This window comes from Ochotona princeps, chromosome 19, assembly GCF_030435755.1.
Source record: "Ochotona princeps isolate mOchPri1 chromosome 19, mOchPri1.hap1, whole genome shotgun sequence".
NCBI lineage: Eukaryota > Metazoa > Chordata > Mammalia > Lagomorpha > Ochotonidae > Ochotona > Ochotona princeps.
The window spans coordinates 13,233,912-13,377,715 of NC_080850.1; the positions used below are offsets into that span (position 1 = coordinate 13,233,912).

General features: G+C 41.0%; 5 protein-coding genes and 1 long non-coding RNA gene across 8 annotated transcripts; 2 read left to right on the forward strand and 4 right to left on the reverse strand.

The window, feature by feature from the left end:
* Positions 1-31,013: 31,013 nt before the first annotated feature.
* Positions 31,014-48,002, reverse strand: MAT2B (methionine adenosyltransferase 2 non-catalytic beta subunit). Of its 2 annotated transcripts, none has more exons than XM_058677550.1 (7): positions 47,709-48,002; positions 40,310-40,504; positions 36,540-36,654; positions 36,203-36,355; positions 33,290-33,483; positions 31,633-31,746; positions 31,014-31,268 (listed from the first exon to the last, which is right to left on the reverse strand). In XM_058677550.1, exons 1-7 carry the CDS (start codon positions 47,736-47,738, stop codon positions 31,098-31,100), a joined length of 972 nt encoding a protein of 323 aa, XP_058533533.1. In that variant the 5' UTR covers positions 47,739-48,002; the 3' UTR covers positions 31,014-31,097. The 2 variants fall into 2 exon arrangements, with proteins under 2 accessions (XP_058533533.1, XP_058533532.1); XM_058677549.1 differs by lacking the exon at positions 47,709-48,002 and adding an exon at positions 45,862-46,029.
* A 5,032-nt stretch (positions 48,003-53,034) lies between these two features.
* On the reverse strand, positions 53,035-84,068 carry HMMR (hyaluronan mediated motility receptor). 2 transcript variants are annotated; one of them, XM_058677641.1, is made up of 18 exons: positions 83,940-84,068; positions 78,860-78,958; positions 78,403-78,482; positions 75,821-75,865; positions 73,484-73,672; positions 69,650-69,739; positions 69,462-69,562; positions 67,964-68,038; positions 67,662-67,837; positions 66,665-66,813; positions 62,782-62,954; positions 60,594-60,710; positions 57,823-57,969; positions 57,210-57,362; positions 56,994-57,093; positions 56,237-56,413; positions 53,854-54,016; positions 53,035-53,331 (listed from the first exon to the last, which is right to left on the reverse strand). In XM_058677641.1, exons 1-18 carry the CDS (start codon positions 83,983-83,985, stop codon positions 53,312-53,314), a joined length of 2,100 nt encoding a protein of 699 aa, XP_058533624.1. In that variant the 5' UTR covers positions 83,986-84,068; the 3' UTR covers positions 53,035-53,311. The 2 variants fall into 2 exon arrangements, with proteins under 2 accessions (XP_058533624.1, XP_012783114.2); XM_012927660.2 differs by having other exon boundaries at positions 62,782-62,996.
* On the forward strand, positions 55,769-62,606 carry LOC131482646 (uncharacterized). The gene is made up of 2 exons (XR_009247189.1): positions 55,769-55,891; positions 62,442-62,606. It is a non-coding gene; the product is annotated as an uncharacterized LOC131482646 (long non-coding RNA).
* Positions 70,822-71,343, reverse strand: LOC101518795 (small ribosomal subunit protein uS10-like). The gene has a single exon (XM_036496988.2). The coding sequence runs from the start codon at positions 71,228-71,230 to the stop codon at positions 70,871-70,873; it is 360 nt and encodes a 119-aa protein (XP_036352881.2). The 5' UTR covers positions 71,231-71,343; the 3' UTR covers positions 70,822-70,870.
* Positions 84,069-84,250: 182 nt separating the features above from the next.
* Positions 84,251-91,616, forward strand: NUDCD2 (NudC domain containing 2). Its single transcript, XM_004587458.4, has 4 exons — positions 84,251-84,792; positions 87,335-87,383; positions 87,603-87,754; positions 90,453-91,616. Exons 1-4 carry the CDS (start codon positions 84,535-84,537, stop codon positions 90,534-90,536), a joined length of 543 nt encoding a protein of 180 aa, XP_004587515.2. The 5' UTR covers positions 84,251-84,534; the 3' UTR covers positions 90,537-91,616.
* Positions 91,617-99,648: 8,032 nt separating this feature from the next.
* Positions 99,649-105,037, reverse strand: CCNG1 (cyclin G1). Its single transcript, XM_004587459.3, has 6 exons — positions 104,817-105,037; positions 103,665-103,928; positions 101,937-102,190; positions 100,985-101,063; positions 100,807-100,905; positions 99,649-100,585 (listed from the first exon to the last, which is right to left on the reverse strand). Exons 2-6 carry the CDS (start codon positions 103,926-103,928, stop codon positions 100,394-100,396), a joined length of 888 nt encoding a protein of 295 aa, XP_004587516.2. The 5' UTR covers positions 104,817-105,037; the 3' UTR covers positions 99,649-100,393.
* Between the last annotated feature and the right edge of the window lie 38,767 nt (positions 105,038-143,804).

Genomic DNA, 143,804 nt, shown 5'->3' on the forward strand with positions numbered 1-143,804 from the left:
CCGTTGCGGCTCACTTGGGGAGTGAATCATCGGACAGAAGATCTTCCTCTCTGTCTCTCCTCCTCTGTGTATATCTGACTGTAATAAAATGAATAAATCTTTAAAAAAAAAAAAAAGAAAAGAAAATAATACAGGGTCTGGCGGCTAAAGTCCTCGCCTTGAACGCCCTGGGATCCCGTATGGGCACCGGTTCTAATCCCAGCAGCTCCACTTCTCATCGAGCTCCCTGCTTGTGGCCTGGGAAGGCAGTCGAGGATGGCCCAAAGCCTTGGAACCTTGCACCCACGTGGGAGACCTGGAAGAGGTTCCTGGTTCCCGGCTTCAGATCGGCGTAGCACTGGCCATGGTGGTCACTTGGGGAGTGAATCATCGGATGGAAGATCTTCCTCTCTGTCTCTCCTCCTCTCTGTATATCTGATTTTGTAATAAAAATAAATAAATCTTTTTAAAAAAATACAGTCTCTACCAAAAAATAGAATCATCATCAATCTAGCAATTCCACTATTGATACATATCCAAAGAAAATGGAATCGAGATGTCAGAGAGACATCTATACATTCATGAGGAACCTGAATGCTTACTGCAGGAAATGCAGTGGACCTACATACCCGTCAGCAGATGAGCTGATCAAAAACCATGATGTACACAAACACAGAAAAGAATACAACTCCACCACGAGAAAAAGATAAAATTGCGACATTCACGACAACACGGGTGGAAAAGTCAGGCACAGAAAGACAAGTCATGCAAGGTCCCACTTGTAGGCCAAACCTAAAGAGACTCCTGATCACTGAGAGGATAATAATGGTTAACGGAGGCAGGGGAGGAAGAAGTGGGAAGGGGTGGTCAACAGTTACTAAGAACAAAGTTCCAGAGTTTTAGTGCACCGTAAGACAACCATGAGGAAAAATAATGGACTGTATAGCTTTCAAAAGCTAGAAAAAAGTATTCTGAATCTGTTCACCACCATAAAGAAATAATAACTGTTTAAAGAAATAGACATGTTTATCCTGGTTTAAACATTCATGTATATATAATATACTGAATTAATTATATGTGTATTATATATAGTTAATATATAATAGACTGAAACATCACATGCTAGCCCATAAATGAGCACAATTTTACATAGCAATGAAAATGTCTCATCTTAAAAGAAGACTTCTCTGAAAATCTGGTCAGACAAGAGGAAAAACATATTTTAGATACCCTAGTGAGAACCCTAGTGAGACAGTGGTTGAAGTCACTCCGTATCCACATTCACAGTTGATAATCTCCACTTTCACTCAGTTTCTAGGTTTCTGTGTCCTTCAAAGCGAGCAGACTTACATGATTCTAACTAAATGAGGATCTGGAAAAGGTAAAACCATAGAGACAGTGAGCGATCCATGGTTTCCACGAGATAAGGGAGGAAGGGATGGATCGATAGGTAGAGTAAGGAACATTTTTTAGAGCAGTAAAACCAGTTTTTATGATTTTATAATGATAGATATATGTCACCAGACATTTGTCAAACTTACAGAATGTAGAATACCAAGAGAAACTCAACTAAGGGCATTGGACAATAATGGTGTGTCAGCTTAAGGTCACCAATCATTAACACATGGAACTCTGAGCTGGTGAGTGAGTCAGGGGGGCTCGGGTGTACCTGGAGGCAGGGGAGACTAGGAAACCTCGGCATATGTTCAATTTTGTTATGAGCCTTAAACTTTTCTAAAAGATAAAGTCTGATTTTTTTTTTTTTTAATAAGCAGACAATCAAGGATTCTCACTCATTTAAAGAAATCTTGAACCAGGAAACAGGAAAACAAGCAACTGTACAAACCCAAAACACACTCACGATGCAAACCATACATGCCTTCGTGCAGGAGGAATATACAGAAAATTAAACCTCAGTGACTTCCACTGTGCAGCAAGCAAGTAAAAACACTGCCTGCGGCGATGTCAGCATCCAAAGAGGAGCCGGATCAAGTCCAACTCCTTGTTAATGGCCTTGGACAAGCAGCGGAAGGTGCTTCAAATTCCTGGGCCCTTGTCATCCACTTGGGAGGCTTAGAAGAAACTCCTGGCTTCTTGGCTCCTGGCTTCAGCCTGGCCCAGGCCTGGCTGTTGTGGCCATTTAAGCAGCAAACTAGCAGATGGAAGAGTTTTTTTTTGTCTCTTTCGCACCATACATAGCTCTCTCTGTCTCCCTGCTTCTCTGTAATTCAGACTTTCAAATAAATAAATTTCTATATAAAATAAATAATAAACTAATGGGCCCAGCATGGTGGCTTAGTGGCTAAATCCTCACCTTGCTCACCCAGGATCCCATACGGGTGCTGGTCCATGTCCCAGCTCCACTTTCCATCCAGCTCCCTGCTTGTGGCCTGGGAAAGCAGTGGAGGACGGCCCAAGGCCTTGGGATCCTGCACCCGCGTGGGAGACCCGGAAGAAGCTCTTCACTCCTGGCTTTGGATGGGCTCAGCTCCGGCCGCAAGGGCTACTTGGGGACTGAACCAATAGATGAACTGGGCAAGCAGTTGAAAGCCCAACACCTTTGGACCCTGCACCCACATGGGAGACCTGGAAGAAGCTCCTGTCTCCTGGCTTCAGATCAGCTCAGCTCCTGCGGTTGCAGCCACTTGGGGCGTGAAGCAACAGATGAAGATCTTTCTGTTTGTCTCTCCTTCTCTCTGTAACTCTTTCTAATAAAAATAAGCAGGTCTTAAAAAAAAAAAAGAGTTGGTCATTAGATTTACATTACATTCAGAGTTCAGAAACGCATTCAGCTTGGTTTAGATTGAAATTAAGAATAAGGCAGTTTGGATATTAATAAACAGGTTTTTTGTTTATCTGCTGAAGTAAATTTTCCGAAAGAATCACACTATCCTATAGAAACGCTCTATGCTTAACTCTGGGTATCTCAGATTTTGATGCTAACATATCAACAAGCAGTTGAACAAGGACTATGTATCCTGTGTCAACAAAAGTGGATAGGTCTGGGCCCGGTGCAGTGGCCTAGAGGCTAAAGTCCTCGCCTTGAACGTGCTGGGATACCATATGGGTGCCGGTTCTAATCCCAGCAGCTCCACTTCCCATCCAGCTCCCTCCTGGGAAAGCAGTCGAGGATGGCCCAAAGCTCTGGGACCCTGCACCCATATGGGAGACCTGGAGGACGTTCCTGGCTCCTGGCTTCCGATCGGCACAGCACCGGCCGTTGTGGTCACTTGGAGAGTGAATCATCAGCTGGCAAATCTTCCTCTCTGTCTCTCCTCTTCTCTTTATATCTGACTGTCCAGTAAAAATAAAGTAAATCTTTTCAAAAAATGTGGGCAGGTCTGTAGCCTTGTCACCATTTTTCATTTTAGTGTGTCCTTCCCCTCCCTATCAGCTTACAGGCAAAACTCTAGAAAAGTGTTCACCCCAGGCGAGCCTCTTCTAGCAAGATGCTACACAGAGTTCCCCCAGAATTGACCAAATCTTTTCTTCTCACCCACACAAGTGTACCCCAGCACTATAATGAGGCAGATTCCACAATGGTCAGACTTTCAATTTTTAAACTTGTCTTCCATAACTCCCTTCATCAGATTACAGCTGAAAGGACAGTTAGCAGTATATTCATAACACAGAATAATTCACTTTATTTTGACTTGACGTCGCTTGCTGAGGAACTGGTTGTATAAGAGTCTAATGAATTTGCAATCAAAACAAGCAAAAGGCTAGTCAGTCAAACCTTGGTGTCAATGTTGTTCTATCGCAGTGTTCATGGTTATACAGAAAAAAATGAAAAAATTTTCAAAGATGTTTAGCCATGATTCTTGCGATACAATAGGGATTGTGGCGATTTTATGTTTGGCAATAACAGAAAAGAACTTCCTTTGAAAATCAAAAGGTTCTTACTCTTCAAAAGCTCTTGAGCGTGATCCAAAAGTCACTCTCAAATTTACTTCTGAAAAATGTCAGATTTTTATTGACCCTGTGGGAACCAAATTTCTGTTTAATTAGAAGCTCATCTGTAAAAAAGACATCTGGAAGCTCAATGAGAAATGATTACAGCTTTTTGGACAAGCTTTTCTTTATCAGCTGTCTGACAGAGCAATCACATTCGATTGAGATCTATTTTTCTCAAGATGAAAAGGTCGACTTTTTGCCACAACGTACATTCAGTAAGCCTGTGCCTTCTGAAGGATACTCTTTGTTGATGTCTATATTGATCTATTTCACCCTCAAAGTACACAATAGTGGTTGTTTTTAATAAATAAAAAAAAACTGCCCCTAACAATGCATACCTTCCAATTATTAAACAAATGAAAGGAACGGATGATCACAAAAGAAAATGCAACAGGCACGAAGTCGAAGACATGGCCACCTTCAACAAAATGATCTGCTTTAAGCAGAAGCCATGGGGGCCAGAGCCATAGCACAGCACGTTAAACACCTGTCTGTGGTACCACATCCCACATGGGTGCCAGCTGGATGGCACAAGTCCTTGGGACAGCTGTACCTACATGGGACACCTGGAAGAAGCTACTGGTTTCTGGCTTCAGGAATGCCCAGCTCTGGCTGATGTGGCCATTTGGTGAGTGAATCAGTGGATGGAGGAAGATCTCTGCTACATGGTCAACATCACGTATTATGGCATAATCAGTCTCCCTCTATGGTGGACAAAAGTAGCTACAAACAAAGCCACCGGTGTCTGGACATGAAGTGTGCGGAAATGCAGGGTAGAAGTTCCTAGGACCCTCTTGTTGGGCTTGCGTGTGTGAACTCTTCCTGTAACCCTGACTCAGCTGACAATTAACCTGCTTGTTCTAATTGAGAGTGGTTAGTCCAGATCTGAAGGATTCCTATGATTACTTTAGATTATATTACATTATATTTTTACTTTTATTCTGATCATAGATTCAACCAGAAAAAAATTCATGGAATGCTGTGCCTCAGTCACTTCCATTTTCTCAATATTGGCTAAATAAATTAATTAATACAAGAAATACAAGGGGTTGGGTTTCTTCGATTTGCTTTGAGCAGACTCTTAAAGATGAAATGAGAACTTAAGTGGCCTAGGGATAAAACAAATGAAACAATTACTTAAATCAGATTATTCCTTTATTGTTAGGCAAAAGCTTGGAAAAGTTGTTTAGGGTAGAATGAAGACATGTTGTTGGAAATCATCAAAGAGTATTAGGTCCTACTGTCAATGACTAATAGAAAGGCCAGAACAATGGGAAACTATGTAGCCACTTAAAAATATAAAATTAGAAAATATATTTTAAGTACACAAGTAGTGACTTATAAAACACAAAAATGGCAGATGTCAAATCCAGAGTGTGGTTCCATTTATTTAGTTATCTGAAGCCAAAGATAAATATACCCTAAATAACTGTCATTGGATCAATCTGATGTGATTAAATGGCTCTTCATTTATTGCTTAGTATGATTTTTGTATATACAGTCAGAGCACACAAAAAGAGGGAGAAATAGAGAGTTATCTTCCATGTGATAGTTTGCCCTCAAAGACGACTACAATGGCCAAGATCAAACCAGGTCGAAGCCAGCAGCCAGGTGCCAGGAGCTTCTTCTGGGTGTTCCTCGTGAGCTAGGGACCTAAACACTTGGGTCATCTTGCACTGTTTTTCCCATGCCATTAGTAGGGAGCTGGATCAGAAGTGTAGCAACCAGGACATGAAATGGCACCAACACTGCCACGGGCGCTGGCTTTACCAGCAAGGCAGCTGGCACTAACAAATTTTAGAAGCATCTAAAATAAGTAGCATTCTGCTCAACTAGACAAGAGAAATTACACACTAGTAGGGGCATTTGTGCATGTGTTAATTTTACAATTAGGAAGAAGCTCGGTAGAATTCAGGAAGAAAGACTTTGCCCCACACTGAAGCTCACAGTTTGATCAGCACCACATTTAGCACCTCATCTACCCTCTGGAGATGCTGTGGCTGGATGCAAGAAATTTTCTTTTTAGACGGCAGGTTCTCCAGCAAAACAAACAAAAGGAAGAGATTTTGAAATCTAGTCTGCTAAAACATTCAGGACTGAATCAACCACAGCCTGGCTCTTCCAATTGGAAGGGTTATTACCCTCACATTCCCATCCATTTCTTTTCTCTTTGGATCATCTTTCTTTCATGTACATATTAAACAGACTTTCTTTTGTGTTTTCTTTCTGGTGCAAAAAAAAAGTCTATCTCGGGTAGACTCAAGCCCCTTCTGGGACCTTGTATTTACTCAGAAAAGAAAGGTTAAACTGAAAACCAAGTATCATTTCATAGCAGCCAACTCATTAACACCTCATGCCTGGAGACAGTTCACATTGCTTGGGCACCATGGGAGCAAGGTTTCTGAAGGGTGTCGTCTCAAACCAGCCAAATGTTAGATTACCTGGGGAAAATGACTAGATGCGAAGTCTCCAAGACCTTGCTCCCAGGATTTATTTGGGTGGGTCACTTAAATAAGCACTTGAACCAATTTCTAAGGAAATTTCGCTGCAGATGGTCCACAGATCACACACACTCTGAGAACACTGATTTCCAACTTTCCAGCTTGTACCTGATGACCCAGTGCAAGCGGTGAGGTCTGCCTCTTTTGATTGAACTGAATTCAGGAGGTTTGCCTGGAGCTAGGTGTCAAAAAAAAAAAAGGCTGAAATGACAAAGCAGATTTTCTCAGCATTTGAAATTTAAATTTCATCTTCTCCTTTTAGGAGTGGGACTGTGTTCTTACCTAAGAACTACAGGCAATGCTGCTTTGCATTTGTAATTCATTTGGTTTAATAGCAATTTACAGTGTTTTATGAGAATTTACTTGGTCTCCCCAGCTTGATCATAAACTCCTAGAGTATTTAGGAGGCTCTTTTTTTTTAATATTTTTTAAAGATTTATTTATTTTATTACGAAGTCAGGTATACAGAGGGGAGGAGAGACAGAGAGGAAGATCTGCCATCCGATGATTCACTCCCCAAGAGACTACAAAGGCCGGTGCTGCGCCAATCCGAAGCCAGGAACCAGGAACCTCCTCCAGGTCTCCCACACAGGTGCAGGATCCCAAGGCTTTGGGCCATCCTCGACTGCTTTCCCAGGAGGGAGCTGGATGGGAAGTGGTGCCTGCTGGGATTAGAACCGGTGCCCATATGGGATCTTGGCCAGAACTTTAAGCCACTAGGCCACCACGCTGGACCCAGGGAGGCTCTTAAAAATAAAAAAATAAACCACATGGAATAAAATAAGTCATGCTAAGCAGTGTCGTTGGCGACAGTCCATCGAAGATCATAGGCACATGTTTTCTACTACTTACTCCAGGGATGACACCCTTCTTGAAAGGCAGAGTTACAGAGCGACAGGGAGACACAAAGAGACGGACATCTCCCATACACCGGTTCACTCCCTTGAGGACCCTAGTGACTAGGGATGGGCCGAGCTGAGGCCAGGAGCCTGACACTTCATCTGGGTCTCCCATGTTTCTAAACTACGAACAGTTTAGAAAATCAGATGAAGTGTTGTTCTATTACACCGGTTCTCAAAATGTGATCCACAGCCAGAATAATTAAGAAAGCAAGTGACCTTGTCAAAAGCATTAATTCTCAGTTCTCTTGGACAGTGCAAAACCTGAAACTCTGGGGATGAGTCCCAGCGACACGGCTTTTGCAAGTTCTCCACATGATTCCAATACAGGCTGTTTAACAATGACAGAAGGGTCTTTTCTATTACTGATGGTAAAAACAAAATAAAACATGCTTGAAGATTATATAATAGCAAAGCATTGTGTAATCAAAGTGCACCAGTCAGCTCCCTAGAAAACAAATTATAAATGTCAGGTGTGCATAACATGCTTTCCAGAGTAGCCACTGGATTTAGTTTTAAAGATGCCAGTGAAGGCAGTCAGATTCTATTTCAGAGTTCCTGGGTCTGACGGTTCCGAATCCTGATTGCAGGTGCCTACCGATGCAGACGTTGGGATATGGCAGTGATGACCCGAGGAGCTGGGTTCCTGCCCCACACGGGACACCTGGATTGAGTTCCTAGCTTCTAGCTTTTAGCCTGTGTCCAGCCCAAATGTGGACATCTGGAAAGTGAACCAGTGAATGGGAGGGCTGTATCTCTTTCCACACCCCTACTCCCTCTTAACTAGTTTTAAGTCTCCCATATTTGCATAAAGTTAAACAAAAATTCCCTGGGCTGGCATTATGGCATAGCAGGTTAAGTCCAGCTCCCTGCTAATGTTCCTGCAGAAGCAGAGGAGAATGGATGGAACTAGTTCTTGGGTCCTTGAATCCATGCAGGAGACCCGGAGTAAGCTCCTGGCTCCCAGCTCCTGGCTTCAGTCTGGCCGAGCCCTGGTACCTGTGGTCATTTGGACAATGAATCAGCAGGTACATTTCTGTCTTTCTCTGTAGAACTTTGCCTTCCACATAAACAAAATAATATCTTAATTTTAAAAAAACAAAAATGTTTCTGTGGCATTTTACAAAGTATTCTGTCTCAGCTGATCTCTCATAGGGTCGCCAGTGTTCCCTGAGACACAGATCAAGCACTCTTATCTTCCCACTTCAGAGCTACAGATCTTGTATTCACAGATGATCGGGGCAAGTCATGCGCATATCATGACCTGCCTCAATTCTGTATTCTTTTACCTCCACTAAAGAGCATTTCCTTCTTCATTAAAACGTATTAAATCCCCTGTTTCCTCAGTCTAATTTGCACAGACTGAGGCTTTTACCTTCCAACACTCCTTGCTAACCTGTTGTCTGAAGATCTTTCCCTTCATTTACAAATTAACAGCTGGTGCTCATATTAACCAGATGGATGACTGCACCTGGTTAATTGGAGTTGTAAGAAGGATAAATAGATTAAAGAGCATGGTGGCTGGAGTGTTCACTGCTGGCCAGACCTAATTATGAAAGAAGAAATGAGCAAGTTCTACTGGGGCATCATGAGGGAAAGATACAGTCAACCGAGTTCCTAGAACTGCTTCAGCTATGAAAGTACAAAAAGCATTCGCTGTTCCATTGATAGACCAGGGACCCCCCTCCTAGTGAGAGGGCACAAAGGCTATTTTTGTTTAAGATTTTCTTTACTTGAAAGGGAGAGTTGCATAGAGAGGGAGGGAGAGGCAAAGATCTTAACAACTGCTAGTTTACTCCCCAAATGGCTGCAACGGCCAATGATGAAGCTTCATCCAGCTCTCCTATGTGGGTGCAAGGACCCAAGCACAGGGGTTGTCCTCCACTGCTTTCCCAGGCCATTAGCAGGGAGCTGGATCAGAAGTGGAACAGCCAGGGCTTGAAGCAATGCACATATGGGATGCTGGTATTGCAGGTAGCAGTATTACTTACTATGCCACAACATTAGCCACACAAATTCTATTTTTTCCTCTAGCATGCCCGTCATTTACACCAGTACTTTTTGAACTGTGTCTATTGTTGGCTACCTTTCTCAGAATCATAGGGATGTTAATTTTGGCATGCAGAAGACTGAATCACATCCACGACTCACTCATGTAGATTTCCTGTTTCATTTGCTTTTGTGGTTTTTGGTGGACATGAGGACCAGGGATTGACATTGTTAACAGCTTCTCTCTAAAACTGGGACTTGCTGACTTTTGCTGTCCTCAAATACACAGAATTTCTGGAATCATCAAAAAAAAAAAAAGATTCGTGTCATGATAACAATAACTCTGCTACAGTCTTTGACTAATAATGGCCTCCCTCAATTAAATCTCCAAAATCCCAAAAACTCTAGATTCAGGGCATGGGCCAGAAGCCAAGACAGTACTGATGCAGAGATCCACTGAGACATTTGTTAGAGATGCGAACTCTCTGCCTCAGCTTAGACCACGTGAAATAGAAGCTGGCGGGTTTGGGGGTGCTTACCAGCCAGGTCAGTGTGACATCCTACATTTGAGGGCCACTGTTGCAGAAGTACTCTAACTTCAGCACAAATATGAATTTCCTGGGGATCTTTTAAAATGCACATTCTGTTTCTCCAGCTTTAGAAACTAACAAGCTCCCATAGTCGACAAGGCTGCTGACTCATACACATTTGAGTAACAGCACTCGAGATTTTTACGTAATGTCATAAAAATAAATTCATGTTTAAAAAAAAAAAAGATGAAGAGGAGGAGACTGTTGTAGCTTAGCATGTTAATTGCTGCTTGGGACGCTCACATCTCAAATCAAGGTAGTTTGGACCAAGTCCCACCTCCCTCTGAGGTCCCGTTTCTTCTAATGAATCACCTGTGTAGTAGCAGGTACTTCTGTCCCTGGACTCGCACTCATGTGGGAGACACATGAAATCCTAGGACTCCCGCTTTGATGTGAGGCCATTTGTGGAGCTAGGCAACGGATGCAAGCTCTTTCCCTCTGTCACTTTGCATTTCAAAAAATGTTTCATGATTGTGTCCAGCGGCATGGCCTAGTGGATAAAGTCCTCTCCTTGAACGAGCTGAGATCCCATATGAGCGCTGGTTCTAATCCCGGCAGCTCTACTTCCCATCCAGCTCCCTGCTTGTGGCCTGGGAAAGCAGTCGAAGGTGGCCCAATGCCTTGGGATCCTGCAACTGCGTGGGAGACCTGGAGGAGGCTCCTGGATCCTGGCTTTGGATTGGCGCAGCACCGGCCGTTGAGGCTCACTTGGGGAGTGAATCATCGGACGGAAGATCTTCCTGTCTGTCTCTCCTCCTCTCTATGTATATCTGACTTTCCAATAAAAATAAATAAATCTTTAAAAAAATGTTTCATGATTAAACAAATATTTTTAAAACAAATGAAGAATCAGAAGCAGGTACTCAAGCCTAGGCTGAAATGGTTGGTAAATAAATACCAAAAATGACATTAGTGGGCTTTGAGTCTAGCATACATTTGCCCTAACATTGATAACTGAGACTACAAACTTTCATGTGACTGGGAAAGGAAACTAAAAGTAGCTTAGCAGGGATGACACTGTCCCTTCTCCAGCGTACAAACACTGTCATTAGCCAGCTTACAGACAGATACATTTTACAATTACGGATACAACCCAACTGAGTGGACTACTCCAACTTGGTACTCTGGGAGCCCATGTCTATCTACTATGAACTCTGCCAACTGTAATCTGTCACCTTGAGCTCATCAGGTCACATCACCTCCCTGGGTTGTGGTTTCCTCATTTATTGACAGTTTTTGTCTACCCTTAAAAGTTGTCATTCCATGACTCGTTCAGTCCCTTATATTACTTACGCTTGTTGCATCAGCCAACTTTTCATCCTTACAGCTAAGGACCTGAGCTGACTTACTTATAAATGAATGATTTTTGTTTCAGCTTATAGTTTCTTAGATCCACAATTCAAGGTCAGGAGGGCCTCTGGTGGAAAACATTTACAGAGCGCCAGTTGTATGGTGCAATAGGAAGCAGGGAGCAGCTGGGCCCAACTCGGACTCACATAACTGACTTCCTTGCAGGAACCGGCTTCCACAGGCATGCCCAGGAAGATCCAAGAACATCTCTCTAGGATTGCCTCCTCGGCTTTACAGAGTCAGCAAGTCAAATAACACTGGGATACACCCAAAGCACTTGGTATACTGTTTCGGGTGCCATTTTCTACCCTTTGCATTTGCGAATTCAGCGAAAGCACTGCCATTTTTTCATTCCTTGGAGGCAGCCTGTACTGATCACAAACCTTGGCAGTTTGTGTACTAATTCAGATGCTACATGGTCCCTGAGCTTGTCCTTTTCACCTTTACCTTAGTAGGTTTTAAATTATTCATCCTTGAGGTTGTATCTCGCTAAAACTGCCGCTGTGGAATACGGTCACACACAGGATAAGTTTACCTGGCTGTCAAGGGCTTACTAAGCAGCTCATGTCCACTGAGATGAGGTATGTATAAATTAGAGGGTGAAGATTTGCTTGTAATAAGGACCTACCAGAATAATTTGAGCAATAAAGATTTTGAATAGCTAGTAGGTTTATAGAATTCCTCTAGTGTAATTAGGAGAGGCATTGTTGTGTAATGTAGAAAATTAATTAGAACTAAATGTTTAGGGAATGTGTGGCTAGGTAACCAAAGGCATATTTGCAGCCTAATTGTTTTTTTGGCAGCTGGAGGCATTTTATACCCTTTCAGGATGTTTAGTTAATGGATATTTTAATGTGCCCTACTGTTTGCTTTTCCTTAAATTTAAACTACTTTGATATAGAAAAACAGTTCATCAAAGGTTTAAACTAAGTACATATCCCAATGGAAAAACACCTCCATTATCTGGCTTATTTGATCATATGTCTGTCAAATGTTAATTATTTTCTGAGGCTGTTTGTATTGAAGCAATTGGCACGCTTTCCTATGCCACATAATAATTAATTTCTGTTTTCTTATTTGTCCGACACTCACACACACACACAATTTCGTAAATTTTACACCAACTCCCAACCCATAGCCCAATCACAAATTTCCTTTTTTCGAGTCTTCTCTGGAGCAACATAAAATCTTTGAAAACATGGTAAACTTTAACACAAGGACAATCTAAGGAATGGGAGAAAATGCTTGCAAAGAATACATCAGTTAGGAAAAAAAAAAAAGAATACATCAGTTAGGAGTTACTTTCCAGAATACATTAAGAACTCATACAACTCCAAAGCAAAAGTCACACACAACCTGAGCAGGTTGTTCAGCCTACAGGTTAAGATACCCAATACCCCACATCCAAAATTTGGGTTGGATAGCCAGCTTTGACTCCTGGCTCCACATTTATACTAATGCAGGCTCTGGGAGGTACAGTGATGGCCTCAAGAAGTTGTCTTGAGTTCCCACCAACTTTCTGGGAGTTCTTGATTAAAATCTCAGCTCCCAACTTAGGCTGCATGAGGTTCTGGCTTTTGCAAGCATTTGGGGAGTAAACCGAGGAAGGGAGCTCTAGCTGACATTTTGCCTCTCTGCCTCATAAATATTCAACAAATTTTAAAAGACTAGCAACCTCATTAGTAGATAAGCTAAAACCTAAAAATTTCTCCAGGAACCAGCACACTGTGGTACAATGGTTTAAGCTGCTCCAGTGTCAGTGACCCACACAGACAGGTTAAAGTCCTGGCTGATCCTCTTTCAATCCAGTTCCCTGCTAATGCATCAGGGGTAGTACTGCAGGATGGCCCAAGTTCTTGGACTTGTGCACCCACGTATGAAGACCCAGATGAAGCTCCTGGCTCCTGGCTTAATCCTGGCCCACCTCTTGACAGATGGAAAATTCTCTCTCTCTCCATCTCTTCCTTTCTCTATCTCTGCCTTTGAATAAATAAAATCCTTCTTTATTTTTTTTCTGAAAGATTTAGTTTTTATTCAATAGACAAATTTTAAGAGAGAAGGAGAGACAGAGAGAAAGATCTTCCATCAACTGGTTCATTCTCCAAGAGGCTGCAACAGCCATAACTGAACTGATCTGAAGCCAGGAGACCCTCTGGGTCTCCCACGCAGGTACAGGGTCCCAAGGCTTTGGACCATCCTCTACTGCTTTCCCAGGCCAAAAGCAGGAGGCCTGATGGGAAGTGAAGCAGCTGGGACATGAACTGGTGCCCATGTGCGATCTTCGTGCATACAAGGCGAGGATTTAGCCATGGCACTGGGTGTGTAAATAAAATATTTTTAAAAAGAAATATCTCTAAAAGATATACAACTGACTAATATGTATATGAAAAGATGGTCAATATCACTAATCATCAGGTAAATACAAATGAAAACTACAATGAGACATCATATCATAAAGTTAGGGTGATTAATGAAAAACATGCTTTGATGAGAATGGGATGAAGTAGAAACTCTTGTTTCAAAAATCTATTTTTATTGGAAAAATGGATCAGATTTATGCAGAGGAAAGACAGAAGGATTTTCCATGCACTGGTTCACTTCCCAAATGGCCGTAATGAAGCCAGGAGCTGGGAGCTTCTTGTGGGTCTACCACACAGGTGCAGGGTCCCAAGGACTTCACATCCTCCACTGCTTTTCCAGGCCACAAGCAGGGAGTTAGATCGGAAGTGGAATAGGAGGATCATGAACCAGTGCTGACATGGGATCCTGGAACTTGCAAGGTGAGGATTTAGCCATTAGGCCATTGAAATTAGCTACTGAACCCCAAAGTTGAAAATTCTTGTGCAATGTTAAGTAAAAATGCAAAATGGTACGATCCTTATGAAAAAGAGTACAATGATTTCTCAAAAGAAATAAATAAAAATGGAACTAACAGATATTCTATCAATCTTACTTTCTAAGTCTCCAAAAGAATTAAAATAAGGATCTCAAATAGATATTAGAATGCCTATTGTCATTGCAACACTAATCAGAGCCCTCAAGTTGTGGAAACAACCTAAATATCCATTGAGACGAGTGGATAAGGAATGTGCAGTAACACATACAATGTGATGTTATTCAGCCTTTAAAAAAAGAAATTGTGTCATATGCAACACAAATGAACTTAGACAACACAACGCTACGTGAAATAAGCCAGTCACAAGAGAAGTCTGCATTGTCGTACTTATATGAATAGCTAAAATTGTCAAATGCAGAGAGGAAAACATTTTCCAGAGACTGGGACTTGCTGATCAACTGACATAAAATTTCAATTACACAGGAGAAATGTCAGAGAGCTCTGTAATACAATATTGTCCCTATAATTAAAAATACCATATATTGCATGCTCAAAACATGTGTTAAGAGTTTAAATCTTAAGTGCTCTTACCACAGTCAAACAGTATTACAAGAAAATAAAAAGGCTAAAGTTTCAGTTCCCAGTGTGAATGGACTACTGAGGTCACTGCTTTATTAAACTCATTGCATAACAGCTGTATACTCAGAACACCTTTATTAGCATTTGTTTCCTTTACTATTTTTTCTTAAAGATGTTTTTTTTTATTTGAAAGGCAAATCTGACAAACAGAGAGGCAGAGAAGGATCTTCCACCCACTCTTTCACTCCCCAAATGGCTGCAACAGCCAAAGCTGAGCCCATCTGAAGCCAGGAGCCAGGAGCTTCTTTCTGGCCCTCCCATGTGCGTGCAGAGACCCAAGAACTTGGACCATGTCCCGCTGCCCTGCCAGGTCATAAACAGGGAGCTGGATTGGAATTGGAGCACCCGGGACTCAAACTGGTGCCCACATGGGATGCCACTGTCCCAGGAGGAGGGTTATGCCACCACCCCAGCACTCCTGATGGTATTTTGACTGCAATTTACAGATGCTGTTTTTTTTAAAACGTAAAAGTCGGAATATAAATACAAATATAATCTTCAAAATAGTGAAAATACACAACTATTTTGATAAGAGTTCAATATTCTGAAACCCTCAATGTTACTAAAATAGTTTCCCTTAAGCTTATTTTTTCTTTTTTAGAATCAATTACAGCTTATTTCAATTTAGGACTAAAGGTAAAAGACCCAGTTTGATATACCTGTTTGGGGTTAGTAACAATGAAAAAATTAGCTGGCTTAATATTTTGATACTCTGTGAAGCTATTACAAATCATAGGGCTGGTGCCAGCTGGTGTTGTATCAGGTTAAACTCCTACCTGCAGTGCCAGCACCACATAAGGATGCCTGTTTGAGTTCCAGCTGCTCCACTTCCCATTCAGTTCCCTGCTTATGGTCTGAGAAAACAGTAGAGGATGGCCCAGGTGCTTGGTCCCCTGCACCCACAGAGGAGACCCAGAAGAAGCTCCTGGCTCCTGGTCTCGGATGGGGTCAGCTCAGGCCATTGTGGCCATTTGGGGGAGTGAACCAGTAGATGGAAGATCTGTCTGCCCCTTTCTCTCTGTAATTCTTTCAAGCACAAATAAATTAACTTTGAAAAATAAATAAGCTGACATATGTAGATACAGTCTTGAAATGATTTACCAAGAGACTGTTCAGCGAATTTATAGTGGTTGTAGCATCATTTCAACTTTATGCTTTAAAATGTTTATGTATGGACTATTTCTAGGAGATTGTGTAAGTTATTGTTAGCTTGCAAATAGCTGTTTTTCCAAAAATACTGATATGCTTGTGTGTATTTTTATATGTTTTACTACTAGGTCTTAGATCCTTAAGGATAAAGACCCTGCTTTATTTTTCTTGATAGTTCCACATTCACAGGAAATCACACACAGACAACACGGTGTATAAATCAATATGCTCAGATTCATTTGTTACCAAGGCAAGTTAAGTTAAACAATGTAGGTGTGGGCATTTAGCTTGGCATTAATATGCCTGTGTCTCCTTTGGCATACTTGGGTTTGATCTGTGGCTGCAACTCTGAAGTCCAGCTTCCTGCTAATGGAGCCCAGGCAGTAGCGTATGACTCAGGCCATTGGATTGCTGCCCCCCACACTAAAAACTTCAACTGAGCTCTTTGCTTCCAACCCTAACCCTGCCTATTCCCAATTTTTGTGAGCAAATGGGGCAATGAACCAGCAGATAGGAGCATTTTTTTTTTCTCTCAAATGAAAAAAACAAACTTTTTTTTAAAATGGGAACTTATTTTAGGATGCACTTGAACAGAATGTAACAAAATTTTCATATCCTTTTCTCATAAATAAGTCCAACCAAAAGCTGGCAACTGTTTGCCATTCTAACTGTTATTGTGGTGTTAACAGAAAAAACTTTACTTTTTTTTTTCCCAGAAAGTGGGTAACTTATCATGTTTATCCTACAGTTCATGGCCATCTGCAGTTATATTTGCCTTTATAAAATTAATAGCCCGTGTGTTTCCTAGAAAGGGTCCAGCTTGGTTTGGGAACTTCTCACCGCACGGTGAGCAGTTAGAAACAGCTGGCTGCGAAGGATTCTGACTGTCACTGAAGCATTTACCATGGCTCATTGTCATCCTTGCCACACCAGACCAGCCCACCAACTCTTCAGGAGACTCTAAAACCCACGAGCAGATGGATGCTGCTGCACTCCACAGCTTCACTCAAAACATTTCCTGAAGATCACACCAAGGAGCACAGATAAACACCTTTTAAAAAAATTTCAGATCAGAACTGAGTACATCCAGAACATGTGACTTTGTAAAGTTTCAGAGAAGGTGTATCTCTCACCTTCTAGGAGACTTTATAGTGCTGAAAAGTTACCAACCTGAAAAGTTATGAAGCCTAAAATGACTTGAGAGGTAACGTACTACACCGTCTTTCCAGGCAACACATACATCTCATCAACACACATTTGCACAGCACAACTGAGGAGAGAGTATCAAGAGAGAGAGAGATTTCGCTGCCACCTTTACACTTTACAAAACACCTACCGTGTCCATAAACTTCTACGGGGTTATTCATGTTCTTCCCACAGACGCCACTCTTTCTCTAGAGAACAGGAAAGCGCAGAGAAATTGCCTACTCCGTCTAGGCTGCTCGTGGGTCACTCTTAGGATCTGCACTCAGGTTTCTTTGACCTGAAAGCTGATTTCTCTCCCCCCCGCCGCCCCCGTGTAGGCCAGGCAGAACACGATGGACGGTGTGGGCTCTGGAACCAGCTCACCTGGGCTTCCATCTTCATGCCACAGCTTCCCAGCTGGGACGCCTGAACAATATACTTACCTTCCCATCACTTGTCTCAGGTTCCCCAACCTTTGAAAAGGCCATGTTAACACTAACTACCCCAATACAGCAATAATAAACCTAAAGGGATGTATTCAAGTACTGAGAAATGCACTTAGTAATCATTGGTATTATTTTAAATTATGATTCAGAAGAGTAATTTTAAAAAATACACTTTGAGGGGCGCACAAGAGAAATATGATCAAGTTGTGAATCAGATGTAGGTAGATCATGTTAAGAAAAACCGAGAAATTCTTGTCTGCCTACTTGTGAGGATGGATGTGGAGACAGCAAGCATGAATGAAAGAGCCAAATATTAAAGAAGGTAAACAGATGATAGAGTTGTCCTGTGAATTGGAATGCACTGAAACGTGTTGTTTTCACTGACTTGGGGCTGTTGTTCGCTACTTTTTAAACAGACATATAACTTTGTTGAACCCTCTCAAAAGGAGTTGTATGTAAAAAAAACTATACAGTTTCAACTCCTATGAGGGATTTATTCCACTTGCTCAGCTCCAGCAAAGGCTTCGGGAAACAAAGAATCAACTGTGATTCCTAAATGAGCAGCGGTCCCCATGGTTCAGTTACTCAAAGCTTCCAGCAGCACCGGGCCTAATAGTTCATGCTGCTCAGCTGGGTTCTGAGCCTGGGGCTCTCCGTGACTTTTCCGAGAGCTTCATGATTGGTTTGCTTCCATGGGATTTGGATCAAGATGAAAAATGAGCTCAAGGTTATTTGGAAACGGTTCATATTTAAGAAACCTTCAAACACTCACAAATAAACAGTTCTCTATAAATATTGTATAATAGCCCTATAATAACTTCCCACTTGCTGATGTTTATCATGGGGGAAAAATTAGAAAAGGGAAGATCTGTATTTCAAAAGTTAGGATTTCAGGATAAGATCCAAACCATTTGGAAGCATTTGACATCATTTTAGTCGGAAGGGAATAGCAGTTCATAAGGGAAGGAAATTGCATTTGAATGTCCCAGCACTGTGATAAAAAAGTATTCTGTCTAGATAACACCTTTTCCTGACTGAACACCTCTACCCTCCAGCACCCAACCCATCAGCCCTTGTCCCCACCAGTCCGTTTTCAGGGCCTGTACTGTTCTGTGGTTGAAGGGATGGAGTAATGGAGATTAAGAGCATTTGTCTGTGTTTAATACACAAAGCAGCAGCCAAACGCAACAATCCCTGGAACACCTAACGACTAAAGCGCTTTTCCACTCATCACCCACCCCCGCCCTTCCGTGGCATTTGTGCTAAGCCCGACCCTTCATTCTGGTGCAAGGCTACCCTTCGGGACTGGCTCTGCATTGGGCAGCCAAACCAGCCATTGTCCATAGCAGACCTGCTGGCCGCAAAATCAGTGTGTACAAAAGCAGCTTCTGATGCCGTGAAAAGCTCAGACAGGAATGTAATAAACAACGTCTTGAATTACATTTTGGACATTTAAAAATGCTCTGGGCTCAATTTCATAAGGCATTTGCATTTGTAATGAAAAAAAAAATCCATCACTGAGTTTCCACTCTCAGGTTAACAGGCTCTTTTATGTTGTACATTTTTTTTGCAGGAGCAATTACAAATTGTACACAGATTCATTGTTTCCCGAGTACTTAATCAGGACATTTCCCCTTACATCTAATTTGTCCTGTCTGAAATGTAACTGGACATAAGGGATTTTCTTAATTGCTTTTGAAGCCCTTCCAAGATAATCAACTGCTTTTTGGAGCATGATAAAAGACAGTAGACAGTATTGCCAGTCTGTTTTAGGATCATAAGCTAAAGTTTTTGGGTAAGAGATAGCAAGGAAAAGCAACATTTGCCTTTTCAACTGGTCAGCATCTCTCCTTTTAATTTGTTTCGCATTTTAATCATGTTGTCAGTGTCTAACAATAAGAAAAAGAAATATATCTGCCTCATTGCAGCTACACTGTCACTTTGGGTGTCAACACAGTCAATATTTTCAAAAGATAAAAGTAAAAATCTTTGGGCCAAAGGCTTGGTATACTGGATAGCATGTGATCTAGGCATATGGCTAGTTCAAGATCATGAGTTTGGAAGCCTCGTCCTTTGCCTATGTAACCCTTTCTGCCCTCCCATGTGTCACATGACGCTTACGTATCATTACCTGGAAACTTACGCAAAGGTGTTGCATAGCCACTCCCTAAAAGCCCATGTTGAGGAAGGGCTCTCGGGTGTCTTCATCATACTTTTTCGTCCTGCGCTTCATCACTTGCGTTTCGGCTCTGTCTCTCACGCACTCAGGCTCCTGGCCTTTAGAGCACCCGTTTGCTCTCTTACTTCCCTTGAACAGACTGCAAGGACAGAGGTAGCAATTTCTCTCTCTCCCTTACCCTTTCACTTCTTTGCTCACTCGCCATGAAAATGGCCCATGTATGTCTTCCTCACCCTGCAGATAAATCGTACCACTTGCTTAAGCCGTGTTGGTGCCTGTGCTTAAAATGTTTTTTAATTAAAAGGCAAGACCCTAGCAAATAACTAATAGGAACAAGCCTAGATCATAACAGATAGTGTGTCCCATATGGTCACCAGTTTGAGTCCCTGCTGCTCCTCTTCTGAGCCAACTCCTTGCTAATGTACCCCAGAAAGCAGCAAGAGATAGCCCAAATGTTTGGGCCCCTGCATCCACATGGGAGACTCAGAAAAGCTCCTAGCTTTGGACCAGCCCAGCTCAGCCATTTAGGAAATGAATTAGTGGATGGAAAAAAAATCTCTCTTGTTCCATCTCTCTGTCTTTCTAACTCTGCCTTTCAAATAAATAAATAAATCTTGGACAAAATGAAATAAAAAGCTTCATAAAAAGTGGTGAAACCAAAAGTAAAATAGCCAAATTTCTGGAGAAGGAACCTTACTAAAAGTTGGTATTTCTGCAATCTTTTTTAAAATACTTAAGCAAATGATTAACATTTATTCATTTTTAAAGGGTATTAGCTTGGGTTTTCAAGTTGCCAGTTCCAAAAAGTTTCTTTCCTCAGTAACTAAACAAGCTACAGGACAGTCTCCATGCACCACAATTTGTCCACCTGATAATTTCCAGGTATTCAGATGGCAAATTGAACTTCGTAGATGTGATTGACGTTATCAACCTTAATGTGGACACAATAAACCCGCTGTGGCTTAGCGCATCAAGCCGCAACCTGGGGAGTGTGCATCTTGTTTGGGTGTTGGCTTGACCCAGCTCCCTGCTGATGACTTGGGAAAAGCATCAGAAGATGGTACTCATGCCTAAGATTCACAAGGAACTGCTGGCTTCAGCCTGGCCCAGCCCTGGTCACTCAGGCCATTTGGGAGTGAACAAATGGTTGGAAGACATCTGTTTTCCTCTGCATCTTTCTTACTGTAACTTTCACATTCATACATAAATCTAAAAGAAGAAGAAAAAAAGATGTAGAGATGATTCTTTCTGAGAGCGTCCAACATGCACCCTTAAAGTGGGTGATTCTTCCTGGCTGTGATCAGAGATAGTGAAGATTTTATATAAGGACTCAATCGGCTCCTCTACTTTGATGATGGTGAAAAGGGCAAGCAGCCATGGAGGCTGAGGGCCTATAAAAATGAGGAACTATCCTCAGTTATAACCATAAAGAAAAAGAAGGACCTCACGCTCACAGGTTCCAGAAACTGAATTCCACCACCAATCCCAAAAGCTGAAAATGTGTTCTACCGTAGAACCTCCATACACCTTGACTATGGCACAGTGTGTATCAGACTTCTGATCTCAGAACTGCAATACGAGGGTGCTGCAAAAAGTCCATGAAAAACCTTATGAAGAGATGCTCAGGTAAAAATTCAAAATCACATGTATTATGAAAGCATTCATGAAAGGCGTAATCCTCCACCTCTAAGTGTCGCATCCTTTACGGGCACTGGTTCATGTTCCGGCTCCTCCACTTCCCATCCAGATCCCTGCTTGTGGCCTGGGAAAGCAACAGAGGATGACCCAAGGCCTTGGGACCCTGCACCCACACAAAAGACCCGGAAGGGCCTCCGAGTACTGGGCTTGGGATCAGCTCAGCTCAGGCTGTTGCAGTCATTGGGGAGTACATCAGTGAATAAAGATCTTTGTCTCTCCTTATCTCTTTAAATCTGCCTTTCGAATACAAATAAATCTTTTTTAAAATTCATGAAAAATGCATATTATGAAAAAAAAACTGTGTGGATTTCAATTTTTTAACTAAAATAAACATCTTGGGCCCAGCAGCGTGGCCTAGCAGCTAGAGTCCTCGCCTTGAATGTGCTGGGATCCCATATGTGCACTGGTTCTAATCCTGGAAGCTCCACTTCCCATCTAGCTCCCTGCTTGTGGCCTGGGAAGGCAGCCGAGGACGGCCCAAAGCCTTGGGACCCTGCACCCGCGTGGGAGACCCGGAAGAGGTTCCAGGTTCACGGCTTCGGATCGGCGCAGCACCGTTCATTGCGGTCACTTGGGGAGTGAACCAGCGGACAGATCTTCCTGTCTGTCTCTCCTCCTCTCTGTATGTCTGACTTTGTAATGAAAATAAATAAATCTTTAAAATAAATAAATAAACATCTTTTTCCATGAAAATTTTGAAATACCTTCGTAAACATTTGAGTCACTACATCTGTGACGTTCTATTAACATGAAAAGTGAGTTATAGGGCCCGGTGCAGTAGCCTAGTGGCTAAAGTCCTCACCTAGAATGCGCCGGGATTCCTTATGGGTGCCAGTTCTAAACCCAGCAGCCCTGCTTCCCATTCAGCTCCCGGTTTGTGGCCTGGGAAAGCAACTGAGGAAGGCCCAAAGCTTTGGGACCCTGCACTCATGTGGCAGACCTGGAAGAGGTTCTGACATTGTGGCCGCTTGGGGAGTGAATCAATGGACAGAAGATCTTCCTCTCTGTCTCTCCTCCTCTCTGTATATGACTTTTCAATACAAATGAAATAAATCTTTTTTAAAAACTGAGTTATATTATCCATTGCATAATGCCAAATTTTCACACCCAGATCGTGCTTGAATTGCCCAAAAACATATATTAGTTTTATTATATTATCATGTAGTCAGCATTGTCCAAATGCAATGGATACTCAAAATACTGCTTGCTAAAATCAGTTTAAACTATGCCTCATAAAAGGAAAATATAAGAATTTTAGTCTCATTTCAGAAAGTTGACATTATTAACTTAAGAACACTGATTGGGACCGGGGGTAAAGGATGAAAATTAACGGCTTTGTTTTGTATCAAGAAGGTTAATAAGCCATATTGACCCTTAATCATCTCCCAAGAATTGCTCTTGGCAGGAATCAGAGAATTGATTGTTCTCTATTTCAAAGCTTAGCCTTGAGAGTCTGTAACGAGAAAAGTCCACAGGAGTTTAAGCAATATTTAGATCTTTACAACAAAAAGATACTCCAAAAATGATGGCAATCATGACTAATAACGGCACTACTTTTTCCAGGTGAAGGCAGCTGATATTAATTGCCTGGATAAAATGGCTGGTTAAGCCCTTCATTTGTATTAAATGATGCCCTTATCTAAAATATTTATGTTCAGGTTGCAGTTAATTAACTTTCCCAAAGGCATAATAGCAAAAAGAACCAAGTGCAAGTGAGCTGGAGGATCACAAACTACCATGTAAGGTGTCAAACAACAACAAAAAAAATCTGACCGTTTCAGCTTATTGAAGTGGGTCAGGAGGAAGTCCAGGATCTAAGTTAATAGAATCAATAATTGGTACTTTATATTAAGACAGTGGGTTGAGTATGTGTATCACATTTTGTTCTCCCCAAATCTCGGTGGGAGAAAAAACTTTAAACCAGACATAAAATATGTGGCTGGTGGGGCTGACACTGCAACATAGCAGAATAAACCTCTGACTACAGTGCCAGCAGCCCATATGTACACTGGTTCAAATTCCAGCTGCTTCACTTCTGAGCCAACTCCTAGCTAAAGGCCTGGGAAAGCACCAGAGGACAGCCCAAATCCTTGAGCCTGCACCCACATGGGAAACGTGAAACTCCTGGCTCCTGGCTTCTACCTGCTCATACTCCAGCCATTGGGAACAGCAGATAGATCTCTGTCTCGCCTCCTCCCTAACTCTGTTTTTCAAATGAAAAAAAAAAAATTAAATGTCTAAGATAATTTCACATTTAAAAAAATATAGGATTGGTATTGTAGTACAGTTACATTATTAGCAATGACATAGCCATTCCATATAGGGACTGGTTTTTGAGTCTGGGCAGCTTAACTTCCACTCTTGTTGACTGGATTTCAATGCATCTGACAGAAGAACACGGCCCAAGCATTTGTCTCTTGCCAACCATATGGGAGAGCTAGATGGAGTTCCAGACTTCTGGCTTTAGTCTGGGCCAGCACTGGTCATTGTGGCCATCTGGGGAGTGAACGAGCAGATGTGAGATTCTCCGTCTCTCCCTTGCTCTTTGTAGCTCTTCAAGTAAATAATATTTAAAATGAATAAAATATAACAGAAACTAAAAGAATAGAAAAGGAGATAATTATCAACAAAGTTTCAAAAGCCAGAGAACTAGTGAACTGATAGTAAACAGGACCTAGCCAACTCAAAAAAAGCTGACTTGGGCTAGTGGTGACAAGCACTGATAATGAAACTAAATTTCCCTGTCGTGGGTTTATTAGTAAGAACAGCACACGAAGGGCCCCAGTGTGATGGCTCAGTGGCCAAATCCATGCCTTGCATATATGCCACCAGGATCCCATATAGGCACTGGTTCATGTCCCAGCTGCTCCACTTCCCATCCAATTCCCTGCTTGTGGCCTGGGAAAGCAATAGAGGATGGCTCAAATTCTTGGGCCTGCACCCACATGGAAGACCTGAAAGAAGCTCCTGGCTCCTGGCATCAGATTGGCTCAGTTCTGGCCATTCCAGCTGCTTAGGAAGTGGACCAGCAGATAAAGCCTTGTCTTTCTCTCTGTAAATTTGCCTTTCCAATAAATAGAACAGCAGAGGATGCTAGCCCCAGGCATACAGCAGGCCAGAAGTCACACCGGTCCTTCCCTTCTTATGTCAGCAGGTGTCACTATGGAGACTTCGTGGGAACATGGCATCTTGGGGAGGAGCCTGACCTTACACGTTGCTGCAGGTGGGTGTGCAGCCTGAGCCTGGACGTAGGATGGTTTGGACCTTGGCCTTGCCATGCCCTTTGATGTGAGAGGCTTGGTCTGGGTCTTTGCTTTGATCTTTGACCAGGCCAATCTGTGAACCTTGGCAACATGGGCACGAGCATACTTCCCAAGCTTGGAACGGGAGATGTTGGCAAGTTGATGAAGCTTGTGGCTCTCCTACTTTTGGGATTATGGGCTTAGCTTTTTTAGGCATGAATGGGGCCTTGATGCTCTCGGCATGTGCACTTACAGCCATAGCATTGTTGGCTTCCATCTTCTTCAGGTCATTCTTGTTGTGCTTCTGGGAAAAACACATGTTCCTCAGGAATTTCAGGTCCACCCCTTTTAAGAGATTCATTATTTCTGCGATCATGGCTTCTTCGTGCCACTTGTTGCATTACTTGTGTGGGATGTGGTTCTTCGGCTTAACTGTCTGCACTGTAATCTGTGGCTGCCAAAGCCCCTGGGATTGGAAAAAGAACAAAAATTCAACTGATTTACTCCAAAACCTTCAGAAGCATCAGGCAGAACCAAACGCCTCTGAAAGGCAGAATTACATGGGAACAGAGATATCCCAGCCCAGTTCCCAAATGGCTGTAACGGCCAGAGCTGGGCCACCCAGAAACCAGATGCACCATCTGGGCTTCCCACAGGGGTGCGGGGGCAGAAGGACCTGGACCATCCTCCACTGCTACCCCAGGTGCACTATCAGGGAGGTGGATTGGAAGTGAACAGCTGGGATTCAACCTGGCGTCCACACAGATGCTGGCATCTTGGTGGGTGACAGTAACTATACAGCCTATTACAATCACAATAGGACAATTGCAACTTTTTACCTTTTTTTTTTAAGATTTATTTATTTTTATTGCAAAGTCAGATATACAGAGAGGAGGAAAGACAGAGAGGAAGATCTTCTGTCCGATGATTTACTCCCAAAGTGACCGCAACGGCCGATGCTGTGCTGATCTGAAGCCAGGAGCCAGGAGCCTCCTCCAGGTCTCCCACACAGGTGCAGGATCCCAAGGCTTTGGGCCATCCTTGACTACTTTCCCAGGCCACAAGCAGGGAGCTGGATGGGAAGTGGAGCTGCCGGGATACGAACCAGCGCCCATAGGGGATCCCAGCCCGTTCAAGGCGAGGACTTAGCCGCTAGGCCACCGTGCCAGACCCTAGACGGAGGGCATCTGACCAGCTGTGAAAGGAACACCATGGAGCTGGTCCTCCCAACAGCACCACTGAAGACACAGCCAACAAAGCCACCTTAAACATTCTGGGCATGGGCCCAGCGGTGTGGCCTAGAGGCTAAAGCCCTCACCTTGAACATGCCAGGATCCCATATGGGTGCCGGTTCTAATCCCGGTAGCTCCACTTCCCATCCAGCTCCCTGCTTGTGCCCTAGGAAAGCAGTCGAGGATGGCCCAAAGCTTTGGGATCCTGCACCTGTGTGGGAGACCTGGAAGAGGCTCCTGGCTCCTGGCTTCAGATCAGCACAGCACCGGCCGTTGCACTCACTTGGGGAGTGAATCATCGGACGGAAGATCTTCTGTTTCTCTTCCTCTCTGTGTATCTGACTTTGTAATAAAAATAAATAAATCTTTGAAAAAAGACCATTCTGGGAAAAAAGAATCTCCCAGTTAAATTTTATGCCTGGGTGCTCCACTTGTTTTTTTTTTAAACACATTATGGGTGATTTCTCAGAAAGTGACTGAGGAGCTGGCATTGTGACATAGTAAGTTTGGCACCCTACCCTTGACACCAGCATCCTCTATGGGCACCAGTTCTCTGATGCTTCACTTCTCATCCAGCTCCCTGCTAATGTGCCTGAGCAGTGCAAGGTAGTTCAAGGGTATGGATATTATAGGCAGTGGCTTAACTCACTGCAACACAATGTTAGACCCTGTATTTTTAAATTTGAAAATGCCAGATGAATGTAACCCAGTGTACTATCTGTTCTTGCTCTGCTCTAGATGCTGTGGTGCCTGGAGTAAGTCATAGCCATTAAGGAAGACTAGTATCAGAAAAACACAGCCGCATGTGCCAAAGGTGTGGAGAATGAATCACTGGAAATGAAGGTTACTGAAACAGATAAAAATGCCTTGAAGCCAGTGGAAATAGAAACACTACATATCAAAGTTTTCAGGATATAGCAAAAACGGTACTAAGCAGAAGTTTATAGAACTAAGTACTTCAGGCATTGTGGCCTGTCATGCCAGCATCACACAACAGGGTGTTTTAAGTCCCAGCTGCTCCACTTCCAATCCTGCTCATTGCTCATGTGTCTTGGGAAGCAGCAAAGGATGGCCCAAGCACTTGGAGTTCAGCACCCATGTGGGAGATGCAGAAGTGCCTGGCTCCTGGCTTCCGCGCCTAGCCCTGGACACTGCAGCAATTTGAGGAGTGAACCAGTGAATCAAAAAATGAGTTTTCTCTTTTTTCTCTTTATAACTGCTTTCAAATGAATTTAACAGTTCCTTTTCCTTAATTTTTATTATTATTTTTTTTTTGTGGTGGTGGGGGTCAAGTAGGAACCCATACTAGAAATGAAACAAAAAGTTGGTTTTGGGGCCCGGCACGGTGGCCTAGAGGCTAAAGTCCTCGCCTTGAACGCACTGGGATCCCATATGGACACTGGTTCTAATCCCAGCAGCTCCACTTTCCACCCAGCTCCCTGCTTGTGGGCTGGGAAAGCAGTCAAGGACGGCCCAACACCCTGGGACCCTGCACCCGTGTGGGAGACCTGGAGGAGGTTCCTGGCTCCTGGCTTCGGATTGGCACAGCACAGGCTGTTGCAATCACTTTGGAGAGTGAATCATCGGATGGAAGATCGTCCTGTCTTTACTCCTCTCTGTATATCTGACTTTGCAATAAAAATAAATAAATCTTTAAAAAAAAAAAAGAAATATTGGTTTTCAAAAAGCTGATCTGTATCTAAACTTTGGCTATACCAAGAGGAAAAAGTGTAGCAAATTAAGCCTCTGCCTGTGTTGCCAGCATTCCATATGGGCACAAGTTTGAACCCCAGCTGGTTCACTTTATCTAGCTCCTTGATAATGCGACTGCGAAAGCAACAGAGAAGAAGACCTAAGTGTGTGGGAGACCTGGAAGAAGCTCCTGGCTCCTTGGACCAGTCCAGCTTCAGCCTTTGTAGCCATTTGGAGAATGAATCAGCAGATGGAAGGTCTCTCTGTCTCTCCCATTTCTGTAACCATCTTTCTAAATTAATTAATTAAAAACCCTCAAGTAACAAATCAGGAAAGAAAAATGAGGTATCACCACTAACACCACACAAACACAAAGGATTTAGCGAGCACTGTGGCATAACCAGTTAGACTGCCAACAACCACCCCACATCAGGTCCCAGAAGGTGTGGCAGCAAAAGCACAAGACAGACCACGTGCTTGGGTTCTGAAACCCACACAGAGGACCAGACTAGGGGTTAAGTCTCTGAGCTTAGGCCTGAACCAGCACTGGCCATTAAGGCCACCTGCAGAGTGAACCAGTGCAAGATTGCCCTCTTCCCTCTCAACTCTGCCTTACAAATAGATATTACAAAACAAACATGAAGGAGTAGCATCTACTACGATGATCAAATTCCATCACACTTTTACCGGCAGAAACAATACACCGTGACGTAATGAAGATCATATACAGTAATCTCACAGCCAACATTGATATCCACTGGACAAAAGCTGAACGTATTTCCTCTAAAATTTGGAAGCTAATAAGAATGTTTGCTCTCTCCAGTCTTATTACAGTACAGAGCAATTAGGCAAGAGAAAGAAGGAAAAAGCATATAAGAAAGAAATGAGGTAAATTAATTATCCCTGTTTGCAGATGACATGATTGTAGACTGAGATAAACCAAGCGTGGCTACAGAATGAGATCAAAGCTATTCATTTTCTGGAACTTCTTTACTTTCTACTGCTGTAGATGAATGTTAACTAAAAAGAAAAAGAAAGATAATGCTTTTATTTATTGGTGACCAAATACAAATGGCAGGCTGACTAATTTGTAAGTACCTGGGAAAGTTAAAAACGGAGTGCGTATTTCCTAAACATGACATAATGTACACATGTACATGTACAATTAAATAAAATCACATTACGTAATAAGACAAAGGAGGAAGGCACCCGGGGTAGCAGTGTCCCACATGCGATATTTACATTCCTTACTGGATGTTTGGGTATAATTCTAGCTGTCCTGATTACAGCTTCCTGCTAATGCCCACCCTAGGTGACAGCAGTGACAGCTCAAATAGTTAGGTCCCGTCAACTACCTTATCAGAGGATAAAGTGGAAGTTGGATAATTCTCCCGGCCAAATTTTACAGAATGTTCCTGTACCTGGGGGGTGCACAATGCACTAATGTGGACTTTGTCGACCAGTAACTGGATTTTCTCAACACTGGAGGAATGACACCGTCTCAGGGCTACTATTCAAGTAACACCCTCACAACACTTTCTCCCACTTTGGGATCTCTAAGGTGTCATCAAAGGACCATCTTCCACCCCCAGGTGCTGATGCGGTATGACAGAAGGAGCAGCCCTCCTCCCCTCATCCCCTGGGGACATGGCAAAGAAAAAAGAAAAAAAGACTGAAACATGTATCCCACCCACCGTCCTCAGTACCCGATCCTTGTCACCCTACTCAGAGACCCACACGGGCAGCATTCCTCTCAACTATGTGAACAATGTTAAAACAAAATTAAAAACCAAAAAGCTAGTTAGGAGACCGGATAGTTCCCAGTTTCTGGCTTTTACCCAGCACGATCACACGGTGAACCAAAATATGGGATCAATCTGTCTACATCTTCAAGATGAAAGAGAAATAGATTATCTTGTGATTTAGCAGCAAAACAGATGAGCAGAGTTCAATTTATATGAATCCTTCAGTGGGGCCTGGCACGACAGCCTAGTGGCCAAAATCCTCGTCTTGCATGGGCTGGGATTCCATATAGGCGCCAGTTCATGTACCGGCTGTTCCACTTCCCATCCAGCTCCCTGCTTGTGGCCCGGGAAAGCAGTCGAGAACAGTCCTAAGAGCAACCTGCATTCATGTGCAAGACCAGGAAGAAGCTCCTGGCTCCTGGTTTTGGTTCTGCTCAGCTCTGGCCGTTTTGGCCACTTGGGGAGTGAAACAGTGAATAGATCTTTCTTCTCTCTGTAAATCTCACTTTCCAAGAGACAAAAAATCTTAAAAAAAAAAAAAAAAAAAAACACCCCACAATCCATTAGTGGACCTAGGGTAGGACTCCTATCAGTAAGATATCAGCTATTAATTTTAAAGCATGCAGTTTGATAACGCTGCTTCAAACAACCCATTCTACCTGCATGGCTTCCTTATTAATGACTTAACATCACTGAGGACAAAGCCATCTGAAAACTGCACAGTAAATAACACATTCAAGTATCACACATCCTTCAGGAGTATTCTACGTAAATATATAACAAGACTATATATTTATTCTCATTACAGAAACAATCAGTTGGCACAAGCAGATACAGTACCTATAATATTCTACATCTCAAGTCTGGGAGTTGGCGGGAGATTCACAGGTTTGCATTTATTGTGGCCTTCTGTATCAATATATCGATTATATTCTTCTATATGCATTAGATGTTACATAAGAATGCAAAATTAAACCAACAGGAGGCTAGTATAGATATTTGGTCCTTACATTTAAAAAAGAAAATACAAGAAAACTAAGCATTACATGCCAGCAGTACATATTTATTATTCATGAAATGTCAAAGGACTTACATGGCCCAACAGGATTAGAATAATCACATGTATGAATTATTAGCAACATGGAGTGAAAAGGGAAGTTACACATTAAACACACACTCTCTCATGTGCTCACTGTACACTGCTACAAAAGCAGGAGGCCTCGAGTGGTAGTTCCAATATACATATTGAAATATCTCAAGCATAAAAACCGTACTTAACTTGCAAAAATAAAGTTTCTTTCTTCAAACATTTTGATCTGAGCTCAAGCAAAATAATAATAATAATAATAATGAACACCAATGATTTTCATACTATTTTACACACTTTAAACAATTATCAGAATAGGATCAACAGTTGCAGAAAACCTGAAAGTAGGTTACAGGAGTGAATGTATTTTACTGAAATAAAAAAAAAAAAAAAAAAAAAACCACACACACATACACACACACACACACAAGTCTACAGATGTTTCGCCCTGGCTCTCATAATTCACCACACTGAAGCTGATGGTTAAGCCAGAATAAAGCGGTCAAGAGGACCGGCATCCCTGCGGACACAGCAGCTCTGCCCTTCAGGTTCCTTAGATAACTTCACTAGTGCAAGAGCATCTTTTACCTGAAAGATCATTAAGAGTCACAATTAGAGTACTCATACAAAACTATTTCCTTTATTCTTTACAAAGTGCCACATACTATACTATTCATTAAAAAAACAAAAAATGTAACACCTAAACTAATGAAAAACTGTCTGTCTCCATCTCTTGTCAATGAGAAAAGGCCAAAGTGATTCTTTGATTCCAATTCGAAACGGTGTCCGCTGTCCAATGCCCAAGGTCTCCAATTTGGAGCAGTCAAGCTGAGCGTTTCTTGGACGTTGTGCTCCTAAGACGGGGCTGTCAGTAATCTTTAAAAGACAAAAACAAACAAAATCCAAAGTAAATGAAGGTTCTAAATTCTTGAGAATTGTATACTCTCCATTTCACTTTTCATGCAAGATATCTAATTTGAACTGTCACAGAAAAACATAAACAAGATGTCTACCACAATCAACACATACTTTCCTTCTATAAATTTCATCAATAATCATGGGCTTTCTGAGAGAGTAGAGAAGAAAAAAGAACAGTGCACATTTCCAAATACAAACAAAGTTCACTCTGATGTGCACCCAGAAATCAAGTTAAACACATCCAACACAACAAAACGTCCTCAGTGACACACACTGCCACGACGGAGCTGGACTCTGGAGATTCTAGCTGCCATGTACTCACAGGTCTTAAGTGGCTGCTGGGGAGGTTGAAGGCATCTGCAATCGCACACGCCATTTCATACTTAGTCATCTGCTCATTGCCAGACCAGTGAAAGGTTCCTTTGATTGATGGATCCTGAGAACAATGAAATAAAAACTCAAAATAGTTTCAACCTTTTGGGGAGCAGAATAGGAGGACTAGCAAAAGAAACAAATTTAAAAGCTCTAGGGGGCCCAGAGCGGTGGCCTAGCAGCTGAAGTCCTAGCCTTGGACGCGCCCAGATCCCATATGGGCGCCAGTTCTAATCATGACGGCTCCACTTCCCTTCCAGCACCCTGCTTGTGGACTGGCAAAGCAGTCGAGGATGGCCCAAGGCCTTGGGACTCTTTGCCCGCATGGGAAACCTGGAGGAGGTTCCTGGCTCCTGGCTTCGGACTGGCACAGCACCAGCCGTTGCACTCACTTGGGGAGTGAATCATCAGACAGAAGATCTTCCTGTCTGTCTCTCCTCCTCTCTGTATATCTGACTTTGTAATAAAAATAAATAATTCTTAAAAATAAATAAATAAAAGCTCTAGGAAGTAAAATGCAAACTTCCTTTTCTGGAATGCTTTCCACAAGATACTTAAATTTGTTAAAGTAGTTCCAAGTACACACACACACATACACACACACACACGCGCGAGTATTAGATGTTAGGAGGAGGCAAAGAGATTGAGAAAGAGTAAGAGAGCTTTCAAGCATTGCTTTATTTCCTAAACAGCCACAACTGGGTTTGGGTGAAGCCTAGCAGGGAGCCAGAACTCAATCCAGCCCTGCCCTGCAGAGGCAACAACCAACACTTGAGGCATCACCTAACCAGCAGGAAGCCAGGCCTGGGCCAGAACAAGGACATGACCCAGGTGTCTCAGACAGGGGAAACGTCCACCCTGCAGATGGCAAACTCTAGCAGTCAGTCTTAAGGATCTTCTAAAGTGAGTAAATCCAAATATCCTAATTTCACTTAATTTGTAAGAATCTTAGAGACAAACAGAATTTCTTATAGAAACGCAGGGCAATGTAAAGAAGGCTTTTAACTGTTTACTACAACTAAAACAAAAATGTTACCAATTGTTTAAAGTGAGCTAAGCATTATTAAATATTATCATAGTATATATTGGATATAAATTTTAAAAGGGGTTATACTATTACTGATACTCTAGATCAATCTCCTTCACTTCAGAATCAATTTTTTCAAATGTTTAATACAAACTCCTATTCAACTATCTAGAAGAAAAAAAATATTCTTCAAATCATTCCTAAAGCAGCTAAGACAGTTAATCCTTTGATGCCTCCTTGGCATCAATTTCTCAAAAGACATTAGGTGATTATTTTGTAACTCAAAAGAAAAAAATGTAAAATTTCTTTCACTTTGCAATGAAAAGAAATGATGGTGTCTACAGTAAGTCAGGAATAAATTTCCATGGAACAATATAGTATTTTTAAGTCTTCATAAATACAGCCTACAATTTTTGTTTGTTCTATGGGTTTTACAAAAGTAGTTACAACTTTCACTGACTGAGAACCCAAGTAGAGCTATGACATTTAAATTACGCTGTGGGGCAGGGGGAAACAGGCCGGACAGCAGGTCTTGCATCAAAGTGAAGTCAGGCCCCCTTCTTCTTCCAAAGACTCTTACCAGCATTCTCTTTTCTGCCAGCTGTCGGCATACAGTGGCTACATCTTTGACATGTGTAGGGAACCTCTGCTGCCAGTGGTCCATATTGGCTGACTTGTTGCTGAACTGTACTTTATCGAACATAACGGTCACGGCACTTTCTTCAAGCTTTTCAACCTCACCATATAAAATAGGAATCCTCAAAACAGCAGCTCCTAGAGATGAACAGAAGTAGATAATAAAGCTGACTGGTTCTTAAGGTTTGAAGAGACAAAATTTTAACACTATCTAAGGAGGCCCCTTGCACATCAATAAAAGTAACTGACACAGCTCGCCTTCAACACTGATTTAATAAATATGATGCTGTATATTTTTAAATGTCTTGTCATTCAGGTTGCACCTAATTTCTCTATTGTCAGAATAATTACAAAACAAAATATCTCATAGCAAATAAATACAAAGAATAAGCCTTGACCGAGTGCTCACTAAAAATACATGTAATATAGCAAATTTCTGGAGCAAGCAGGACAATTCCTACTAGACTGTATTATTTTGTATTACACTGTTATACTCAAATTTATGTCAAATTTCCAAGTTTGAAAACTGCACTAAATGTAGAGAACAATCTTTTGTTGGGGTCGACTTCTGCATACTGGACTAAGCCGACGCTGGTGAAGCCAGCATCCCACATGGCCAATGAGTCAAAGTCCCGGCTGCTTTATTTCTGATTCAGCTCCCTGCTAATGGCCTGGGAAAGCAAAAATGGATGTCCCAATGTTTACGCAGAATTCACACATGTGGAGTCTTGGAAGAAGCTCCTGGCTTCTGCCTGACCCAGCTCTAGCTATTACAGCCATTTGGGAGTGAACCAGTGAATGAAGATCTATCTCTGATTTTTCAAATAAGTAAAACAAATCTTAGAAAAAAAATCAATGACTTCAGTAAATTTTGGCAAAAATTAATCACTGGTAGAGCTGACTGTTCTCACTACTGTAACTGCTGATTTAAAAATTTTGAAGTCTTTAGATTTTATAGTGGTACCTGATGAGGATTACTACAGGTTTTAGGTAAACATTTTAACTGAAAGCCAATCTTTTCTTTGAATATTAAAATCAATTAGTAAACAAGCTGCTATGGTTTGTATAGGTTAGATTTAATTCCAGCTGTGAGAGATTCAGGGTGGAAACTGAACCTAACCATGGTGATAAGAGAGGGGGCCCTTGGGAGATAATCAAGATCACGACATCAGGGTGACCCACTCACTGAGCAGTGACAGCTCCTAAGAGACCACAGACACGCAACCAAGCTCCCTGCCTTGTGCTATGTGATATCAGGCACCAGCTCAGGGCTTTACTAACAGAAGGTGATATTCACTAGAAGCTGCCCCTGACCTCAGATCTCCAACTCTGAGCCAAAACAAACTTTTTTTAAAAAAGATTTATTTTATTTCTATTGCAAAGTCAGATATGCAGAGGAGAGACAGAGGAAGATCTTCTGTCTGTTGAGTGACCCTCCAAGTGGCCACAACGGCCAAAGCTGAGCTGATCTGAAGCCACGAGCCCAGAACCTCTACTGGGTCTCCCAGATGGGTGCAGGGTCCCAAGGCTGTCCTCGACTGCTTTCCCAGCCCACAAGCAGGGAGCTGGATGGGAAGTACGGCTGCTGGGATTAGAACCAGCACCCATATGGGATCCCAGCGTGTTCAAGGTTAGGACTTTAGCCGCTACGTTACGGCGCCAGGTCCAAAACAAACTTCTTTACGCAGTACTCAGTTACTTGTAAGATAAAACAGACTTCATACAGAATGTAAGTATTCCCATGGTTTGAATGCTTTGGCCTCTCCAACAATTCACTTTGAAACTTAATCCCCAATGCAATGCAACTATAAAGTACAGCCTTTTAGGATCATAAGGATTCTAACCTGATGAATTAGTGTCTTTATAAAAGGGCTTGATGGGGGTTCACCCATTTTTTGCTCTTCTGCTATGTAGGGATCCAGTATTCCTCCCGCTGGAGGATGCAGACTGCACCGACCAGATGCTAGAAACTTGACCTTGAACTTTCTAACTCTAAAACTGTAAAAAGTAAATTTCTATTCTTTACAAATGTGCTAATCGCCTTTATTCTGCTACACCAGCACAATGGCAGACTCAGATATGGATACAGTCAAGGGTAATTTAAGGATTAATTTATACCCCACAGAAAAGAAAAAAAAAATCAAGTAACAAGAATAAGGTGTCCAACAGTTTTTCAAGGACATGATACAGTCTGGGGCAGGAGTGGGGAACCCTCTTGCTTCCAACGGCCATGCCATACAAAACTATCAACTTAAAAATTACCTTCTTTGGCAGCAATGCTGCTAAGCAGGTGAAATTGCCACCTGTGGCACCAGCATTTACCAATCCTGCTAACGTGACTGGAAAAGCAGCAAAGGATGGCCCAACTACTTGGCCCACTGCAACAACGTGGTAGACCCAGAAGACGCCCCTGGCTTCCAGCTTCAGCCTGATCCATGCCAGGTACTGCACCCCTTTGGAGTGTGAAGTGACAGTTGGAAAACCTCTCAATCTGTCATTTAAGAGAACTCTAATTCTTTACAATTTTAAATTTCTTTTTTAAATTATTTTACACGTGTACCCTTCGCACACAAACACGTGAAGGGAAAAAAACATACATAGAATACCTCAATCTAACAGAAATGACGCTCTTCTGATCTTTCAATATATAAATTTGTCCTATATGATCTTTTCTCTACACACAAAGTTGTGTGTGTGTGTGTATAAAGACAGTGGAGAAAATCCAGAAGCTATCCTGAAGGGTTTTCTAAATTCTTATATTCCTTTTAATTATACCGTATTTTTTCTTTACTGATGTACATTCATTAATTTATTAAAAATGTATGAACTAAAAGCGGCTGAAGAAATTCTAACTTACCTAAATTATTCTCCAGTACAGCCTTTTCTCCTTCTAATTTTGTTTTGCCATAAAGATTCAGGGGAGCTGGCATATCTTCCTCTCTATAAGGTGGATTTGTTCCATCAAACACATAATCTGAGCTAATGTAGATGAGAAATGCTCCAACTGCAGCTACAAAAATAGAAAAAACAGGAGACAAATTTATTAAATTTTTACAAGGCATTACTATTCAATTGAATTTACAATGATTTGTGCTTTGTGAAACATAAAAGCAAATCTGACAAATGATCCATTAAACTTGAAGAAATAAGTGATCATTCGACATTTTATGAAGACTTAACAAAGTAATTATTACCTGCTTCCTTTGCTAAATTCCCAGAAGCATTCACATTAAGTTGCGAGGCAGCATCTGGCTCATTTTCTACAACATCTGGTCTTCTCTCTGCTGCACAATGCACTATGACATGAGGCTAGAAGTTAAACAAGGTATGTTTTAATAGAAAATAGAACATAGAATTACAACTCTTCTAGAGTACACAGAGAAAAGGCTCATTAAATCAATATTCCTTCAGCTACGAATAAATCAATATTATTTTAAACACCATTCCCCAATGTATTTACAACCTTAAAACACATACATGATACCTGAAAGGCAAAGAGCAATTAGTATTTCCTAGACAAAATAAGAGGGAAAAAACATGTCAACAACTATGTTTATAAAACAAAATAAACTTTGTTCCCTAATCTGGATGGGAGAAAAGCTACTCTTCACATAATTAACAAAATAAATAAACCTGTTTCAGGCGTAACACTTCATTTTCAAATTGAACTGATAAGTCTACATCTTACATGGTCATTTAAAGCAAATTAACAACCTATAAAAATAATCACTTCCCAACGAAACTGTATCACATAATACAATGTAATCAATGAAAAAATATATATATATAAAAAAAAGCAAAAAAAAAAAAAATCACTTCCCCGTTTGAGCATTTAGGATGCCACCTGTCACAGGTATTGCAGTAGAGTAAGGATTTCATAGTCTAGTAGGAAAGATATGAAAGGAGATGGTTTCAATATAAAGTGACAGACACCAAAACAGAATACAACAGGTCCTTCAAATGGAACATGCACTTCACTCCCACAGACTTCGGCAGCACATATACTAAAAGTGGAACAACAGGAACTAAAACTCTGGAAGGCCTCCGAAATGCAATGAGCAGACTGTTTCCTCATTCTTGATCACCATTTAGGGAAGCTGAAGTGTTGTTTTAAAACATGAATATGGTTACCCTGTGGTACTTCTTAAAATGTAGCATTTACTAGAACTGGTTACAGGTGTCTGGACTCGCAGTTAAGCCCCAAATCCACACTCCGTGTCCCAGCGCCAGGGTTTTATCTCTGCCTCCTCAATTCCAGCTTTGTGAGGCAGCAAGTGACAGCTCCAGTGGGTCTGTCCTTGCACGTACACGGAAACCTGGACTGTGTCTGGCTCCACATCTCCATCTGGCTCAACCTGAGATGTCCCTAGCAGTTGGGGAATGAACCAGCTGATGAAAGTTTTCTGTTCTGTTTCCTTTTCACGCTCTCAAACATACATTTTCTTTTAAATCTTTTCAAATCTTTAGGAGTGAGGCCTGAGAACAAGTTTCCCAAGTGTTTGTAGCTGTTCCCTGAGCTACACTTTAAGAAAGAATACGGGGCCTGGCACAAAGGCTCAAAAGGCCAATCCTCCACCTACAAGTGGTGGCATCCATATTGGCATCGGTTTGTGTCCCATCCAGCTCCCTGCTTATAGCCTGGGAAAGCAATTGGAGGATGGCTGCTCAAGTCCCTGGAACCCTGCACCCATGTGTGAGATGAGTAAAAATCTCCAGGACACAGACCAGCTCGGCTCTGGTTGTTGCAGTCATTTGAGGAATGAACCAGTGGATAGATCTTTCTTTCTATCTGTCCATCTCTCTGTAAATCTGCCTTTCAAATAAATACAAAAAAGTCAAAAAAAGTTCTCTAGATTTGATCAAAGAACAACAAACCTTAGCTTTTTTCTGTAACCTTCCTGTGGCCATGGACAACTCACTTAGAGCACTGGAAGACTGCTTTCTCAGTTCTAAATGAGAAATGATGATACAAAAAAAATTCTAAAAAAGAAATGATAATATATTCTTTATATTGTAGGCTTCATAGAACATACGCAAAACATTTGCGCAGCAAATAGCACTGAGGACTGGGTCGGGGGTGTGTTCATGAGAACCAGCATACAGCTGGCACAGGTTGGGGGGGAACCAGGCAGGACCAGTTCACATCACCTGCAGGCAAATCCGAACACCAGAACGGAGTGTGGCTCAGGCCAGGTTCAGTTGCAACAAATGCCAGTTCCCATGAGAGCCAGGACCAGGGGCTAGCTGGGTTGGACTAGGCTACAGCCCCAACCAGCATGAGATGGAACTGAGGGAAGGTCAGGCTCAGTGAGGCTAAAGTACCCACTGGCAAATGCCAAGTTGAGGTGGGCCATGCCAGATTGGGCTACACAAATGGGACCCAGTGGGGGTGAGGGCGAAGCCAGTAGAGGGGATGTGTAAGACTCCCCTGTTGGACCCTCACTCCTGGATAGTGTGAGTTGGGATGGGGCAGACCAGGCAGAGCAGGGCTACAACACCTGCTGGCCTCATGTGGGCTGGATGAGGGAAAAGCCAGGCTTGGCTGACTATTCCTACTGGTGCATGCATAAGCCAGAGTGCATGTGGGTTGTTTAGGCTTTGCCGCAGCATCAGCTGGCAAATGCTGGCACGGAGGGCTAATTCTATCAAGGTAACCTTCCAAACCATCTGGAGAATGCAGGATTCAGCAGTGAGAATGGGTCCAGTAGGGAAACAGTGTGCACCTCCTTCCCGGGTTGCCACTCTGACTGGTGAGCATGAGAACCAGGACTCGGACAGGAATGGCTACACAGTGGCAACTGACAGCACATATGTGGGCTGGATAGTGGGGCTGGGTGGGTTCAACTAGCCTTCAATGCCCATTGACATGTATGACAGCTGAACGGGACGTGGCACAGACAGAACCAATCTGCTGCACATATTGGCAAGCACAGGAACCTGGGCAGGAGTTGGGCTTGGTGGGGCTTATTGCGGGTCATTCTGACTAGCCTGCAGATCCCACTGGTTAGTGTAAGGGCCGAGTGTGTGGTGGGCAGGATTGAGCTCGACTGCAACCCTCATTGGTTTGCACAGAAGACAGGGCTGGAGACAACTGACCCAGCAATTACAACTCTGTGAATGTAGGCTGATTTGGGTGACAGACTGTGCCAGACCCTGTACTGGGATGCACATACAAGAATCAGGTCTAGGATCACATCATATGAAGTTTCTTTGGGGGATCCCCCAAACTAAACTGCTGGACTCAGAACCCCAACCATGGAGAGAATTGCAGGTTCCATGTTCTGACAGTGGAGTGCATGTGTCAGAGCTGGGCGTCCTCAGTGGCTTAGACGGAGCAGTGGACAGCATATCCAGGTGCACATGGAGGATATGGCAGTACCCTGGAGCCTGCAGAGGACACCTGGTACCACAACAGAGGACAGAGGATAAAAGAAATTGATCAGCTACCCCAGCCAAGTGTTGGCAGTGAATATCTGGGCAAAAGGAGACTCCAGCGTGGACTATGTCAACCAGTGGGTGGCTGTCCTCCCTCCCAGGGTGCAGAGCCGTTTGGGAGGCTGGATGTGGCTTCTCTGCTTGCCACCCTCACTCCCCCCAGATATGGAAGAAGAAAGAAAAAAAAGATAGAGAATGTGGAAATGGTGATCTCACCCACCTTCCTGTAGCCTTGACCTTTATCACCCTAATCAACTATCACCAAAAATACATTAAAAAAAAAAAAAAAAAGAAAATAGTACTGAGAAGGCACTGCAGCAACATTTGTATAATTCATATTTTTATCTTTATCAACATATAACTCAATCTAACTACATGCACCTTGCCATACTAACAGAAAGCATACTACATATTGTTACTGTTCAACAGTTAAAGTTTTCAAGTACATGAAATTAAGATATGTTCTGCTCCAATGAAGCAATTCTTAAAAACAGTTCATATATAACAAAAGGAACAGACTAAATTGTACCTGGAATTCATGAACGATGTGATGAACTGCATCAGAATCCAACAGATTAACTTGTTCAAATTTTGGTCTTGCTCTTCGAAAACCACAGCCAACGGCATGCCAGTTATTCTGCTGAAATTCTTTGTGTACAGCTCTGCCGAGAAGCCCAGTGGCACCAGTGACCAGAACACGCCTACTGGGAATATTAACTTCCTCCTAAAAGGTAGGGCAAAGAAGAATCGTTTACTTTGAAAATCAAGCTTTCACCATTGTTCGGTGAATTTGTCAAATGTAAGCAGTTTGATGCATATTTAATATCTAAAGGCCAGTTCTAAAAATTTAACTGTATCAGCAAATACATTAAGTTTTACTAACCTTAGTGCCCTCCCCCCAAAAAAACTTAGAATGACACTCCAAGATCTGCATAGCTAGAATTGCATTTCCTGCGTGGATAATGGAAAACATTGTTTCTTATGACTGATGTCAACCAAACAATACCAATTCTGCTATTCAGATTAACTATGTACAACTAGGGCTTCCATGTTGGTTCACTGGCCAATCCTCCTCCAAGTGCCAGCATCCTATATTGGCGCCAGTTCATGTCCCAGCTGCTCCACTTCCCTTCCAGCTCCCACTTGTGGCCTGGGAAAGCCGCAGAGGATGGTCCAAAGCACTGGGACCCAGCACCTGCAAGAGAGAACCTGAAAGAAGCTCCTAACTATGGACTGGGTAAGCTCCGGCACCTCAGCCATTTGCGGAGTGAGCCAGCAGACAGAAGATCTCTCTCTCTCCTTCTCTCTGTAAAATCTGCCTTCCCAATAAAAATAAATAAATCTTTAAAAAAAAAAGCACAACTCCAGTTTTAACTTCACTTACTCTATGGTTTAAGTATTCTAGTTATATTTCTAATATCTTTTCTTGACATTTGTAGTCTTTAGCTTTTAATCCTATATTTTCTTTGAAATATCAATTTATCTTGTATTTACAGATCTGAGTAAGGGAATCAGTCAACATTTCAAAGGAATTTAGGTAAGCAAAAATGATTCTGGTTCTAACCACATTAACATGTTTTCTAAATTTAACCAAAGTGATAAACTTTCCTGTGTAACTCTAATTCACCTACGTGTAATATTTAAAGCAGTGCTGAGAAGCAGACAGTAAAAAACACAAAGTATTTTAAAATGATCTGTATGACTACTAAAAAGAAAAAATTTACATACAGAAACTAAGAATCCACCATTATTTAGGAAAGGGTTTAAATTGTGTAATATCTCCTTTTCTAGAAATGATAGTACCTTTCTCCCTTAAAAAGAAATGCTAAGTTTAAGTATTTGAAATTCACCAAGTGGGCCCGGTGCGATAGCATAGTGGTTAAAGTCCTCGCCTTGCACGTGCTGGGATCCCATATGGTCGCCAGTTATAATCCTGGCAGCTCCACTTCCCATCCAGCTCCCTGCTTGTAGCCTGGGACAGCAGTTGAGGACGGCCCAAAGCTTTGGGACCCTGCACCCGTGTGGGAGATCGGAAGAGCTCCTGGATCCTGGGTTCGGATTGGCTCAGCTACAGCTGTTGCAGCTCACTTGGGGAGTGAACCATCAGACAGAAGAAGATCTTCCTCTCTGTCTCTCTTCCTTTCTGTATATCCGTCTTTCCAATAAAAATAAATAAATCTTAAAAAAAAATTCACCAAGTGTTAAACAGTGAATTACAATCCATGTACATCATTGGCTCTGTAAAGTAAGTCTTTCTCTCATTTTATTATTGGTAATGATGTCTGTCACCACTACATCTTATAAAAAGAGTCAATGGAAAATGCATATTGTGAAAAATTATGCCTGGTTTTCAAACTTTTTTTCACCAAGATAAACTTATGCTTAACCTTTTTTTTTTTTTAATTAAAAAAAAAACAGTAGGCTAACTATTGGCCTACCTCCAACACTGAAGTTTTTGTTTTGCTTTCTGAGTTATACAGAGAAAACAACAGAGACCTACCATAAATTGATTCACTACTCAAACTGGCCCCAAGGGCCAAGTGAAAGCCAGGAGCCCCAGAACCCCCCATCTCTGCCTCCCACATGGGTAGCAGAGGCTCGAGTATCCTGGCCATCTCCCGCTGCTTTCCCAGGCACGTGGCAGGGAGCCGGGTCAGAGGTGGAGCAGCCCAGCTGAGACTGGTGCCCAGATGGTATGCCGGCATCTCAGCTGGTGGCTTAACCCACTGTACCACACTGGTCCCCAATATTACGTTTCCAGAAGATAAAGGTTCTGCTGGGAATACAAATACATTTCAGTTAAAATCGCTGGAGTTGTTGGTTGATAATCTATTTCTATATCCTTACACCCTGAGGTAACATGCAATATTCCAAGAATAGAATGTTCAACAGTCAGATGAGACAGTGCTTGTGATGTGTTTATTAAAGGAGCAGGGAGCTAAAGTGCAAGCATTTACTGAAAAGGAAATGATACTGCACAAGCTTGTCTTCGAAAACTACCAAGTGTTACATAAACACACATCTGTACTTTTCATGGTAAGAATAGCCTTGTTAAGGCTGTTCCACTCTGTTATTTTTAAAGTGAGGAATCTGAAGTCTAGATGTTAAAGATTTTGTCCAGAATAAAAGTGCAGAAGTGAGAAGCCAAAACAAGATATTCAGTTTTCTTGCTTCTGGGGTAAGGTCAAACACAATAAAGTTTATTTCAATCCTCTGATCTTAAATTTGGCTTCTTGAAATACTAAAATTTTAACTGCTCCACCACTACAGTGAACTGAGAAACAACACCCCTTTCAATCTAGTAGCTTGTTGGTAAACGTTGTATGCGGACAAGATGATTAATGCTCTTCCATATTTCAACTTTTGCTATTCTAACATATTCCATACTATCCTTACAATAAAGGGGCTGGATACGATGAGGAAACAGTTTCACCTTTGTGAGTTAGCTAACTTTTCCTCAGGCCACCTGTTGCCATCTAACTAAAAATAAGCAAAAACTTCTTTTTTTTCATTTTTCATTTTGACTTTAAGTTCACTGTGCCTGTGAGATATACATTATTCTATAATTAAGAGATGCCAAACAAAAATAAAAAACGTTTCCTCTTACTTTTCAGTTTCGATTTGACCGGAATTCTACCCAAAGCATTTTAAAGTACACTGTTTTGTTGAATTCTACATATTCTCTAGCAAGGAAACAATTCCCCTAAAAATTACTTTGGTCAATCATTCCAAAACTTAGTTTGGTCGTTCAAAACACAGGGGATACGCAAGCATTTCAACAGACTCGGAACAAAAGCCTGCCTAGGTCACACAAGGTATAATAAAGGATTAAAAATGTTTGCCTGAACATTCTTTTCTATTACATTACACACATCCAACAAGTTTAAGGTATTTTAACCATACCTACCCCTTTTTGTGGAAACTCTTAGATACACGGAATTCACCCACTTCAGGCAATCAGATTTGCCTGTACCAAAATTTTCTTTAAAAATGCTGCATGGGGTCCTGCGGCGTGGCCTAGAGGCTAATGTCCTCGCCTTGAACGCCCTGGTATCCCATATGGGAGCCAGTTCTAATCCCGGCAGCTCCACTTCCCATCCAGCTTCCTGCTTGTGGCCTGGGAAAGTAGCTGAGGATGGCCCAGAGCTTTGGCACCCTGCACCCACGTGCGAGACCCAGAAGAGGTTCCTGGTTCCCGGCTTTGGATCCACGCAGCACCAGCCGTTGCGGTCACTTGGGGAGTGAATCATCGGACGGAAGATCTTCCTCTCTGTCTCTCCTCCTCTCTGTATATCTGACTTTGTAATAAAATAAATAAATCTTTAAAAAAAATATGCTGTATGTATAAGTGAACGGTTCTTACCGTGCTAGGTATCACAGTGTACTCCTAAAGGCAATGGTGGGAAACGCTGTCTAAACGACCCAACAGCCTTCTGGGACAGTGATTTACACTTTAGCTGATTAATTCATAGCAAAAATGTTCTAGCAGGGTCAGTGTTGCTAGCAGGTGAAAAAAGCTGCAACAGGTGATGGCGGCATCCCATATGGACACTGCTTTCGATCTCATATCCTCCACTTTCAATCTAACTCCCTGTTAATGCCCTGGCAAAGCAGTGGAAGGCTGTACAAGTGTTTGGGCACCTGTCACCCATGGGAGAAGCCCAGATGAAGCTCCCGACTCTGGTCTGACCCAGCATGAACCGTCGCCATCATGGGCAACAAGCCCCAAGGACCGAAGACAGTTGTCTCTCTCCCGCACTGACTTCCAAATTAATCAGTTAATTACCTATCTGAACTACAATCAAAGTTTTAAAAATGTCCTAGAAGAGTGAAATATCACCCTCACTTGGAAAGGGATATTGTTTAACCTTAGTAGTATATTTTCAGGATTTTTTTTTAAAGGCTTACTTATTTTTATTGTTAAGGCAGATTTACAGAGAGGAGAAACAGAAAGATCTTTCATCCGCTGGTTCACTCCCCAAGTGGCTGCAACCACTGCAGCTGAGCTGATCGGAAGCCAGAAGCCAAGAGCTTCTTTCGGGTCTCCCACGCTGGTGCAGGCTCCCAAGGCTTTGGACCTTTGTCTGCTTTCCCAGGCCACAAGCAGGGAGCTGGATGGGAAGAGGAGCAGCCAGGGCACCGATGGACACCCACATAGGATCACAGGGCTTGTAAGATGAGGATTTAGCCACTGAACCATCGCGCCGGGCCCTCAGCTCTTTTTACAGCTAACAGTTTCACACTTCACTCATGGGTCGCTGCAAGGCTGCTTACCCACAGTGATAGACCCGGACTTTAACCAACCTTCAGACTCCTTAACTACCTCGGCAGGTCTGGTCTAACTGCTGTCACCCTACTGTAACGCACCACCGCAGGATGCTCCTCCCGCCCCCAGCAGTAATCCTAAAAGAGTTCTCATTCTCCACAGTGAGTTAAACACGAGTTTTCATTTCACAGGTTTTTAGTAAAATGTGCCCGGATCTCAGTTCTTTGATTTTTAACAAAAGAAAACATTAAACGCCACTGTCACATTACTGAAATCCTGTACAAGTAGATTACGCGCTCTCTGCTATCTCTCACACACACACACGAAGCAACAAGCACGCGTTTACATCAACAGCATCAACTGGAACTGCGTGCGGCACTCATTTACCCTCCAAGCCCCAAGACGATTTAAACACACTCAATCCACTAACTTTCTGAAGGTATGAAAAACATGCGTTCTGAAAATCAACCCTCTCCAGTCCACAAGACGCGCAGAGGTGGACCCCGACCAGGGCTGGTCCAGCCTGGACGTCCACCCCACAGCCCAGCAGGGTCTCCCCCGACCCCCGGCTCTGAAGCCCCGCACGCTCAGACACGGGGTTCCTTCCGCTCCCACCGCTCGGCCGCGCGCAGTGGTGTGCCAACCCGAGCTCGGCCGCCGAGCATCCCCGGGTACCGTCCTCCCCAAGGAGCTGCCTTCCTCCCGCCACAATGACAACAAAACAAGACACCCTCTCTGTTCGAGAAACAGCGGACAGACCCGCCCAGGTAAACACTCCCGGCGGGGAGCTCGCACCGCCGCGCCGGCTCCCTCACCTCCACCAGCCGGCAGCTCCCGGGCACGAAGTGAATGGAGAGCTCCTTCTGCCGCCCCACCATGCCCGCCGTCTTGAGATCGCCGCCCGAGCGGCCGCCGCCTCCCCGACAGCCCCGCGCCGCCGCCCGCCTCCGCTAGGCCCCAACCGACGCCCGCGCGCCACTTCCGGCTTCCTCCGCCACCGCCGCGCCCGCGGATTGGCCGTGCTCGGAAGGCGTCACCGAAAGGGGGCGGGCGCACGCGGGACGCGCCCCAGCCCACGCGCCGAATCTTAAAGTGATAACACGGAATAAAGACGCTGACCTAAAGCGTGGCTCCCCAGCGTGCCCTTGCTTGTACTTCTTAGAGTTTTACTTTTTTAGTCTTTATGCAGAGCCTAAGAAGTCAACAGAGGGTGAAACCCAAGAGCTTTAAGGATTAGAGTTTTAAGCTTTTGAAAGAGATCGGACATAAGTTGTTGTCTCAGGAACTTATTTGCGCTTCTGTAATGTCTTAAAAAAAAAAACACGTGTGAAACTTCAAAAATGTGACACTACTTTTAATTAATTTAAAAAGGTGTTAGGGGAGTGGACGATGAACGATCTGTGCACCTCTTCGGTGTCTTCTGGAGTTTACTCTTGATTGATTAGAAGGGGAACGGGCAGAGCCAGGGACACCCCACCGGTTTATGGGGGATTTCACTGCAGCCCCAGTTCTTCCACTGCCCGGGCCAGCTTCTCAAATTAAAGGAAATCCCATTGAAAGTCGGGATCTACAGGACTCAAGGGATTGGGCCGGAAGTACCCGGGATGCCTGATCCCGACGAGACTCAGCAGGCTCAGGGTTCCCCACCCCAAGGGCTGCCTTGCTATGCTGTAGATCCCAGGATAACGAAACGGCGCCCACCAAAGGATCACCACTGGACTTTTGCTAAGCAGGCCTCGGGTTCCTGATCCCCGCATCATAAACCAAAAATGGTGTCAACTTTTTTCAAAAAATGTTACTACGTCAGAGCTTGACTTTTCCTTGTCCCCATCCCATCCAGGGAGAATTCAGTTCCTTCTTCGCGTAAATTCCTAAGTTTCTTCGGAACTGGACTGGAGACAGCCTGAGGCACCCGCTTTTTAATTTTATTTCAAATCAAGTCTTTGATGATCATAAATTTAGCATTATATTCAGCAGACAAGAAAGGGCATGCGGAAATGAGGGCTGACGGAATAGACCCAAATTCTTAATCATCCTTTAAAAACTCTGTTTTTAGTTGTTTTTAGAAAAAAAAACAATGGTACTCCCCGCGAAGAGGATTTAGAGACAAGCACAATTATCATTTTGATTCTCAGACAGCCTTGCCTTGAATGAGGTTAAAAACCCACTTAGAGGCTTGCCATGTAGATGGGGTTTGGTTCTAGTGGCGTATGTTTGGGTATGGTTTTTAATTATTTTCTTTAACAAGGAAAGGGTTCCTGGGAATCAAAGCTCACCTGTGCACAGACAGTATCCATCTTACTGTGGTGGCTAAGTGTAAAGAGCTCACCCGGGAATTGAAAGTAACCTGAGCAGGTGTAATTTAAACAAAGAGGGCTGGAGTCCCACTGCATCTGGAATCCTCACTTCTAGAGAACCTTCCAGTCTCTCATTGCATTTCATTTGGTAAATGGAGCTGTTGTTCTCGCCGGCATTCACGGAGACTTACCTGAGCTATGCCCCCGGGTGCCCCGGGTCAAAACTACGGTTGGTTTGTTCTTTTGTGTCCTAACGTTTTCTTTCTTTACACACCCGCTCTGCTTGTACCAGGCATTCGCGGAAAGGCTTTTTAAAGTTAATTCTCACTGCGGACGTCTTCGTTTTCTGAATTGCTCGCACTTACCTGTTCCATGGCCTCCGGCACTTCGGGCATTGTTCCAGAATTATTTCGGGGAAAACAGGTCGGCGGCGGGTCTGCGCCTAGCTCTTTGTCTGCTCAGCCTGCAGAGAGCGCAGGCACGCCAGAACGCGAGGCGCAGCTTCACTTGGCCTTTCAAATTAGCATTTTGATTCCAATTCCGGAATCTCATCGAGTTTTCCACAGCGCAGTAAACTGGCAGCTGATTCCCCCGCTGTAGTCTCGAAAACACCCAATGAGAACTTTCGTGTTTAATTGCCAGCCAAGCCAGGCTGCACGAAAACTACTCGGTAGAACCAATTGTTTAAAAAGAAACAAAATCCCAACTACTTCCTGGGAAGACTTGCTGCACTTTGCTTAGGCAGAACTTAAAGCAAAAGCCTACAGTTGGAAAGGACAGAACCATGCGATTGATTGGTGTTCCAAAATGCCTTCGTTTTATTCAGTTACACCTTTTCGCAACAGAGCATCTTCAGTAAAATTCCCCAATACAAGTTATCCCAACCCACCCGGATCTTAAAATTAACTCTATCAAAGGACAGTAAAAGGTACCGGTGGTAAAACTACACAGCAATTAAAAGGCAGCAAATTATTTCCACTAACATTGGGCTGATTTCTGATTGTGAATATGATGTAAATAGTTCTAAGTTTGGCCAAGCATTTGTGGCCAAATGGGCCAAACTGGAAACCATAATGCTAAGGGAAATGAGCCAATCCCAAAAGGTTAAATACCACATGTTTGCCTTAATTTAAGATGATATGATGTTATGTATAACATGTTATGTTTTGAATGTTATATGTTGTGTATAAACTAAAATTGAAGTATAGGTGAGGTGGTCACAGAAGGTGGCTGGGAACCCACATTTACTTTTAACATATTGGTTACTCATTACTATGTCAATTAATTCCATAATGATGTAAATTTTTGCTGATGGTATGTTGGAGCTTTCAATTGACTGGGATGATACTCTGCTGGCTCTGTCATCAGACCAGAGAGGGTATACCTAAGAAACCGTTGAACTTGACGGGACAATAAGATGCTGGACTCTATGTTTGGTATACGCTTGCAATGGGGAAATCTCAACTGAACTTGAGCTGTGGTTATGCAATAAGGTGGAGGAATCCACCATGGTGGGAGGGTTTGGGGAGGGGTGGGGAGAACCCAAGTATCTATGTAACTGTGTCACATAATACAATGTAATTACTGAAGTTAAATAATAAATAATTAAAAAAAAAAAAAAAAAAAAAAGAATTTCCAGATCATGGGCCTGGCGTGGTGGCCTAGCAGCTAAAGTCCTTGCCTTGCATGCACCATGATCCCATATGGGCGCCAGTTCTAATCCCAGCAGTTCAACTTCCCACCCAGCTCCCTGCTTGTGGCCTGGGGAAGCAGTCCAAGATGGCCCAAAGCCTTGGGAGCCTGTACCCGCCTGGGAGACCCAGAAGAGGCTCTGGGCTCCTGGCTCCTGGCCTCAGATTGTCTCAGCTCCAGGCATCGCGGCCACTTGGGGAGTGAATCATTGGACAGAAGATCTTTCTCTCTGTCTCTCCTCCTCTCTGTAATCTGACTTTGCAATAAAAATAAATAATTCTTTAGACAAAAAGGAATTTCCAGGTCATAATTTCCAAACCTATGGAACTAAAGAACCAAATAAGCTTATTTTCAAAATAACTTTGAGAGTGATGAAGATTTAAGGTTTGAACAAGTGTTCTAGACTGTGGTCTTGTACTCATTTAAGAATAACAAAAATTGCCTTTGACCAGAATGTTAAACTTTAAAAAGCATATTTTTATTTATTTTTTATTTTTTAAAGATTATTTTTTATTGAAAAGTCAGATTTACACAGCGAAGGAGATACAGACAGAAAAATCTTCCACTGGCTGATTTGCTCCCCAAATAGATGCAATGGTCAGAACAGAGCTGATCCGAAGCCCAGAACCTCTACTGGGTCTCCCATGCAGGTGCAGGGTCCCAAGGCTTTGGGCCATCCTCGACTGCTTTCCCAGGCCACAAGCAGGGAGCTGGATGGGAAGTGGAACAGCTGAGACATGAACCGGCACCCATATGGGATCCCAGTGCTTGCAAGAAGAAAATATAGCTGCTAAGCCATAGTGCCAGGCTCTGTCTTTTTTAATTTTTAAAAATGGCGTAAGTTTATTTTTGATAATTTTTACATATTTGATTTTAGGATGTGAAGGGCCAAGGACTAGAGGACAGTGGGTGAGACCATTGTTTGGACATTCTCTTTTTTCCTTCCTGTATCTGGGGGAGGGGAGATATAAGGGGAGAAGCCAAACCAGCCTAACAACCATCCCAACGTCCCCGATGTGGTGTAAGCTGCTAGGGTCCTCTCAAGTGGGTTTCGACAGTTCAACAGTTCTGAATTGCTGCCGATCTTGCCACTACAATCACGATGAAATCTCTCCAGACTCCACTGGCCGACGTATTCTGCCTTAGAGTCTCCATTTGCCCAGGTATTCACTGCCAACTCTTTGCTGGAGTAGTTGCTAGATTTGTTCTGTCCTCTGCAGGCTCCAGGGTACTGCCATATCCTCCATGTGCACCTGGATATGCTGTCCACTGCTCCGTCTAAGCCACTGAGGACGCCCAGCTCTGACACATGCACTCCACTGTCAGATCATGGAACCTGCAATTCTCTCCATGGTTGGGGTTCTGAGTCCAGCAGTTTAGTTTGGGGGATCCCCCAAAGAAACTTCATATGATGTGATCCTAGACCTGATTCTTGTATGTGCATCCCAGTACAGGGTCTGGCACAGTCTGTCACCCAAATCAGCCTACATTCACAGTGTTGCAATTGCTGGGTCAGTTGTCTCCAGCCCTGTCTTCTGTGCAAACCAATGAGGGCTGCATTTCTTTATTTTTTAATTTAAAAATCTGTATTTTTAAACTCCTTTTTTTAAAAGATTTATTTACTTTTATTATGAAGCCAGATATACAGAGAGCAGAGACAGAGAGGAAGATCTGCTGTCCACTGACGCACTCCACAAGTGACTGCAACAGTCAGAATTGAGCTGACCTGAAGTTAGCAGCCAGGAGCCTCTTCTGGGTCTCCCACACAGGTGCAGAGTCCCAATGCGTACGGAGATCCTTGATTGCTTTCCCAGGCCACAAGCAGGGAACTATATGGGAACTGGCATCCATATAGGATCCTGGTACTTGCAAGGCAAGGACTTTAGCTGTTAGGCCACTGCGCCAGGCCCTTAATTCTTTTCATTATTGCCTTCACAGTTGAGAGGGATTCGTGCACAAGTGAGCAAATGACTAGGAAGGGACAGCTCTGGTAGGGAGGAAAAAGGGTAGGACAAATGTTTCAGCTTTCTTAGCTTTCTTTTCTCTCCAGTGTTCTCAGTGTTGGATGGGGAGCAGTTCACTCCTTGCTATCATACTTCATCAGCATGCTGGCGGCATTGGGGACTCATTTGATCATGTCATAGACTCCGACGTGGGGAAGTGTTCTCACTGTGTCATGAGGGAAACGGTTAGGAATGTAAAGATGGGTCTTTAGCGATGTGTTATGGCTTGAGTTTGTGCCCTCAGGTGGGAGGTACTTGTTCCAGTGGGGGGCACTGTCTTCGGGAAGGATCTGGAAGGAGCCCACCCTTGCTCTTTGGCTTGCCGTCTTAAAATGGAATCTCTCCCTCTATACAACTGTCGTCCCTATGATGGCACCTATGACATGGTGTTGAAGCCAAGAGGATCCTCACTGAACCCATGCAGAGGTCAGGAACATGCTCTCAAACTTCGACAACTGTGAATTAACAATTCTTTTTCATTTGTTTAAAGATTTATTTATTTACTTAAAAGGCAGAATTAAGGAGAGGCAGAGGTAGAGAGAGAGATCTTCCATTCACCACTTCAGTCCTCAAATGGGTGCAATGTCTGGGGTTGAGCCGGTCCAAAGCGAGCAGTTTCTTCCAGGTCTCCCAAGGAGCTATCATTGGCTGTCTTCTCAGACCATTAGCAGGGAGTTGGATTGAAAGTAGAGCACCCAAGACTTAAACTGGAGCCCATACAAGATGCTAGTTCATTTTGCCATAAAACCTGTCCTAAAAACCCCTTGCTTTAAAGCATCTAGTCTGTCAGTCATCAAATGAAAGTGGTGCAAATGCTATGGGAGGGGAGAAGGAGTTTCAAAAATGAAACTTCCTGAGCCATCCCTAGAGGACACTGGTAAAAGGAAATATTTCCAGTGAGCACACTTCACCAGCCCATATACCATCTGTGTTAAAAGCAGAAGACTGACTCGTTTCATTTTAGTGAATAATTATTCCAATTTCTATATTTCTTCAGAATTTAACTCAAATAGTCATACCTTTAAATCTAGCCATTTATTAATCCTATAATTTATCATGAACAATACATTCTGTGTCAGGTTCCCTGCTTATGGCCTGGGAAGGTAGTGGAAGATGGCCTACAGCCTTGGGGTCCTGCAGCCATGTGGCTGACCTGGGGGAGGCTCCTGGCTTCTGGCTGGCTCAGCTTTAGTTATCAAGGCCATTTGGGGAATGAACCAGTGGACTCTCCTTCTCTCTGTAAATCTCCCTTTCCAATAAAAATGAATACATCTTAAAAAAGGAAATATACATTCTGATAGTATATGGCTCCCTAAATGCAAAAAAAAAAAAAAAAATCACAAAAACACTACATATAAATATCAATCAATTTTGTAAACTATATATTATAGGGAAAGTATCATCAATTCCTAAACTTTCATTTGTGATTCTGGGATAAATGGAGTTCGGAGGACATAGATAATAAATAAATCTTAAATACAGGCATTAATGTAACTTTACAAACTTCATGTTGAATAATTCAGCAGATGACATAAAATTTTGTTTTGTGCCGCACAAATATTAATCAGATACTCAGTAGACAAGCAGATGATTAGTAGTACATGACAAATGTCATAAAGAGGTTAAAGCACTTTGTCAGATTTTAGTCAGTGCATCTAGGAATTAACTGAAGAGTTTATTAAAAATGCAGGTTTATAGGCCAAATCAGATTTTAAGTTTAGTAGAACTGAAAAAAAAAACGATTGTCTAACTAAACAACTGTGTGACTCTGGCAAAAGATAAAAAGGTTACTAAAGAGTTAATCTTGTCTTTATAATTCTCACTTAAATTGGACAAGTGAAGAGTTTGGTAAAGATGAAATGAACATTATTAGAAAAATGTAGTCAAGAACACGTTAAGACACTTTAGCCTAGCTAAAAGGTTCGGAATAAAAAGACCTTCAGATTCAAGCTAAAAACGTGGAGGAATAATGAATAATGAAGATAAAGATTTTCAAAGGATTTCTGATTTGCTGGGAAGTAATGTAAGCTAAAGTCAGTTAAAAGGTTAAAATAACATGATAAGGATTAGCTTAAAGGAGGTGGTATTTACAACACAAAATAAAATTCAAAAAACATTTTGGTAAATAAAAGGTTGACTTTCTTCACATACTAAAATAACATTAAATACAAATACAGCATTAGAAACATGATAATAATACTCTCATCAATAGTAATAATAGTTTTTCACAAGTTTTCCAGACGTTGCATGATTTCTTAATTCTCCATAGGAGTTCAGCAGCAGTTTGCATTGCCTAAGAAGATATTAAACAGAATTAAAGTATTTTAAGTGAAAACTTATTCCTCAATCATTGTAAGCTGCAAGCCGACCTTCTGTTTGTTCTAAGGCAGATGAAACAATGCTTACATTCTGCAGCATTCTGAGTACATTCCTTTACTCATTATTGCAACAAATTTGATTTGTCATGAAACATACTAAGATCTATAGCGACAAAAGAAATTACTTACTTTTCCAAAAACATAACTGGAAAATTAAGGACCTAACAGACACTTAGACACAGGAAGTCAATCATTAGAGAGAGAATGATTTGAGGAGATGAGGGCAATAGGAGAGTCAGGCAAGCTTCCTGGAAGACGGTTTCAGATGTGAAGGACAGGTAGAATTCAGACACAGAGAAAAAGTAAGAAGGAGAAAAAAGTATCGCACAATTTCATTAAGCATTTCTTCTATATCAGAAGTTGTCAAAAATTTTCAACTAACAAAACCAAATCAGTCACTATGATGAGACTTCTATACATTTATATTCACTTCTTACCTTCTTTTAGTGGGGTTTTCATGGCAAAATTTTCTTTACTTTCATGATGAAAAGCCTTTGAAGGATCAAAGCGTCTGATACCCAGAGCTTTGTCCAAGTCCTCCTGAAGTTTTCTCTCATTTTGTTTTTTTTTAGCAAGCTGAGAGCGGAGTTTTGTCACTTCCTATGTTAGAAAAATGAAAATAATAAAGAATATTAAAGTTGGGTGAATTATGTTTACCAGTGTTAAAGGCAAATTCCAAAGTCCAACTTAGGTATTTATCATACCTAATGGCAAAAATCACCATAACACATAAGCTCTAATGACTTCAAACAACAGCTTAGCCCAAAAAGAAAGAGAATCTCCTAAGCCCTCTTGTCTAGGAGCATAAAGGTGTTTTCTCAAAATGGATCAATGATCTAAACATAAAAGCTAAACAACCTACTGGAAGACAATGTAAGGGTAGATGTTCATGATCTTGGACTTGTCAAAACATTCTTACATACAAAAGAACAAGTAACTAAAGAAAAACATAAATACACTGCAATTGAATAAAATTTGGTACTTCAAAAGATAATAACAAGAAAGAAAAAGACAATCCATACCAAAAGAGAAAGTATCTACTCATAAAAACTCTAGGGGGCCCGGCGCGGTAACCTAGCGGCTAAAGTCCTTGCCTTGAACGTGCAGGGATCCCATATGGGTGCTGGTTCTAATCTTGGTGGCCCCACTTCCCATCCAGCTCCCTGCTTGTGGCCTGGGAAAGCAGCTGAGGACAGCCCAAAGCCTTGGGGTCCTGCACCCCCTGGGAGTCCCGAAAGAGGCTCCTGGCTGCCTGCTTCGAATTGGCGCAGCTCCGGCCACTGCACCAACTTAGGGAGTGAATCAGCGGACAGAGGATCTCTGTCTCTCCTCCTCTCTGTATATCTGACTTTGCAATAAAAATATCTTTAAAAAAAAAAAAAAAAGACCCTTGTATCTAGAATGTAAAAAATTTCTAAATCCATCAAAAAGATAAAGAATCCAATTTTCTAACATGTACAAAGAATTTGAATAGCTATGTCTCCCAGGAAAATATAGAAATGGCTAAATCAACATCATTACCATCAGGGAAGTACAAATGAAAACCACAATGAAGCATAACTACATATCTGGTAGGATGGCTGGAATAAAGAGGTCAAATACTGAATATTAGGGAGTAAATGGAGAAATTGGAAGCCTCATAAACTGATGTATGTTGCAAAACTACTTTAGAAATCATTCTGAAAGTATCTGAATTAATTAAAACCAATTATTATTTGACCATGCAATGTCAGCCAAGCATATACTCAAAGAAATAAAAATGCATGTTCATAAAAACTTGTGTATGAATATTTAGAGCAGCATTATTCAGATGACTAAAGTTGCAAACACTCCCTTATCTATGAACTGATAAATCAACAAGTACAATACTATATATCCAGACAGTAAGCTAGTGGCGTCTAAAAAAGGAATAAAGTACCAACACATGAAACAACATGGATGAGGCTTGAAAGCATATTAATCGAGAGAAAGCAATCATAAAAGTCTACATGTTGTTTGAGTTCATGAATAGGAAACATTTACAACAGGGAACTCTATAGAGATAGTGGCTGCACAAGGCTGAGAGCTGGAAGGATGAGGAGACAGAAGAATGAAAAGCAAAAGGTACACAATTTCATTTTAAAGTGATAAGGATATCTTAAATTTATTATAACAATTGCACTTATCTGAAAACAACAAAATCCACAGAATTATATATTTTAAATGAGTAAATGATATAGGATGTGAATGCATCAGAATTGTTTTTTAAAGATTTATTTATTTTTATTGGATAGGCAGAGTTTTTACTGAGAGGAGAGACAGAAAGATCTTCCACTCTTTGGTTCATTCCCCAAATGGCTTTCCCTCACAGGAGCAGGGTCCCAAGGCTTTGGGCCATCCTCCACTGCTTTCCGAAGCTATAAGCAGGGAGGTGGATGGGAAGTGGAGCAGCCAGGACATAAACTGGTGCCCATAGGGGATTCCAACTTTTTCAAGGTGAGTATTTAGCCACTGAGCCATTGCACTGGGCCTGATAAAATTACATCTCTACCTTTTTCTTAACATTGATTGTCTGCCATATTTACATCAAGGAGCCTGCTATTTTGCTAGCAGAAATGGATATACAAAGCTTTATGAATTCTTCCAGTTACACTAGCAATTTTCACTATGCTAAAGACATAGTTAAAAACCTGAGAAAATTGAATACCAGTATGGCCAACACTCTAAAGCCATTAAGCTCTAGGACAAACTTACAAAGATGGACATTTTGTTAAGTGTTAAAAATAGTTAAAGCAATAGAACCTTTCTATCAATATCTTTCAAAAAATACTTTTTACAAACCGATTTTAGTTGGCTATTTTCATCTTTCAATTTTACAACATGCTTGATTTTTTGTTTCAGATTCTGATGACCCAGCAATTTTGCATATGAATCTCTTAATTTATTTAGCTGTTCCTGAGCCGCACCATGTTCACTCAACAATGCTTGTTTCTCTGCTTCAAATGCATCCAGTTGCTCCTAGAAAAGAGTATCAGGTTAATATCTAGACTGTAAAAATCAATCTAGTGCTAAGTAGTTAAGTTCTATTAGTTTCAGATAACCCATAAAAATATTAAGAGGATTGCAAAAGTCTAACAAAGATACAGTACACTTACATATTGTCAGGGTTCTCTAAAGCTTCAGTAAAAGCATCTTTTAATCTTAGTATTTCTAATTTCAAAATTCATTGAAAAGGGGAAAACAGATATTATTTTGAGCAACACTGAAATCATAAGAAAATGTGTATCACCAATTAACAGAGATTTTCAACAGTTCATATAAGGGCAGCCTTTCAGCCAATAAGCTCATCATGACAGAAGATTCTGTAAAGTATAATGCCACATTAAGAAATTTATGTCTAATTATGAATGATAGTTCAATTAAGGTGGAGAAAATTTACGTATAATGTCTTAATAAAATTCATATAAAACTAACTGAAGCTTACATGTGCACTGCAAATACAGAACAAAATAAGTGCAGGAAAGGAAGCCACCATCATGTCTATGACAGGGAACAAAGCAAACTAAAATAAACAAAAGTGTAATCTTAACAGACAAACCTGAAAAGGTTTTGTTTTCTCGTATAGTTCTTCATAAAGTAGACGCCACTTATTACTTTCCTCAGTTAATTCTGCTATCATGTTTTCTTTTCCAGCTTTCCTACATAAGAAAATAAAATTTGAAAAATTGATTAGAAAATCATTAGCTTCTTTTTCCTATTTGTTCAGAAAAAAAAAAAATGAAGTATATGGCACTTGAATCCAGAGCTAGATTACCTTGATTCTTCTTCTTCCAGTTGTTTCCTAAAGTCTTCATTTTGTTGCTCAAGCAGGCTTTGCAAATCAGATATTTTTTTGCCAGAGGATACTGTGATTTCTTTAAGTTTTGCTTCCTTAAGTTCTAGTTGGGTCTGTAGATCTAGGCACATCCTGGGGTTGGAGAGAGAGAAGAGTTCACTGAGCACTTCACAACTATTTTATTTATGTAGTCTTTGTGAAAAAAAATTTTTTTAAAGAATGTAACCAATTTTTTTTCTTTAACATTTTTTTAAGAGGTAAAGAGAAAGATTCCATTATTGAGTAACTCCCCAAATGCCTGCAATAATTTGGGCAGACCAAAAGCCAAATCTAGGAAAGGGGGGCTGAATGTGAACGGTGGTAACTTGAGCCATCACAGCTGCCTGTCAGAGCCTGACTAACAGGAAGCTGCTGGAGCCAGAAATCTACACTGTCTTCTGGGATGTGAGAAGGGCATCTTAGTCAACAGGCTCAACACCACCCTAAGAAACACAGCAAATAATTGTACCTGTATCTTTTTACTATTTAGCTTTAAACAACATGCAATTGTCTTAATGGTTCTAAGTGGAAAAGAACTGTTTGTTCTACAAACCTTGTGGATTCTTGGTTGGCATTCTCAGCTGCTAACACCTGATGCTGTATGTCTTTGGCACTTTTTTCCGCCTTGGACACTTTCTCTTGTAGTACTGAGTTCTCCGATTTAAGATCTTCCATCTCATTAGCCACTGATCTTTTATAGCTTATCAAAAAGAAAAAACAGTCCAAGCATTTTTCTAGCTACTGTATAAGTGACCAACATACAGCTATGTTCAGTTTATTTTTTAGATACTTTAAGGTAAAAGTAACAAAGCCTTTTGGTACAGTCATACATTTCTACAGGTAAGAATTCTGTTATTCTGAAGTACACAGTGCTGAGTGCAAGAAGTATTAATTGTTTATTCAAGAAGTGAAGTGAAGGAAGTTTGTATAAAAAGATGGAAAAAGTACTAAATACCAAACATGAAAGTTGCTCCAAAATGAAAATTATAAAATTTCTGTACCTATTATCACAGATTTTATGGTCTTATAGGAAAGGTGAAAAATGCCTCTCTTTGTGATAGAAAGGAGAAGCACAAACAATTTTAAACCAACAGAACAGTATACTTTCGTTTGTGATTCAGCAAAGTCCTTCCTACGGAACTCAGAGGTAAATGGAAACCTAGGTAAGGAGTTAGCTAGGTTAGAGGATCAAGATACACCCTTAGTGGCAAGTAGAACACTCACCATTAAGATGTGAGAGTTGAGAGAAGGAATAAGAGAACAAAGAGCAGGAGCGGTAACTAGAATGGGGTGGTCCCACAGTAAGGCACAATGACATTTGCTAAGGGATAATCGGGAAACATCAAAGATGGCTAGGTAAATGTGTGAACTGCTTGAGAGATTAGGTGCAGGATGGTTTGTAGAGTAAGGAAGAATGAAGAACTGGAGACTGACTGGAAAACATCTACTTATCAGCCCAGGTGAATGACAGGATGCGTGGATGGAGGAGTTGAAAATAAAAAGATTCACAATCTCTCTTGGAGAAAACAGGAAAATTCAAAAGATATTGCGGGTAAGGGAAAGAAAATAACCAAAGATGACTTAGCATTCTGAAAGTCAGAACGAATAAAAATTTCCTAAAACACTTTTTCAAATTAGTGAGAATAAAAATTCCTTAAAGGATTGGGATCAGTACTCCAGATATATTGTAACAAATAAATACATATATACTTAACACAACATAAAAGTTTGAAGCACAAATGGTTAAGTAAATTGTGATACATCACATATATACTCAAACAATCACAATGACCATAACTTATAGCCTCAGATCACATCATTCAATTCTAGAAATAGAGAATTGTACAGTGAAAGGTCACAGGAAATGGCTATTGTGACATTCAGAAAAAAAGCTAAATCAAATAATGCTTTACTATACAGATATATACATGCTACAAAACGACAGCATATGGGAAAAATGAAGAAATAATAAATACAAGCTTTAGGATTTGTTTAAGAAAGGCATGAAGATAAAGCAACAGAACAATTCACAGGTTGACACAGAGTGGCTGAAAAATCTTTTGGCTTACTAAAGCATTTCTGCACATGTTGATATTACGTCTTATAAAATATGCCTATTGCATATTCCTGTTCAGCTATCAAGTAGATTAAAGTAGATAAGAAGCTTCCCCATAATAAGATCTAAATATAATAAATAAGTTCATATTTATACAGTATGAGATGTTGGTATATTTTTCCTTTGTCATTAACTTTTTTTTTTTTAAAGAAAGTACCAAATAAATGGGATAACAGCGGAGGAAATGGGCACAGCAAAACTGGGAAATAGAAGTTTGACTAAGAACAGCGTCAGAAATATGTGATGGTATTAGTTAGCTTTAAGAAGGAAATAAGGGGCCCGGCGGCGTGGCCTAGAGGCTAAAGTCCTCGCCTTGAAAGCCCTGGAACCCCATATGGACGCCAGTTCTAATCCCGGCAGCTCCACTTCCCATCCAGCTCCCTGCTTGTGGCCTGGGAAAGCAGTCGAGGATGGCCCAATGCATTGGGACTCTGCACCCACGTGGGAGACCTGGAAGAGGTTCCAGGTTCCCGGCTTTGGATCGGCATAGCACCGGCCCGTTGCGGCTCACTTGGGGTGTAAATCATCACACGGAAGATCTTCCTCTCTGTCTCTCCTTCTCTCTGTATATCTGGCTGTAATAAAATGAATAAATCTTTAAAAAAAAAAAAAAAAAAGAAGGAAATAAGACTCAGTGGGTATCTTTTTAGTTTTCCTTTTTTCCCCCTAGTTTATTAATTTAAGGACGAATGAATGTTTCCAGGTTTTAATAATAATCAAAAGAAATGAAATGGAAAGTTTGATGTCCCTGAAGTGAAAGCCTACTGAGCTTAACCTGCCGTAGACAGACAGGGGGAAAGGAAAACTTCTATATCAGATTACCAGGATACGGCGAAGGGTCGTCCCAGGAGGCTGGCCAGCGGATTAAGGTAAATGGGACATATTGTAAGTCTCTCCTAAACTGGTAGGAGAGGGAGTTTTATTTTGAAATAAAGTCAGGTTTTAGTTTTATTTTGAAGTATAATTAGGTCTTGGTGTTTAATTTATCCTGCGAAAAGGACGATAAAATGAGTTCTGCCTTCTGCCAGGATAAATTGGTCACCTTCTTGAAGAACTTTTACATCATATGGGGAACGCTGTTGGTCGGAATAGGATGACTGGAAAATTAAGCAATTCTAGCAAGGTTGATTAAAAAAAAAAAAAAAAAGAAAGACAGAAAAAAAAGAGAGAAAGAAAGAAAGGTGTTCTGTAACTTAATTTAAACTTACCTTTCAAACTGAGCAGTAACATCTTCAAGGGCTTGCGCTGCACTATTATACTTTTCCTGTAAAAGCTGGGTGGCCTCAGAGTGAGCAAGATGACATTTCTCCAGTTCAGCTTCTTTCCTATGGAAAAGGAAAAATTAATACCTATAAACCATTATCCTAAGAAAGAGAACGTGCAGTATCTACATTTGAAACCGTCAGCATGAATTTCACGTTTACCTTTGCATTCACTGGTGTAGAGCTAATATCAAAATTTATGTTTCTTGATACATGCTTTTAAAAAGTTCTAATTTCTCTGCTAGTATCATATCTTTCCTGTTCCTGTTTTACTTCTGTTTTCATGCAAATTTACTTGTTACTATATTTCTTTTTATATAACACAGGAAACATCATGAAACAACATAAATAAGAGATTATACAGAAGCCAGAGCTGTGGTGTAGCAGGCTAAGCTTCTGCCTTTGGCACCAGCATCCATACAGGCACCAGTTTGAGTTCCGACTGCTATACTTCCAGTCCAAATCCCTGTTTATGGTGTGGGAAAACAGCAGAGGATGGCTTCCAGTTCTTGGGCTCCTGTGTCCACGTGGGAGACCTGGAGAACGCCCCTGGCTCCATGGTTCAGATTGTCTCTACTCTGGCTACTGTGGCCATTTAGGAAGTGGATCAGTGGATTGAAGATTTCACTTGCTCCTTCTCTCTGTAACATGCCTTTCAAATAATAATAATAATAATAATAATGCACATTTCCATGAGCTTTTTGGAAACCCCTTATATTTACATAAGTGTTCTAAAAATATGGGGGAATGGAAGAAACAGAGAAACATTTTAAACATGATCTTCCTGCAGCAGTCAAGACTAAAGAACACAATATGAAAATATCAAGGTTTAATTTTCTACCTTTTTGACTATAATTGCTATGCACACAGTTCCATAAGGACATAAGTTCTTTAAGTGGAATAAATGATTAATAAACTTTGCCCTTAGAAATTGGTATCACTGATGCATTTTTTTTTCATACAATTTCTTAAGGTTCTATCCTGACCGCAGTATAGAACAGTCCCTCTAATTACATTTCAGTAATGTTTCTCCCAAAGCAGGGATATATGAAATTCTGGATTTCATTTTTATCACTAACCATCACAAAAAAACATAAACGAGATCAATACCAAAAGTACTCAAAGGTGAAGAATGCACGATATTTGCCTCAGATTCAGTCCATGGTTCCTTGCTAGAAATAACTTAACAATGAAATCCCAAGCATTTAAGTATAATTCATTCTGTGATTTGCAATTTGAATGAAGGAACCAAGCTGCATATCTTAACCTAACTAAATACTAAAATGAAAGAAATGATGTGAAACTAGGCTGTCAGGAGCCAGGTCTCCCAAACAGGTGAGTCACCTTACACCATCGGCCATTCTGTGCTGCCTCCCAGGGAACACAGCAGCAGGAAGCCAGAATCAAGAGCCTAACACAGGAATCAAACACTGAAGTTCTGATGGAGAATGTCAATGCAACCAACTTCTAGGCAAAATTCCTGTCCAAGTTTGATTTTTGATTTCTGCCTCTGAAGATTTAGGAGTCCTCCAAACATATAACCTGCACTATGTAAACTTACATGCTCAAGGACAAAAATACAGACTTTGTTTTATTAAAGGGAAAGTTTCTTAGGTTTTTTTTTTTTTCTTAAGCTAATTATTATGATGCCTTTGCTCACTAATTTTCAGAAAATGTAAGAATGTCATTTGTTTACTACAGTTCTTTTCAATTAAACCTTGACACAGTGGGTTGGGTATCATAATTCCACAATCGGTGACTGATTTTGAGTACAGTCTCCACTTCCGATTGCAGCTTCCTGTTAAGGCACACCCTGAAAAGCAGGTGTTGGCTTAATTACTGGATTCCCTGCCACCCATTTAGAGGAACAGAACTGAGTTCCAGGATCCTGGCTCCTGTTGTAACCATAGCCATGTGGGATGTAAATCACTGGAAGGAAGACCTCTTTGCTTGTCTGTCTTTCAAAAAATAAAAATAAATAAATTAACAACAACAAAAAACACCAGAATTAAGTAAAGACTTCATCTCTCTATGTTCATTAATCACTTGTAAAATAATTCTCATATTCATAAAGTAGAACAACAATTTTTTTAAATCAAGTATTCAGTAAGTAAGAGGTCCTATTAATACAAACCCTCTTAGGTTTTCTTCTATGAGTTTCAGTTCTGCAGCTGAAGACTGTTTCTCTTCTTCCAACTGCTTGACCAGTTTTTCAGTTTGTACTTCCTTTTGCTGTAACTTATCCAACTCATCCAGTGCTTGCCTTAATTGTTCCTTTAAGTCATCTCTCTCTTTATTTATTTGCTCCTGAACGTAATACAGCAATTGCTGAAGATGAGAAGATGATTCCTACACCCAAACATATACAAGCAAAGTAGTCTAAAATACCACTGTGAGGCTCTATTAACAAACACAAAAAAGAATGACGGCCAGCGCGATGGCTCAACTAGCTAATCCTCCACTTATAAACACCAGCATCCCATTTGGACACCGGTTCATGTCCCAGCTACTGCACTTCCCATACAGCTCCCTGTTTAGTGGTCTAGGAGGGCAGAAGAAGATGATCCAAAGCCTTAGGATGCAGGGGAAGCTCCTGGCTTCAGAGCAACTCCGCTCTGATCATTGTGGCTACTTGGGCAATGAACTAGTGCTTGGAAAACCTCTGTCTCAGTGAATCTGCCATTCGAATAGAAAATAAGTACATCTTAAAAGAATGAATAAAAAAGTATGAAGACTAAAAAGTTTTAAGGAAATCAACATAGAAATATTCACTTTTTCATGGACCAAATACTACATCTTGTTAAGTAATTTCAGGCTTTTTTGTTAAGATACACCACACATTCACATAAACACCAACTGCTCTATTAAAATTATGGGGACAGTGCTACAGCACAGGAAGCTAAGCCACTGCCAGCAGAGCTGGAATCCCAGCCAGTTTGTTCCAAGGTGCTCCACTTACGGTCCAGCTCCACGTTAAAGCACCTGGAAAGGCAGGGGAAGATGATCCAAGTGCTCTGATCCCTGTATCCATGCAGGAGACCCGGATGCAGCTCCAGCTGCTGTGGCCATTTGGGAGATGAGCCAGCATTGGAAGGTCTCTTTCTCTCTGCTTAACTTTGTCTTTCAAGTAAACTTGCGTTTACCCTAAAATTACATTTATAACTGCCTCACAACTTTAATATACTTGTTGAGATATGCTTTAATACTTTGTCTCACTATGTGAAAAAGGCACTGTGATTTCAATGATTTGTAAAAAAAAAAAACCAATTTCAGTTACATACACTTTTAACTTATATATACCATCACTACTATAAAAGCATTTTAAACTTATATATACATACACCATCACTACAATGAAAGCAATTCTAACATTACAATTAAAGCCATTATTTGTTTTGATTATTACCCATCTAAAATTCAAGTTCTCCCATTGCAGTGACTAATTTGGAATATATATGCCTTGTGATCTTTGTTGATACTTTAATGTAAGTCTATACTTTCTTGAAAAAAAATTTTTTTTGATCCATTTAAGTCTTTCAGAGGCCAAGCAATGGAGAAATAGAGGTTAATCTTCAATATGCTGGATCATAGCCGGGTCTCAGCCAGAAAAAAGCCAAGAGACAAAAAATTACTTTTGGGCCTGCCTCTTCAGTGGCAGCAACGTAAGTATCTGGGCTATCTTCTACTTCCTTCTTCGGCATATAAGTGCAAAATCTGCTTGCAAGTGAAGTAGCTGTTATTTGACCCAGTACTTTGATATGGGATGCTGGAGTTAAAAGTGGTGGCTTTCCTGCACAATTTCAGCTCTTATGCATGTATTTCTTTTGATCATGAACGATCTATATTTTGTGGACATGAAAATCAATTAGAAACCAGACATAAAATCCCACTAGGTCAATAGATAAGGATCTATATAATCTCTATTTTCTAAAGGTTTACCTATTTTTATCAGAAAGTCAGATGTAGACAGAAGCAGAGACAGAGAGAAAGATCCTCCATCTGCTGGTTCACTCCCCAAGAGGCTGCAATGGCCAGAGCTGAGCTGATCCAAAGCCAGCAGCCAGGAGCTTCTTCTGGATCTCCCATGTTGGTTCAGGGTCCCAAGGCTTTGGGCTGTCCTCTACTGCTTTCCCAGGTTACATGCAGGGAGGTGGATGGGAAGTGGAACAGCTGGGACACAAACTGGCACCCACATGGCATCCCAGTAAATGTAAGACAAGGATTTTAGCCACTAGGCTACTGCACAAGGTCCATGCCAATTTTCTTTTTTTTTTTTTAAAGATTTATTTTTATTACAAAGTCAGATATACAGAGAGGAGGAGAGACAGAGAGGAAGATCCTCCGTCCGATGTTTCACTCCCCAAGTGAGCCGCAACAGGCCGGTGCGCGCCAATCCTTAGCCGGGAACCTGGAACCTCTTCCGGGTCTCCCATGCGGGTGCAGTGTCCCAACACATTGGGCCATCCTCGACTGCTTTCCCAGGCCAGAAGCAGGGAGCTGGATGGGAAGTGGAGCTGCCGGGATTAGAACCGGCACCCATATGGGATCAAGGGGCTTTCAAGGCGAGGACTTTAGCCGCTAGGCCACGCCGCCGGGTCCATGCCAATTTTCAAAATGAAAAAAATAATTTCCATTTCACTGAATACTACTAAGGTGGAATATCTTTTCATATTTACAGGAATATGGACATTTCCTTTTGAAAATCGACTGTTTCCATCTTATAGCTGTGAATTTTAGTACACTATGTTACTTCTCACAGAAATTTTAAGAATTCCCTTTAAGTAATCTACATTGTTTTATTTTCCCTGTAGCTAGACACTCAGTGTAAGATAAGTATGTACACACAAATAATATGTGCTGGGACTTTTTTCTTAGTTAACTTACGTATTATTTATTTGAAATGACAGAGTTATGAAGAGAGGAGGAAAGACAGAGATGGAAAATATTACATCTGCTAGATCATTTCCCAAATGGCTACAATGGCCAAGGCTAGGCCAAGCTGAAGCCACGAGCCAGGAGCTTCTTCTGGGTCTTTCACATGAGTACAGGGACTTGGGCCATTTTCTAAAGCTTTTACAGGTGCACCAGTAGGGAGCTGGATAGAAGGTGATCACTTCCAGGGCCAACACTGTGGCGCAGTTCATTAAGCCTGCCATGTTGGATCCTATGTCAGAGTACTGGTCTGAGTCCTAGCTTGTCTGTTTTTTAATTGTTTCCTGCTAATGAGTCTAGGAAAGCACCTGCCCCAGGTATTTGGACCTCTGCATCCATGTAGGAACACCCAGATGGAATTCATGGCCCTGGCCACAATCATTATGGCCATTTGGAAATGAAGAACCAGATGTAAGATTTCTCTGTTTCACTCTTTCCCTATCACTCTGTGATTCAAATACATAGGATAAACCTTAAACACACACACACAAAAAAAAAAAGAAAAGAAAAAAGACTTGCCGGGGCCCAGGGTGGTAGCCTAGTGGATAAAGTCCTTGCCTTGCATGCGCTGGGATCCCATATGGACAGCAGTCTATGTCCTGGCTGTTCCACTTCCATTTCAGCTCCCTGCCTGTGGCCTGGGAAAGCAGCAGAGGACAGCCCAAAGCCTTGGGACCCTGTATCTGCCTAGGAAACCCAGAGGAGGCTCCTGGTTCCTAGTTTTAGATCAGCTCAGCTCCACTGCGCCTACTTGGGCAGTGAACCAGCAGATGAAGGATCTTTGTCCCTCCTCTCTGTAAAATCTGAATTTCCAATAAGAAAATAAATAGACCTTAAAAAAAAAAACTTGCTATTTTGCTGCATTTGTTAATCATACTTTTCTTTCACTTTATGAACAATCCTGTTAAACATATAGTGATGATTTGTAAGTGAATCTTTAGTATATGTATGAGTACTCATGAAAACATCCAAAAACAGACTGCTAGAAGAAAGGGTATAGCAATTTACAGGTTTTTTTTGATACAAAGGAAAATTGTTAACACTTGTTAATCACATTTGTATTAGCTGAATATTGTAAAAATTACCATCTCTTTTTGAAGGAGTAAATTCATTTCCGATTCTTTTTGTTGTAGTGTTTCATATCTCTGTTGTTCCAGAATAAGCTTCTCGTTTAAATTTTGTATCTCAGCATTCACAGTTTCACTCTTTTCTGTATTCCAGTTTATGAGGTCCTCTATAAAAGGCACAATGTTAAAAATACTGCTATGTATTATTAATTTTGAGAAACTCACGCTTCCATAGTTTTTCATTATACTGAATACAGCAAGTCACACAGATGTTTCCATAAAAAGAAATCTATTGGATGTTTGTATTGTTACAAAATACATTATACATTATATGTCCTAATAAAATTTCCAAATACACTTTCATGAAACTGGTAGTGTTTGTTTGTTTATATTTTTATATTTATTAATAGGAAGAACAGATTCTAAGTAACTTTAAATGGCCCCCTAGTGGGGAAGTCAGGAACTGCACGACTATATATACTTCAACCAAGACAAGTAACTTACATACTGAAAACAAATCCAAGAGTACATGTTTCTCAACTAGAGGTCAGTGTCATGGGGCATTTTGTTAAACTACTGCTCACAACACTGGTGGCCCAGTCCCAGGCTGGTTCAGTCCTGGCTCGCTCCCTATTCATCTAGCTTCCTGTTGATGTACCAGGGAAAGTAGCAAATGATGGTGCAAGTGCTTGGGCCCCTGCTATCTACAATGAAGACCAGGATGGAGTGCCATGTTTCTGGCTTAGCCCTGGGCCTGACCTGGCTGTTGCAGCTATTTGGGCAGTGAACCACTGGACAGAAGATGGCTCTGTTCTTCCTGTCTTTTCTTTCTCTCTCTGCTACTGTTTTTCCATAAAAAAAAAAAAAAAAAAAAAAACTTCAAAAAGTTTTCTATACAGGATGTTCTTCCTGTTGCTGTTTAGTTAACGATTTTATTTTAAAAGTTGTATCAGTACCTTCTCAAATACTGGATAAGGCACTAATCTCAAGAAAGTAATTATAAACACTGTAATACCTTTTTCTTTTTCAAGCAGTTGACATTTTGCATTCAGTTCTTCTAACTGCTTAGACAATACAACATTTTCCTCAAACGACTGGGTAAGGCTTACAATTTCTTGATTCTTCTCCTTCAAGCTTTCTTCTAATTGGGCAATCTCTAGCTTATATTTCTCCACTTGATCTGATGCACAACTGCATTAAAACAAGATATTTTGAACAACACTTGCATTGAGGCCACAAAGAAAAAAACACAATAAAAGTGAAAATTATGTTTTACAGGATTGAAGAAAATAAGGTCTAACTTAAAGCTACTATCACCTGATTTCTTCGATGTATTCTAATAGTTTTTCTGTTTCAGATTTTTCATCCATCTTTTCTTTCTCTATTGAAACACTAAAAAAAAAAAAAAAAAGCATGTCAACACCTACTAGTTCATTTAACGCCAAATATATACTAATCACTTTTATGACAGGCAGGGTGTCTCAATCAATTCCAAGCCCTTAATTACTTCATGTGACCTCTCAAGCTGACACTTCAAAGGCAAACAAAGTATTTCATCTCAATGAGAAACCTTCCTAAATATATCCTCACAAAACACTGATGATGACAAGAACCACCATCTCCCACATTACATGTTAGAATTTGGTATCTTTCCTGGTTTCCTCACACACACAATACAATAAATACTGACTTGTATACCAAAAAGCTTTTGTCCCAGCTTTCCTGACATTCAGCTATCCTTGTATTTACTTCCTCCAAACAACCTGATGGTAGAAATGAGTGAGACTTACATAGATGCTTTGCAAAAGGAAATACACTGAGACACACTCCACAATCGCTAGAAAGGCCAAAATCTCAGACTAATACTTAATTGTGCTGCAAAGGGACAGGTGGAATTACCACATATTGCTGGATGGGAGTGTAAACAGAACAAACACTTCATTTTTTAATGCGCTTTGTATATACTTATCCTCAAACCCATGAATTTATCATTATTTATATATTGATCCATGAGAAAACACTTATATTCATAAAGATATACGTGCATTAAGAGGCCTAGCAAAAATATTCAGAAAATGAAAACCCCATGATGATCAAAAGGTTGGTAATAAGGAAATGTAAGTAGATTCATATAATGGATTATTACTCAGAAATGCAATTAAGATCAAAACAGAGAATTAGGGATGGACATCAAAAAAATCACATCGAATGAAAGAAGCTGCACACAGTCTATCTCTTTCATCCTATTACAAACGTCCCCAAAAAGGTATTACTAGCTTACATTTGAAGTAAAAAAGCAGTTTCTGTGGTAACAACATTACACAGGCAGCAGCAAGAAGGGGCATGAAGAAACTTTCTGTGAGGATGGATATGTTCTCTATGTCATTTGATCAGTGGTTAAGCAGATGTACACATTCTCAAAAGTCAACAAACTGAATAATTAGGAAGCACATATTTTACTGTATTGAAAATGACAAGAAGGCTAGAATTCTGAGTTAATCACAGCTCCTTTACCAGTATTTCCAGTTGCAGTTTGCTATCTTCCTAAAATTACGTTATTGGAAAGATGGAGATTTTTCCTGATTATTTACACACACTACACACAAAGTAGCACATTCATTCAACTTTTTGGCAAAAAATGGTTGGTAAGGATAACAGTTCAATTATCACTTAAAAAAGCATCACAGCAATTAGAGAGTGGCAGTGCAAAAAAAAAGTCTGAGGGAAGGCTAAAGTCTCAGTAAATAGTAATTCATCCCGAAAGACAAGTCAAAAATTGGCTACACTTAGTTTCTATTTCCTCTCAGTCACTTACAGTTTCCCATCAAGCTGTGCAATCTTCCCCTGAGATTCTTCAAGACTCTTCTGGGTGACCTGTAACTTCATCTCCAGGTCTTCTTGCTTAGCCACCATACTCTGTATAACAGAGATATCTATTTAGAAAATGAGAAATTATTCAGAACCCCAGACTGATACAGCAAACACACCAAAGGTATTACTTACCTTCATCTTCATTTCCCTTTTGTTTCTAAGCTTCATCAACTCCAGACTTAAAACTCGTAGATTCTTCTGGTTACTACTATCCTCGGAAAACTAAGTGCAACAAATATAAAACAAATTAAGAAATGTGTTCTTCTAAGGCTTATATAAAATCTCTTAAATGTTAATAATTCTATCATTGGAATTATAAAGTGCCATCTTTGACCAACACAATTACCGCAACGCACGCTGTAGTCGCTTCCCTTTAGCTGTTGTGGTGAGGTAGGCAGCTAGTTCAGGGTCAGGGGCTTGGATTGAAGCCACTCCCACCTACCACCCTGGTATTCCCTCCTGCCCAGCTGTGATGCTCACCTATCAACACCTGGACGGTGTTGCATTACTCTAACCACTCTCCTCACAAGCCCCCATAAAGGCCCATGATAGAGAGGGATATGCTCTCTTGGTTCTGTGCTTTGTTGCTCTGGCACTCCAGCTCTCGGTCTCCCCAGTACCTGCTTGCTCTACTCCCGGAACATGGCCCCTGCGTGTCTGTATTCCTCACCTTCTGTTCACTGCTTAGGTGGGACAGCAAAGATAGCAATGCTAAGATGCTCTGTATTTCTAATTTGTGCACTATCAGAAGTTCCAGGAGAGGTGAGCAGTAATGCAATGTGGGCAGAGAAGCCAGAGAAAGGTGAACATCTGCAGCTTTGAAAGCGTGCCCAGGTTATTTGCTGTATGTCTCTTAACAGATGGACTTCAGGGTAATGTCCATTTGTTCCTCCTGGATTCCAATTGACTGGATTGCTACAGGGACTTGTGATTTGCTATTTCTAGTAGGCCCTGTTATCACTAAGCTTGGTTAATAAAGACCCCTTAGTAAACCCTAGACTGGTGTGATCTCACTAGCACCCTACAACATTTTGGAGGTCCAGGTGAGTTCAGAGATCCCTTGTCAGAGGGCAGTAGCCATCCTATGCTTGAGAACCTGGCTCGGTAGTCTGGGGCACCACTGTGACGGTTAACATGGCTCCAGCACTGGATCATGGCTTCCTGGCTCAGGGGACTCCCACTGACCCTTAGGAGTCACCTGATTCTGCATTACCGGTCACTGGTGAATTTAGCCATAAGAAGGTCTGTCACATCTGATCTGACTGTGACTCTTCAGAAGGCTGAATGCAGCATAACTTTTTTTTTTTTTTTTTTTAACAACCGGCAATCAATTTATTAAAGTAGTCGGTGCGCTTAGGCATCTGCGATGGGAACCTCCACCTCCACTCCCGGCTCAATGCTGATGGAGGTGATCTGCTTCACAATCTCCGAAGGACTGTGCAGGTCGATGAGCCGCTTGTGGATCCTCATCTGGAAGCGGTCCCAGGTCTTGGACCCTTCCCTACAGGGCGTTTTTCTGGTAGTGATTCTCAGAGTCCTGGTAGGCATCCGAACTGGTCCTTTCACTTTCAGATTCTTCTCCTTTGCTCCTCTGATCAAGTCAGCACACACCTTCTCAAGGGACTTGACGTTGCAGCTGGTCAGCGTGATCCTGATGCGGTGGATGGCCACCTCGGGCTCCACGGGCGTCTTGCTGGTATCCTTAAAAGCCATGGCTGTGGCGCGGCTCCCTGACCGTCTTGTTCCTCGGCAAGTGCGAACAGCGGTGAGTCAGGAGCCGGAGCGGCCGATGTAGCCCTCCCGGCAGCAGCAACAGCGTCTTCCCGAAAGAAGCGTAACTTCTTAAGTCACGGCCCATCAGGTGTGGGTCCCCAGATTTGGGGTTCCACAAGTCAGTCTCGTTTCTGGATTATGTGGTCATATGTCTGTCTTATCTGTGTTTCGTTAAATGTATTTTGCAAAAGAAAAATTTTTGTTTTGCAGTAACAAGCTTAGCCTCAGAGCTCCTTGAAATTGAAGGAGGAATGGCCTTGTAATCTTAGTTTCATGCCTCTTTTTCTCAGCAAGAGCTACATTAGGAAAATCTCAAAACTATTAGCATGCATTACTGTCCATGTTTGCTGGCTGGGAACTGTTAAGCCTTTTATTTACTGTAATCTAGCTTTTAGAGTTTTCTGTAACAGAACAACTGTTTAAAAGGGTAGATGTACAAGTCTGAAGTACTTATGCTTCCTGGGTCATTTTGGTACAACTGCTGGGCAAAGGTAAAAGATTTTTTTGGGTATGTTTCAAGTACTAGTTAAATTTTACAGGCTCTTTTATTTAGGATTGTTTCAAATTGTAAATCAAGGACATTGGCAGATGGAATATGGTTACAAACCTGAAAATGCTTCATCAATGATAAAGGGGTTCAGAATGGAATATTGGAATCCCAAACAGTGACTTAATTCCCTGCATCACAATGTCTGTCTGCCCACCACACTTAGGCTGGTTTGACTTCCTTTTTTAAAAATTTATGATAGGGCCCGGCGGCGTGGCCTAGCAGCTAAAGTCCTCGCTTTGAATGCCCCGGGATCCCATATGGGCGCCGGTTCATGTCCCGGCAGCCCCACTTCCCATCCAGCTCCCTGCTTGTGGCCTGGGAAAGCAGTCGAGAACGGCCCAAAGCCTTGGGACCCTGCACCCGCATGGGAGACCCGGAAGAGGTTCCTGGGTCCTGGCTTCGGATTGGCACAGCACCGGCTGGTGCGCTCACCTGGGGAGTGAATCATCGGATGGAAGATCTTCCTCTCTGTCTCTCCTCCTCTCTGTATATCTGACTTTGTAATAAAAAATAAATCCTTAAAAAAAATTTGAAAAAAAAATTTATGATAGGTTTATCAGGCACAACTTTGGGGTAAGTGGCGCAGCTTGCAACGCTGGCATTCCATGTTGGAGAACTGGATCAAGTCCCAGCTACTCTGCTTCCCATAAAGCTGTCTGCTAACATGCCCACAAGGACAGAGGATGGCACAAGTTCTTGGACACCTGGCACCTGGTGAAACTGTGAAACTCTGAGATGGAGTTCTGAGCTTTGGCTTTCGGCCTGGCCCATCCTCAGCTGTTCCGGTCATTTGGAGCGAACCAGCAGATGGCAGATCTCAATCTCTCTTTGCATCACCCTGCCTTCCAAATCAATCGCAATGGTCCACCATGATTTGTTTTTACAATGAATATATTAAGACATAATCCCTTTGTAAATCAAGGAGCATGTGTACAGGTTCCAGCACTGTTCTATATTTCAGATATTACATAAAGTTTTTAAATGCATCTTCTGTGGATAAGGGGGCATTACATTATCACACTGTCATTTTAACATTCTAGTTTTTTCTAAATGTAGCCAGGATATTTATTTACCACTCTATTAAGTGCAGAGCAAGTGTGTAAAAGTTGGTTACAGAAGAGTTTTTGAGGTGTGGTTACTTAACAAAATGAATATGAATTGCCTGGCCTATTCTGAAGTAGGCTAACTCTAGCGTACTGCAGGTCCTTCATTATAACTCTTACTAAGCTGTATGGCATTTCACATCTGCTCCACATCAAACACAATGAACATTTTGGGAACTTTCAGATGTAAGATATTAATACTGACAAACACAATTTCTCTTCTGAACACAGAGTACATCAATTCATTTCACTCCCAAAATGATGTGAGATGGAACCTGTTGTTATTCCATTATTTACTTCACAGAAAGATGTTTAAAGTGATTTCAAAATGTATAAAAGTATCTTGGTTGCTTATAATTTCTTAAGTATCTGGCATCCTAATCAAAACAGATAACAACAATTTCCATTTGAGGAAACTTAGTAAGATACATCTAATAGAAAGCAATGCGCTAAACTACAGGTTTAAATTCCCAAACAACTAAAATGAAAAAAAAAATCTAATTTTTCACTCAATTGTATGTTATCATGAGGTTCAAATACCTTAGATTTTAGTACTTCATTACTCCTGGTTATCTCAATGAGCTGTTTTTCCAGTGAAGCATTGTTTGCATGCAGGCATGTCTTTTCTCTGACTGCAGCATTCAGCTTTGCTTCTGTCTTTTCCAACTCACTCTCCAGATCCAGGATCCGCTTATCCTGAATACCACGTTCCTGCAGGAGAACACGGATCTCGAAAAAAAACAAGATGTTAAGTGATTCGCTGTTACAAAGCAAGCATTAATCAAGGCAACTGGTTTGTGCCAGTTAACACCTCTGGCTGTTGCACTTCTGACCCAGCTTCCTGTTAAAGGGCCTGAGCAAGCAGTAGAAGATGGTCCAAGTGTTCAGGTCCCTGTACCCATGTGGGAGCCTGGAAGCTGCTCTTGGCTCCTGGATTCTGTGTAGCTGAGCTCAGCCACTGTAGCCATTTGTGCGGAGTAAACTAGAGGAAGATTCTCTCCACCTCTCTCCTTCTCTGTAATACTGCCTTTCAACTCAATAAAACATTTTCTTTTTGTTACTATGCGCATATTCTAATTTTATTAGCTAATTGAGTAATTATAGTAACCTTATAATATTTAAGATTTATATTCATTTTAACAACAGATTTTAAGTGCCATAAAATTCTAAGTGTAATTAACCTGTTACTAACTTTCAACATATTTCTGCTTTTGAATTTTTTTCCTGAGTTCCAATTACACAAATTTATATTAAAAATTTGAGGTGCTGTTTTCTATTCCAAGACACAGCTTCTGAGCAGAATACATTAACCACTAGCACACCACCCTTTCTATTGCTCTAAAGCAGTTACAAAGAAATAATAAAACAAATAACAATAATGAAAAAACATGAACTGCAAAATTAATAGGGGAAAAAGGCCAGCCAATCTAAAATTCTGTGCCCAATAAAAAAAACTGATGCAAACTTCCAGTTTTAATCCTGGGATTACTACTGAGTCATCAGCTGTTTCACTGACACTAAGTTAATACATTTACAAAGATCAATTCCCATGTCAATGACATGTTATCCTCAATAAAATAATTAGACAATGTTACTAAGACAAAGGCAAAGGGTTCAGAGCATTCAAGCAGATATACACAACTATCTTGACATATTAGTCCCAAGCCAACATTTCACTGCATTCAAATAGAAAGCTTCAATCCAACAAAGGAGCTTTTTCATTAACGTGTATGTTCAGCAATAGAAGCCTAACTGGTAGGAGCTGCAAAATTCAGCATGCTGTTTTCATAATTTTGTGTACTCAAAATATTTCACTGTATCTTCTACTGACACTAACTAAACAAAATAATCTTAAACAGAAAAAAACCAACAATCAAAAACAACCTGGCAGAGAAACAAGTTGGACAGAATACAGCACAGCATAGCTTAGGGAAATAAATGAGTTCTAATTTAGGGCAGTCCTGCTCTATTGAAGTTCTTGCCATTAAGGAAATCCACTCTCTACCAAATAAGATGTGTGTTAAGCTTACCACATACAGCTACTAAACACTTCCTGATTTTGTATTTACTTTAAAAACAGTCACTTGCTAAGTAACTCTCATTGGACAGCAAAGCTCCAGGTTATTTCAGCCTTTAGGAAGACCAGTTTTGCAGAGCAATGCATCAAGCAACAACTTAATCAGTACAAGTAATCTGCTAGGATTGCAAGCTTGTCAATAAATTCTCTAGTGAAACTTTTAAAAAAAAATTATTTATTTTTATTGGAAAGACAGATTTACAAAGAAAAGGAGAGAAATCTTCTATCTGCTGGTTCACTCCCCAAATGCCCACAACAGCTGGAGCTGAAGCAATGAGAAGTCAGGAACTCCTGGGTCTTCCAAGCAGGTGCAGGATCCCTAGGCGTTGGGCCAATCCTCCACTGCTTTCCCAGGCCATAAGCAAGCAGTTGAATGCAAGTGGAGCAGCCAGGAGATGAACTGATGCCCATATGGGATGTTGGCACTTGCAAGGGGAGGATTTAGTCAACTGAGCTATCACATCAGCCTAATTACATTTCTAAAATATATATTAGCATACAGGAAGAATGGATACTATGAATAAAGAGAAATATTTGATCCACATATAGAATCGTAATAAACTGATGTATCCATCTTTGTAAGTTATTCATTAGGCAGGCTATCTTGAAATAATAACCTTGACTCCGCCTGCATCCTACATTCCACACAGTTTGAACAGGTCCTAAAATGTTAGCAGTGTTTGATGAATTTTCCCTCACTATGGGTCTTAAACTGCAATAGACTTGTGTTTTTAAACTCCACCAATCTCTCCACATTATATCTAACATTAATTTTTCAAAAAGCTTAAAGTATTGCTTACCTGTTTTTCTAATATCTTCAAATCTTTATCATTCTTTAGAGGCTCCTGTTTGAAAGTCAAAGAACAAACACAGATTTATATGCTATAAACGTCACAATCATACTTGATCTTTAGTTATTAGAAAAGATAAAGAGCTCCAAGTAGCTCATTTCTCTTTTAAATGGTGCACTAAGTCTATGACACATTTCATAGATGACTTTTCTGGTAAATGAAGGAAAATCTTCTTAAAATCTCAAAACGTTATCAGGTTTAAGAGCTTTCCACACAAGGCCGGAACTGTGCTGTGTGGGATAAAGCTGCTGTCTGCGACAATGGCATCCCATCTGTGTACCACATTTGACTGAGCTCCCTGCGAAGCGAATGAAGGCCAGAGCTTTGGGTCCTTGTCTCAGTGTAGGAGAATGAAGATCCTGGCTCCTGGCTTAGGTCTGGTCCGGCACCGACTGTTACAGTCACTTGGGGAAAATCAAGATCTTTTTCTACCTACCCCTTTCTATGACTCTGATTTTCAAAATAAACCTTTTGGAAAAAAAGATTTCAAACTCAAAATTAGGCTTTTTTTACAACCACAGTGAAAAGAACAGGTGGAACTTTTGAATAAAGCTATTGACTGCCTCCTTTTTAATGATAAACAGAAATTCTGGATATTTAATCACGCTAGCTTAGAAGAGACTCTAACAAAGAGAAATAGAGTGAATTTTCAACTCCAAAGGGAAAATACACATAGTAATATTATTTTAATATTCTCATGACTTATTTTCTAACTAAGGCATACTTTTCATGCTACATCTTATTTATATCCACTAGTCATTCTGACACAATGGCTAGAAATAGGGTTTTTATCTGCCACAGCGCTAGCCCCTAGCTTCATGTTTATTAATACTCCAATTGGGCTATTCAGTATTCTAAGCGGTTTTGTGAATACTAAATTTCTAAAATCTAAAATTTAAGAACTATGAGTCCAAGATATTCAAGTATACTTATTTAAACTAATTTCAAGAAAAGTATGCTCAGTAATTCTACCTGAAAATATAATAGAAGCTTCTTTCTGGCATAATGGCTCAACTGGCTGATCCTTTGACTGCAAGCGCCAACAGGCATCACATATGGAAACTGGCTGCTTCATTTCTGACTGTGAGCTAGGAAAGCAGAGGCGGACGGCTCAAGTCTTTGAGAGCCTGCACCCATTTGCCAGACTTGGAGAAGGCTCCTGGTTTCAGATCAGCTCAGCTCTGGCCATCTCGGGATTTGGGGAGTAAACCCGTAGATGGAGGATCTTTATCTCTCACTCTGTTCTGTAAACCTATCTTTTTTTTAAAAAAGATTATTCATTTTTATTACAGCCAGATATACACAGAGGAGGAGAGACAGAGAGGAAGATCTTCTGTCCGATGATTCACTCCCCAAGTGAGCCGCAACGGGCCGGTGCGCACCAATCCTCCGATGCCGGGAACCTGGAACCTCTTCCAGGTCTCCCACGCGGGTGCAGTGTCCCAATGCATTGGGCCGTCCTCAATCGCTTTCCCAGGCCACAAGCAGGGAGCTGGATGGGAAGTGGACCTGCTGGGATTAGAACCGACGCCCATATGGGATCCTGGGGCTTTCAAGGCGAGGACTTTAGCCGCTAGGCCACGCCACCGAGCCCAAACCTGTCTTTCTTATAAAAACAAATAAATCTTAAAAAATTAAATACATGTTTCAAATTTTCTACGAGTCATATGTAAAGTAAAATATTTATATTTTACTTAACCCAATATAGTGCCTATTATTATTTCAAAATGAGTGTAAAATTAACAATCTGAAGTTTTCACACTACGACTTCAAAATCCACTTTATACTTTACACATAGCATGTTTCATTTTAGATGCTAAATTTTCGCAATATTCACTTACTCTTAGATTTCATAAAACACATCCACACAGTTAAAAAAACATGGGCCCAGCGGCGTGGCCTAGAGGCTAAAGTCCTCGCCTTGAAAGCCCCGGGATCCCATATTGACGCCGGTTCTAGTCCCGGCAGCTCCACTTCCCATCCAGCTTCCTGCTTGTGGCCTGGGAAAGCAGTCGAGGACGGCCCAAAGCTTTGGGACCCTGCACCCGTGTGGGAGACCCGGAAGAGGTTCCAGGTTCCCGGCTAAGGATCGGCATAGCACCGGCCTGTTGCGGCTCACTTGGGGAGTGAATCATCGGACAGAAGATCTTCCTCTCTGTCTCTCCTCCTCTCTGTATATCTGACTTTGTAATAAAAATTAAAAAAAAAAAACCATTAGGCAAGTTTGCTAATTAACAGAACTGGATATGCTTTAAAACATATACTAAAACTACACTAATAGTAAACAAGGGGAGTGTAGCAGTTAGAATGTCCACATCCCACATCAGAATGCCTGGCTTTGACAGCCAGTGCTTGAGCCTGACTCCCGACTCCCCCAGTCTGTGGATGCAGACAATGAAGGCAGCACTGACAGCAGAAGCTACCGGCAACTGGGAGTCAGTAAGCAGACGGAAACGTGAAACCCAAAGAGTCTTGCATGCACACTTGAGTCCCTCCCCAACACACCTGGCTGGCATGGAAAAGCTCCTCACCTTTAATCCTGAAGTCTTGACTGTCCTAGCCGAAGTAGGTAATGTAGTATCCCTGTCAATATTAACATTCTGCTGAGATTCTGCAGAAAGATGAATTGTGCAGATTAGGTTTTATATTTTTTAACTATATTCAAAAGGCAATTTTCATATTTCTTAATTGCAAGCATAAGGAAAAAGCCAGTTATCCTTTTCCTGACTAAAGACTTCCAAATAATTAGCTGCACTATATTTTTTACACATCTAACACATATATATTTACACATATAATCTTTTTGATTATACAACAGCATATTGATGTATTATTTTGTTTAATCATTTCATGAATCTATCATCAATGAATATTTAAATATAATTCTAACTTTATATTCGAGGAAGTTACATCATTTTCCAATTTAAATACTGTCATTAATTCTAAATTTGCTGGATCATGCTAATATTTTACTTCAATACCCATTACCTTTCTGTTTTTTAAATCTCTGTGACTTCTGAAAGGACACTGGTCCTTTTACTGTTTCTGAAGTTTTAACATCATAAGCTCCTGGAGATGGTGCACAACCTAAAGAAAACATAAAACAATACATACCACTTAATGTAATTTATGATCTACACTTAAGACAGGTCATGATAAAGTGAAACAGGCAGTAATTACTAAATACCAAAGTAAAACACTGAATACAGTTCAACTGAGTACAAAGGATAAAGCCACAGGCAGTTGAGGCAGCACAATGTGTAACAATGAAGACTGAATACAAGCAGAAAACATCTGATGTCAATACTCAGAGTTATTTACGCAACCATCATAGGTTTACCAGATACAAAGCAATTAAAACTCATCTTTCAGATTTAGCCAGATATAAATGTCATTGATAATCTATTGTCAATACATGGGATCTACTTACGATTATAAATGTACTTTGCATATGCAGAAGTAACCACACAAAAAACAAATAAAACTTTCTTGAGTACTTAATAAATGCCAGGCATTATGCTGAGCATTTTACAGATGTAACTTTAATTCTCACAAGAACCTTACATAACAAATTTATAAATAAGGAAGCTGAAGCACAGGAAATTTACAGTCATGTTATAGAAAGTACAAACTCTGCTGGGCTATATTTCTACATTCCAGAAGGTTACACATCTATTGTATAACTACACTTACCCCAGATACCAAATGTGAAGGCCACTCAAAGGGTTTACACACTTGAGAAGGAGCCCTGAGATTTACCACAAGAAAAAAACACTACTAGCATTGTCAGCTGATTGGAAACCGAGAGATTAATACTAATCCTTAAACAGCTGTCTAATTCAGGTTAGAGTTTCATGCAAATGAGTAGAAACAGCAAGGAGCTGTGACCATTTCAAGGCAACTACTGATCTTGTTTCTCAGACGGCTCTTGATAGCACAGCAAAAAGAAAAAGGGGCAGGCAGTGAGCACTGTGGTGCAGCGTACGAAGCTGCTGCTTGTGACACCTGTATTCCATATCCGTGTCCGGGATCAAGTCCATCCCCACTTCAGATCCCACCTCCTGCTGCTGTATCTGGAAGGACCAGTGCTAATATAAGTATTTATATGCCTGCCACCCACGTGGGGAAACATGAGGGAGTTTCTGGCTTCTGGCTTTTCTCTAGAGAGCCAAGCTTGTTAGAAGCATGTGGAGGAAATCACACAGTGATGGACCATTCATCCACCTAGCTCTCCCTTTCTGTCACTTGTTCAAACAAATTAATCATTTCTTTACAAAATTTTTCAAAGTGAAATAACAGAAAACATCAATATTACACATGTGCAGCAAGCTAAAGTAATCACAATTTTCTGGAAGTTTTCACTCTTTAGAAACAGAAAAATACACAGAGCATTTTTAAAATTGTTCATGGAACTTTTATCATGAAAAAACATATTATGAAAAAACATCATTGCTTCCAAATTTTTCTAAACCAAAATAAATTTTTACTTTAATTGTATATTTCCATGAACTCTTTTCAAAAATGTATTTATTTGAAAGAGTGACAGAGAAAGAGAATCTTCCATTCACTAGTTCACACTGCAAATAGCTACATGGTTAGAGCCCTTCATTAAAGCCAAGAGTCACGAACTTCATTTTGGTGTCTCATGTGGGTGTCAGGGACCCAAGTACTTGAACCAGCTCTGCTGCTCTCTCAGGTGTATTAAAACGGCCCTGAATTGGAAGTGGAGCAGCCAGCACTCAATGTTCTACGATACTGGCATCTCAGGCAGAAGCTTAACTTGCTCTGCCATAACATTGGCCCCTCCATGGGCATTGTGAAGTACCGCAGTAGCCTATGGACAAATTTAAGTCATTTTTACGCTGGGTTACCCTTTTAAAAGTACTTCCAGGTGCTTTCACCAATTCTAAGTACACCATAAAAATTCTATTAAGGATAGAATTAAGGGCCCGGTATGATAACCTAGTGGCCAACTCCTTGCCTTGTACACGCATTGGGATCTCATGTGGGCACTGGTTCACATCCCACCTGCTCCACTTCCCATTCAGCTCTCTGCTTGTGGCCTGGGAAAGCAGTAGAGGATGGTCCAAAACCTTGGGACCCTGCACCTACATGAGAGATCTGGAGGAGGTTCCTGGCTTAACATCAGCTCAGTTCTGGCTGTTGCCACATTTTGGGGCGTGAACCAGAAGTTAAACAGTTTTTCTGTCTCGCCTTCACTCCACAAAATCAGACTTGCCTTTCCGATAAAAATAAATAGATCTTTAAACAGAAAAGAATCTCAAAGTGAATCACAGAATTCACTGGGCTGAGCTCAGCACAGGCATTAATCCAGGTTATCTCGCCACTCATACTTAGTCATTTATACTCTACAGTATCAAGGCAGAGTCAAGTCACAAGGTTCCCTCAATGCAGACCAAGTGTGGCACATCTTAGTGCAACTCTTGTTCATTTGCTGTAGGCAAGAGAAGGTAATGAGGAACATAATGTATGTTGAGGCAAATAAAAATTTTGAGAAACCTGCCACCACTCTTGCTAATTCTGCCTGTTTGGGGGGAGGCAGGAGCAGCTCTGATGCAGAGTCCACTGCCACGTTCCTTCAATCTGCCCTTGGAGAAGATTCTTTGGAAAAACGTGAGTCGCACTGCCCCAGTCTCAATACGCAGCCAGAAACAAAACAAAGCAAAACATTCTGAATTGTAGTATTATAGTTCATTGGCTTTATCCCATTAGCAGGGAGCTGGATGGAGGTGGAAAAGCAGGCTGTGAGCCAGTTCCTGTATGGGATACCAGCTTTGAAGGCGATGGCTTCACTTGCTCCTCCCAGTGCCTGCCCTCATTTAGCTTTTTAAATGATCTGAGTGCCAGGGAGACACAGACAGAGGTGACAGACCAGAACAGAGTGCTCCCATCTGCTGGCGGTTCCCTAGAAGTGCCTGATCCTGGGAACTGGGAACTCCATCGGGGGTCTCCCACCTGAGTGCTGGGTGTCCCATCCATGAGGAAGAGCATGCTGCCCGTCCAGGTCCATATCAGCAGGAAGCTGGGATGGGTAGCAGAGCCAGGAATGGAGTCCAGGTACTTGAACATGAGATGTGGCCATTTTAACCCAGGTTAAAAATCTGCTCTGGGAATAGGTTTTTTGATCAGCCAGACCAGGTTTCAAAGATACCTGTGTGAGCCTGTTCAAAGACCTAACTGGGGCTGGCATTGGGGCATGGTGAATAAGGTTGTCACTTGTGGTTCCAGTAATTGCCAGCTTTGGTCCTGGCAACTCTGCTTCTAACGCAGCTTCCTGTAAGTGCTCTTGGAGGCAGCAGGGCCCTGCCACCCACATGGGGCACCTGGATGGATTTCCTAGTTCCTGGCTTTGGACTGGCTGCTATTGCAGCCATCTGGGAAATGAAACAGCAGATGGCAGATCTCCCCGCAACTCTGTCTTTCAAGTAAGTCAATAAACCTTTTGACTAAGTCTTAAAAAAAAAAGACAAAATCTAAACATATATTACTATATGCCAGATACACTGTAGATATAAGAGAGCAAATAAGAACATAATTACTTCTTCTCTTCCAGTGTAACTTTAAACTTGCCAGAAAGTTACCCTTTTGGGGGACTTAAATTCTTCACTACAAATAAAAAAATTGTACTTAACAGCACGATTGTAGGGATTGTGAAATAAAATGAAATATCACCAAAATGTTCACACATAACAAATATCAAGGAGCTCTTCTCATCCCCAAAACTGTGGGGCTGAAAAACTGTGGGGCTGAAAAACTGTTCAGCCAGTAGATTCGACTAGGCATCTACAGATGATTTCTGCCCACCACGACAAGGCATTCTGCTAACTGTGCTTAAGCACTTCAGGGTTTAAATATGAGCAAGCACTCAGGGCTTGGTTTTATACCTCAGTTCTGCCAAACTGGCCGTTTAAGGACAGCAAAAGTAAGCAGTAGTGCTTTTGTCAACGAAATAAAGAGAAGTGTCCGGTGTGGTAGCCCTGTGACTAAAGTCCCTGCTTAGCCTGAGTTGGGATCCCATATGGGCGCAGGTTCTAACTCCAGCTGCTCCACTTCCCACCCAGTTCCCTGCTTGTGGCCTGGGAAAGTAGTCAAGGACGGCCCAAATCCTTGGGACCCCGCACCTGCATGGGGGACCCAGAGGAGGCTCCTGGTTTCTGGCTTTGCATCAGCTCAGCTCTGACCGTTGTGGCTACTTAGGGAGTGATTTATCAGCTGGAAGAGCTTCCTCCCTGTTTCTCCTCCTCTCTGTATATCTGATTTTACAACAAAAATAAACAAAAATTTTAAAAAAGGAATGAATGAATAAAATGCTGTCAAAGTTGTATGGGGGCTAAAAAAAAACTAATAACAATGTAAACACAGTATGGTCCCCGAAGTACAGTGGCATTAGCTGTCATTACTTCATTTTTAGCTTTTCCAGCATCTCCTACTGCTGTAACTTTACACCAGTAAACTATCAAGCTTCCTTCTTTTACATTTTTTCCTTTTCCTTTTTTTTAACAGATTCAAAAATATTTCATAGATAGAATTCTAGGAACATAATAATTTTCCCTCCCTCCCACCTTTTCCTCAGTTCTTGAGGTAACATATTATAAGTTAACTTACAATCAAGTGCTTAATTCTTCAAAGGAAAAGTGAAAAGGTTAAAAAAAATCCTAGCTTAGCGGGAATTCAGGCAAGGACCTTAACAGTAGTCAAATGAAAAGCTGACCATTACACCAAAATCGAGAAAATGTTCCTCACAGACCATTCACATGCATCTTCCTTCTTTAGCGCCCGAAAGGAATACTGAAAAGATATCCTGGGCTTCTGAAGAAAACGGTTTCTTCCCCGCGAATCCTTCCAGCGCCCAGCGTTTGCTCAGCTCGCTCCCCTCAGACTCGCAACCTCCCAAGTGCCCTGACAGAAACTCCTCAGGGAAGGGTGTTTTTCCTCAGCGCAGCACGTTCAGCTTCGAGAACAGCCCTTGCCTACGTGGGACCAGCCGAGCCCTCCCCCGGCCTTAGCCAGTGGCTCCCCCGGCGCCCCCTCGGTCCCCTGAACGCACCAGAGGGGTCATTGAAGCGTTTCAGCGGCGCCTTAGGAAACGACATGCTCTCAGGCGTTGCCACCGCCCGATCCTGCCCGGAACGCCACCGCAGCTCACTGGGACACCCTGCCCGGCTTTCCCGTTTCAAATTCAAACCTCCGCACGCATTCCCCGCCCACCACGCAGGTTAGCGAATCGGAACGCCGAAAAACAAACCTCGACCAATCCCGTGCGGGAAAATGCAGACGCACGCGTACTAGGCTCGCACCTCGTCCAACCAGGAAACCCGGGTGTTTTCGTCATCAGCCAATAGCTGACTGCGATTGGTTCCCAGCTGTCTGTCCAGCCCTTCCTGGCGTTGCTGACTTCCAACCTCTGTGGGAACAGCATTGGCGCAGGCGCACTGACAGGTCGAGAATGCATTTTGGCGTCACAGAGCTGTCGCTGCGTTCCTTCCGCCCTCATTCTGACTTTGTCCCAATGTTCTCTGCTTGGCAGCGTCTCTGGTTTTCATTTCTTTCCAACTCGGTCTTGTTAGCGTCCTCCTCAATGGTCTCTTGAGAGGGAAACCCGAGCATCTCCTGCGCATGTGCAGTGACCCGGGCGGACGTGAATGGGCCGCGGGCTTCTGCGCGTGCGCACGGCTCGCCTAGTGCCGCTCGTGCCCAGAGGCGCCGGGAGCATGTCGACCCCGTTTGAGGAGCGCAGTGGGGTGGTGCCGTGCGGCACGCCGTGGGGCCAGTGGTACCAGACCCTGGAGGAGGTGTTCATTGAAGTGCAGGTGCCGCCAGGCACCCGCGCCCAGGACATCCAGTGCGGCCTGCAGAGCCGGCATGTGGCGCTGGCCGTTGGGGGCCGCGAGATCCTCAAGGTAGCTGCAGGTCGTCCCCAAGGGCTGCGCGTCTTTGCAGTGGCTTCGGGGCCACGCGGCTCCCCTGGCTGAGAGAAAAAGCAGGGAACTGGTCCCGGGTTTGGGCTCTGGGCAAGTCCTGACTTGTGGAAATACGAGCCCGTATCTCGCCTTGATTTCCAAATCAAGTCAGGCTGTCGCTTCCCAGTTATCGGAGGGTCTTCAGTTGAGAATAGTCAGATTGTTGAATGAGTAAATATATGTATTGATACTTCCTCCAGGCGTATCTTAATGCGGAGGTTGAAACATAGGTGGTACAGAGTACAAGGAAATAGGTGGGGATAGTAGGATGAGGCTTCAGACATGATTTCAGGTGATTTACCGAATCGTACTAGAAAAAATGCAGCATGTTTGTGGGGTGGACAAGCAAATGTGAGCTGTGTGAAAAAAAATAATTTATATTCCCCCCCACTTTTTTTTGCCAGTGTCCCTTAGGTCGAAAACCTGCCTTTCCTTTGTTAAGCCTGTGGTTTAAACTCAGTTAACAGGTTGGAATTAGGTTTCTTAGATGCATAAGATATTGGACGACAATGTCTTGGTGAAGGGAGACGGCTCGATAGGAAACGTCATTTCCTGAGTGTTTTAGAATGATAACTTTGTGCAGAAAGTCATTACGTTATTACTGAGAGACCCAGGCCTTCTCGAGGTGTGGTTATTAGCTTTCTCATAGAGTTGTTTTGAGCGTTACGGGTACGCTTAGGGAAGGACGACTTTGGAGTAGTGCCTGGTATGTAATAAACTCGTACATCTTAGTTCGTATTTATGTGGAACTAACTGCCATGTGTACCTATGATTCTTGTAAAAGGCATTCACTGTGTCAACTAATAACTTCTCTGAATAGATATAATTGATTTGTCTGAAGGATGGTTGAAGATTACAATTGAACTTTTTATCTTGGGGGCAAGTGTCTGCCCATCACCTGTTATGCCAGCCTCCCTTGTGGGTGCTGGTGGGTATCCCAGCTGCTCTGTTTCCAGTCCAGCTCCTTGCCAGTGCGCCTGGAAAAACAGCAGCATCCAGCCAGACGCTTGGACCCTCTACCCACGTGGGAGACCTGGAAGAAGCTCCTGGGTTGAAGGCCAACCTTTATGGTTGTGAACCTGGGGGTGGAAGATCTCTTTGTCTCTCCCTCTCTGTCTGAAACTCTGCTTTCAGACAAGTAAGTGCGTTTTTTAAAATGCAAAAATAAAAGTTGCTTTGATACTTCCAATAACTTTTGAGAGTTTAGCAGTGCTGCTGGGATTTTGCCACTAAAATTTCTTTATTATTGTTGATAAACTAAAAGCTATGAATATATTTTGCTGACATTTTCGTTTCCCGTTAGTTAAATCTGGCAAGAGATTGAAGTGGATTTGGGCTTAATGACACACATTAAAATTTGTGTTGCTTTCTTCCTAAATGAAAAGTCAGTCTTCTCCATAGCATGTGCTTTAAAAGTGCTCTGGTTGCTGATTGCAGAGTGGAATTAACCAATCTGTAAAAGTTTACTGTAAAAAAAATTTTTAAGAGAGAAATGTCTTCCATCTGCTGATTCACTCTCAGATGTCCACAACACCCAGGGCTGATGCAGCTGAAACTGGGAACCAGAAACTCCATCTGGCACTCCCACATTTAGGGCAGAAACTCCATACTTGAGGCAGCATCTGCTGTCTTCCAGCAGGTACAGTAGCAGGAAGCTGGATCAGAAGTAGAGCAGCTGGGCCTGGAAGCAAGCGGCTCCACTCCTGGGAAGGCGCCCCTCACTGTCACTTAACCTGTTGCTCCATGACCTACCCCTAAAAGTTTTATAAGACGGCATTTCTGCTTTGGGTGGGAGTTCCTTTCTCATAGTGTGGTGTAGTGGGTACAATTTCAAGTTGTCAGCTGTTAACCTCATGTTTGACCAATCAACAATTAATGATATTTCTACACTGTAAAGATTAGAAAGTCCTGATTTCTTGTTCTGTTTGTTTTTAAGAGATCTTGGTGCTTGTTGTAAAAATTGCAAACAATGTAACTTAAGTTGTTTTTATCCCTAGGAGAAAAGTTAGAGGTCAGCATTGAGAAATCTGATAACATGATACAAATGTGGATTAGAAAGGAAATTGGTAACTTTTTTTTTAAAGATTTATTCATTTTATTACAGCCATATATACACAGAGGAGGAGAGACAGAGAGGAAGATCTTCCGTCCGATGATTCACTCCCCAAGTGAGCCACAACGGGCCGGTGCGCGCCGATCCGATGCCGGGAACCAGGCACCTCTTCTGGGTCTCCCACGCGGGTGCAGTGTCCCAAAGCATTGGGCCGTCCTCGACTGCTTTCCCAGGCTCAAGCAGGGAGCTGGATGGGAAGTGGAGCTGCTGGGATTAGAACCGGTGTCCATATGGGATCCCGGGGCTTTCAAGGCGAGGACTTTAGCCGCTAGGCCACGCTGCCGGGCCCAAAATTGATAACTTTTAATCATGAAGGCCTTATAGAAATGAATTGCTCTATTCTTATTTCCTTATATGTTTATTTTTCAGGGCAAGCTCTTTGATTCTACCATAGCTGATGAGGGAACATGGACTTTGGGTAAGGATGATCTACGATAATTCTCAGAAACTTAGCATTTGTTACCTTTGAACTTAGCATTTGTCCTCTTTTGTGTTGGGTACTTTTTATTTTGTGCCTTTCAAAGCTGGAATAATAGAAGTGTATTAGAACTAGTTGTATGTCTAGATCACCTTATGAAAAATATAACATTTAGTGATGGACTCTAATGTTTTTATTTATGGTGTTACTTTTCTTCAGAGGATAGAAAAATGGTTCGTATTGTTCTTACAAAGACAAAGAGAGATGCAGCAAATTGTTGGACTTCTCTTCTGGAATCTGAATATGCAGCTGATCCCTGGGTGCAAGACCAAATGCAGAGAAAGCTTACATTAGAGCGGTTCCAAAAAGAAGTAAGTCAGATTCGTGTCTATGGACGTGTAGTGAAATCTCTGAAAATTCTTTAATAATACTGTAGCATTTGAAATTAAAACTCAAATGCAGTTATAACAAGTTGCAGAAATTCTTTAAACTTTGGATTATAGTAAATAGAAAAATGTATAAACTCAATTGTTAAGGTTTCCTTGAGTGATTTTAATTGGTGTGACTTGTGAGGTAAAATGTGCTTAATATGCATCAGTAATTCATAAACAAATTCTTAACAAATGTATGTAGATTAAAAAACTGACATGCTTTTTGCTGTGATCCTTCACGTTCCATTCCTCTGTCTTGTTCTCAGTTCAATACCTTTTTGGTAGTTGGCTTGTTTCTGTCGTAAATGGAAGATCACCGTGCATTTATTGTTATTCATGTTGTATTTTCATTTAGTAGTGTTTCTTAACTCTTTCTGAACTGTTACATTCGAGTAAACCTCACTATTTTTAATTGCTTTAGGGTCTTCTCTGCTTTGGATATATCATAATTATTAATGTAACTGTTAGTTGTACTGATTTGTCTATTAACTTTAAAGAAGGGCTGGCATATAAAACTACTGAAATGTTCAAGTAGATAGATATCTTAGATTTCTAGGGAAAGAATTATTAGATCAAAGCACCTTTTTAGGTTTTGTTGGATAATTTCTCTCTTTTTTGTAATGTTCTTAAAATTATCTCTAAATATCTATATCTTAAAATTTTCTCCTAACGTTTGAAACTATAGATCCGGTTGGATATTCAACATCTCTGACTCACCTTAACAGATGTATTGCAGCGAGTCCAAATTGAGTACCCTAATTTCCTCCTCAGATTTATACTACCTCTATCCTTTTCATGTCATTTACTGGAAGTTGGTTGCTTCAGTACAGCAAACAAATTAATACATTCAGGGAATTCTCTTGGATTCCTGCTGCTGTAATCCCTATGTTAGGGGTCCTGACTGGCACTATTTTCCATGTATGTTCAGAATTTAGCCACTTCTCAACATCCACTCCAATAAGTTACCAGTTATGATTTGGACTACTTCTAATGTCTGGATTACTTCAATACTATTTTTCGTGTTTTTTTTTTTTTTTTTATTAGAAAGTCAGAAATACAGAGAGGAGGAAAGACAGAGAGGAAGATCTTCTGTTTGTTGATTGACTTCCTAAATGGCTGCAGTGACTGGAACTGTGCCAATCCGAAGCCAGGAGCTTCTTCTGGGTCTCCCATATGTGTGCGGGGTCCCAAGGCTTTGGGCCGTCCTCGACTGCTGTTGCAGACAATAAGCTGGGAGCTGGATGGGAAGTGGAGTCACCCGGATTAGAACTGGTATCCCATATGGGATCCTGGTGTGTTCAAGGCGAGGACTTTAGCCACTAGGCTACTACGCCAGGCCCTCAATAACTATTTTCTAATGTAAGGATTTATTTTATTTTTTGAAAAGCAGAGTTAACAGAGAGGAAACATTCAGCACAGACACACACACACACAGAGTGAGAGAAAAATTTTCCATCCTCTGTTTTAATCCCTAAGTGGCTTTCCACTCCCTCTCCTTCCCTTACTCCTCCCCCTCCCCTCTCCTCACTTCCTTCTCTTCCCTTTTTTTTTGCTTGCTTTCCTCCTCTTCTCCCCTTGTTCATCAACCATTCTGAATCATTCCTTAACTGTTTTTTGACTAGATTGTTTTTCTCCCTTAGCTTAGCTAATCAGTTTGAAGTCATTGCTCAGTGAAACATACTTTGAGTTACTTCATTTAAATACTGTAATTTTTCTCCAGTTGTCTTATTCTGAAATGCTTGTTTTTTTCCCCTGATTGTAACACATTAAGTCATAAGTTGTAAACTGTGGGCTACTAGTTGTATACAGGCTATTGCCTGCCTGTTTTTTGTATGTAAACTTTTACTAGAACAACCCGTGGTTATTCATTTAAGTATTATATTTCCTATGATATTGTATTATAGCTCGTATGGTATTTTATATACTTGCGTGCCTGGGAGAGTATCAAGCCTGCAAAGCCCAACAAACTTAGTAGTGTGGGCTACTCTTGCACTGGTAGCTTGGGATTAAATAAATGGACTTGCTTACCAAAAAGACTGTTTTTATTCGAAAGGCAGATTTACAGGGACAGAAATATTTTCCACCCACTGGTTCACTTCCCAAATGGCCACAGTGATCAAAGCTGAGCTGGTCTGAAGCCAGGAGCCAGGAGCTTTTTCCTGGTCTTCCATGTGTGTGCAGGGTCCCAAGGCTTTGAGCCGTCTTCTAGTGCTTTCGCAGATAATAAGCAGGGAGCTGGATGGGGAGTGGAGCAGCCGGGACATGAACTGATACCCGCATCAGTTCTACAAGTGCTGACACTTGTAGGCAGAGGATGCATGTTGAGCCACTGTGCCCGCCCTGACGTATAACTGTTAAACTCATTGTGTAGCATATATAGCAAGCTTTCAAAAATTATTAATTATTAAAATCTTTTTATACAACAGATAAAGAAGAACATTTCTCCAAACACTGTCCAGCATTGTAATCTATAAGTTGAAAAATATCTCAGTTTTAAATCCTAGTTTGGTGATTACAACAAAGTTTAGCACCTTTTCATATATTTTTTTCCCACTTAGATTTTTTTGTGTGTGTGAATTGCCAGTTCATATGTGTATTTGTCCTTATGTTTTATTGTAATGTTTTCCGTATCTTTTAGAATCCTGGTTTTGACTTCAGTGGAGCAGAAATCTCAGGAAACTACTCTAAAGGTGGACCAGATTTCTCAAACCTTGAGAAATAACCAGTACTTGCGATGCTTCCTGTGGATCCTAGCAGATGGTGATCAAAGACGCAGATCTCGTGAAGAGGGAAAATGTGGATGCCTCCAGTTAACACACTGACAAACATATTTAATTATGGTTCTAAAAGTTGCATTCAAATATGGTTTTATGTAGAAATTACATACTCTGGGATCTATGAATATATGGTAACTTTTTTTGGACTTGTTTTTGCTCAGCATGAAGTTTTATATAAATTGCATTTTACTAATTTCATATTAATTGTATTTTTAATACAAAAAAGCAGTAGGTTATAGATCATGTGAAAGGGTGCCTTCAGGGATTTTTTTTTTTTTTTTGATAAGTGTGACACAGGAATAATGTTCAATAAACTTTTCTAAATAGGAATTGTGTACCCCTTTGTCTAAGTATTTACACAGAAAAATATTGTACTGAAAAAAATTTAAAGCAGGAATTAGACCCACAAAAATACTTTGAGTAAGTTTTACAACCTAATGAAAATTTCCTTTTTCATTTATTATTCCTGAAGAGATTGTGTCAAGAAATTTAAAAATAGTTCAAGAACATATCAGTAGGAATGGGTTTGTAAGGAGAAATAACGAGGTTAAGTGTTGTTATTGGACAGGTTCTTTGTCAGTGGGGAAAGCATATTCACGTCATTAATTGGCAGAGGTATCATTTTGACTTTCAGTGATCCAAACATTGAGGAAGGAATCATTGAAATTTCATTTCAGCCTTTTTTCTTTTTAATCCTTCAAAAAATTAATTTCCAAAACAGAAATCTCAACACAGAAACAATACAATACATAAGGTACATAGTTTGTTTTATTTATGAACTCTTTGAGTTAATTAGTAGAGGACGTGATGCTTCATCTTGGAGTGGACCAGTGTGTATTTGCTTCAAGGAATGACATAATCTTACCTAGCGGGGGTGCACCGTTGAAACCAGGTCGTCTTAGACTTCACAATTAGACTTAGATGTGCATTTTTAGCATTTATTATAGAAGTGGCCATGAGTTATTACATCCTATCATGATTAACAATTTGAATTTATTTCATTTCTGAAGGCGTTACTTAGATCACCAGTTTATATTTTTCAGACTCCTTTGTAAAGTAAATGTTTATAGATTATTTTATGAGCAGTTAGTTGCAACAAAACTACCTTGTTTCACATCAGAATTTCTATTTATTTATACCTCTGTAGATTCATGATTTTCTATTATTTTAATGGATTAAAAATTATTACATTGATGCTAATTGTTATACATTTGCATTATTTTATCTGGCTTTTGTGTATCTTTTTGTAATTTTCCTTTCTTTATTTGTGTTATTTTTTTACTCTCTGGTTAAAGATATCCTAGACTCACTATGTTTTCTCTACTCTAGCCCAAGATGAACCATTTTTTGCCAAAAATTTGAAAGCCAAGATTGGGTACTAGTGTGTAATTGTTTTTTTGTGTGCATTAATAACATATATTTCCATATATGTGTATGTTGAATGCTGTGAGTTCATAGTTAAACTTTCGATTCTAATATTAGGAGGTTGATTCTTGTTTTCTCCCTTTCCATGTTTATAGCTTCCTTTTATAGCAGTGAGAAACCTGATTCCTACTGCTCATGTGTTTCTCTGAAATGTAGGTCACCGCATCTCCTTCCCAGGGAAGTGCATGCCATCCTTGTGAAAGTCCAACATCCTTCCCTTACTCACTGCAGTGCATAAACCCTGTTAGGCGTACCTTGCTGATTTTATCCAGTACTTTTGGATTGAGTTGTTAAGAGAGAAATAGCTTTTTTCCCCTCAAATTGGCTTATCTTTTTGACAATTAAAAAAAACTATTTTAAATATATATATATATTAGAATTAACATTGGTGTATTTAACAAATTATGGCAGATATATAGATAGATGTAAACAGTTTCAGTCATCCTGCTCCTATCCTAGAAGCCCTGGAAACCATGATTATATCTGTTTCTATAGTTTTGCCTACTCCACAGTATACGTGGAATCATATGATCTTAACAATAACCTGAGACATAATGTATATGCATTTATCCATAATATATAATATCCATAATATAATACTATATACAACACTGATTTTATCTTAAGTAGAAATCTTATGTCTTTTTGCTACTATCCCTCCCTTTTCCCCATCCCTTGTCAGCCAAACAACCACTAATTCATTTTCTGTCTCAGTTCCCTGTACCAGACATTTCTTGTATGTGCAACTATAGTATATGTGGTCTTTGGTAACTTGCTCTCAATGTTTCAGAAATTCAACCGTGTTCTAGCATATGATACTTTTTAAGAATCATGTATGATCACATGGCTGTTACCCATTAATTTTTTCATTTGTAAGATGATGGACATTTAGGATATTTCCACCTTTTGGGTATGCTGAACAACGCTATTATAAACATCTGCATGCAAATTTGTATGTGCTTTCCTTTCTCAGCTCGGAGAACTTTTAGATTGGCCTGGATAGTTGACATTGGAGGAACTTCCAAAGTATCATACAAAATAGTTAAATTGTTTTGCTTTCCCACCAGCAGTATACAAGAGCTCACATCCTTTTCAGCACTTGTTATTATCTGGTTTTTTGATTCTATTCATTCTAGAAGGTAATTAATGCTGTGGTTTAGATTTGCATTTCCCTTATAACTAACTGATCAACCATTCTTTCTTGTGGTTTTAAAGTGATTGCTGTTTTAAAGTGTCTTGAAATTTATTAGCATTAGTGCTTCAACTTGTAACTTGCTTTGAAGTTGCCTTTTCGTTTTCTTTTCCATATACCATTTACAGTTAGTATAAGGATGGGTGTTTGGTGCACAGTTGATGCCATTTGGGATACCCATATCCTATATCAGAGTGCATAAAGTTGGGTCACTCCTCTGCTCTTTTGTCCAGTTTTCGGTTTCTGGACACCCTAGAGCAAACACTTAAGTCTGCCACTCAAGTGGGAGTACTGGATGGAGTTCCTGATTCTTGGTTGTGTCCTTGGGGAGTGAAACTGCAGATGGAGATCTGTCTGCCTTTCAGATAAAGAAAGGAAAACTTAAAAATCAGTCTGAAACTGCAGTCTCCTGCCGAGGTTTTGAATGGAATTTTCTATAAACATGGCATGCCGCTCTGTTGAGTGCCTCTTTTGAGTCCAGTCATCCTCGTGTTATGTAGCTTTCTCTTTACAGAGCCTTCACCTCTTTTGATAGACTTATTCCTAAAAGCCCATGGGATGGGGAGGACTAGTGTGAATGGTTTTGAAGTTTGGGTTTCCAGTTACTCATTGTTAGTGTGCAGCAGTATAAATACATTCAATTTTTAGTTTTTGACCTCGTATCCTGTGAGTTTGCTAAATTCAATGGTTACTTCTAGCAGTTCTTTGGCTATCTCCATAAGCCACAAATGCGACCCTTCTTGTTTTGTCCTTTATAGATCTTTTCTTTCTCTTGCTTGATTGCTTAAACAAAACAGTGGAGATGTTGCTAGCCACATGTTCTGGTTTTGAAAAGCATTGTCTTTTATCATTAAGAAAGTTGTCAGTTATAGATTGTTGAGTTGATGACAGCCCAAAGCCTTAGGTCCCTGTACCTGTAGGAGACCCAGAGGAAGCTCCTGGCTCCTGATCAGCACAGCTCTGGCTGTTGCAGCCACTTGGGAAATGAATCAGTGGATGGAAGATCTCCTTCTCTGTCTCTCCTCTCTGTAGATCTGATTTTCCAGTAACAATAAATCTTCTTTAAAAAAATGCACCAATGTATAGATGTATTTTTTAAAATTTACTTATTTGAAAAGCAGAGTTGCGAACAGAGGAGACAGAAAGGGAGTGATCTTCCATCTGTTGATTCACTCCCCAAATGGCTGCCACAGCCAAGGCTGTGTCAGGCTGTAGCCAGGAGCTTCTTACGGGTCTCCCAGAGGGATTCAGGGCCCAAGACCTTGGGCTGTCTTCCACTGCTTTCCTGGGCATGTTAGCAGGGAGCAGGATTGGAGGTGGAGAAGCTGGGACTCAAAGCAGTATTTATGGGATGCTGGCAGGGGGTGGCTTTATCTGCTGTGACACAGCAAGCCCTAAACTATTTTATAGTTCTTTTGAGATTTATCCTTGGAACCTGCTGTTTAATTTCCAAGAATTTGGAAATTTTCTTCTCTTAGTGACGTCTAGTTCATTGTGCAAGAACATACTTTGTGTGATTTTAGTTCTTTTAAATTTGCTAAAGATCTAGGGTAATAGTCCATTTTGGTAGAAACTTATGCACTTGATAGAATGGTTAGCCTGTTTTGTGTTTTAAGTCAGCTAAAACATGTTATATGGAGTTCAACATCTTTGCATATTTTTAATAGGTTTATCAAATCTGAAAAGAATATTTCATTTACCAGCATCAGTGAAAGATTGTCCATTCTTCTGTGGTGTTGACTTGATAGTAACACTTACTGATCTAGGAATGTCATCTTTAACCAATTTTTTTTTAAAGATTTATTTATTTTTATCAGAAAGGCAGATATACAGAGAGGAGGAGAGACAGAGAAGAAGATCTTCCGACCAATGATTCACTCCCCAGGTGAGCGTACTGGCGGGTACTGCGCCAATCCGAAGCCGGGAAACAGGAACCTCTTCCGGGTCTCCCACACGGGTACAGGGTCCCAAGGCTTTGGGCCAGCCTCACTGCCTTCCCAGGCCACAAGCAGGGAACTGGATGGGAAGTGGAGCTGCCGGGATCAGAACCGGCGCCAACATGGGATAGTGGGGCGTTCAAGGCGAGGACTTCAGTTGCTAGGCCATGCCGCCAGGCCCTAACCAATCTTTTTTTTAAGATTTTGTTTATTTTTATTTGAAGGGCAGATTTTTACAGATAAAAGGAGAGACAGGGAGAAGTTCTCTCCATCTATGGTTCACTCCCCAAGTGGCTGCAGTGGCTGGAGTGGAGCTGGGCCAATGTGAGACCAGGAACCAGGAACTTCTTTCCAGGTCTCTCACATGGATGCACGTCTCCAAGGGGTTGGATCCACCTCTGGTCGTAAGCATGGAGCTGGATCAGAAGTGGAGCAACCAGGACTTGAACAGGTGCCCACAGGGGAAACTTCTGCATCAGAGAACCAACTTGTCATGCTACCATACACCAGCTCCAAATTCATTCTTTTATGCTTAAAATCCCTCTTTCAGCTTGGTAATATTCTCCTAAGTCCATTTTGGTGAATTCATACAAAATTGGCTTATCTAATTTGTTTTTGGTTTTTTGAAAAATTATGTTTCACACTTACAAGCAATGTTAGGAAAACACGTCTTACGAAGATGATTCTATTAGTACAAAGAAAAATTCTAATTGTTCTTACTATCCTATGATAATAATCACCAAGTGATCCAGCAGGTTAGCTTTCATTGGAAATTATCCTTAGCAGTTAAACCACTGGGATGCCATTTAATTAGGTGTCAAGTGCACAAAAGCTTACATGGATAGATTTGCATTAAGCACATTAAATTCAGGGCAGTGCTGAAAGACAAAAATGGATAATACATAAACATCAAGTTTTAGGGCCCAGTGCAAAAGCCTAGCAGCTAAATCCTCACCTTGAATCCGTCGGGATCCTATATGGGTGTCATTTGTGTCCTCGCTGTTCTATTTGCCATCCAAGTCCCTGCTTGTGGCCTGGGAAAGCAGTAGAAGATGGCCAACCCTTGGGATCCTACACCAGTATGGGAGACCCAAAAGCACCTGGCTCCTGACTTCAGATAGGCTCCCACCATTGCAGCCACTTGGGGGGTGAACCAGTGGACAGATCTTTGTTTCCTTCTATTTGTGTATCTGCCTTGCCAATAAAAAATTAAAAGAAATCTTGTGTCTATTTTTAAAAACCACCATGTAGTAAAGGGTTAATTAGGTAACAGGCATAGTAAAAGATTTTGCTGTTTTTGTTTCCAAGTATTTACGTTAGTGCTGAATTTAGAGTGTATTTTATTTGAAAGGCAATTGCAGAGGGAGACCAAATACTTGTGTTCCATGGTTCACTTTTCAGAGGCCACAGCCCAGGCCAAAGCCAGGAATGCAAGAGCTTCTGGGCTTCCCCTGCAAGGGTGTTAGGAGGCCAAACACTTTCACAGTCTTCCAGGGCTTTCCCAGTCACATGAGCAGGGGGCTGAACAAGAGGAGCAGCCCACAAGGGATGCTGGCATTCATGGTAGCGGTTGAATCCACTGTGTAATGATACCAGTTTCAAGAAAACTTTTTATCTGGTCTTGTTCTCATACTGCTGGGATTAGAAGAAAATGGTATCTTTGATGTTCAGATATTGTTTTGTATTCCTATATCCCATATTTGAGGACATGGGTTCTAATCCTGGCTCCACGTTGGAGTTCAGCTTCCTTCTGACGCAGACCCTGGTAGACAGCAAGGAATGGCTCCAGTGCTTCCATCTTTGCCACCAGCCTGAGAACTTCAAGGAAGAATTCCAAGCTCCAGGCTTTAACATGTCCCAGTCTGCAGCTGTTGAGCTTATCTGAAGAGCAAACCAGTGGGTGGAAGATGTGTCTTTTAAGTAAATTTTATTTTTCATTTTTTTTAAAGATTTATTCATTTCATTACAGCCATATATACACAGAGGAGGAGAGACAGAGAGGAAGATCTTCCGTCCAATGATTCACTCCCCAAGTGAGCCACAACAGGCCGGTGCACGCCGATCCGATGCCAGGAACCAGGAACCTCTTCCGGGTCTCCCATGCAGGTGCAGTGTCCCAATGCATTGGGCCGTCCTCAACTGCTTTCTCAGGCCACAAGCAGGGAGCTGGATGGGAAGTGGAGCTGCCGGGATTAGAACCGGCGTCCATATGGGATCCCGGGGCTTTCAAGGTGAGGACTTTAGCCGCTAGGCCATGCCGCCAGGCCCTTTTAGTAAATTTTAAATACATTTTTAAGAAAGAAAACAGGGCAGCATCAAAGCATGGTAGGCTAAGCTTCAGACTGTGGCACTGACATCCGATATAGGCTTTGTTTGTTTCCTGGCTGTTCCACTTCTGATCCAGCTCCCTGCTTATGGCTTGGAAAAGGATGGCTCAGTGCTGGCCCTTGTGGCCATCTGGGGAGTGAACCATCAGATGGACGATGTCAATCTCTGTCTCTCTGTGTAACTCTGCCTTTCCAATAAAAATAATTTTTTAGAAAAAGATTTTTATTAGAAAGGCAGAATTACAGAGAGAAAGGAGAGACAAATATCTTCCATCTGTTGGTTCACTTCCCCGGTGACTACCACGGCCAAAGCTGAGTCAGTGCATCAGGAGTCAGGAGCCTGTTCCTGGTCTCTTGCATGGGTGCAGGGTCTCAAAGCCTTAGGCCATCCTACTCTGCTTTCCCAGGCCACAAGCAGGGAGCTGGATGGCAAGAGGAGCAGCTGGGCCTGGAACGAGCACCCATTTGGGATCCCTGTGTTTGAATGGGGATCAATAATCAATAGTCAATAAAGCTATCATGCCAGGCCCAAAAATAAATCTTAAGGAAAAAAAACACGTAAGAAGGGATTGCATTTCAATAATTTTATTGAAAGGTTTATTACTTGGTACCAAACATAATGGTATTTGGTTAGGTTACCTCCGCCAACTCAAAAGTGAATACCTGATGTAGCAAAACAACTGAAATGTGTCAGCCCTTCAGCTAAACTGAAGTCATCCGTAAAACACAGCTGGCAAGGGCCCAGCGGCATGGCCTAGCAGGTAAAGTCCTTGCCTTGAAAGCCCCGGGATCCCATATGGACGCCGGTTCTAATCCCGGCAGCTCCACTTCCCAGCCAGCTCCCTGATGGTGGCCTGGGAAAGCATGCATTGGGACACTGCACCCGAGTGGGAGACCTGGAAGAGGTTCCAGGTTCCCGGCATCGGATCAGCGCGCACTGGCCCGTTGTGGCTCACTTGGGGAGCGAATCATCGGACGGAAGATCTTCTTCTCTGTCTCTCCTCCTCTCTCTGTATATCTGGCTGTAATAAAATGAATAAATCTTTAAAAAAAAAAAACACAGCTGGCAAAATTAAAGGTTACTATTTTTTTTTTTTTTGCATTTCCTATTTATCCACAACATAACGTCAAAATTCATCATAGCCATTCTGAACTTCAGCCATGCACCGTTCTGCTCATCCCCCGTGGCTCTTCGACACAGTCACCGTCCTTACACTCACTGACTAGCCATGTTACTGAACTCTGCCTCAGTGATATATTTGCGAAAGTATCTACTATTCTCAAGATGCGGTACAGGCATTAAAGTATATTCTCCTTTTAGATAAAATTCTAAAATTTTAAATTAAGAAGCAATGGAAATTTTATTAAAACCAGTACTTAACAAATATATCTGGAGTGTTAAACCTTGTCTGAACTTACTTTCGTGGGCTAAAGTTAAGTTCTCAAAGTGATAATTCAAGTAACTGATGAAATAGAAAACAAATTTCTTGATAAAACTAGATTGAGGCAACTGATTCAGTATAAAATAGTTTATCATATGTATAAACCACCATTTTCTCCCCAAAAAATATTCAGGATTATGTATTTGCCAAACTTCCCATATTTGTTTTCTCCCTGCTTTCTAAAAAATGCTTCAAATTGAAATGTAATTCCCCTGTACCAGTACTGTCTCCATGTCAGGATTATATTTGCATTTTGGGTGACAAGAAGCCATTTTCACTGCCTAAAACACTAACCTTTATTATTATTTGTGAAATGTTATTTTGATGAAAACCTCATAATTTAAAATGTTTAAATTATGTAAGTTAGCCTTTTTAATACTACCTAAATACATCAATCATATTCAATCAAATATAAAAAGCTAAATCAGTGTTAAGAAATGATTCTCAGTTTACTTTCCCAGTCTTGTCATTAGCGCTTCACATTTATGGTTTAACTTTACATCACAGATGAATTCATACCTACAGATAATTCCACTATAGTAAATATTAATTAGACAGTCTTCGTAAGCCTGAGGGCATCATTCTAATGTAGTGAAGTTAGAAGGCTTCAAATTTAAACTCAAGGTAATATGAAATCCATAGCTCAGGGTGGAGAAAAGCTTCAGAGAAGAGTTTCTGTTGCACGTTACTCTGATAATAGTCCCTAAAATAACCATCAGAAACCCAACTCAGACATCTGTGAAATGTTACTAAAAATGAATTGCTCATATTTGAGATTCATAATCATACATGTGTTAAATATTGATTTGAGTGGAAAAAGATAAATCATAATTAAGACATGTCAAGAATATATGAAGTGACTCCAAGTTTACTTTTTTAATGCATACAACTGCTTTCTAGAATTCCATCAATTTTAGTAACTGGAGTGTTGAGACACTTGCAGCTTCCAGATACCCAAGGTGGAGACTGATTTGCCATGTCTTGGTTTTTCTTTAAATACAGTTGAAATTTTTAAATAAGATCATATTGATCTTGCTTATAAGCTAACATACTCAAATTAGTCCACATAGGATCCAAAAGTTTGGTCTAATTGTACTCTGGATAATATATGTATAAATGAGCCATGGGTCTAAATGGAGTAAGATTATGATCAAAAAGAAAATATGATTTTACTGCCACTTTTAAAACTTGGGGTTGTTGTGGAAGCTGCTGGGGGGTTTTTGGTTTTGTTTGTTTTTGCCTGAGGGATTATATGACTTACATATGTATCAGAGGTTGGATAATTCCGACCTCCCTGTAGAGTGCTATACACAGCAAATGTCTTCAAATACTAGCTGACTAGATCAGTGCATTCACTTCCCTTCTGCAATTCCATTTTGTTTACTTTGAAAATATTGATATCCTAATTCTTATAAAAGGAAGTTATAGTACTAGATACTTTCCCCTGCATGGAGACTAACAGTGACCCAAATTTACCAATTAAGGAACCATTTCAGGAATTGTTGGAAGGTGAGTTATTCTGTAGTAGCTATGCTTCAGTTGCCGTGCAGTACGCCCAGAAACAATCCATTTCAACTTCTGAACATTTGGTTTGGAACACTTGTTTGATGAATACTCGGTTAAACACTTGGATACAAGCTCTTGCCAGAAGGTCAAATCTCTGCCACTTATCTGTACATAAATTAAAAACACTCGATTAAAATGAAATTATTTTACATTGTATTTACAGTAATAAATGCAATCCTCCTAATATATATCCTTTCTCAGCAAAACAGAAACCTTGGATTAGCTACATAAGTTTCAAATCATACAACATTCATTTTTCTTCACGAGATAGTACAAGCGGTTCCATCATGTGCAGCTATGGGGTTTAGGCTACAACCCTGACATACCTTGGAATGTTTCTGAAGACATTCTACTCCTTCTGTTAACTCTATACATTTCTGTGCTTGAATCTCCAGTGCAATGATAGATAACGCCAGTACAGAAGGCTGAAAGAGATATATTTGAAGTAAAAGGAAGATACAAAATAAATCTATATAAACAATTTTAATCTGTATGAATATTTACCTTTGCTTTAGAAAATATGATCCTGCAGTGACATGCCTTAAGTTGAGCTTCTAGTCGTTCAAAATTAAGGCTGTTTCTCCTTTAAAAAGAACATGGGATTAATTTTATACAGATAATAACATAGCTAATCAAGATATACACTGTTTAATAAAACCATTTTAAGGAGAAACTGATGTTCACTTTTCACGAGGTATATAGGCTTAAAGGAATCTCACATCAAATACAAATTTCTTAAGAGCACCATATATGATTTTTAAATAATTTAGTTCAAAAAATTAACAGTAGTTTGTCACAAGATTTACTTTTCCTTTTTCCCCTATTTTTATATCTAATGAGTGTCCTTTTCCATAACTCGTGTTAAATTTTTTATTTTATTTTATTTTTTTTTTTTTTTAAAGATTTTATTATTATTGGAAAGCCGGATATACAGAGAGGAGGAGAGACAGAGAGGAAGATCTTCCATCTGATGTTTCACTCCCCAAGTGAGCCGCAACAGGCTGGTACGCGCCGATCCGATGCCGGGAACCAGGAACCTCTTCCAGGTCTCCCACGCGGGTGCAGTGTCCCAAAGCTTTGGGCCGTCCTCTCCTGCTTTCCCAGGCCACAAGCAGGGAGCTAGATGGGAAGTGGAGCTGCCGGGATTAGAACCGGCTCCCATATGGGATCCCGGGGCTTTCAAGGCGAGGACTTTAGCCGCTAGGCCATGCCGCCGGGCCCACTCGTGTTAAATTTTAACCACTAAGTTTTATATAAGTTGAAATGTTCTTTAATCCCAAGCATTCATTAAACTAATTACAATAGAGTCTTCTCAGTTTTGGTAGGCAGTAAAGTTCAGGGAGCCCCTGCTGTCACTGTACTATTTTCAATAGAATTCTATATGGACACTGATTTTACACAGTATTCAAACACCATTCTGATTTCTCAACACTTTTTAAAAACACAGGCCACATACCTCTCAAATGGCAAGTTCTCCTGAAGGAGGGAGTAATACAGTTGCAGAAACTGAAAGGCAGTGGTAGCTCTGACTTTCCAACACACTTTCTCCAATACAATCTTTTCCATTCTCATCAAATCTGAAACCGTGAACCTATACTGACTTATTCGGATCAAGTCAGCTGCCAATGGCACATTCCTTTCCTCTTCTGTTGATTTTACAGCCAAATAAAAGCAGCTCAGACCAACACATCCAAGGTGCTTGGGCTGTACCTAAAAACAAACAAAAAACCAGTAAGACTGTATTTCTACCTTATTTCAGTGACTAAAACATGAGGATTAATCTAGGACTCAGATCTAATATGAAATATTTTTGAGCTATATTTTCAGCTATAATGGATTTGACAAAATCTACTCATACCTAAATTGTAGCCTGTTAGTCTTATGAGCTCTATTTGGATCCAATTTTTGAGTAACTGAACTAAGTTTTAGTATAATATTTGACTCCACTGTAAAAAAATTTTTTATCACTGTGGAATTATAAGTTTGATTAGACATGGTAAGTGGTCAGTAATTTACATGAGGGCTGAACTATATTATGACTTATTCACAAAATTCCTCTGCAGAAATTGGATGCTGTACTTTGTTCTAGGCTGTTTTTATTTTAGTAACAACATTTTTAAATCTATAACAACACAGATTGTTTACTGTGTCTATAAAGTTCTGTCTACTAACAATTTTGCTTTTTCATATCACGTTCTAAAGTCCAGAGTATAATAGTCAAAACTCTATGTAGGCTTTAAGTTTCAGTTCAAATGAAACTTCTAACAATACCTCTGCTCTCTGTCCTTTCTCAGAGTATATTCCTGCCAATTTAAACATAATGATGTGATTTTTTTCTTATTAGACTTGTACTGTATGGTAGTTATCAGTGTAACCACCTCATTCTCACATAAGCCTATCTTACACTTGAGGTGCAACTATGTATTATTTATTTTTTAACATTAAAGGACTCAAAGGTAGTACCTAACCATATAAGTACCTAAAGACCTGTTGAATGTCTACTGAATAGATTGTTTTGAGCCACATAACTAATACTGAGTTCCTTTAACATATGATACATTGCATTAGCCATAGAAAAGTAAACTAAGAATATAATTCTAATTGTCATATCAGCTCATTTTCCTCATGATATTGGAGTTCAGGGAAGGCAGATGTATTTCTAACAGTTAAGCCCTGACAGCTACACACATATTCATTTACAATAAGGAAGTAACCATATAAAAGTCACTCCTATCTATCCTATGCAAACTAAAGTTGGAAATGCCAAATGGTCAAAATAAACAGAAGCTTAGTGGATAGTGACTAAGAAACATATCCTAATTCTTAAACACGCTGCAGCATTCTAGACCTCTACCAAACGTCTTTAAATCTAAAAATCTAAAAATCATATTAAGTACATGGAAATAATCAATCTCTCTGGAAAAGCTGTTAAAAGCAATGGCCACTTTTTTTTTCTATTGGAAAGTTCTGTGATCAGCTACCTGATATTATCTCTGAATATAAGTAATGAAAGATGCATTACTGTTGATCATAAGCGTATTTACTGCTGTACTACACAAAACAACAACAGTGTTTCTGCTATTTCCTGAGAATTAAAAAGATGATGGTTTTCAATGAAGAGCTAACAAATCCATCTGTAAAACCCACTGAGCAAAAACAATACTGAACATAGCTTTACACATACCTTCATTTTAGACAGGAATCTGTCCAGTAAATTCACAGCTAGAGAAAATGTCTCCGTGTCAAAACCAAAAAACTGAGTTAGACTAAGAAGATCTTTTACTTCAAAGTCCCTCAGCCGTGCCGTCATTCTGAGGCCATTATCGTGCGCACACTCGATCAGTCTCAAGCCACAGACCTTCGGCTGGCATCGAGCTTCCTGTTCCAAAAGAGTGTTCAGCTGGTGTAGCAGTTTCTGAGAGTCAGTTGTTGTCAGTACCTCTATCATCTATAAATAGAACAAGGCCCAGAAAGGAATTCAGAGTAGTGCTTCTGGAAGAACATTTCAGGTTACGAATCTCGCCTCCCTCACGGGAAGCTACCTTATTGTCAAGTACTATCTCCCCCACGCCCTTCTACAAGATTCGTACCTTTTTAAAAACTCAGTCTTCAAGAAATACTTGTACAAGTTATAAACAGATAACCAAGGATACACACGTTAAGATTAGGATATCAAAATTTTAAAATTAGACGGTAGCATACATTCTGCTACTTACTAACAGTGTGAGTTATACAAGTTACTTTTTGGGGGGATAAAGTTATTACCTACCACACAGATTGGGAAAGCCATATGAAGTCATACAATCAGCTCAGCACATAGTTTCTTTAAAATTGCACAAATCTAACTGTGTGCAAAATGGGGGGCATTAACTGTTTCCTTGTATGATTGTGAAAATTACACAAAATGATTCGTTTAAAAAGTGTAGCCCCACACCCCGGCACCCATGCTCAGAAACAGTTCTTCTTTTTTTTTTTTTTTTTATCAGATGTCAGGAAATTCAAAGAGTGCTATGAGAGAGCACATAATGGGGGAGACGGGTTAATCTAGTTAACAATATGAGCGTGGGAATTTCATCAAGGGTCCTGTGTCCTGGATGCCCCAAACACCAACAGAATGACAGGCAGGTAAGGGATGTTTAGGGTTGGGGAGCAGCCACTAACTGTCTCGCTGAAACCGGAGGCCGGGCGCGGCCCCGCCCCTCCGGCTGGGACTAGCCTGGGCTTGCACTCTCACTAGCGGGAGAGCGCGGCTCGGACCCGCGAGTCACCTCACGCACCCAACTCTGTGTCCGACCCGCACCCCGAGAGAGTCCACCCCGACGCAGTCCCAGCTCACCTTGACAGCGGCGGCAGCTCCTCAGTGCTTAACCTCCCTCCCCGGGCCTGCTCTCACCTCACCCCCCACGGTATCAGATTCCAGAGGCCTAGGGGACGAGGGGACCCGCGGGCGAGAGGGGAGAGGCCCGGGGAGGGGGCGCCGTCCTGGGTGGGGGTCTCAGCAGCGCCGCCCAGACGACACCGCCCTTCGCAGGGTCCGCTCGGAGCCGAAGGGGCTGCGCCTCAGCGCCTCGCTCATATATGGGAAGGCGGGGCTCCCGCGCGCCGGGGATGCATTCTTACCTCTGATTGGTGTAGCTCTCTTGATAGAAGGTTTCCGCGGTCCAAAGAGGGGCTGGAAAGGTAGGAAATCCGGCCAGTCAGCGCACACTTCCCGTTACCTAGCGTCGAAATCCTAGTCTCCCTGAAAGACCAAGCCCTTCCCTCAAAGTGTTAGTCAGTGGAGGCTTTGCCCAAGTGTCTTCCCTGGAGACGCACCAGCCTTGTCAGGGCCGGGTCGCTCTGTCGCCCTCCGGATTGGCCTGGGTATGGTTCCAGAATGTACTGGGAAGTTCTGTGAGGTTGAAGTTGTTGTACGGTAATTCTGTCCCCTCATTCTAAAAAAGATACAATGCCAAGTCAAGAAAAAGTTAAGGTTTTTTTTCCCCCCCTTTTGTGTGAAGCCCTAGTGTGACTTTATTAAATTCCTCAGATTTCTTTTTATGAGCTTGGGAGTCGGTTCTAATGTATGGAATTTGGCTTTTTGCAACATTTGTCAACTGAGGTCGTGGGACTGGACTATGTAATTTCTTAGTCTTCTACCAACTTTCTTAATTTTCCCATTGGACAAATCTTTAAAAAACTGACATGTTGTAAAGTGGGTTAAAACGAACGGGGTGTGACAGGTTGTGAAGAAAAAATACTTAAGAAATACCATGGTAGTGAGCTGGAATCCCTGAATATGGAGGCCGGTGTGAAGCAGTGTTGTGTTTTTTGATGAACTGCGGTAAACTGAATCTCTGCCAGATTCAGTCTTTTCTGTGCCAGGTAAATTGGAAAATGAACTGTTCCTTTGTCACCTCCTTCTGTCCCCTGATTCATAAGAGGAGTCTTGGGAACAGGTCCACCGGAAGCCCCTTCTGACCTACAGGTTTTATTTGGGTATTTCTGTTCTCATTGCCTTTGCCTGTTCTGTTGCTCTCCCAGCTCTGAAAAAAATGAAAATTTGAAAGATTTCTTGGCACGTCTGCCCTTTGCCTTGCCCTGTACCTTTCTGAGGCAGTGCCACAGTGCCAAGCCCTAGATGGGAACAGAGGAGTAAGGAGGAAAGAGTGGGGGGGGGAGGAAGAATAAGTTAATATCTCAAAATAATACCTCATGGATTCAGATGAGTGTTTGAGAAAAAGTCACAAATGGACAATGGGCCTTGGAAAGAAAAAACTTGCTTACTGAGTATTAATTGGCAATGAAAAGCACTAAAAAGAATGCTATATGAAAACGTATGCAACAATGTGTGTCTACAAGTGTACCTGCTTTTGTTTTGCTTTTTAGTTCATATTATTTCAATTTCTTAAATTTAGGAATGTATTTTTATACGCATGCTATTTTTTTTTAAGATTTACTTTTTATTTGTTTGAAAGGCAGAGTTACAGTGAGAGAAGGAGAGACACAGAGAGAATCTTCCCTGTCATCTTCTGGTTTGCTCCACAGCTGACTGCAGCAGTTGGGGCTGGGTCCACTGAAGCCAAGAGCTCAGAGTTTGTTTTGGGTCTCTCCCAAAGGGATGCAGGGGTCCAAGAACTTTGGCCATCCTCTGTTTTTTTTTCTCAGAAGTATTAAGCAGGGAGTTGAATTTAGAGTGTAGGAGCCAGGACTTGAACCAGCACCGATGTGGGATGCCAGCATTGTGGTATGTGTTTAGCTTGCTATTCCGCAACACAGGAACCCATCATATTAACAAAAAATACCAAAGATTTAAGAATGCTATGAGTCAAACCTATGGCAGTGAAAATCATGTTCAGTTCTCATACATGCCGATCTACAGAAAAATGCACTGGCCCTTGTTCTTACCGAATAGGAATTCTTAAGGACCATTAGGAGGGAGCTGGGTTGGAAATGGAGCAGCAGGGACACAAACTGATGCCCATATGGGATGTTGGTGTCACAGGTGACAGCTTTTCCTGTGACACCATGATTCTGGTCACTGTAATTTTATTTTTAGAGAAGTGTTGATAAGGGCCTGGTGGAATGACTCAACCGCTAATCCTTCACCTCCCAAGCATGGCATGGGAGAACAACAGAAGACAGCCCAAATTCTTAGGGCCCTATACCCATGTGAGACGAGGAAGAAGCTGCTGGCTCCTGGCTTCAGCTCAGCTCAGCTCTGACCATTTTGGCTGTTTTTGGAGTGAGCCGGTGCGTGAAATATCTTTTTCTTTGTCTCTCCTTCTCTCTGTAATCTGCCTTTCCAATGAAGATAGCCATCTTAAAGAAAGATTGGACAGACACACACACACACGGCTGTGAGTTCTGATCAGGAAGTTTTAGATAAACTGGTTTCTAGGGCATTTTTGATGCTCAATATTATGTTCAACTCCTTGCTTCACATATTTTCTCTGTCAACAGAACCAGAACCAGTGTGCAGAACAGTGGCTTTAAAGCTAAGGAAGAATCACAGGAAAATGTGATCACATTCTCTGCATTATAGACTGTAGAAGTCTCTTTGAGTTGCAAGGATCATAGCAATTAGCTTTAACAGTGAGGATGTATCTAGTGCTGGATTGACTTGAAGGGAAACTCCCAATTGATTCTGTTTTCATTTTGTATAATGGGCCAGTGAGGAGTCCAGTGTCCGAGCACTGTAGCTCCCTAGTCAGGCTCTATGAGAAAAAGCCAGAAGTTTGGGGTGTGAGCTTGTGAACTCTCATGGGGGTCAATAAGAGTTTAATTAAGTTCCTTTCTGCTTCTAGATATTTTCTGATACTACGTATTATCACCCCCTCCTCTTCTTCAGCTGCTTTAAGTAGGTCTGCATACTGTGTCTTGCTTAAAGGTAACTAGTTTGGCAGTTGTTTCTTCAGTTCTGTGTTATCCTTTGGGATGCAAGTGGACTTGTGCATAGCTGTGAGAAACAGGGAAAGGATGGAAAGAAAAGACGAATAAATTCAGATGTATTTGTCCATTCAGAGATTCTACAAATGTTTACTTAAATAAAGTAACCTCTTCTAAATAATTGAGCTTTTCCCCATATTCCCAAATAAACTAAACTTTGATTAATCAACTAAGAATTTCTATGTAAAGGCACTGGGAGATATTAGTGGAGAGATTTTTTGCTTTATAATATTTAGTCCACAATCATAGACAGTTGAATGCAGGGCCCAAGTCAGAATCAGATAATAAAGCGGAGGGTATCCCTGTGCTGTGTATATCCTGTGTGCCAGGCCATTGTGCTGAACTTAAACATGCACGCTCTTCTTTATTCTGTAACTCCTCTGATACTATTATAATTGTCTTTAGACATAAGAATTCTTAGGGCAGGTATTTTGGTGCAGTAGATTAAGCTTCCACTTGAAATTCCCAAATCCTGTATCAGAGTGCCTGGTTTGAGTCCTGGCTACTCTGCTTCGAATCCAGCTTTGTGGTGAAGTGCTTTATGGGAGGCAGCAGATTAGGGGTCAAGTACTTGGATCCCTACAAGTCTTGTGGGGGACCTGGATGGGATTCCGAGCTCCTGACTTTAACTTTGTCCTGCCTTAGCTATTGCAAGCATTTGGAGAATGAATCAATAGATGAAAGATACGTCTTTGTTTCTCTCACCCTGCTCCTCAAATAAGTGAAGATAAATAAACATTAAGTAACAAAAAAAACCCAGGATTTTCGGTTTTCTTCCTATTTTATTAATTATTAACTTTGTATTAAATATGTTATACATGTAATTTGAATTTAGATTTTGTTACATTTAAAAAGCATTTTAAAACTTTTCAGAGGTGGGTAGTTGGTGCAGCAGTGAGAACTCCACTTAGGATGTCTATATCATCCATCATAGAGATTGGGTTCGAGTCCCACCTGAACTTCTGATTCTAGCTTCCTGCTAAAGTACACAATGGGAAACAGTAGGTTGTGGCTCAAGGTATAGGCTTCCTGCCACTCACATGGAAGGCTGGTATTGAATTCTTAGCGTATAGCTGAGACCCAGCCTTGGCTGTTAGCATTTGAAGAAAGAACCAACAGGTGGAAGTTCTTTGTCTCTAAGCCTGTCAAATAAAAATATCCAAAAATTATTTTAAATGGTTGAGATGGCAATTTTTTAAATATTTTAAGAGTTTTTATTTTGGAATATTTCGGATTCATTATCCAGTTTCAGTAATCATCAGTATTTTCCCATGTTGTCGTCTCTGGTTTTTATTTATCCATTCAACAAATATTGATTATTTTCTAGGTGCCATACCATCATATTTTGTGGTCCTAGAATAAAAATGTTAGAGATTTTGAGCCATAGGATGATATGGCTATCATTTTCTATGAAGAAGATGGGCAGGAAGTTTCAACTGGGTCATTGTCCCTGATGCAGAAGCCAGCACTGAGGGTATCTCTTCTGTCTGTTTCTTTGGAAAGAGAAGTTGGGCTTTGAATCGAGAACTCTTTTCTTGTCTAAGTGTCTGCTACCTTCCTCCCCTCAGAGCTGATGGGCCTAAGTTCATGCACGCGCACACACTCTCAGATATCATATTCACAAAATATTTTGACAGAGTTGAAATTTGGGAAATGAATTATTACATTTCTATTCTGTTTTTTAATCTTTTGCATTATTCTAGAAATAAGAGATCCCAAGAGTCATAATTTTTAAAAAGATTTATTCATTCTAAAGACATGGTGACAGAGGAAGAGACAGAAACATTTTCCATCTGTTCGCTTGCTTCCCAAGTGGTCACAGTGCTAGGGCTGGGGCAGGTCAAACCGAGAGCCAGAAACTTCATCCTGGTCCCCCACGTGGATGATGTAGGCTCAAGTACTCGGGCTATCCTTAGCTGCCTCACGAGAACAGTAGCAAGAAGCTGAATGGGAGTTCAACAGCTAGGACTCCAGTCAGCACTCCAATATAGGATGCTGACATTGCAAGCTATGGCTTAACCAACTGCACCACAATACTAGACCCTAGGTCATAATTTTTATTTTCTGAATTACTGGTGAAGACTTTTCTATTGGTGGTCACAGCTTTTCTGGTCTCTTTCACCTTTAACTCCTCTTTTGTCTTACCTGATCTTGCTAGCCTTTTGCTCAAGTCTCTGCTCCAGCAGTCATCTCTCCTTAATCAGCAAGTGTTGGGTTGATTATCGTCTGTCCAGCTGCCAGCTTCTCTTGCTGGCAGAGGCAGCAGGAGGAGAGAGGGTCTCCTTTGGTGATCTGAGGCTTGTTGGGTGAGTGTGGAAGAAAAACAGCTGAGTTAGGGTCATAAATGCCATATTACAGTTTATCCTCAAAACGAAAAGGCAGAAGACTTTTCGGGGAAATAGGTGATTAACCAGGGAAACGTGCTGTGACAGAGCCTTGCGCAGGGAGCTAGTGGAACACACGTGAAGGCCTAAGCAAAGTTGAAGGATTGGTGAATATGAGGGTTGGGGATCTTTGAAGATTGACAGGATGCTGTGGCTGCAAATTTGAGTTTTATAAGGTGTAGCCGGGTGAAGAGGCCAATGAAGAAGGCACTCTGGCTAAAAACAATAGTGTGCAATGTTGTTTTCTGGGAGATATTAAGGAAGTTGGTCTAAGTAATGAAACTGATCAGTGAAGCTGTTGTTTATTCTGAAAGGCCACATATTCTATATATGATATTCTCTCTCTTTTAAAAAAAATATTTATTTTTTTATCGGAAAGGCAGATTTACAAAGAGAAGAGACAGAAAGAAAGATCTTCCACTCACTGGCTCACTCACCAAGCGGCCGTAACGTCTGTAGCTGAGTCAACCTGAAACCAGGAGCCAGGAGCTTCTTCCTGGATATCCCACTTGGGTACAGGGTCCCAAAGGCTTTGGGTTATCCTCTACTGCTTTCCCAGGCCACAAGCAGGCAGCTGGATGGGAAAGTGGAGCAGCTGGGACACAAACTGGTGCCCATATGGGATCCTGGCTCATGCAAGGTGAGGATTTAGCCACTGAACCATAGCACCAGGCATATTTTCTCTCTTATTTTTAAAGACTTATTTATTTTGCTTGAAATAATTACACCCAGAGAGAGGGAGAGACAGAGGGATTTTCCCATCTACAGATTCAGTGCTCAGATAGTTACTATGACTAGAGCCAATCTGAAACTGGGAGAAAAAAAGCTTCTTCTGGGTCTTCCATTAGGGTGTAGGGCCCAAGGGACTGGACCGTTATCTGCTGCTTTTCCAGGCCAGAAGCAGGGAGTTGGATCAGAAATGGAGCACCTGGGACACAAATTAGCAGCTATATGGGACGCCATTACCATAGGTGGAGGATTAGAATGCCCCACCACCCCACTGGCCTTAGTATATAATATTCTTAAAAGTTTGGACAATTTTCTGCACACTTTGGGGGAAATCGGCTATGCCATACTTACATGATTTTAGGATGATCAGTCAGCATCATGCTTAATATTAGAAGTCATGACTGGATTAAGAAGAGAAGTTAACAGGTCATTGCTTTAACTCAGGAACAAAAAATGAAACATTGAACTAAGGGAGTAAGAATGCTAATGGCGAGTGTTGTGAACTCAAGGGACCTTAACAGATTGAGCTACTGCATTGTGGTTATAGATCACATTTAGGGGAGCAGGAAGAGAAAGAGCAAGGAAAAGATCCAAGCTTCTAGACTAAAGGAAAAGCTGAATGTGGATTCTATTTATATAGCTATTTGGCAGCACATGAAAAAGACCAGGTTCGCCTGAGGAAAACTTTGAGCTTGAGATGCCTAAGGGATTTCCTAGTGGAGCTGTCTAAAAGGCAAGTGGGAAAGATTTGGTGCCACGGATAGTTTGGGGTCTCATCAGAACACAGACAGGATTTGTCTAATAGAAATAACTAAGGAGAGTTAGAGATGATAAGTTTGGAAAGAATCTATGGAAGGAGGGTCTGAGGGAGATCTAGAGGGTGAGAAGAGAGAAGACAGAAATCAGAGGGGAGTGTGTCACAGCAAGCAGAAGGGATGTCAAGGCGAGTGAACACCAGTGTCTGAGGCTGCAGAAAAATAAAGTGACATCAGAACTTAAAAGAAAGTCGATGAAACAAGGAGTGGATATACCGGACTTGCTGGGAACTTGACTGTGAGAGTTACAGGCAGTAGCCAGGGTTAGACACGGTAATAATAGCAATATTTTGCTTTTCAAGGTGAGCTAGATTTGTGGCTGTTGAAACAGTGACTCAGCAGGGAAAACAATATATCTGACTACTGGAAAAATCTGAGGCCTCATATGACAGTGGTCAACTTAATTGACTCTGGTTAATTTACCACCCTGGTCAGCGGCATTGTTACAGAAACATCTAGTCAGATAGTCACAGATTGCAATGGAAACTGACAGCACAAAGAAACAGAAATCCTATGTATTTAGTATGCTTACAATTCTCTGAATAGACATTAAGAAATACCACTAGATAGATATTTGTGTGTTTGGTAGCTATTATATATTTGTAATTTCTAGTTTAAAATTATTCAAAATATTCTTGTTTTAAAATATCATCGCCTGTCAAATACAGGAGCTTTAATGTAGTGTTGAAATAAGATTAAAGGTTAAAAACATGGATTTTATGAACCATACATAGTTAAAATGATAGAACAGTACATAAATTTGTTCAAGAGGTTTTTTTTTAAGATTTGTTTTATTGTACAGTCAGATATACAGAGAGGAGGAGAGACAGAGAGAAATATCTTCTGTCCATTGATTCACTCCCCAAGTGGCTGCAATGGCTGGAGCTGTGCCAATCCGAAGCCCAGATCCAGGAGCCTCTTCTGGGTCTCCCACATGGGTACAGGGTCCCAAAGCTTTGAGCTATCCTTGACTGCTTTCCCAGGCCACAAACAGGGAGCTGGATGGCAAGTGGAGCTGCCCAGATTAGAACTGGTGCCCGTATGAAATCCTGGCACATACAAGGCAAGGACTTTAGCTGCTAGGCTACCGCTCCAGGTCCCTGTTCAAGAGTTTTTAAAATAGCTAGCTTTTTTGGAAGGCATCCATGCATCAATTTAGCTCAAACAGAAGAAAAAACTTAGGTATTTATGGATATTATTTTTTTAAAGTAAATATGTACATATTTACACGGTGAACAACATACTGTGTATATGAACATGAGTATATTTGGATGTGACAAATAACATTGCTAAAGAGCATTTATGTGTATTTTTAAGTGATTTTTGTGTTTATTTGAGACACAAAGAGGAGAGAAAGACAGCATGTGTGTGAACAGGACGGAGCACTTCCATCTGTGGATTCTCTCCACAAAATCTGACAGTCACCATGGTTAGGAGGATCTAAGGCCACAAGCCAGAAACTCCAGCCACTTCTCCCACAGGAGTGATTAGAACCCCATGACTTGAGCCATCCCCACTGCCTCCAGGAGCTGAAGCTGAGAACTGAACCCCTGCACTTTCTGTGCCTTCCCTAACCTGTAGTCATCACCACATGCTCCGTCAATTTTTTCTGAAAATTTTGGTCTTAAAAAATATATGCATTTTAAAGATTTTTATTTACTTGGAAGGTAGTTACAAAGAGAGAGAGATTCCACCTACCAGTCTGTTCCCCAAATCTCTACAATGGCTGGAGTTGGCAGGTCAAAGTGAGGAGAGCCAGGAACTCTATTTGGGTCTCCCACGTGGTTGGCAGGGACCCAGACACTTGGTCCATCTTCTACTGCTTTTCCAGGTACATTTCCGGGAACTAGGTTGGAAAGTGGATCATCTAGAACTTGAATCAGAGTTCAATGGAATGCCACCACTGCAGTCAGTGGCTTAGCCCACCACACAAAAAATCCTGCCACCTGCCGAAAAACTTTCAGTTATTGTTAGGTTGAGACACCAAAGGACAGACTTGACTGAGGTCTGTTTCCCTGGTTACTAGATTGGAGCCTCAGTACTTCCCTAGTTTGATTGGGAGGTAGTAACAGTATTACTTCAAAGGTTGTTGTGAGGATTAATTGAGGTAATACTGACAAGAGTGCATGTAATGAGACAAAAAATGTTTAAATATTATTGCCTATAGAAAGAAACAAGCTTTAGCCCATAACACTGCCAACAGCAATGACTATATTTAAATTGAACGATATTATCATGGTCTTTGTCCTTCATTTCATTTTAAATTAGTTATATAATAAGATTCTGTTTAAATGGATTGAAGAAGTTTATTAAAGTCAAGAATTTATTTTTAAAGAGCAACAGAAATAAAGATCTTCCATCTTGTTTACTCCCAAGTGGCTGCAACAGCCAGAGCTGAGCCCATCCAAAGTCAGGAGCCAGGAGCTTCTTCTTGGTCTCTGAAACAAGTACAGGGTTCCAAGGCTTTGGACTACCTCCATCGCTTGCCCTGGCTACATGCAGGGAGCTGAATGGGAAGTGGAGCAGCCAAGACATGAACTGTAGCCTTTATGGGATCCTGGAGCTTACAAGGTGAGGATTTAACCATTGAGCCATTGTGTCAGGCCCAAGGATCCATTCTTAAATTAGAAAAATACAAACGTTATTTTACAGTTCCTAAATTATAAAATTTTCATAATTGGAAATTTGAAGAAAATAACACATTGTGTAAGACAAGATGACAAAAACGATTGTTTAGGTTGTGCTAAAGAACAAGGAAAACTACAGGACTTTAAAATAATAACTGCATGGTATTGGAGTTATTCAAATTATGGCACCATTCACTAACATTATTAGTTGGTGCCCTCTACACACTTGTTGACAATCAGTCATGTAAGGCAAATATCTTGATTTTTTTAAATATTTGTTTATTTTTATTACAAAGTCAGATATACAGAGTGGAGGAGAGACAGAGAGGAAGATCTTCCGTCTGATGATTCACTACCCAAGTGACCGCAACGGGCCGGTGCTGAGCCAATCTGAAGCCGGGAACCAGGAACCTCTTCCAGGTCTCCCACGTGGGTGCAGGGTCCCAAGGTTTTGGGCTGTCCTCGACTGCTTTCCCAGGCCACAAACAGGGAGCTGGATGGGAAGTGGAGCTTCTGGGATTAGAACCGGCACCCATATGGGATCACGGTGCGTTCAAGGCGAGGACTTTAGCCGCTAGGCCACGCCACCATGCCCCAAATATCTTGATGTTATGAAAACAGTTTTGACCTTGCAAACCTGCCTGTGCTTGGGCAATAGGGACAAGGCCCAAACTCAGGCATTGTGCTGCTCAAGGAACAACTTTACCCTGCAAGGGCAATCTAGTTCTTTAATGAGATTCTTCCTGTGAAATTCACGATACTAATTTGTGAGTGTAAATTCTATGTGTTGGAGCAAAAACAGATCACAGGTGACCCTGGAGCTGAAAATACCATGATTTGGGGTAATATTTATGAATCCACAGCTTTTATTTTAACAACCTTGTGCTGCTGTTATTTTTTTTTATCTTTCTCAGTGCTGAAAGTCCTCTCCTGGGACTGTCGTGATGCTTCAGTGGCTAAATCCTTGCCTTACATGTGCCAGGATCCCATATAGGTGCCGGTTCGTGTCCTGGCTACTCCACTTCTCATTCAAGTCCCTGTTTGTGGCCTTGGAAAGCAGTAAAGGATAGCCTGAAGCCTTTGGACCCTGCACCCATGTGGAAGACTTGCTTGAAAAAGTTCCTTGCTCCTGACTTTGGATCAGCTCAACTCTGGCCATTGCGACCGCTTGAGGAGTGAACCAGTGGATGAAAGATCTTTCTCTCTGTCTCTCCTTCTCTCTATAGACCTGCCTTTCCAATAAAAATAAATAAATCTTACAAAAAATATAAAGTTCTCAGCTTCCTGATATCACAGTGCCGCTAGCTTCTTTAAGTAAGTGAGAAGAATCAGTGAGAGGTTTTGGCATCTTTCACACAGTGGGTGTCAATTTTATTCGAGCTAGCAATGACCAATTTCTGGTGTGTTCTATGCGGAGAATGCCTCAGGAGCAGGCGCTGCCCTCTTGCCTCTGCGTCACGCTGTGAGGATGATCAGAACGGTCCCAGCAGTGAAGTTGGGCCACATTCCTCACATGCTGACCAAGCGCTTTTTTTTTTTTTTGCCATGGTTCAGCAGCTTTCCAAGGACTTCTTCAGGGGGATAGTTTCTAGGCATTTTGTAAACCTTAATCATCCTGGTGCCACCATTCTGGCTAATGTAAACTGGCTTTGGGAGCCAAGTACTTTCTCAAGTACAGACCACGAACATCTGCTACTCCCTCTTACAAGGTCAGGATTTCAACTGGGATGGGGGATTCCCCTTCTTGGGATTTTTCTCCCTGAGGTTCTTCTTCATTTTGTTGCTGACACTACGTTATCTGCCTTCTTGGCTGGAGAGTTCTTCCTGGTGTCTGGCTCCGGAGCAAGTTTCACTTGCCATCTTGCAACATGGGAAAGAGAACTCTGTCTTTGATTTCTCAACATGATGGTGTCTTCCAGGATTAAGACCTCATAGACTCAGAGGAGTTGACTTTCTATGCCTGTAATAAAACAACTAATAAAGAAAGATCTGTCTTTTCTCTTTCTCCTTTAGTAATTTTCTTTTTCTTTTAATATTTTCTTTCAAAAACTTTATTACTAACTTTATTTCCTTTAATAACCATTAAACTTTATGGAATTATCCTTTCATAACTTTCTTTTTAGATATAAAAATGAATGAAGATTCCCACTGAGGGATAATTAAACCTTCTGTTTTTAATAAACTTCAAGACTTATAAATAATTTTGCATATTCTTTCAAAAGATTGATTTATTTTTATTTGAAAGGCAATTTACAGAGAAAGTGATCTTCTGTTGTTGATTCAGTCCTCAAATGGCCATGATGGCCAAATCTGACTCCATGTAAATCCAAGACCTGAAACTTCTTCCGGGTCTCCTCCATGGATGCAGGGACTCAAAGACTTGTGGCATCTTTTGCTGCTTTCTCAGGCACTTGAGCAGAGAGCTGGATTGGAATTGGAGCAGCTGGGACTAGAAATAGTGCCCATATGGGATGCTGGCATCACAGGCGGAAGCTTACTCCATTACACCGTAGCTCTGGCCTCAAATTATACAGTTTTTAAAAATCCATACTTCCAAGATTTTCAGAAAAGACACAGGAAACTAGTTTGCTTGCGTTGCTGTTATACATCATTGTGGAATGGCAGTTTAGTTCTAATATTCTCATGATACTGGCAGCTAGAAGCTTAAGATCAAGGTGCCTGTGTACTGAAGAGTCTCTTCTCATGGGGTCTCACCTGGTCAGTCACGTCTCTTTCTGTTATGAAGACACCAGTAATGTTGGATTAAAATGCACTCTTAATGATCTGTGAAGCCTTATTTGTGTTTTGAAATACTGTCTTTCCTATACAGTCACATTAGAGGGTTGCTTCAGCGTTTGGATTTGGAGAGGGCAGTAACATAGTTCACCTATCTTTTGGTAAGAAGAGAGGACAGAGAAGATCAATGATTTATTTAGGATTACTTGGCTTGTGATAATCATTTAGGACTGAAGCTGAAGACTTCCCATTCTCCTATTGGATCCCATTGCGTGGTTTCTGTCGCCCTCTGAAATTTCTTGATGGCTTGTATTCCTGAAATAATATCATGTTCATGGACAAAAAGCAAAGAAATGCTGTTTAGTTACATATGACATCTAAGCTCAGAATTTCATGGTCTGGACCTACTTGGCTCTATTCAAGTACAATTACTGTCAGAGTTCACTGTTAATATTTAGTTGGTCATTTCACAATACTTTTTGAACTCGCTTGGGAAATTGAAGACACACAAGTCCCTTAACATGTGTTTTTCAAAAGAAGGTCAAGAGCCTGTTGTGAAATCTGTGGCGAGGGATATAATGTTAAGAACTTTTCTTGGACCACGAATCGATCATTGAGACAGTTCCAAATTTTCACTTTTTAAAAAGGGAGAATTTGTAAGGCCTTCTTATGGATGTCACAACATAGCAAAATCTGCTTTTGGACGCTGCGTCTCAGCTGTTCTGCTTTCTACCACCTCACAGTTCATCAGTTCCTCTCTCCCACAAGGCTCAAAAACGTCTTATCCATCTTACGACTGAAAGTTGGAACTTCTCGATTTCTCATGTCCTCCAGTCCTCAGCAACCACTATTATGTTTTTTTTTTTTCTGGGAATTTATGCACAGCATGATGACTATAATAAAATTGAGCAAAGAATGCAAAATTTATATCACTTAACGGACAATATTGTGTGAAAATTTATGTATGCCTAAAGATTTTATGTAATCCTGAGAAACAGAATTTGGAGTAACAGAATGTTTTTAAAAGATTTGTTTATTTTTATTGGAGAATAAGATATACAGAGAGGAGGAGAGACAGAGAGGAAGATCTTTCATCCTCCAACTCAGTCCCAAGTGGCTACAATGGCTGCAGCTGAGCCAGTCTGAAGCCAGGAGCCAGGAGCTTCTTCTGGGTCTCTCACATGGGTGCAGGGTCCCAAGTCTTTGGGCCATCCTCTACAGTTTTCCCAGGCCACAAGCAGGGAGCTGGATGGGAAGTGGGGCCGCTGAGATTAGAACCAACACTCATATGGGATCCTGGTGTGTGCCAGGTGAGGACTTTAGCCATTAAGCTACTGCACTGGGCTCTGAATAACAGAATGTTATAGTATTGGCATTAAATATTTTTTCTAGTCATATTGTCACTGTATGTCTTATTTTTTATTAAGATTTACTATTTTTTGTTTGTAAAGTAGATTTATAGATAGAGAAACGGACACATACAGAAAAATCTTCCATCCGTTGACTCACTCCCCAGATGGCCACAATGGCCTTAGCCAATCCAAAGCCAGGAGACTGGAGTGTCTTCCAGGTCTCCCATATGTTGCAAGGGCCCAAGCACTTAAGCCATCCTCCACTGTCTTCGCAAGTACACAAGCAGGGAACTGGATTGGGATTGGAGCTGGTGGGACATGAAATGCTGCCCACATGGGATGCTGGCACCACAGGCAGGGGCTAAACCCATTACACCATGGCACTGGCCCCATACATTTTATTTCTAAAAGAAATACTAATCTGTAAGATGGAGTGATAGAGGATGTGAGGGGAGACAGAGATGTGGTTTGCTCCATCTGTGGCCATAGTAACCAGGTCTGGGCCAGGATGAAAGCAGGAACATGGGACCCCACTGGAGTCTCTTGTGTGCGTGACAGGGGCCCAGGCATTTTCACTGCAGTTTGCTGCTTTCTCAGGCAAATTAGCAGGGTGCTGAGTAACTGGGGCACAAACGGGCATTCTGATATGAGATGCTGGCATCACAGGCAGTGACTTAACCCGGCGTGCCTCAGTGCTGCCCTCCCAGTGTATATTTTGAACAATCAGATGCTTAATGCATATTTATCTTTGCTTCATTACACACTTAATTTCTTTAAAGCTTTATTCATTTATTCGAAAGGCACAAAAGCAGACAGATCTTCTGCCCACTGGTTCATTTACCAAATGGCTGGAGCAGCCAGGGCCGGACCAGGCCAAAACCAGAGCAAGAGCTTCATCTCAGTCTTCCACACGGGTGGCAGGGGTCCACACACTCGGGCCACCTTCTGCAGCGTTTTCATTACTCTTAAAAGGACAGTCAGCAAGAATTCCAAAGTAAAATAATAGACTAAAACAAGCAGAACAAAGGAACCCTTAAGAAAGAGATGGAACAGAGATGGGCCTTCAGTACAGTTAACACACCACTTGGAGATCTGCATCAAAGTGCCTAGGTTTGAGTCCCGTCTCTGCTCCTGATTCCAGCTTTCTGCTTCATTCAGATCCTGTAAGGTAGTAGTGACTGCTCAAGTATTTGGTTTCCTCTCACCATGCGAAAGACCTACATGGCTTCAATCTGGCCCTGTTGCCATTTGGGGATTGAACTAGGTAAGGGGAAATCTCTGTCTCAAATAAACTGAATAAAAATTGGCCAAGAGGGCCTGATGCAGTAGCCTAGTGGCTAAAGTTGTAGTCTTGCATGTGCCGGGATCCCATATAGGGATGTGCTGGTCCTAATCCCAGCAGACCCCACTTCCCATCCAGCTCCCTGCTGGTGGCCTGGGACAGCAGTTGAGGACGGCCCAAAGCCTTGGGACCCTGCACCCGCATGGGAGACCAGGAAGAGGCTCCTGGCTGTTGACTTCGGATCAGCTTAGCTCTGGCTGTTGCGGTCACTTGGGGAGTGAATCATCAGACGGAAGATCTTCCTCTCTGTCTCTCCTCCTCTTTGTATATCTGACTGTACAATAAAAATAAAATAAATCTTTTTTTTAAAAATTGGCCAAAAAAAAACCAGGAAGTACTTGACTTTGTTATTTCTTTTAAAATATTGTTTCATGTTATTTTCAATACAAATTTATTAAGTAAAAAATAAACTACGAATGTAAATGCAAGGCAAAGCAGTTGTGATGCTGAGAGCTACAATATTTTAGCACACTCCTTGAGATTCCCATGTTCCATGCTGGAGCGCCTGGGCTTCATACTTGGCTGTGGACTCCAACTTCCTGCTAATGTTAACACTGGAGGCAGTGGGCGTGGCTCAGCTAAAAGGTCCCTGCTACTCACTTGGGCAGTTGCCACCTCTCAATTTTGGCCTTGGACCAATCCAGGATGTTCCAGGCATTTGAAAAGAGAACCAAGCAATGGAAAATTGATTTCGCTCTTTTTCTATCCACCTTACTCCAATAACAAATGTTTTTCAAAATATGCTGAGAGTTTCTGCTCATAAGGAGAAAAACCAAGGGAAAGAGATGGGTAAGGTAGGGAAATTGAAATCTGTTAAACAATACAGAATTAGCTGAAGAAGACATAAAGTGATAACTAACAAATTTATGCATATACCAGTGATAGAAAAACTTAAAAGAGAAAAAGGTATTTGTTTTTTGAGAACTGGAGAGTCGGGGGTGTTTCGCTAAAGGAGCTGTCTGAAAACCATCTTGAAAAGTCCAAAACAGTGGAGAGGTGCGAAAGCGGAAAAGCAGAACACTTCAAAGAGCAGAACTTGTGTTTAGCTTAGACCAAGCATGCGCTCAGGATGGGCTCAAGCAAACGCCGAGAACAGGCTCGGTGTTACAAGAGTAGCACTGTGGGAACTGGGCGAGAGTCCAGCTTGCCCGGCTGGAGGATTAGCGTGCTGCAGTAGACACTCTTCAAGACAATTCAAAACCCAGCATTCCAGAAAACTTTATATATGTGCAACAGTGTGTGTATACACACAAGCAGGGTTGTACCTGTTTACAGGTGCTCACAGGATGTGTCAATTCATTGTGCAATGTCCAACACTTGCAAACAATCTCAAATATTTAATGCCATCTCTATGAGGAAAACACTCAAAATTCTTTTTTTTTAAATATAGAGTACAACATTGCTATCTAAAGTCACTTTACTGTGCAAAAAAAAAAAAAAATGCCAGTACTTCTCATTTCTAACTATAGCTTGGCACTCATTTATGAACTATCATCCCATCCCAGGCTGCCCACTGTCTTCTCTAGTCTCTGGTAACCAGCATTCTACTCTAAATTTCTACATGATCATATTCTTTTATCTCCTACATCTATCATCATTCTATCATATTCTGAGATGGGATGTTAACTCAGCATCTGGCACTGGGAGGTGTCTCAGGCACCGAGTACTGGAGAGAAAATATATTTTTATTTATACCTTAACAAATTATCAAAATGAAATCTATCAGTTTATGATAGCTTCATTATTTGAGATTAAGTGACAAAAATGAAACTGAATAAGCTTAAATGGGAATATTATTTCACATTAAATTGCAATAAAAAATCATAGGTACAATCACCAAAAAATTAAGAAATAAATTTCCTTTATTCTTTAAAACTAGTATATAATTATGCCCTAATGGCTACAATGAATAAAACTTGAATTAACAATATACTTTTGGCATAACTCTGATAAAATTATATGACAATCTGTATATCAGCTTGTCCATATTTAATTTTCAAATTTTGGATCAATTTTCCCAAGGACTTCCTCTTATTCTTTGATATTCAAACCATTCTTTTCAAAATCATCTATCTTTCCATTATTCCTTTACAAGGGTAATTTCATTCTGTAATTTATTTTTTTATTTACATAATATATTCTGCTTGACAAATCCATTGACCTGTTGGTGGTCTAGCCACATTATTAATTACTGAAAGAATCTTTTAGATTAGCCCAATTTCATAATTATTTGGCTAATTAATATATTCATTTTATGATCATTTCCTGTAATTGTGAAGTATCAAAAGTATATATTTTAAAACGTCTCCCTGTACTTACCTCAATCGTCTTGAAGAAAGGCTTTTTTATCCAGAAAAACAACAAAAGGGAATTATACAAATACTCATATTCTAGTAAACTGATAGTATTAAGGCATGCTGAACTTTGAACCTACAATGCATCGGAGTGAACAGGGAGCCACAATGATAAATGGTAACAGCCACTGTGAAGAGAATGAAGCAACAATCTTTCAAGTTAGAATAGTAACTCTCACAATTCAGTCTTCAATTAATGCTCTATTCCAATAAGTTCCATCATTTGGGGCCTACTGGCATACAAATAGAAAATATATCTATTTCTAGAAATTTCTGATTGGAAAAATGATAAACAACAAAATTTTGCAGTAAGTCTCATCCTTCTAGCTGTGAGGAACTTTCTTAAAAGGAAGGAATCAACCATGAAAACAAGCAGATGTGATGATATAAACACGAACCACTCAGACATTAGTTCCAAATCAACACGAATAAGGAAGGCACTGCCAGTGTTCTGTAGGTGAACTTTAAGACAAGTTTCTGAGCTTATCATATTTTTTTCCCAATTTTCTAAGTGTTTACTAGTTACAACTTTCATAATTAGGTGGTTTCAAGGTTTTTAAAATAGGGCCACACAGCTAACATTCTGAGCATTTTGGGTGACATTATTTCCGTAAAGGCAGCGATTGTGAGGTTCAGGGGTAAGAAGTCTTCCAGGTAGTACAACTTGATTACGAGAAACAGGGTTCAAGCTCCCAGTGTTTTTCTGTTTTCCTATACCTGAGTAAGTAACAGCATGGAAAAGAAGGAAGCTAATTTCCCTCGTTTTTGTATTTGCCGTCTTTGGTAACACCCACAGACCCTTTATTATGATTTCAGTTCTTCATGTTAGGGGCTCCAGGGGCCCATGAAAAGGGAAGGACAAAATATACGTAGCACACAGCTACGGGAACCCCGAGAGAGGGAGCAAGACGTACGCAGTATCAGCTTCGGATGTTGCGTCTGGGGCAATCCTGTCCACCGTTGGGTTCTTGGAGCATACTCCTAACTTCAGTAGGTAATATAAGCGCTATCGTAGGTCACTGTTGGTGGGTTCCTGGCCAAGCCAATTACATTCAGGTTGTGCTGACCCCACCCCCATGTACAGTGCCTTTAGAGAGTCATCAGATCTGAACGCAGCAGTCCTGAGCAGCAGCTTGCAGGACGGGCAGACTCCTGTAAGATGGGCGGGCTCCACTCGCTCCTGGGAGCCTTCTCCGCTCCTTTGCTCATTCCTCTCTGTTCCTGTGCCTCATTCTTTGTGGTCATGAGACATGAGATAATTCGGCAGAAGTATGGTCTTCTGAGCAGCAACATCTCAACATCTGAGAAATCCGTGTGGTGATGTAACCAAGTAGTCTGAACTTTAGAAACCACTGCAGGGGCCCAGCGCTATAGCGTAGTGGTTAAGTCCTCGCCTTGAACGTGCCAGGATCCCATATGGGCGCCAGTTCTAGTCTTGGCAGCTCCACTTCCCATCCAGCTCCCTGCTTGTGGCCTGGGACAGCAGTGGAGGACGGTCCAAAGCTTTGGGACCCTGCACCCGCGTGGGAAACCTGGAGGAAGTTCCTGGCTTCTGGCTTCGGATTGGCGCAGCTCCAGCAGTTGCGGCTACTGGGGAGTGAATCATCCGACGGAAGATCTTCCTCTCTGTCTCTCCTCCTCTCTGCATATCTGACTTTGTAATAAAAATAAATAAATCTTTAAAAAAAAAAAGAAAAGAAACCACTGCAGGATTTTCTAGTGCATTTCAAAATGAAGAGTCATCGCTTTCAGGAATTGTATCTTCAACTGCATTAGGAAGAAAATGAAACACAAAGTAAAATATAACCTAAATTAAACAAAATGCAAATTCCCATGGAATGACTACTACAAGAATTTTTTTTTAAAAATAACAATATAAATTATTCAGATTTTTTTTTCACATAATTGCTGGCGGACATCAGGTGTTGATAGATTAGATGATTAAGGCCACAGAACAAGAAAGACCCTGGCTAGACATCCTCTTGAGGAAAGCTGGAAGAACGTGCTGGTATCGTCAGCGATTAAGGAATTTGGTGTTTTGCTGCTGGTTAAGTCTTGTGTTGGACCCCGCGTGTGTGTATTTAAATAGTAGCGCCTTTGGAAGGAAACGGTTTAGTTTTAATTAGATAGTTCCAACACTAGATGGCAGTCTTGGGCCATTTTCCAAGCAGTCAGGAAAGACAAAATCTAGGGGGAAAAAGAGCTTAGAAGCTTGGAAAGGATGTCAGCGCTTTTGTTCCTAACCAATGCATAGTTTTGACATTCTGGGTTTTTTTTTTTTTTTTTGGATCTCTTCCATTAATTATGACACTCAAAGTTTCTCTCTCTCTTTTTGATCATTGAGCAGCAGAGAGCCAACACTTTAATTAAGCCCGTGGGGCACGGCTGCCAAGGCAGAGAAGGGTAATGATCCTGTGCCAGGACTTTGCATAAACTGTTCATTGAATTCTCAGAACAACTCCACGAAATTATTGTTACCATCCTTCGATGTACATTGGAGAACACTGAATACGCGGGGTCTAACACTAAGCCTGAAAGAAAAGATTGAGATTGGGACACAGCTTGTAGCATACTTTTGGAGAACGCCATACTGATTAAGCCCTTGAGGAATAATTACTGGAATTGTTAGGTTCATTAAAATCTTAGTAAATTATTTCTGTATTCATCTCCAGGTTTTCTGATAAGGTGGGGATTATATATAAGGTTTTAAATTATTCTCCATATTCCAACATTATGTGTTCCATGTCTTCTTTTAGCTTTGCCGTGAGTTCTCCAAAAATTTTAGAATAAAGGTGCTTCATGACAAAAACTATGCTTGGATTTCATGCTTTTTGCACTCTTTAATTCTATTTCTGTGAAGTTTTGAAAGTACTTTTTTTATTACAGATATCAGTTTAAAAGGAATTGCAAGTCAATGGAACCCAGTGTTTCTGCTTAATTCTATAAACTTAGCATACAGTTTATAGATTAACATTGAAACACAAAAGCATTGCTTAATCACTAAGGTGAATCCTAGGTCTTCGGGATTTCTTCTTTCTCTGCTATTCCCTGAGCAGAAAGGCTGAAGAAAGGCTCACGTATGATCATAATTGTGCACACCATGCATTATCGCTTAGATTGTTCACTGGGCGACTGCATGGTGTTTAACATGATCGGTCAGTCTGGAGGCCATAGTTATTAAGAACTACTCATATCACAGGACTGGCATTTGCCTTTTGGTTTCATCTTCTTCTAGGTTGATTAGTTCTGAAAAAGTTAGCTTCTCTGTGCTGTTTCCTTGACAGCAGAAGGTGACAAGGAGTCCGTAAGCTGGTCTGTAAAATGTACTTTGGGTAACTATTAGAAAATTGTAGTTGATAATATATATGAGCTTCTACTAATGATAATAGTAGTAGTTCTGTCACTCAATTTGGCACATATATGCTTTAGGAATTAACTGCTTCCTAAAAAAAAATGTCTATTCAACTAAAGAAGTTAATTACAAATCCAATAGCAATAGGAATATTATTCAACTTCTATGTTTAGTGTTGTTTGTAGTGCCTGGGATATAACAGTACTCAAATCTGGTGTAAGCATGTAAAAACTAAATTGTATGGTCTTCAACGCCATAAATAGCTGAGCTGTGCATGCAATTTCAAAGTAAATGAAAGTAATATTTGTGGGGCACAAGTATGATAGAGGGAGAGAAAGAGGGAAAGTGGGAGCAGGAGAGAGGGAGAGAGGAAGATAGGTGTATCATACTTTAAGGGGAACTAAATGAGGCGCTATGCTGAATTCTGATGATTTCTTCATTTCCCATGTTTGAATGTGTCTTCTCTGAAATACAAGTGTTGAAACTTCACCTGCAGTGCGATGCTATTAATAGGTAAAACTTGTACGAGATGGTTAGGAAATGAGAGCTCCTCCACCCAGGGTTGAACTAAGGCCCAAATAGAAGACGTTTTATGTGGGGTCCAGCTTAGTTTTGCTGGCACCTTCTGCCATGTGAGGGCATTGTGATTCACTGTTTTCTGCTTGCATTCTCTGTTCTCTGTTGAGGACAACACAAGCATGTCTCACGTTGCAAGCAGAAAAGAACCCTCACCAGGCAACCCAGCCCGCTGGATCCTTGAACTTGGACTTCTCATTTTCCAGAACCGAGAGAAAGTGAATTTCAACTGTAAATGACCCTTTGTTAGGTATGTCTGTGGCAGCACAAATGGGACAACAGCTTGCTTGTGTTTGAAAATCTCTCAAGGACCTGGCACGGTAGCCTAGTGGCTAAAATCCTCGCCTTGCATGCACCAGGATCCCATAGGGGCGCCGGTTCATATCCCAGTGGCCCTGCTTCCCATCCAGCTCCCTGCTTGTGGCCTGGGAAAGCAGTAAAGGACAGCCCAAAGCCTTGAGTCTCTGCACCCACATGGGAGACCTGGAAGAGGCTATTTAAATAGGCATCACAATCGACGAGTTCATGGTAAGATTTTAAACCCAGTGAACATGGAACAGTGGAGATCATTATTTTTCCTTTCCTTCCAATCATCTCCTCCTTGATCTTGTTTGCAGCTTGTCTTACCCATTTATTCTCTTTCCACATCTACTTCCAAAGTTGGAGAAGAAACGGGTCAATCAATGTGGATTTATAGGAACAAAATCCCTAAAAATAGGAGGATCACCATTCCCAAAGAATGATTTTATCTATTTTTGCTACCGGTGAAATTATTTTGAATAATTGACAATAAGAATAACCATCTCAGTTTTTGAGAGTTCAGGATCTAGCATCTTTGTTATCACAAGGTTGAGACTGGTGATCTAGCAAAAAAAAAAAAATAGTTCTGTCAGCTCCGAGAATTTTACATATGCCTTTAAAATGAACAACTGCATTAAACTATCCATTAAAAAAAAGCTAATTAAGTGTGTGAGTTCTGGGATCACATGACCTCACTTCCAACTTTAATTGTACTGTTTTTCTAATATAAGATTTTGTGTGGTTTACTCAGATTTTCTGACTCTCTGCTCCCTCATCTATGGATGGGAGATGATAATCTCATAGTGTTGCTGTAAAAGTTCAATGAGGTGATGTATGTAAAGAACTTGGCGCGGTGTTGGCAAGTGCTCAATAAGTATTAATTATCATCAGTGCTGTTCAGTTGATTGGGAGTCGATAGCTGCAGCCGCTGATGAGATCACTTCTGAGTGGAGAAGTCAGAGCCTGTATTAATCCAAGGTTGCTGTTTTGCAAACTTTAATATTAATGCACTCACTTCAAGAGATGAGCTTCAGAAAATTGGAAACTCAAGAAGAGAATTACCTAATCCTGAGTATGACTTAAAAAGGTTGCTTCCAATTACATCAAATGCTAATACTGAACTGTTAGGGGATAAGAATATTATGTCCTGGATTAGTTCTTGTTCTCGTTTGCACCCCTTATACGGTTTCTTAGATAATGTTATTGGTGAGTAGAAATTCCTTCAGTATATATGTGTGACATGTTTTGAACCCAAACAACTTCCTTAAGACCAATTGTAGAAACTTTTGCAAAGCATTTCTAGTATATAGACACAAAGAAACAGATTCAGGGAAAACTATCTTCATGTCAACACTTTTCCTGCCAAATAAAGACGCGCGGATGTTTGATAGAAGTGGGAGAACTGAGAATGTTGCTGTGCTATCAAGTGATAAAGGTACATGGGTACAGATATTTGAGTCTCTATTTGGTAGTTGCACAATATAGTGTTATGAAAAATATGTCATATCCCTTAAGTCTTTGAAGGGATTGCGTTTGCTCATTTGTCCGCCTCATGAATGCGCACCCGTTTTGTTTTAGGATTATCCCCCAGGAATTTCATGAGCGAGAAGGATTATCTGTTGAAAATGATTAGTTCTCAATCTGAATTTGCTTGTAAAGATGAAGCGCATGTGGGACTGATTTATCTGCGAGGCACTACTGGCAGAGGTTAGGATCTTGGAGTGTATTAAAGGGCTGTTTCGAGATCTGAAAAAAGACTTTAATTGTCTCAAAAATTCAACAAGAAGTTAAAAAATCGTAATTAGATAATTGTTAAGTCAGATATTCACAAAACACAATCTTTTGTCAGGTTTAATTATTCTTTTTTTTTTTTTTTAAAGATTTATTCATTTTGTTACAGCCAGATATACACAGAGGAGGAGAGACAGAGAGGAAGATCTTCCATCCGATGATTCACTCCCCAAGTGAGCCGCAACGGGCCAGTGCGCGCTGATCTGAAGCCGGGAACCTGGAACCTCTTCCGGGTCTCCCACGCGGGTGCAGTGTCCCAATGCATTGGGCTGTCCTCGACTGCTTTCCCAGGCCACCAGCAGGGAGCTGGATGGGAAGTGGAGCTGCCAGGATTAGAACCGGCGTCCATATGGGATCCTGGGGCTTTCAAGGCGAGGACTTTAGCCGCTAGGCCACGCCGCCGGGCCCAGGTTTAATTATTCTTGAATATATTAAGCCTAACATTTTTATTCAATTTAAAAGCTAGTGTTTGGGTTGTGTTTCTTACCTCTGAGATTCCTATGTATGAGGGTACTTGAAAATGTTCATGGAAAAATGGAATCGAAAGGTAGACTTAGTCTGGTGCGAAAGAGTTTTTAAATCTGTATGTAGAATGGTTTTCAAAAAGTCCATGAAAACCGAATTGAGAAAAAACTATACACTGATTTGATTTTTTTTTTGTACCAAATAAATTCACCCTCATATTTGGGATGATTGCCTATATGCATCAAATATATTTAGTAAAGTCATATAACTTAACTAGCAAATTTTTTTCAACATATTTAAGGATTTTTTAAGCAGGCAAAACTATTCTTAAAGTGAGATTTGGGGTGTCTTTTTATGTGACAAATATGAATCAAGGCAGAAGACTAGGTGTCATCGTAAAGCTGGCATTGCGGTGGCCTCTGGGCAGTCTTCTGTGTTTGGCTTGACAGCTTCTTCTACACGGCCAGTATGATAGGGGTTAAGCATTATGACAGGATTACCGGCCTAAATCCCAGACAGCAAGCTCTGTTTGTGTCCGTCTCATCATTAAGTCAACAGAGAAGAAGCTTGGTAGTTGTGTTCAGTCAATACTGTCAGCTAGGTACTGTACTGCTCTAATGGCCTGTCAGCTCTGATTTACTTATGCAGAAAGATTAGTAGAGAAGAGAAAATAATACTGTTTTAATCATTGTGTTAGGAATCGACCGCTCTTTCTCTGTAATCGAACAAGAAAAAAACTGAAGTGTAAGTACTGATTTGTTGAATAGCAGGTGAGGTATAGTTTCTAAAACAAACACAAAATCCCCAATATAACAACCAATTGAGTTTAGGAGGCTTAACCATCACCTAGGATCAAGTGTCAGGTCAGCAATAACCCTTCAAAACCCACCATCATGATACATGATACATTTGTATCCTGGAATGAATTTAATTGATGGATTAATGTTTGAAGTAATGGAAAAAGAAAACCCAGTACATGGAATTCACTTTTTTTGCTTTTAAGAGGAGACAAAATTCATTCTGGTCTCTGCAAGTTTTTGCTCACTTTTCTAATGAGTGTTTTTCAACTTTTCCAAGTTGCCAGCACATGCTTGGCAGGTAATCATGAGCAGCTATGTTAAATTTTTCTCTCATAGTATTAGAGAACACACCACTGGGTCACTGAAATTGTAATGGTCACAATTAAAGAGCTCACAAACATGTGAGACAGTCAGGAGCTGGCATTAAAGAAAAAGTGATGGGGACATTCTCTGTGAGAAAGTGACCTCCAAGTTAAGAACTGAACGAGGAGAATGAGTCAGCTATTCTCAGTCCTTGGAGGGAAATGGGAGCTGCAGACGGCAGAGGTGGGGAGAGCAGCTCTGCATTGGTAAGCAGCGGAGTAGAAGGAAACCAGAAAACCTAAGACCATTTGCCAGCATTTACTTAATGAATGCTAATTAGGAGATGCTGAAAAATCCCTTTAGAAATACAAAAGAACATCAGGACAGAGTCTTTGCTCTCAAGACAGAAAAGGCTATTATTTACTACACATTAAGGCTGTACGTCAGTGGATGAACATGTGATGTGTATGCTGATGACAATCTTAAATTAGGAGTACATAAATAAACAAACAAGAAATAGTATCTTTTCTCTTTAAAGACACGGGGTGGTTATGTTTTTAAAGATAGATGAGCCACTTCAAGAAGCTGAGGAGTTATCTGAAGACACACATTTTATTTATTTATGTACTTATGTACTTATTTAATTATTTAAAAATTGCTGTTAGGCTTACAGCAGTGGCCCTTGGTCTATAATGGGCATCAGTGCCACCTGAGTGGTGTGTTATTGCACCTTGTCGAGGCCTATGCTCAGAGTTCCTGAGCTGGGTATGGGAAAAGTCTCAAAATCAATCCTTCCTTCCTTCTTTCCTTCCTTCCTTCCTTCCTTCCTTCCTTCCTTCCTTCCTTCCTTCCTTTCTTTCTTAGATTTATCTATTTTTATTGGAAAGGCAGATCAGTTTAATGGAGAGAAGGAGAGACAGAGATATGGATCTTGCATCAGCTGATTCACTCCCCAAGAGGCCACAACCGCCAAAGGTGAGCCGATCTGAAGCCAGGAGCCAAGAGCTTCTTCCACGTCTCCCCTGTGAGTGCAGGATCCCAAGGCTTTGGTCCACTGTCTATTATTTTCCCAGGCCACAAGCATAGAGCTGGATGGGAAAGTGGAACAGCTAGGACACAAACTGACAACCCCAGCTCTTGCAAGGTGAGGATTTAATCATTGAACCATCATGCAGGGCCATATTTATACATTTGTTTTTTATTTTTATTTTTCATGGAATGGTTCCATAGGCTCAGGGGTTTCCCCTTCCACCCTCCTGATTATTCATCTCCTACTGTTTTCCTCCATGTTATTACAATAGTATAGTCCTTTAGCAACACTCACAAGTCCATCAGTCTGCTATTTAATTGTGTAGTGACATTGTAGTTACAGATAATGGCAGAAAGTCCAGCATTCTATTGTCAAGTTATATTTAACAGTTTCACTGGGAGTCCTTCCTTTATTCAGGAGTAGAGATATGCAGATTGTAATGTATCTTCACTGCTCATTGTGTTAGTCTCTATTATACACGTCATCTGTAAGAGTATATGTATATCCATGTGTAGCTGTATATCTACTGATCTTTTACTTTGTATGAATGTTTCCTTATATCAGAGGCATATGAAATTTATTCTTTTTTGGATTGGCTTATTTCACTGGGCGTAACAGCCTACAGTTGGGACTATTTGATATGCAATTATTTTTAATGTTATGGTGTTGAAATCTTTTGTTTCTTCTGTTTTGTGACCTGGTGGGAGACTTCGATTTTACTGGGTTCAACTACAATTTAATTGTTGATTGAAGCTGATGTTTCAGTGGAACAGTATAGCCACATACGTATGACCAAGTAATTGTAGAAAAGAAGGAGGTGGTGGTACTTAACTGTTCTTTGTTTCTTCTTACTGCCTTTTTCCTTTTCTTCTTTTTTTCTTTTTGTTTTGGTGGTGGGGGGAAATCGGAAGGTTAGGATCGGTATACATTGATTGACCTTCTAATTTTTCCAGCTATATTGCTCAGTCCTTTACATAATTTATATCTTTGAATTTTTAGAAGATTTACTTATGTTTTTGAAAGGCAGAGTTACAGAAGGCAAGGGCAGGGGACAGGTACACAGAGACTGGTATTCCATCTGCTGGTTTATTCCCCAGATGGCTGCAGTGATGGGAGCTAAGCTGGCCTAAAGCCAGGAGCCAAGAGTAGTTTCATTTTAGTGTACAACAAGGGTACAGGAGCCATGTGCTTTGATTTCTTTCTTCTTCTTCTTCTTTTTTTTTTCTGGTGGTCAATAGCTAAAGTTTATTAGCAGCATCAGACTTTTTGTTTGTTTGTTTGTTTTTATGGTGCAATTATGTCGGGTCTGGGATTTTCCTCCTGCCAAACTTCCACCCCCTGACTAATTTTTCCCGTATTGTTACAATAGTATAGTCCTTCATAGCAAGTTATAATTCTATCAGTCTGTTATTTAAGTGTGTCCTGACATTTCTGATACAGACAATGTCAGACAGTCCAGCATCCCATTGTCTGGTTATGTCCAATAGTTTTATTGGGAGCTCATCTTTGATTTGGAAGTAGGGAAGAATATTGCATTGCATATTCACGTCTCTATTATTCCATCACTATACATTCTCTTAAATGAGAAGCCATGAAATAACGACAACAACAGATACGAAGTTAAGACAAAAAGAAAAAGAAAAAAATGCAGCACCATGTACTTTGACCATCCTCTTCTGGTTTTCCAGACACGTTAGTAGGGAGCTGGGTTGGAAGTGTAACAACTGGGACTCTAACTGGTACCATGTAGCTTTACCTGCTATGTCACAGTGTGGTCCCTATCTCCTTGAATTCTAAAATGCACCTCAAAGGGGATGGCATTATTTTACCCTCACTGTAGAGATTAAATAACCAGAGGCTAAAAAAACCCCAACATTCTATAGCTAGTCAATGGTTTGCTGGATTATGTACCTTGGATTTTGTGCCCCAAGGAAGTATATTGATGATTCCTGGAGATCTCTTTCTGATACCATCTCTTTTGGAAAAAATACTTTAATGGGATACTTGTTAAAGCCTGGAATGGTTGTGTTTGTATCATTGGGATGATGAGATTTTCTTAAACAGAATCTATTTAGCCAGATATTAGCCAAAAGGAAGAAGAAGAGAAACCAGGAAGGGGAAGTCAAGAATATTTAGTGTCTACTTTACACCATTCAAGCACTACTGACCTATTGATACGTAGATACTTGAATCTCATTCAGATCTCCCAGTCATTTTGAGAAAATTATGATCATTCCCTTTCACAGAAGACATTATCAGTCGTGATGAAGGCAGTAACATATAGTAGGTTAAGGAACTTGGCTCAGAGAGGTACGATAAGTCGATAAGTAACATCACTGATTTTCCAACTGACTTACAAATGTAGGCTAATTCCATTAAGAGAATCAAGATTTTGACATGAAGATGGGTTCATTTGTTTTCAGCACCAAAAATTTTGTCTTTATCTTTTAATCTTTAATTTTGTGTGCATGTACTGAATATTGTTGGTATGTATTTTCAAATTTCCTTTATTTTTGGCTCAACTTTGATACATGTTTTTTCTTTTTAGTTTTCTTTTTGCTGTCCAAAGGCTGATTAACCAAAAGTTAACAAATCTCTAGTTAACATATTAACTAGACTTTTATCCTTCCTGCCAATGTTGAAGCAACTAATTTATAGTCCAATGTGGGAGCAAGGAAAGGTGACCTCAGACAGACCAATGGAACCCTTCAAAGAGAAAAGGAAGGTGTGGGGTCTCCAGGCTCCTTCATTTTCAAGCCAATCGGATATAATTGCTTGAGAACAAGGATTCAAGTACTTGGAGTCTTCACTGATGCACAGCTTCAGAAATAATGATTACAGCAAATCAGAGCTCATGAATATGCAGTTTATTTCTGCTATGAGACACTTGAGTTATCCGAATTAAAAATATAAAATTATGGATTGCAAAGAAAGCAGCAGGGATTTTTTTTATACTTTAACAATTGGAAAATATCACTGGAAATGAAGTCTTCCTGCCAACACGAAGCACATAATAATCATGCCAGGAAAAGGATGCTTTTCTAAATGCTTGTTTTAAATAGATCTTCCCCCCCCGGCCCCCCACAAAAAAATTCTGTTTAAAGATAGACCACGGAAGCTTTAATTCATGTGATTTTTTCCTCTGTGTGGATTTCAATTTCAGGGCTCTCCATTTTGGGACAGAATTTAACACCATCTCATTCACAAGATGTTCCCTGTAGTCAGCAGCTACCCTCAGAAATGCTGGAATAAAAAGGCTGATTTTTGTTTTTTGTGTGTTTTTTTTTTTCCTCTCCAAGGTTGTTTTTCCTAAGACCTCTTGGAATGTTGTTAAGTTTGGTTTGTTGAAGACCATCTGTCTTACAAGACTTGACCTCAAAATTCTAGCCTTTGGTTTCAACTGTTTCCTCTTTTGATTGCTCTAAATAACTCATTTTGGTGCTCTCTATTCTGGATCTTCTGAGGCAGTATGATTACTTAATATAACTATAAGCATTAATTTGTGTGTCTACTATTGTCTTTGCAAATTAAATTTGCAAACTATACCTTCAAATATCTGAGTTTGCAATGCCGAGTAGTTTCCACATTATCTTAATCACATGGCAGTTACCAGATGTAAGAATATGTAGCTAAAACAACTCCTGTATATTGGTGTTTGTGTGTGTGTGTGTGCATGCACACATACATATGAATACTGGAGGGAATATTTTCACCAAAGCACATGGTTTAGTGCTACATAGTGTTGACACATATTTTCTCCATTTCTTTGTCTAATGATGGCAGATATTGCTTAGTGCTATGTTACCTTTACCTACTAAGATCTCAGAATCCCTCACATAGCACTTGAAGGAGCCTCTGTCAAGTAATAAAAGCGGTATTTAGCATAAAAATCATCCTTATTTTTGGATATAGGGCAAGCTTAACACCACAGAAGCAAACAAAAGCTTTTACTCAGTTGGTGCGAGTTGCTGGGTTGTTGGAATGAGACATGATGCTCAATAGCAGAAATGAAGCCACTCTGGGGATGAGGTTATGGGACAAATAGAGCAGTTTAAATAAAGTGAGTTTTCAAACTAAGAAGCTGTGTGAAGGGTCACATCCCAAGGGAAGGGGGGGCATTCAGAGAGGTGATAACCAAACCTGAAGTCGAAGGCACAGCAGTTGGATGAGGTAGTTTGGGGAGGACTAAATGTACTGAAATGAAAGAGATTTCCTAAAGCTTTGTTTTTATTTCCGCTGAAAACATACACATCTCAAAATATTTTCCATATTCTCACCATTCTACGTAATACTAGTCAGTCTTTGCCAATCAAGTGAACAAGCAGCAATCTTTTCTTTTCTTTTTAAAGATTTATTCATTTTATTACAGCCAGATATACAGAGAGGAGGAGAGACAGAGAGGAAGATCTTCCATCCGATGATTCACTCCCCAAGTGAGCCGCAACGGGCCGGTGCTGAGCTGATCCGAAGCCAGGAACCTGGGACCTCTTCCGGGTTTCCCAGGCGGGTGCAGGGTCCCAAAGCATTGGGCTGTCCTCGACTGCTTTCCCAGGCCACAATCAGGGAGCTGGATGGGAAGTGGAGCTGCTGGGATTAGAACCGGTGCCCATATGGGATCCCGGGGCTTTCAAGGCGAGGACTTTAGCCGCTAGGCCACGCCGCCGGGCCCAGCAGCAATCTTTTCTAACAAAAAGATAACGAAGATAACAACAATATCACATGCTTCTAAAACTGTCATTTCCTAAACGATGGTATAATCCCAGTACCAGTTTAGTTCTGTGCCTGCTTATGACTGCATTTGAGGGTGAAATTTCAATAAGTCCCAGATTTTTCAGGCTCTCTGAGTGACAACTGATAAGTAACTTCATTACACTCTGCTTTCTTGCTACCCATTTAAGAAAAAAGCTTTGAATTTCATGCTTAGTTTGAACAATGGGTAGGTATCTACTGGCTAAACAGGTTGGTCCAAATGTATGATATGCTATTAAAAAGAAAATAGCGGAGTTATAGGGTCGTGTGTATCAGATATATTATCTCTTAACTAAAGCTTAGATTCCTTTTCCTAGCTAGGTACAATGTGCATGTGCCTGAAATAGACAATTTGGGAAATCTTAGATTTCTTCTAAGTAGATAATATATCCTCAGACTCATCTGTAAGTAGTCCATTACAGATATTTGGAATTGCTATTTTTGTATTTCCAACAAAATTTCCTCTCATTATCTGACCCCTTGAACAAAAATAAACATGAACTCACGTGGAACTGAAGGGAAGGATTATGTCTGAAGCTGAAATCAGGGCTGCAAATTACTTAGCACACCATCACAGGTTAGTGGAGCAAAATGTCACCCTTTTAATGATTCCTTCTTTATGGGCCAATGAAGAGACAAATGGAGGCATTAAGTCCCACCAGTAAAGGTGGATCTAAATCATTTTACTTGGGTTCAAGCTTTCTTGTTAATAAACCAGTCAAACTTGAGAGTTGAAACTGTTGTTGGAATCATTTAGAGACCAGAAAGAGTTGAATTTTACTGAGTTAACAGTGATTTTTTGAGCCTTTTATATCAAAGCAGTTGCCTCAATTTTTTATTTTTACAGTTTTTTTGGGAGAATAAATTATTTGGCATCATGGAAGAGGAAGTAGTACAGGTTAGAATTGTTATTGGAGTTAATGTGTTGATGCTCAATGAATTTGTTTTCTAGAGATACTAAAGCTGAAGTAAATATAATTGGTCAGCTTAACAATGGAAATCTATTGTCTCACAGTTCTAGAGGGCAGAATTTGAAGATTAAAATATGAGCAGGGTTGGTACCTGCAGAAGGCTGTCAGATGAAATTGGTTCCACAATGCTCTCTGGCTTCTTGTAGTTTGTTAGAAATCTTTGAAACTCCATGGCTTGTAGAATTACTGCCATGCCCTCTGCATTCATCTTCATGTAACATTCTTCCTGTTATTCCCAATTCTTTCTTTTATAAGGACACGTTTACATTGGATAGTGCCTACCCTGTTGATCTCCCCTAAATTGATTACCCCTGTGAAAACCCTCTCTCGGAAAAAGGAGCATTCTGAAGTGCAGAGAGCACCTCAGTGTTTCAAATTCGGGGAAACGGTTAAATTCTTAACAGAGATCCCTGATGCATACATTGAATGCAGAACTAGGAAGTGAAAATTGTATTATCAAACTGCCATTGCTTTAAGAGAATATAGTTGGAGCAACAATTTCAGGGCATTTTCTTATCCTTAGATTGAAATGAGAGAGTCAGAATTTATCAGTTTCTATCCACTGCTGTTTTGGAGCTGGTTAGTAATCCTTTTCCTACATGAGAAATAGAACCGGATGGACAGCTGGCTTCAGAGTTTGCATGAAGAGTACATAATCCTCCTTATGTAACCCATCGTGTTTGCAAAATCTGCACTGCAGTTTTGTGGAGGGATGAGATGTTTGGAAATAAAATCTGCTGTGCAGGAGTGGAAAATTTATCCCCCTTCATGTTATTTTTGCTGCCTCTATTTTATTTTATACTCACAAGAGTTATAGATACTTGCTTGAGTGTTTTGTCTTTGTTGCGCATGTCAAAAATATAGAAATGATGATGTAGGTGCTAGTCTATTCAATGACCTTCAGGGTAATATGAAAGCCGTTCAACCCCCTTAGAATTAAGATTTCTTGTGCATAGATTGGATTAGTTTAGAGTGAACTGAAATGAGGAAACACATTACTAGGTATGAATAGTGTAAAGGTTTGCTGTTTAAACTGTAATTATGCAAAGCCAGTCATTGTATCTATATGCTAGACATCTGTTCATGTTGAAGTGCATATATTTGAAATGCAGAGAGGGAGAGACTTCCTAAATGGTGGCTTAACCTACTTACTGTTCCACAACACCCCTCCTAGACTTCCATCTTTTAAATCAAAATAATACTTGCAGCTTGTTTGTGATTTACAGCATGGTTTCCCTGTTTCTGTTAGGAATTGTCATCCCTTCATTACAAGTAGCTCTGCTGGAGCAGCTGGTTATATAAACTGAGACTTTGGCCTATGGCTAATTGGAATTTGCCTGTGCGGTATATTCTAGTAGAAGCCTTTGTATGTTAGGAAAGAATAAGATAATACAAAGAAGAAAGGAGAAAGAGAAAGACAGAATGAAAATGTCGTTTGAGTTCTTGGAGAACTCTGTTTTCATGATTTCATGGAGTTGTCTCATTGCCTAAGCTGGTATCAGCTGGAATTCTGTCAGGTGCAACAGAAATAGTCTTCTAATATAGTCCATATAAACAAAAAGCAATGGGCCCGGGGTGACAGTGTAGTGGTTAAAGTTCTCGCCTTGAACATGCCAGGATCCCATATGGGCACCGGTTCTAATCCCAGCAGCTCCACTTCCCATCCAACTCCCTGCTTGTGACTTGGGAAAGCAGTTGAGTACAGCCCAAAGCTTTGGGACCCTGCACCCATGTGGGAGACCCGGAGGAAGTTCCTGGCTCCTGACTTAGGGTCGGCTCAGCTGCAGCTGTTGCAGCCGCCTGGGGAGTGAATCATCGGACAGAAGATCTTCCTCTCTGTCTCTCTCCCTCTCTGTATATCTGACTTTCCAATAAAAATAAATAAATCTTTTAAAAAAAGAAAAAGCAATAATATTTCATTAAAAGTGCAGGGTCTCTGCACTAATAGGAAAACTTTCTTTAGAGATCAATATTTGAAATGCATTGGAAAACAATGAATTTTTCAAAACCTGTTTTTTTAATTGAAACTAATACTTTTAATATGGTTACTCTGTTTTTCCATTATCATCTGGAATTTTCCTTCTAAGCTCATCCTTGGGTCTAGTACCCAGGAATTCTCAAAACTTCTCTGGGAGAGCAGGTTTTACTCTTAATGGTACACATGTCTAAAGCTGTTTTTTTTTTTTTTTAATCCATTTTGACCAATTAAAAAACCACTGTCCTTGTGAACTGTTCTCAAATATTTTGTTTGGAAATCAATCTCCACCTGTGTCCTAATTGATTCCATTTTGTTTCAAATAATGTTTCACCGTTTGGTAATGAGTTACCTAAAATTAATGGCTTATAACAGCTACTATTTTATTGTGGCTCATCATTTTACTGATTGAAGATTTCAATAGTGATTGGCTAAGGGTCTTCTACCTATTAAATCTGAGGTCAGTTGATGCTATTTAGCTGGTCTGTTCTAGAATCCAAAATCAGGGCCCAGTGTGATGGTTCAGTGGCTTAATATTTGACTTGTACATGCCAGGATCCCGTGTGGGTGCCAGTTCGTGTCCTGGCTGCTCTACTTCCCTATCCAATACCCTGCTTGTGGCCTGGGAAAGCAGTAGAGGATGACCCAAAGCCTTGGGACCCTGCACCTGCGTGGGAGACCTGGAGGAAACTTCTGGCTCCTGGCTTTGGAGCCACTCAGTTCTGGGCATTGTGGCCACTTGGGAGTGAACTAGTAGATGGAATATTTTTCTGCATCCCCTTCTTTCTGTAAACCCGCCTTTCGTATAAAAAAGATAAATCTTTCTTTTTTCTAATTTTTAATGGTTTATTTAGAGAGAGAAGGAGATATAGTGAGAAAGATCTTCCGGCTGCTGGTTCATTCCCCAAGTGGCCACATTGGCTGGAACTGAGCCAATCTGAAGCCAGGAACCAGGAGCTTCTTTCAGGTTTCTCATGTGGATGCAGGGTCGCAAGGCTTTGGGCCATTGTCTGCTGCTTTCCAAGGCCACAAACAAGCAGCTGGAGGGGAAAGAGGAGCAGCTGGGACATGAACCAGCATGCATATGCCATCCCAGTTCTTGTGAGGCAAGGACTTAGCCACTGAGCCAACATACTGGGGCCAAAAATGAATAAATTAAAAACAAAGAAAGAAGGCCCAAGTCAGCTTCATTTTCCTACCTGGTATCTAAAGGCTGTTTCTGTGATCTGTTTTCCATTCTTTAGTGTCTGTTTCTGTTTCAATTTTTGCCTCCAAAAATCCCTTTCCTGTTATTTTAGCAGCATCTTGGGAGGGAGCATGTGTTGAACCTAGCACTTTTACCTGGATATGCCAAAAATCTAGTTTATGAAAAAGCTTTCACATTTAGTTTCTTTACAATAGTCTCATGAGTATCACTCCTCCATCTTTCAAACACTGCAGTTAAAACATCAAGATACATGTTTTGTTAGCAAAGTCTTTTTTGGTTGCAAGGAAAGGAAACCCCTTTACACCAGTATTATAATATCACTTTGCATTTCTTTTTAAATATCCATGTTAGATGCCAGGCTGGCACCCCTTTGAAGGTTGTTCCAGGTATACCATCCTGATTCTTCTGACTTTTGGGGTTCAAGTGAGCATTAGGCTTCCCAGATAAAATATTGAGAAGCTCGGTTACATCAGAATGCTTTTTGATAAGTATTTGTATCAGATGTTAACATTAGGTAATATCAGTATAATAGCATTTCACAGAGTGTGTGTCTGCAGTTCATAAAGCTTAGAAGATTTGCATAAAACTAGTTAATAAGATAGAAAGGGCAATAGAGCAGTAATGGGACAGCTTTTTCCTAAGACAAGAGTTTTGTTGAAGAAAGGCTGTGATATTACAGTTTACTACATGTTATTGTGAATGGGCTATTAAGTTTTCTTTTTCTATGGACTTTGGAATTTTATTTGGTTTTGGCCGTGAAAAGTACCACATGTGTAAGTTCCCATTCCCTTGCGCATTCCCGATGACTGTACCAGTCCTCCGTCTCCCTTTGATGCTCATTTTTGTAGGCCTCTTGGACAGATGTAATTTCCAACATAGAAGAGAGGTAGCAAACTCAGAAGATGTTGAATGACATGGCCAGAGGACAATACCAAATCATTCCATTGTGAATGACAACACCTGGAGGAACTCACTGTGTTTCTTGTTCAAAGCAATCAACTCACCCTTGAGAAAAGAGGCTAGTAAGTGAAGTTTATTTACACGGTGACTCAGCTTTGGCATGGGTCTTTATTATCTTTACTTTTTTTTTTCCAAGAAGAAGCATTAATGAAATTCGAACAGTGGAATGATTGTACCATTTAAAGATCTGTGTAGAATTTCAGATATTGTAGCTCAGCACGTTTAAAGGGCCACAGAATTATATGTTTTTTGGTTCAGTCGTTTATCACTGAAAGAAAAAAAAAAGTCATTTTTTATTCCTTACTTAAATCTGCCATGTCTGTACCTCTCTGAGTGGTGTCCATCTGAGGGTGTGTATGTGGTTATGCTAGTGAATACGAAAGACAAAAGACTCTTCAGTGGAATATTGTTCTGCTAAACATGTCCCTTTCAGATATTACCAACCATTTCTTCTACGATTTGTGGCTGTGGTTGAAAGTAGGAGAGTAGAAGAGGCTGGAAAGTCTTTAAACAAAGAGACATTGATCAATGTCTAAATGAGAGAAAAATCATTCCCCCTTGCGGTAGAGGAGTGTTTCCTGGTGTTGAGTAACCACAGCTATTCCACATAAGTCCCTGCTTTCAGGACCACGTTATGAAAAATAAGGATGGCTCCTGTTCTGACTCAGGCAGTTGTATGACTTTGAGTGCTCCTTGTAACATCATTGCATTCCAGTTTGCTATTTCCAAAGTGAAAGACTTGGATTACTTAAAGGTTCCTCACATTTCACTTACTTGGGTTTACCTCATTAAAAAATATTTATTTATTTTTATTTGAAAAGCAAAATTACAGAGAGAATTGAAGAGAATCTTCCGTCCACTGGTTTCCTCCCCAAATGGCCACAGTGGCTGGAGCTGAGCCGATCCAAAGCTAGGAGCCAGGCAGTTTTTTCAGGTCTCCATGTGGGTACAGGGGCCCAAGAACTTGAGCCATCAACACTGCTTTCCCAGACCTTAAGCAGGGAGTTAGATGGGAAAGTAGAGTAGGTGGGACTTGAATCAGTGTCCATATGGAATGCCAGTGCTGCAGACAAAGGCTTAGCCTATTATGCCACGATACCAACCCAAGGCTTTAACTCATTTTAAAAAAAGCATATCACTTAGTATCATTATGTTGTAACAGTAAGTTTTATTATTAAACTAACTTATAAAAGGATTTTTTTTTATGTATTTGAAAGGCAGAGTAAGAGTAAGAGAGAGAGAGAAAGAGAGAGAGAGAGAGAAACATCTACCATTTGTGTATTACTCCCAGAGGGACACAAAAGCAGGTCTGTGTAACCGTTGGAGCCAGGAGCTGGGCAATCCATTCCTTATCTCCCATGTGGGTGGCAGGGACTCAAGTTTTTGAACCATCACCTGACACTTTCCAGATGCATTAGCAGGGAGATAGACCGGAAGCAGGACAGAATCAGGGGGTGTGAGTGTCCCATGGATGGCTTCAATGTGTAAGCCTCTGAGCTGAATTCTTTTCTTTTTCTTTCTTTCTTTTTTTCTTTCTTTCTTTCTTTCTTTCTTTCTTTCTTTCTTTCTTTCTTTCTTTCTTTCTTTCTTTCTTTCTCTTTCTCTTTAGGTTTTATGTATTTGAAAGGCAGAATTACAGAGAAAGACACAGAGGCGAACTGTCTGTTCACTTCCCAACTGCTGTAATGACCAGGGCTGGGTCAGGTCAAAGGCAGGAGCCAGGTCTCCTATGTAGAGGCAAGGCCCAAGTGCTTGCATCATCTTCTGCTGCTTTCCCAGGCACATCAGCAGGGAGCTGGATCAGAATTGGAGCAATTGGATCTCCAATTGGTGCTCATTAGAATGCCAGCATCGCAGGTAGCAGCTTAACTTGCTTTGCCACAGTGCCAACTTCTAAATTGAACTTTTAAAAAGTTAATCCTTTTTTTTTTTAAAGATTTATTCATTTTATTACAGCCAGATATACAGAGAGGAGGAGAGACAGAGAGGAAGATCTTCCGTCTGATGATTCACTCCCCAAGTGAGCCGCAACGGGCCGGTGCTGAGCTGATCCGAAGCTGGGAACCTGGAACCTCTTCCGGGTCTCCCACACGGGTGCAGGGTCCCAATGCATTGGGCTGTCCTCGACTGCTTTCCCAGGCTCAAGCAGGGAGCTGGCTGGGAAGTGGAGCTGCCGGGATTAGAACCGGCGCACATATGGGATCCCGGGGCTTTCAAGGCGAGGACTTTAACCGCTAGGCCACGCCGCCGGGCCCAAGATCATCCTTTTTTTTTTTAAATAAAGGTATGACAGGACTTCAAAAGATTTGTGGAAAATAGAGTTAAATTTTGTTTTGGTATAAAAATCCTTTGGTGTGTATGCATACTTTTTCCTGAGCTTTTTGGAGGTCCCTGATGTGTGAGGCATGCAAGTCAGGTGTGAAGTAAAATGAGGACAGTGACTGGTGGAGAATAAGTCAAGCTCTAAGGAAAGACTAGGGCAGGAGACAGTGGTTCTGAGGCTGCAAGTAAGAAAAATATAGAGTGGGAATGTTTGTGGCAAAAGGTACTAGGAAGACATGCAGAGCTTCCTGGCAATTGTTTTGGAAGAAAAGTGTGGACCCAGGGCTGGAGGGGATAGTATCAGAACAGTAGGGCGTTCTACAGCTGAAGTGGGTGTTCAGTTGAACCGTTGCGAGGAGAGGCTCATGAAGTTGCAATAGGAGAGAAGGAGGACCGGTGCCTGCTCCTTGGTAGTGCACTCGGATGTTCCCTGCTGTTCCTAAACACTGCTGTGCTGAGCAACGGGCATGTTCTCTGCTTTCTGCTGGCCAACCAGTAGCGCCCCTCCTACAGGGAGGTGATGGCAGCTTCACAGTGCAGCATGGTAGCTGAAGCTCTGCAAGAGAGCTGAAGAGGAAGGATATGCTTGCACATAGGGCGACCTGAGTGAGACCCAGGTTCTGTGCTCTACAGACAGCTTCAGTTTCATTTCTCCCCAGGTTATTGACCATTCCTAAAAGCAGAAACATTTCTTAATGGAAAAGGCTGACTTTCCAGCTCCTTGTTTTGTGCCAGTTATTTTGTAAATGTTCAGAT

What these genes read in the sequence shown, in the direction of transcription:
- MAT2B (XM_058677549.1), bottom strand. Translation starts at nt 45,924, where the DNA reads ATGGTGGGGCGGCAGAAGGAGCTCTCCATTCACTTCGTGCCCGGGAGC. An exon ending in GAATTTAGCAAAGGAAGCAG is followed by an intron (nt 36,356 to 36,539) that starts GTAATAATTACT and finishes CTATTTTTGTAG; the next exon opens with CTGCAGTTGGAGCATTTCTC. An exon ending in TGTACTGGAGAATAATTTAG is followed by an intron (nt 33,484 to 36,202) that starts GTAAGTTAGAAT and finishes GTTCATCTCTAG; the next exon opens with GAGCTGCTGTTTTGAGGATT.
- LOC101518795 (XM_036496988.2), bottom strand. Translation starts at nt 71,230, where the DNA reads ATGGCTTTTAAGGATACCAGCAAGACGCCCGTGGAGCCCGAGGTGGCC.
- HMMR (XM_012927660.2), bottom strand. Translation starts at nt 83,985, where the DNA reads ATGTCGTTTCCTAAGGCGCCGCTGAAACGCTTCAATGACCCCTCTG. An exon ending in ATGAAGTACTAAAATCTAAG is followed by an intron (nt 69,740 to 73,483) that starts GTATTTGAACCT and finishes TGTTGCACTTAG; the next exon opens with TTTTCCGAGGATAGTAGTAA. An exon ending in GCACAGCTTGATGGGAAACT is followed by an intron (nt 68,039 to 69,461) that starts GTAAGTGACTGA and finishes TTTTTTTTTTAG; the next exon opens with TGTTTCAATAGAGAAAGAAA.
- NUDCD2 (XM_004587458.4), top strand. Translation starts at nt 84,535, where the DNA reads ATGGGCCGCGGGCTTCTGCGCGTGCGCACGGCTCGCCTAGTGCCGCTC. An exon ending in GGGGCCGCGAGATCCTCAAG is followed by an intron (nt 84,793 to 87,334) that starts GTAGCTGCAGGT and finishes TTTATTTTTCAG; the next exon opens with GGCAAGCTCTTTGATTCTAC. An exon ending in TAGAGCGGTTCCAAAAAGAA is followed by an intron (nt 87,755 to 90,452) that starts GTAAGTCAGATT and finishes CGTATCTTTTAG; the next exon opens with AATCCTGGTTTTGACTTCAG.
- CCNG1 (XM_004587459.3), bottom strand. Translation starts at nt 103,928, where the DNA reads ATGATAGAGGTACTGACAACAACTGACTCTCAGAAACTGCTACACCAG. An exon ending in GATTCCTGTCTAAAATGAAG is followed by an intron (nt 102,191 to 103,664) that starts GTATGTGTAAAG and finishes GTTTGTTTTTAG; the next exon opens with GTACAGCCCAAGCACCTTGG. An exon ending in TCATATTTTCTAAAGCAAAG is followed by an intron (nt 100,906 to 100,984) that starts GTAAATATTCAT and finishes TATCTCTTTCAG; the next exon opens with CCTTCTGTACTGGCGTTATC.